Below are 140,134 nucleotides of genomic sequence, written 5' to 3'. Positions count from 1 at the left end.
CCCTCTCCTCTCCTTTCCTCTCTTGATCTGTTAACCCAATTAATGGATGCCCAATACCATGTTGGTTGCTCGAGTGATTGGATTTTTATTTTATTTTTATTTTTTGTGTGCCCTGGGGATACAGAGTTATGTGGACTTCAGCTGGTCTGTTGATTTATGGGTTGGTTTGTATTGGTTTTCGGCAGATCTTGAAAAACCAATGAAATTGATAATCAGATTCAATTGCTTACGTTTCAAACAGCTCGGTGTTTAAGTAATGAAGTGCTTTGTGTTCTGAAGATCACTATGCATTTGGCAAGAAAATTTTACCAATATTCCGGGCTAGTATGTGGAACTCAGCTCGTCTGTTGATTTATGGGTTTCTTGAATCTCAGTTTATAACTGATACAGGACAGGCTGTAACAAACTTTCCTGTTAAAAGTCGTAATCCGATATTCATTGATTAGACTACTCTATGGAGAAATCATTATGGAATGTTCCTGTTGATTTGATTGATATACCTATATTGGCGTTTAAGCTTTCAAACAAACCGTCAGGTCATATGTTAAGGCATACGGTGATTTGCTTCATGCTCTAGATGTATGGCGGGTCGGTGGGATGGGGTCATTTGCTTCTTGCTCATCTGTTAATGATATAAAATGATGTTATTCTTCCAACCGGATGCCTGGGAGGGGAAACCAAGATGATACCACTCACTGGAAATTATTTGCAGTATATGCAAACAGGTTGATGCGCTTCTGATCTCCCCTTTTCTCTCAGGTGGCAATTTCGAGAGGTTTGAACGGGATCGGGCTCGCCATAGTGACCCCAGCTATTCAATCCCTCATTGCAGACTCAACTGATGAGAGCAACCGGGGGATGGCATTCGGGTGGCTTCAACTGACTGGGAACATCGGCTCCATCTTGGGCAACCTCTTCTCTGTCTTGATAGCCTCCACAAGCTTCATGGGCATTCCCGGGTGGAGAGTCTCCTTCCACTTGGTTGGACTGATAAGCATTGTGGTCGGTGTATTGGTTCGGCTCTTTGCAAGGGATCCTCACTTTCTTGGTGATGGCATCGGTTCTCCTAAAGACCAGAGCTCAGATAAGTCTTTCTCGTCTGATTTAAAAGAACTGTTTAAGGAAGTGAAATCTGTCATCAGAATCCCGACTTTTCAGATATTCGTGGCTCAGGGCGTGTGGGGCTCATTCGCTGGATCAGCTCTATCCTTTGCTACTATGTGGTTAGAACTCATAGGCTTCTCCCACAAGAAGACAGCCTTCTTGATGACCCTCTTCATTATTGCCTCTTCACTCGGGGGCTTGTTTGGCGGAAGAATGGGGGATGTACTAGCTAAACGGTTTCCAAACTCAGGGAGGATAGTTCTGTCACAGATAAGCTCGGGTTCAGCTATTCCTTTAGCTGCAATTTTGCTGCAGGCCTTGCCCGATGATCCCTCCACGGCATTCTCACATGGTCTTGTATTATTCATCATGGGTTTTTGCATTTCCTGGAATGCTCCTGCCACGAACAAGTAAGTTCCGTTCAGCTTTTAGCTTTACACTTCAGTGTCTATAAGAGCTACTAACCGGACACATAGGGCAAATTCAAGAATAAATTGGCAAATATAAACGCTGTTCTCAGTCCAATATTTGCAGAAATAGTCCCGGAGAAATCTAGGACAAGCATTTATGCCCTTGACAATTCTTTCGAGACCATACTCGCATCGTTTGCTCCCTCAGTGGTTGGGATGCTAGCTCAGCATGTGTACGGCTACAAACCCGTGCCCACAAGATCATCAGGCACTGTAGAGATCGAAACAGACCGTGAGAATGCTGCATCGCTTGCTAAGGCACTTTACACTGCAATGGGGATTCCGTTCACAATATGCTGCATTATCTACTCGTTTCTCTACTGCACATACCCGAGAGACAGGGACAGGGCGAGAATGGAAGCATTGAGAGAGTTGGAGTTGGGACAGACTGGTAGTAATGCCCCGTGCTTTGGAGATGGGTACTATGACCTCAAGATTGTGGAATCCGGTGGGCTCAACGGGGAAGAGAGGAGCATGGTAGATTATGGAGAGGAGGAAAGCCTCGAATTTGACCATGAGAACGACGAGAAAGCCCTTCTCGCCCATCGTCAGCTGACTTTCACAAACATGGGAGAGTAAAATAGACGATGACGAGATTTCTAAACTTCCATTTGATCCTTCGGCATGCTTGGCTGATCATGTCCAAAATTTACCACTGTGCTTTCTAATATTGTTGTCCCATATGATGAAAACCAGAATGTTGCCGATTATTTTTGTAACATGATCAGCCTAAATGTACCAAACGAACCAAACGTATTGTTGTGAATGAAGGAGCAGGTGCCAGCATGGATCATGGTGGCGGTGCAAAGAGAAGGAGCTCATGTCAGAGGATTCCTTCTCAAAGATTTGATGACTTCGTTTGGGGCCTGAGTTAGTTCCAAAAGTGTATGCTGGCATATGTGGCCAGGGAGTGAGCTGTTATAATAAGGGGGTGAACGAAGGAAAGGGTAGCCAATCTGTTAAGTGATATTCCTCTTCTCTCATCTCCTCAATCTTCTCTCTGTATTTCTCATCTCCTTTTCTCCTGAATGTTATGCTGTGAGGATTGCAATTCTCCCTTAAGAGTTGCTGATTGAATACAAAGCATTCCCATCGTTCCTTCCCTGAGTATTGCTTCATTAGTTTCTCTGTTACTAGTGGGATTCATTACATTGGTGCTTTCATTACGTTCTCATCTCCGATGGCAGAGGGTACTCGCCTCAAGGTTCTCGATGATTCCTTAAAAGCTATTCAAGAAGCTCAAATCCAACACAAGAAGGAGTTTGAAGGCTTGAATTCCACCGTGATGGGTCAACAAAAGCTATTTCAAGAAGTATTACACCGCCCGTCTTCCCTAGGAACTCAACTGGATGATTTCATGGCTAATCCGAGTAAATCACGTCTTGCTACTGCTGATTTTTCGGGCCAAGGATCGGGGGACCAACAACACTCCGAACTTACGTCATAGGCCGGCTCTGGTTGAGATTGGGCGTTTCAGTGGCACCAACCCAGAGGCCTGGACATTTCAGGTTGAGCATTACTTCGAGTTTTATAAAATCAACCCCGATCATCAACTAGATCTAGCTTCCTTCTACTTAGAGGGTGCCGCTCTTGAGTGGTATTGGTGGATGTTTCGTAACAAACAGCAGGTTGATTGGCCGCATCTTGCTAAAGCCCTCGTTACTCGGTTCCGTAAGAAGGATTTTGAAGCTCCTGAAGGGCGGTTGGCTAAACTTCGCCAACACACTACTGTCACTGAGTATCAGGCCAGCTTTGAAGCTATTTCCAATGAAACTATGGCATTACCAGGTACGTTCTTGCTCCATTGTTTTATTTCGGGCTTGAGATTGGATATCAAGATAGCAGTATTGATCCATAGCCACTACACTGGAGAATGCTATCACCTTGGTCCATCTACATGAACAACGCATTGCCCTTGAGAAGGGTTTTATTCGGCCTTCGTTAGGTCGCTCCCCTCCGTTGCTTCCGACGCCATCTACTCCTACTAGCTCTGTGGGTTCACCGATAACCCCTCCTACAACGCTTCCGGGGAAACAACCAGTGAAGCGACTAAGTTATGTCGAAGCCCAACAACGGCGTGAGAAAGATCTATGTTTTTATTGCGATGAGAAGTATACCTTTAATCATAAATGTGCCTCTCAACCGAAGCTGTTTCTCTGTGAGGATGAGGGTGGGCAACACAGCGAACCTGTTTTGGAGACGTCCAGTGATACTGCCTTGGCCGAGGAGTTACAGGTCCAAGAGGTACAAGCCCTTTCGACTATTTCTTATCATGCACTGGCTGGGAGTATTTCGCAGACTACTTTTCGATTTACTGGCTACCTCCATGGCACGCTAGTTCAGGTTCTTGTGGATGGGGGTAGTACGCATAATTTTGTGCAAGCTCGGGTGGCGAAATTTCTAGGGTTACCTATTGAACCCTCCCTTGCATTTTCAGTATTAGTTGGGAGCGGTGAACGACTGTTATGTGAAGGAATTATTCGAAGTGTTCCCCTGTCAATTCAAGGCTGTGAACTTCCACTTGATTTTTCTGTCATTCAATTACATGGGTCTGATATGGTTTTGGGCATTTCTTGGCTGGTCACCTTGGGTCCGATTCTCACAGATTATGCAAATCATCGCTTTGAATTCGATTTTCAAGGGAAGCGGATTTGTTGGAAAGGAGACCTTACCACTGCGATTCAACCTGTCCAGCTACAGTGTCTGAGACGTATGAAGGATACTGATTCTATTGCTTCATTTTTTCATCTGGAATTATTAACTACGAGTGTGGAATCTACTCCAGAGTATCCACCAGAACTCTCTGAGTTATTAACGGTTTTCTCGGATGTCTTTGCCAAACCACATGGCTTACCACCCTCGAGAGCACAAGATCATTCAATCCACTTGCTGCCCAACTCTGGTCCGGTAAATGTGAAGCCCTATCGGTATCCACACTTTCAAAAGCAGGAAATGGAAAGACTAGTTGCTGAGATGCTTCAAGAGGGCCTCATTCAACCCAGTACCAGCCCCTTTTCTTCTCCAGTATTGCTCGTTCGTAAGAAGGATGGTGCATGGCGCTTTTGTGTCGACTACAGGGCTCTCAATGCTATTACAGTTAGGGATCGATTTCCCATCCCATCTATTGATGAGCTGCATGGTGCCCACTATTTCTCCAAGCTGGACTTATTGGCAGGGTATCACCAGATACGCATTAAAACTGAAGATGTGGAGAAAACGGCTTTTCGTACTCATGACGGACACTACGAGTTCTTGATAATGCCTTTCGGCCACTCCAACGCTCCTTCGACCTTCCAAGCTCTCATGAATGGGGTCTTTCGGCCTTATTTGCGCCTGTTTGTTCTAGTATTCTTCGATGATATACTTGTCTATAGTCCTACTTGGGCGACCCATTTGGATCACTCACGATTGGTTTTGCAGTTGTTGAGAGATAACCACCTTGTGGCCAAGCAATCCAAGTGTTTATTTGGTCAAACTCAAGTGGGTTATTTGGGGCATATTATCTCCAAACAAGGCCTAGCGGTTGATCCGGACAAAATTATCACTATTCAGCAATGGCCTCAACCACAAAATGTCAAGGGAGTACGTAGTTTTCTGGGTTTAGCCGGTTACTACAGGAGATTTATTCGACAGTATGCGCATGTTTCTGGTCCTTTAACTGACCTGCTGCGCAAAGATGCCTTTTGCTGGAATTCAGTGACGCAGGAAGCCTTCGAAACACTGAAGCAGAAGCTCAGTTCCACACCGGTGTTAGCACTACCCAATTTCTCTAAGGACTTTCAGGTTGAAACTGATGCTTCTGGTGTTGGTAGTGGAGCTGTGTTGTCTCAGGAAGGTCACCTCGTGGCTTATTTCAGTCAAAAGTTGTGTCCACGAATGCAACGAGCTTCTACTTATCACAGGGAAATGTATGTCATTACCCAAGCAGTAAGTAAATGGAGACAATATCTTCTGGGGCGCAAATTTACCATTGTCACAGACCGGCAATCTTTGAAGAATCTACAGGAGTAAGTGATACAAACTCCTGAACAGCATAAATGGCTTAGCAAGCTGGTTGGTTATGAATGCACTATAGTGTATTGTCCTGGCAAACAAAACTCAACTGCAGATGCTTTATCCCGAGTGCCTGCTACTACTCTGCTGGCTTTCTCTAGTCAAAAGTTTGCTTTAGCCGATGAGTTGCGCAAGGTTAACAAAGAGCACCCCAAGTTATTAGAGTTGCAGCAGCAATTGCAAACGGACCCCTGCTCCTTACCAGGATATGAATTTAAGGATGAATTGTTATTTTTTCGTGGAAGACTGGTGATTCCTTCGGGGTCGCCTCTCCGTCTCACACTTCTACAAGAATTTCATTCTTCACCAATTGGAGGGCATGCTGGAATAGTGCGAACCTTCCATCGGTTATCTTCTAATTTTTCTTGGAAGCATATGCGCAAGGATGTTCAACAATTTGTTGTTGCTTGTCAAGTCTGTCTACAGATGAAAGATAATTTCCAGCGCCCAGCTGGTTTGCTTCAACCTCTTCCAATTCTAGAGATGGTATTTGAAGAAATCTCCATGGATTTTATTACAGGGTTGCCTAGTTCCAAAGGGAAAGCAACTATCTTGACGGTCGTCGACCGATTATCGAAGTATGGGCATTTCACTGCTTTACCAGCACACGCCACGAGTAGACAGGTTGCTGAGGTTTTTGTGGCTGATATCATTCGATTGCATGGGGTACCTCGGGTGATTATAACTGACAGAGACCCAAAATTCATGCACTCATTTTGGCAAGAGATTAATCGACTCCAGGGCACCACGTTGGCTTTTAGCACTGCCTACCACCCGCAGACAGATGGGCAAACGGAAGTGCTAAACAAATGCGTGGAAATGTATCTACGTTGTTTCCTTGCTGATTCTCCACATAGCTGGGTGTTAATGCTTCCGTGGGCAGAGTATTAGTACAACACTTCCTTCCAAACATCTGCTGGAACGACACCTTTTCGAGTTCTATATGGACGAGAACCCCCCACGATGGCACGGTATGTTAAAGGAAGTAGTTCTAATGAATTGGTGAAGCAACAACTGCTGAATCGAGATGAGGCTCTCGCTTTACTGAGGCAAAATTTGGCTAAGGCTCAGCTAAGAATGAAGGAGATAGCTGATCGTAAGAGACGCGATGTGCACTTTCAAGAGGGTGATTGGGTTTATGTGAAACTGAAACCTTATCGCCAAAGGTCGGTTCGCTTACAACGCTATCACAAGATTGGAAGACGCTACATTGGACCCTTCCAGGTGCTGAAACGAGTAGGTGAAGTGGCTTATAAGTTGGCCTTACCAAAGGCAGCCCGAATCCACCCTGTGTTCCATGTGTCGATGCTCAAGAAATGCATAGGAAATCCAGACTAGCAGGTCATTCCGTTATAGTTGGTGGACTCAACCGGTTCATTCCAATTGCAGCCAGAGAAAATTCTTGCCACGCGAATCAATAAAAGGGCTGGCAGTATTGTAGAGCAATGTTTGATCAAATGGGAAGACCTAGATGATGAGGCTGCTACCTGGGAAGATAAGTCCTCCATATTGCAGAACTTTCCTGATTGGAACCTTGAGGGCAAGGTTCAATTTCGGGATGGGGGTATTGTTGTGAATGAAGGAGCAGGTGCCAACATGGATCATGGTGGCGATGCAAAGAGAAGGAGCTCACATCAGAGGATTCCTTCTCGAAGATTTGATGATTTTGTTTGGGGCCCGAGTTAGTTACAAAAGTGTGTGTTGGCATATGTGGGCAGGGAGTGAGCTGTTATAATAAGGGGGTGAACCAAGGAAAGGGTAGCCAATCTGTTAAGTGATATTCCTCCTCTCATCTTCTCAGTCTTCTCTCTGTATTTCTCATCTCCTTCTGAATTCTCATCTCCTTTTTTCCTGAATGTTATGCTGTGAGGATTGCAATTCTCCCTTAAGAGTTGCTGATTGAATACAGTGCATGCCCATCGTTCCTTCCCTGAGTATTGCTCCATTAGTTTCTCTGTTACTGGTGGGATTCACTACAACCCTTATTTTATCCCGTAATCAAACCATAGAGAGTGGGGATACATCGGAATTCGTAGACTCGGAGCAGGGGATTACTGTTCTATTCAATTTTTTTATTTCCGCCTTTCCCTCCTCCAGGTTCCCTAACACGAATCTACCGGGACGACAGGGTTGGGTGCACCCACCCGGCGCATGGAAGGTAGCCCGTATAACCAAGCGTGGGCCCCAACAGCCACGCTCATTCTACTTTCTTATGTTATCTGCTCCGGGAGTATGACCGAAGTAGTCAACGCCCTTCCTCGACGTTTCCATCTTGAAGAAAAACAGACAACAGGGGCCTGAAAGTGAAACAGAGGAAGGACCGAACTCCTCCTCCATTGCTGGAGCCATGAAAGTCTTCCGCCGTTCCGTCAGTCCAGAGACGCTGACCTTGATCCTGGTCAACCTCGCCGGCATCATGGAGAGGGCCGACGAGTCCTGCTCCCGGGAGTCTACAAGGAGGTGGGCGCCGCCCTGCACGCCGACCCGGCCCGGGTGGGCTCGCTGACTCTGTTCCGCTCCATCGTCCAGTGCTCGTGCTACCCACTCGCGGCTTACCTCGCGGTGCGCCACAACCGGGCTCTCATCATCGCGCTCGGTGCCTTCCTCTGGGCCGGCGCTACCATCCTCGTCGCCTTCTCCTCCACCTTCCTTCAGGTCTCTCCCTCTACTCTCCTCTCCTCTCTTGATCTGAAACCCAATCAATGGATGCCCAAGGCCATGTTGGTTGCTTGAATGATTGGATTTTTATTTATTTATTTTGTGTGCCTTGGCGATACAGAGTTATGTGGACCTCAGCTGATCTGTTGATTTATGGATTGGTTTGTATTTGTTTTCGGCAGATCTTGATAAACAATGAAATTGATAATCAGATTCAATTGCTTATGTTTCGAAAAACGGTTGACTGCAATAGATGGTGCCAATCTGAAGTTAAAATAATGGCATCGTGGGTTCTCCAACAGCTCGGGTTTGAAGTAATGAAGTGCTCTAGCTGGTGCTCTAGTAAGTGGTTTCTTGAATCTCAGTTTATAACTGATACAGGACAGCCTGTAACAAACTTTCCTGTTAAATGTCCTAATCCGATATTCATTGATTATACTACTCTATGGAGAAATCATTATGGAATGTTCCAGTTGATTTGATTGATGTACCTGTATTGGCGTTTAAGCTTTCAAACAAACCGTCAGGTCATATGTTGAGGCATACCATGATTTGCTTCGTGCTCTAGATCTCGAACTTGGAAATGTACATGTGTATGGCGGGTCGGTGGGATGGGGTCATTTGCTTCTTGCTCATCTGTTAATGATATAAAATGATGTTATTCTTCCAACCGGATGCCTGAAAGAGCGAACCAAGATGATACCTCTCACTGGAAATTATTTGCGGTATATGCATAAAGGTTGATGCGCTTCTGATCTCCCTTTTCTCTCAGGTGGCGATTTCGAGAGGTTTGAACGGGATCGGGCTTGCCATAGTGACCCCAGCTATTCAGTCCCTCATTGCGGACTCAACTGATGAGAGCAACCGGGGGATGGCATTTGGGTGGCTTCAACTGACTGGAAACATCGGCTCCATCTTGGGCAACCTCTTCTCTGTCTTGATAGCCTCCACAACCTTCATGGGCATTCCCGGGTGGAGAGTCTCCTTCCACTTGGTGGGACTGATAAGCGTTGTGGTCGGTGTATTGGTTCGGCTCTTTGCAAGGGATCCTCACTTTCCTGGTGATCGCATCGCTTCTTCGAAAGACCAGAGCTCAGATAAGTCTTTCTCGTCTGACATAAAGGACCTGATTAAGGAAGCCACGTCTGTCATCAGAATCCCGACTTTCCAGATATTAGTGGCGCAGGGCATCTCGAGAACATTCCCTTGGTCAGCTCTATCCTTTGCTACTATGTGGTTAGAACTCATCGGCTTCTCCCACAAGAAGACTGCCTTCTTGATGACCATCTTCATCGTAGCAGATTCACTCGGGGGCTTGTTTGGCGGAAGAATGGGGGATGTACTAGCTAAACAGTTTCCAAACTCAGGGAGGATAGTTCTGTCACAGATAAGCTCGGGTTCAGCCATTCCTTTAGCTGCGATTTTGCTGCTGGCTTTGCCTGACGATCCCTCCACGGCATTCTCACATGGTCTTGTGTTGTTCATCATGGGATTTTGCTTTTCCTGGAACGGTCCAGCCACGAACAAGTAAGCTCTGAAACTTGGATGTTTTTGCTTTTAGCTTCACTTCAGTGTATATAAGAGCTACTAATCGGTGACATGAGGCAAATTTAAGAACAAATTGGCAAATATAAACACTTTTCTCAGTCCGATATTTGCAGAAATAGTCCCAGAGAAGTCTAGGACAAGCATTTATGCCCTTGACCGATCTTTTGAGACCATACTCGCATCGTTTGCTCCTCCGGTGGTCGGGATGCTAGCTCAGCATGTGTACGGCTACAAACCCATGCCTACAAGATCATCGGGCACAGTAGAGATCGAAACAGACCGAGAGAATGCTGCATCGCTTGCTAAGGCACTTTACACAGCAACCGGTATTCCGTTCACATTATGCTGCATTATCTACTCGTTTCTCTACTGCACATACCCGAGAGACCGGGACCGGGCGAGAATGGAAGCATTGAGAGAGTCGGAGTTGGGACAGACGGGTAGCAATGCCCCGTGCTTTGGAGATGGGTACTATGACCTCAAGATTGTGGAATCCGGTGGGCTCAACGGGGAGGGGAGGAGCATGGTAGACTATGGAGAGGAGGAAAGCCTCGAATTTGATCGTGAGAACGACGAGAAAGCCCTTCTTACCCATCGTCAGCTGACTTTCACAAACATGGGAGAGTAAAATAGACGATGACGAGATTTCTAAACTTCCTTTTGATCCTTCGGCGTGCTTGGCTGATCATTTCCGAAACAACATAACATGACACAAGTAACAGCATAACATCTTGGAGGACTCTTCTCTCGTTTGACGAAACACATGATAACAATATGAGAGCTGCCGAAATGTGAGACAATTGCAGAGCTTGTATTTTTTAACAAAGGCAATCGCAATTAATTCACCCCTCACATTCGGCCGTTCACGACGCGAGATATTCGGTGGAAAAATTATTTTCCCTAAAAATATTTAAACTACTCATTAATTACAAAATGATCCTGACTGCCTCGGATGCGAAATGATATCGCTTGTTCAAACTTCCTCTAGCAATATCTAGCACGACGCCAAATATAATTTATTGTATTACTAAATAATCCAAATGTGACACCCCACCTTAACATAATTAAACTAGAGTGGCGCCTCTGAGATACAAGTAACAATCATCCTTGGCGATAATACATACTTTTGCAGACGGTGAAGTCTGGGAATTTTTGTGGTGCAATCAATAAAATTGGTTACAACATACTATCAAGTAAATTACTAAATATGTGAGTAAAAAAGTAAAGTATTTTACTAAAAAAAATTAAGTAAAGTTGTTTCAAATTTGTGACCTTTTATTTCAAATTTTGAATATTCACTTCGAAATATGCGTAATCAACTAAATATTACTCATTCACTTTGGATGAATAATAACCAATCAAAATGCTTGTAATGGAGAATCTGTACGCCAATTGTGGGACCAGCTTCCCACTTTCAGATATCTTAATTGGGTGTTACACATCCAAGTGAATGAGTAATATTCACCCCAATATTTGCTCATGTAAAATGTGTTTTAAAATTTGTGCAACTTACTTTCTCTGTCAATAATTTACTAAAAATTTAAGTAATTTACTAAAAAAAAATTAATTAACTCTGATTGTATGAAAAAATAAGCCGAATTGGCGTTTTGGTTCTTAATGTTGTTATATTTTAAAAGGGAAAAGATGGAAGCCGAAAAAAAAAACAGAGAGAAAAGATGGGGTGTAGATTTTAATTTGTTTCATATCAATGGATCTTATCTTTGTTAATAGAGGTTCAAATTAATTATCTCTACTCTGGTAAAAAAAGAATATATTATCTCCATATATTCGGCTTGAGACCGTATCTAGGGAAAAAAAATCTATACTATAGAGCTTAGGTACCATAACTTAGTAGTTTAAATTTTTGAATTGGAGATGGACAAAGTCCGTATAAATCCGGTTGAAATTTAAGATTATGAAAAAAAAAGAATATATATTAATTAACATGATGTAATGAACCTGAAAGTCTTAAAACCTGAAAAAAAAACCTTTGAAATAGAAAATAATATTAATATTAATTAGACCTAACGTAACAACCCGAGATACAATAATCCACAAAGAGTAGCAAGTGTAGAAGTAAAACGAGCAAAGCCTTCGAGTAGGGATCAATCAGGTGAAGCTCAAACTTGATCAACACAAAATACGGTATAATATGTTGATGGTGCAATTGGTATTTGTCTTGCGTGGGTTATAAATTCGCAAAGAGAACTTGAAATAGCGAAAAACGAATCTCACAAAGGGTAAATCATACAAAATCCGAAAATAGCAAGTAGAAGCCTTAAATAAATAGCCGAAGATGGAAAACGCGGGAAACTTTAAAATGAGGGAAGAAGAAGAGAAGAGACGAGGTAGAGTAACAGTGCCTTGGGCTGCATCACAGAGCCGACATCATAAATGTTACACTCATCGCTTTTAGGATGTTAATGTACACACAACACAAGCTCAAACTAAGACGAAGGAAAAGATGAATCGCTGAATTCTGAAATTGCATATCGAACTCGTCTTGGTCTAGTAGAATCCATCCAATATATATATAGAGAGGGAGTTTAATCTTATTGATTAGATTTTAACATGATTGCTATCCAGTAAGATCGCAGAGACCAAGAATTCTAAAGAAGAAAAGACAGATTGAACTATGCAAAAATTCAAGAACGTGCCTCGTCAAAATGTCATGAGCTTACTCCAGGCATAATGGGCACGCGGAAGTATATTTATGATTTACTGTATTGACCATTGCATGATTTAAAATAAACAAGCCGACGGATGGTTCTTCTTTGAACAATATTTTTCTCGTTACTTCATCGACAGCTCTCTCTCTCTCTTTACAGTTTGATCACCTTATAAATTGCCCAACTCTTTTTACATATTGGTTAGGATTCTGTGAAATTTTATCACTCGTAAGAAATATTGTCATTCAGTTTCTTTCTCTCCAATTTTAACGACCCTACGATGCTGCAGGTGATACTTAATTATCCCCATCGTCTGCCATGCGAGGATCAACTCACGCTTCTGTATGGTGAGCGGCTGTAAATAACAATAGAAAGGAATAATTTCATGGAAAGGAAACCACCACGTGATCCATTCAAGGTCCACATTGAAGCTTTCGAACCACAACCAATTCTTGGGGTCCTCCAAGACCCAAATCTGAATCGATGTGGATATTTTAGAAGCGTGAGTAAAGCATAAACGGCCATCCATCTCGATCACAAACATTTCCCTGTAATATTTATAATCACTGTATGTTCTTTGAGATTGCAGAGATACACGCGTAATGTTGCTCTCCATAGTCTCCCAGGTTTTTCGACACTCCTTTTCCCTCTCCCTAACTGATTGGCTTGTTATTAACCTCGGGAGTGTTCCTTGTCTGTCCTGTCCTGCTGGGCTAGCGTTTTTGGGGTGGGTTGCTGGCTGCTATGGTCATGGCGGAATAAGGGTGTCTTTGAGTAGAACTTCTCTAGACCGTGTAATGAGAGCTTGGTTATCCTTAGAACTGCAACCTCTTTTCTCCGTTCCTTGACTAGCTATGAGCTACTCACTAACGAGGAGTAACTTGGAGATGGATCAGATGGTGGTGCCCCTTGCAATCCTGGACTGGCTGCAGCTGGTGGAGAGGTTAGGGACGATCATGGCCACTGGTTGTTGAGTTTTGCTCAGTGCATTGGGTGGTCCACAGCTATTGTAGCTGAGTTATGGGGCGTCTTAAGGGGCTTGCAGCATGTCTGGTCACTGGGTTACTGAAAGGTGATCCTCTAGCTAGACTCATCGGTTGTTTGTGGGTTCATCTTGGGCCCTTCTCTCGGACCTTCTCAAACAGCAACTGCGGATTGGTTGGCGAACCGAGCTCTCCTCCTTCCGCTTGGCTATCACTTCTTCTCCTCCCCACCTGTCGGGCTCAAGACATTTCTTCTTGGCGATGTAGTTGGGACCTCCATACCCCATATTTGTACTACTTCTTAGTTCTTATTTCTTATATTCCGTGGCTACTAGCCTTCCTTATTCTACCGTATTTTTTTTTTCATTTTTTTAAACCCTCGCAAAGGAAGAAGCCAATTATTTATGATTTATTGACTTTTTCCCCCTTCTAATGTTGATGATGTGGAATGGGTGCAGCTAATGCGACTCTAACTTAGCATAATTTAACTGTGTTAGTATGGGAGGAACAAAAGCGAAAAGTTTCACAAGGTAAAGGTTAAAAAAAAAAAAGAAAAATAAATAAAATAGAAAAGTATCTAAAAGTAAAGGACCGAAATTATACTTTTCCCTATAAAATCACTTCAAGCAATTTTATCTTAATCACTTGGCCATCTACTTAATAAGCAATTAAAATTTAAGAACTTAAAAATTAATTCTGAACGAAAAAACCTCATAAGTCTTTGATGCCTTCCTTACCCGTATAGTTCATAACCATTATAGTTCAAGTATTTTTTTTTTTTTCGGTTAGTAGGTAAGTGACATTTGAAAAATTTAAAAGAGAAGGTAGGAAGTAATAGTCAAAGACGAAGCTTGCGCAGACCCACACGAAAACTCAAAAAAAAGGCCAAAGAAAACCAAACTTTAGGGGCAGATTTCATCAAACCAACAATTTAGGGGGACTTTTGCTAATCCGAAAAAAGTCAGGTGAAGAGATGCTCTTCATTGTCCATATGGTTTGGATCCATCCTTATTAGGTGTCAAGACATTCTATAGTCAAACGGTTGAATCCATGATAATCTGGGCGGTGCATAGACTTGAGTCACTTGACACTGTACCTTGTCGGTCGGCGGTGACCGGAAATCCGCATCGGCGGGGGGTTCTTCCGACTGTAATTGGATTCTACCGTCAGAGAGGTGCCGCTGCCTGACAAAATCCAATCCGACTTCCGTAGTATGCCGATTTATGTCATCATCCCTCCATAAAATCATAATATCATCAGCTATCAGCTACCCTTCTCTCTCTCCCCTCCCTTCTCCCGTCATCGCGTCACGCTTACCGAGAAAACCCACTCTTCAAAACACTGCTCTCTCTCTCTCTCTCTCTCAGAGTCTATCTCTGAGCGGTGTATCCTCTCGGGGCTGTTCGTTCTTGGATTCGGGGCTTAGAAGGGTACTCGGTTCTCCGCGGGAATGCGTGACTCCCGGCGGCTGCACGTGGCGGAGCACGGCTGACGTGTCGGGCGCGGTCGGAGGTTCGTCCACGTCTCTAATTGAGTTTGCGTAGACTGGTTTCTTTGATTGATGATCTATCCGAGTCGTAACGGAGTTCGCGCCTGATTTGTTCCCACGCTATATGGACTCCGCGGGAGTAGTTTTTAGCCGTGGATGTGCAAATTTTCGATCTTTCAGCTGGCCCATGTAGATAGCTATATTGATTGTAACCTTAACCAAGAAGCTATCTTTCAGTTGAAATTCCTTTCCTGGCTCTTGTAGTTTGATTAGATTTGGACTCTGGGGTATCTCGTAGTTTGTTATCGAATTCGTGCTGGAGAGAAGTATTTTGTTCACGGGGTTGCTTTGATTTTGTCTGATAGGATTAAAGGGCAAGCTGCTGTGGTCGCTGACATTGGGGCGAGCAGGTGACCCTTGTCGAAGCCATGCCTTCTCTTCAGTTACTGCAGTTGACCGAGCATGGTCGTAGCCTTCTGGCTTCAAGAAGGTAATATGAATCAAAGCTGCTGAGAATTAACTTATGGATCAGAATACTAGTGTGCCATTCTCGCTAATGACCTTTACATGTTGCCCATCTTAGTTCTTGCATTCCTCTATGAAGCTGTGCAAAAAGCAACTGACCAGCCTTTTTGGGATTTTAACATCCTTTGTAATTACAATGTGACATTTGTCATATCAATTCCTTGACGTGGTAAAATCTGTTGTTAATCCGTCACTCACTTTCCATGGACGTGGACTGGCTTTAGTCTTTTCTAGGTTATCTGTTTTCTGCTATTCATTGAAGTTAGTCAATTATGATGTGGGATATCCCTCTGCCTTTGTACATTCTGCTACCAAGTTTTTGTTTCAAATACTTTAGCCCCTTCAATTGGCGCTGCGCTTTTTTGCTATATTACTGTTTTTACTATGATGCATCTTCTGCGTTGCCTCTAATGGACAAGGATTCTAAATAACATTATCCTGTTACAGGAAAACTCTTCTACTTGCAACTGGTATCCTAGTTGCTGGTGGGACTGCCGCATATATGCAATCTCGTTTTAGTAGTAGAACTGCTGATTCTGTAAATCATTACAATGGAATTAACGATGAGAATGGAAAACTGGAGAGGGTTGGTAAAGATCACACCAGTAGAAAGAGAAACGCTAAGAAGAAAGGTGGACTGAAGTCACTTAAGGTCCTTACAGCCATTCTTCTATCAAAGATGGGCCAGATGGGTGCAAGGGACCTTTTAGCTCTGGTGGCCACAGTGGTAAGCTACCATTTTCTTCCAGTATCTGAAGTATGCCCTTTTGAGAATTCCCCTCCCCCCAACCCCCCACCCCACATCCCCCTGGGCCTCACCTGATCGTTGCTCATTAACAGTTTTTGTTCATGTTGCTTCTAAACTGGCTAATTCACTTTTCTTCTACAATGTAAATCACCAGTTAGTGTTAGGAATATGTTTTGGAAACCACAACAAAATCCTTATAATACTGAATAGTTGCAATTACATGGCATTTGCGTTCGGAATTTAACTTTGCTTTCCTCTTTCTTCTAATCACAATGCTCTCATAATTTTTATACTTTGCAGTAAATGTATTCCAACAATAATATATATTTTTCTACAGGAATTTTAATGGGAATTTTCTTTCTTTTGATAAGTGATGAGAATGTTGATATCAAAGCAAGACTTATTTGTAAATTGGATTTAATACGAAGGCAGCTGGTGTGGTTTCCACTTTATTGTATATTTATTTGATATACAGTAGTTGCAGTTTGTTGTATGCGGCTGCCTGTTCGGGAAAGATGGGAGACATTTGCAGATAAGTGGCCTTGTATCTGTAGTTTCTAAGTTGATGACATTCCTATTTTTTTTGTTTATTTACAGGTTCTACGGACCACCTTGAGCAATAGATTAGCAAAAGTGCAAGGTTTCTTATTTCGTGCTGCATTTCTTCGTCGAGTACCATTATTTTTTCGGCTAATTTCCGAGAATATCCTGTTGTGCTTCCTTCTTTCGACTGTGCATTCCACATCAAAGTACATAACAGGTACTCTGAGTCTGCGGTTTAGAAAGATACTGACCAAGCTTATCCACACCCATTATTTTGAGGTACTCATATTTTCATTTCAACTTCAATTAATGCAATAAAATATCCATTAATGTTCTTTCCCTATTTTAATCCTATGCCATTATTGAATTTCTTCCAGAATATGGCGTACTACAAAATATCACATGTTGATGGTCGGATATCTAATCCCGAGCAACGAATTGCGAGTGATGTGCCAAGGTTTTGTTCTGAATTAAGTGAACTCGTACAAGATGATTTGACAGCAGTAGCTGATGGCCTTCTTTACACCTGGCGCCTGTGTTCTTACGCAAGCCCAAAATACGTGTTCTGGATCCTGGTAATTCTCTATTTCCGTATCTTCTATGTGTTATAGTATGGTCCAAATAGCTTCACGAGTCATCCACATTGTGTTTCAGGCTTATGTATTGGGAGCAGGAGCTATGATTAGAAACTTCTCTCCTGCTTTTGGGAAATTAATGTCAAAAGAGCAACAGCTGGAAGGGGAGTATAGGCAGCTTCATTCGCGGTTGCGAACTCATGCAGAAAGTATAGCATTTTATGGGGGAGAAACGAGAGAAGCTTCTCACATTCAGCAGAAGTTTAAGTCACTTGTTAAACACATGAGAGTTGTCCTTCATGATCATTGGTGGTTTGGGATGATTCAGGACTTCTTGCTAAAGTATCTCGGTGCTACAGTGGCGGTCGTGTTGATTATTGAACCCTTCTTTGCGGGTAACCTTAGACCTGATACTTCGACTTTAGGACGAGCTGAGATGTTGAGCAATCTGAGATATCATACAAGTGTCATCATCTCACTGTTTCAATCACTCGGAACACTTTCTATAAGTTCAAGGAAACTTAATCGTCTCAGGTATCGGTCACTGCTGGCAGTTTTCAAGAATAAGATTTAGTCAATGATGATTTTCATCAGCTTGAGTTATTTTTTGTTGACATTGGATGTTCATAAATCGTAATCCATTAATTAGAAGAGGCAAAAGTTGGAAATATAATTAGAGTAAGAGATAAATTGGCAGGAATTGTCTTTGTTCTTCTGTTCAGATTTTATATTGTCCAATGTGGGATAGTAATTTCTGGACAGTTTGCAGTATTAGTTAAAAATTTGAATTTTTGTATTAAGTTGAGTGATACTAGTGGGAATCCTGTGGATGATCTTGTTTTGTGTATGCATGAATGTGTCGCTTTTCTTGTTGCATCTGACCAGCTGTTTCTGTTCACAGTGGTTATGCTGACCGCATTCATGAGTTGATGCTAATATCAAGGGAGCTAAGTGCTGTTAATGATAGAAATTCTCTGCGAGGAAGTGGAAATAAGAATTGCTTCACCGAGGCTAATCACATTGAATTTTCTGGAGTAAAGGTGACAAAACTAGATAGGTTTTAATATTTGGTGTCCTGTTTGCCTTATTCTCATATTGGCTTCGTTTTCCAGGTTGTTACACCCACTGGTAATGTTTTGGTGGAGGATTTGACACTTAGAGTCAAATCAGGTTCAAATTTGCTGATCACAGGTAGTTCTTGCCTCTGAAGTTTTTAGTTGGGGTCTCTTGTCCTCCTATACGACAATTTCACTCGTTTGTTTTTACCTATCTTTTTCTTCAAAGATTGAACTGGTCCGTACATGTGGAGTATAGTAATCTGTAATGGGTTCAGTAAGACACCACTTCTTGTGTTATTAATCTCATCCAGAACTGAAATTTGAGCTGACCTTCATATCTTGTATGAGGTTGAGAAAAATTCCCGTTAGCAGCTTGTTGGGTAGCCTCATTTTATGGATGGGGACATTACTCTCATGTTTTGGTTTATTTATTTGGCAATCTCAATTTTAATTTGGGAAGTGATGTTTCTTATGACACTGGTTTCTTTTTCTCTTCTAAATGGTAAAGGCTTATATCTTGATTATCTCGCTGAAAGTGGGCGCAAAGGGCTGTGAACCCTCTTTACACATGCAAAGCGGAAAACAACATATAGAAGTGAGAAGCGTCGTGAACCTCAATTAGAATCATGTCTAAAAACATTGTTGTATCTAATTTATGCTTTAATTATACAAAAAGTTCTCGATAAAGCCAACATCTACTGATTCAGTTCCATCAGAAGCCCTTCTGTTTCTTTCCTTCCATGTAGTCCAGAACATATGATAGTGCTCCATATTGCATACTTCTTTTTATTGGGCAAAAGAGAGGTTTTTCTTCTTGGGTTTATCCCAAAAGAAAAGTAAAAGGGAAATTGTGCCACCAAGGATTTGACTGCTATTTAAAGCAGTAGTATATGTATCATAAATAGTTCGTGTTATCATCAAAAGTTGGTTGACATAGCAAGCTCAATTTATACTGAGAAGGGGGTGAATCGGTTTGTTCTTCCTTGTCGGTAAGCCTGCTTTATAGTTTTGTTGATCAATTTATAATCTCTTGCCATTGATGTGCATGTTGGAAAGCAGTACAGTTCAGCTATTGCGTGATGCTCTGTGGATACTACTGTTATTCTAAATCAATCACCACGACAGTTTCTCTTAAATTCCAAGTATACCTGTGATTCTGACATCTACTATTTTTAATGAAGGTCCCAATGGTAGTGGGAAAAGTTCACTTTTCCGAGTTCTTGGGGGTCTTTGGCCACTTGTCTCCGGCCATATTGCAAAACCTGGAGTTGGTTCTGACCTCAACAAAGAGATATTCTATGTGCCTCAAAGACCGTATACTGCTGTGGGCACACTTAGGGATCAACTGATTTATCCTCTTACGGCGGACCAGGAAGTTGAACCACTCACACATAGTGGAATGGTGGAACTGCTGAAAAATGTAAGGTGCTTTCAACCTAATTCCTTTTTAAGATCCATGAGTGCCTGCTGGTCTTTACATGACTTTAATTGGAAAATGTTTTCTTTTAGGTTGATCTGGAGTACCTCCTTGACCGGTACCCACCTGAGAAAGAGATAAATTGGGGTAATGAACTATCTCTAGGGGAGCAGCAGAGGCTAGGGATGGCTCGATTATTCTACCACAAGCCTAAGTTTGCAATCCTTGACGAATGCACGAGTGCTGTCACGACTGATATGGAGGAAAGATTTTGCGCCAAAGTCCGTGCCATGGGAACATCATGCATAACAATATCTCATCGGCCGGCACTGGTTGCGTTCCACGATGTGGTCTTGTCCTTGGACGGTGAAGGAGGTTATAGCGTGCACTATAAGAGGTTATCTTTCAATCGAGTCAATTTGATGTTATAGTGTTTTTCCTGTTGACAAGGGACTCCATTTGGAGCCATCATGTGGACTACGAATGCCCTTCAGCTTTGTGGCACCTGGAAATTTTGGGCCTCTCGTGAAGCCCGGACTTGCCTGGCTGGTAGCCTCTCGGTGAATCTTAGGCCAGGGCAACTGGAAGTAGTCAACCCGTTGGGATTTCTGTCTTTCACAACATTCTTGTCTTCTTGTATATTTTATACTTTTTCATGATGCTGACAAGAATGAGAAACTACAGGGAGGATTCTGCAGGCCTCACCGAAGCTGGGGTCAACAGGATGAGGCTTTCTGACACAGAGCGCCAGACAGATGCCATGGTTGTCCAGCGCGCATTTGCAAACACGAAAAAGGCATGAATACTATTATTAGTTTGAGAATGGTCAGGTTTCTTGTGTGTTCTTGACAGTACATTGCTGGCTTCATGCAGGATTCTGCATTCTCAAATAACAAGGTGCAATCGTACATCTCTGAAGTGCTAGGGAAATCTCCTTCTGTGGATAACAAAGGTCCATTGCCTCTAGTCCCACAACTGCAGAGCACTCCAAGGGTGTTGCCTTTGAGAGTTGCTGCCTTGTTGAGGATCTTGGTAAGTTTAGTTGTTCTAATTTCATGTGATTCCTTTATGTCATGATGGTTGAAACGATATAAAGGACAGGGCTAACTAATGAGCATAATGTACAATATGGAATGTTTGTGGAGAATAAACTGTTCACTAGGTTCATCACATGCCTAGAGATATTGAATAGAAGTAGTTACTTATTTTACCATTGTACTTTCGAAAATATTTATTTAAGTGCCAATCAGAAGTAAGTTAACTTCGATCCAAAAGTAGTTACTGATTGGTCAAAGAAGCAATCCGAGTGGCTTGTACCTACAATCGGAGAGTTTGGGATATGTTACTATTAACCTAAAAAAAAAATGAAATTGAATTGGGTAGGTCACAAATCAGCTGCGAAGTCATGTTTCCTGTCATGATTTTTTCATCTGAAACTACTTGTCCCACCTGTGCAGTAGGGTTCGTCACTGATCTATTGTACCAGGAGCCACTCTTAGGGCTTTTAGTAGATAAAATTTATCTTTTTACAAAAAGATTGTTACTGCAAGCTCGTGGGTGACCTGCTTCTCCTATGAACTTAGTTCTATCTCAAGCTGCGGGATAAAATTTTGCATATTATATAGTGAGTTTGTTGCACTGGTCCCTAATTTGCAGGTTCCAACATTGCTTGACAAACAAGGGGCACAACTTGCTACTGTTGCCTTTCTTGTTCTCTCGAGAACATGGATCTCGGATCGTATTGCCTCATTGAATGGTACACTGCTCTTACTTGCCTCCTTTTTAGAATTAGTTGTGGGGAAGGATCTGTTCTGAAGCCTATAATCCTTTTCAGGAACCACTGTAAAGTTCGTTCTAGAGCAGGACAAGGCATCATTTGTTAGGCTAATTGGAGTCAGCGTTCTGCAAAGTGCTGCAAATTCTTTTGTTGCGCCTTCTTTGAGGTGATATATTATTTCTTGTGGAGGTCTGAAGGAATATTATAATCGGGGGTCCTTTCTTGTCTCTTGTAGAAATTTTAGGTGATATTCATGTATGTCGAGTGCCCATAATTATATTATTTCCGCTAGTCCCAATTAAGAGGCTCCAGCTGCAATCCTTTTGTTTTGGAAGAATTTTTTATTCTAATTTTCCCCATTGTATTTCTGTCAGATTGTATACACATTATGTTGATTGCAGATTTCATGCGCACTCAAAATGTTTCGAAATAATCCAGTTATCAATATAGGATTTATGACTTGGAGTTGATTGGATTATGTATTTGAGACTGAATGAACACTTTTGACTCATCTGCAGAAAGAAGGAATCCTTAGGAAGTTCCAATTAAGAAATTAGTTTCATTGATGAAGGTCTAAAAATTCAGAAATGTGAGAAAATATTAGTGATGCTCAAATAAACTGAATCAACATGTCAATTATAATAAGCTTCTCACAGTTAGTGATTTTTCTTTGATATTCTCCATCATTCAATTGCAGTTTCTGACTTGCAACAAAAAATAGTTATATTAGTTGGTTCGTGATTTTGAGGTCCTGTGGAGACCCCTGCTTGGAATTGATAAGAGAGTCTTTGTCCAGTCAGAATAGCTGTAGTTACTCAACTTGCAATTCTTGTATCGATTAATGTTTGAGATCATCGTTCTGTTGTTATAGTATACTCCCTTTTCTTTTTAGGCACTTAACAGCAAGGCTGGCTCTTGGGTGGAGGATACGCTTGACTCAGCATTTACTGAAGAATTACTTGAGAAATAATGCATTTTACAAGGTAGTTGGTCAGGTTTCTTTTCATTGTAAAATTTCTTGTGGCATGTTTTATTTATTGTGTGATTCTATATTTGCAAATCTTTTGTAGGTCTTCAACATGTCAAACAAGAACATTGATGCGGACCAAAGATTAACTCACGATCTCGAAAAGTTGACCACAGACTTGTCGGGATTAGTCACTGGTATGGTGAAACCATCAGTCGACATTATATGGTGAGTCTCCTATGAAGCTTTCATTAATAGTAGAACCTCAAGGGGCTTGTGAGGAGCTTCTCATTTCCTCGTTGGCCCTTAACTATTCTGCATTCTCTGAAGGTTCACATGGCGAATGAAGCTCTTGACGGGTCAGAGGGGTGTCGCTATCTTGTATGCCTATATGTTACTTGGCCTTGGATTCTTAAGGACAGCTACACCTGACTTTGGGGATCTAGTGAGTCAAGAACAACAGTTGGAAGGAACCTTTAGGTAATAACATCTTTTTGGTTTTACATAATATCACCACTCATGTTAGCTGCAGGTTTTAAAACATTAACCTGTGGAGCAACACAATTTAGAAATTAACCTTTAAAGTCGGGCTATATACATCAATCAGGTTCATGCACGAAAGGCTGCGTTCTCATGCTGAATCAGTAGCTTTCTTTGGTGGTGGTGCTCGAGAAAAAGCGGTAAGCTACATCCTCTTCTCCTTGGATGCACCCTTTCTAAGTTTTGATTAGCCGCTGAGGTTGCACTTTGCACTTGTTCTTGTGGATGATTTACTCTGATGTTTGCCACTTCTCTATCGTGTAGATGGTTGAGTCTAGATTCGGGGAGCTTCTAGACCACTCCCTTCTGTTATTGAAGAAAAAATGGCTGTTTGGGATCCTCGACGATTTCATTACAAAGCAACTTCCTCATAACGTGACTTGGGGTCTGAGCTTGTTGTATGCTATGGAACACAAGGGAGACAGAGCCTTGATATCTACTCAAGGTCGGTTTTGTCATTCTCTTCAGAAGAATGGAGAGAGGCACAATCATGTTGTGGCGCCTTTCTTTGTTATCTCTAACATTGTTTCTGGTATTTTTCAGGTGAGCTGGCGCACGCTTTGCGTTTCCTTGCATCTGTCGTGTCTCAGAGCTTCTTGGCTTTTGGTGACATTCTTGAGCTGCACCGGAAATTCCTTGAGCTATCTGGTGGAATTAATCGTATCTTCGAGCTTGAAGAGCTTCTTGATGCTGCTCAATCTGGTGATCTACCTCTTTGCTATACTTCCCAAAAGATTAGTAATTTATGATATCTGCAATTAATGCGATTGGTTGGTTTGTTCTTTGTTTTCTTTGTGGTTGATCTTCTATTTATCCTCTTCATGGGTCAACAGGGGAGTCTGGTTTGCCTTCTAAGAAGGGTCATCTTCACTCTGAAGATGCCATTTCATTCTCGAAGGTCGACATTATCACCCCGTCACAGAAATTGTTGGCACGAAAATTAACATGTGACATAGAACCTGGGAAGAGCTTACTCGTGACTGGTTAGCTAGAAATTTTTGTTCTTTCATGTGGCCGAGCTCATAATGACTAGCACATCTCTTCTTAATGAGTTTGATCTCCTTTTAGGGCCCAATGGGAGTGGGAAGAGCTCAGTTTTCAGAGTGCTTAGAGGCCTTTGGCCCATAGTAAATGGAAAGCTTGCTAAACCGTCCCAATCAATAAATGAAGCAAGACCCAGCTGTGGCATATTCTACGTCCCGCAACGGCCATACACATGCTTGGGAACTTTACGGGATCAAATTATATATCCACTTTCTCGCGAGGAAGCAGAGCTTCGGGTAGCAAAGTTCCAAAGAGATGGTAAGAAATGTTAATGTCAAAAGGCTTTAGTTTTTGCAGATACCTCTTATAAATTGATGAACCTTTTGACAATTTGGACCAAAGAAATACAAGTTGTCTACTTTATATTTTGCAAATCACGTTCTTGTGTAAAATTTCAGGCCAAGAAACATCTGAGACAACGAGCTTGCTAGAAACGAGATTGAAGACAATTCTAGAAAACGTTCGATTGAACTATCTTTTGGAAAGGGAGGGAGGAGATTGGGACACAAATCAAAACTGGGAAGATGTTCTGTCCCTCGGAGAGCAGCAGAGGCTAGGAATGGTGAGTGTAGTAGGACCAGTCCACCTATGACACCGTTAAGAACACCAATCCCTGGTTTAACATTTCTTCACCATTTATGGGTATATGCCTTCACTTTCTGACACAACAATCCTTTTCTTTTTCCCCTGGTCCAAGGCACGTCTTTTCTTCCACAAGCCTCAATTTGGAATTCTCGATGAGTGCACCAAGTACGTGAACATTGAACATTGATCTGGTCATTTTACTTGCAAGTTATATTGTCCTCTAAAGTGTGTGTGTTTTGTCTAGTCTGTTCTTTTCTAATTCAGTCTTTTTCGCTCTTTTATCTATTGGCAGTGCCACAAGCGTTGATGTTGAAGAGCACCTTTACCGGCTAGCAGCTGATATGGGCATCACAGTAGTTACTTCCTCGCAGGTAAGTCCAAACACATAGTACTGTAACTGAACTCCTCTTTATCATGCATGAACTTGCAAATCCTGTGTGATGATTATGTGTTCTTGCTGCATTTTCTTTCTCAGCGTCCTGCTCTCATACCGTTCCACTCCCTGGAATTGCGGCTTATCGATGGTGAGGGTAACTGGGAGCTGCGTCTCATCAAGCAGGAGGCTGACAGTGATTAATAGTATAAATAATACTCGGGTTATCTCCTACCTCCCAAAATAGGGAAAACCGGAGATGGAAAGCTGTGGTTCGGGGTTGTTTAATAAGTCGAAACCATCAGCATAGGCAAACATACTAAATTTTTCTTCCCCTCTTTTTTTTTTTTTTTTTTTTTTTTTGGTTCATCGGGCAGCAGAAAATCATTCTTGTGCAGTTCTTATGCTTATTTGAGATTAGTTCTCATTATCTTTCGAAGCAAAAAGAAGATTGAGATTAGTTTCTCATTTTATACTGTAAGAATATGTTCATAAAATTATTCTTTATTATTATGATTATAATATATTGTTCAATTCTCCATCAATAAATTAAGTGGTAAAAATTGAACATCGAATGTCACATGCCCCCCATCATCTGCTATTCATTTTCGTATGGGGCGCTTTCTTTTTCCTATCCACATCTATAAGAGGTATTGACTGTCCTCGGGTTTGATATATGTTTTCGCTGGACAGACCCCCATTGCCTATCAGGAGGGTGGTACTCAAATGCATTTATATGCGTAGAAAAGGGGGAAACTAGAAGGAGAAACTTCGAGTCAATGATAATGCTTTAGCGATTGGTAGCGGATACAGCTCAAACTTGAGTCGTCAAGAAACAAGTTTTGGGTTTCATCTTAAATGGTGCCCGATGGTTAAGGATCAATCACATCATGAAACAAGTTTTGGGTTTCATCTCAAATGGTGCCCGATGGTTAAGGATCAATCACATCATGAAACCAAAGAAGAAGACGCTTAAGCTGCTAATCACATCATGAAAAAGAAAGAAGACGACGCTTCAAGCTTCTGTTGCAAATCGAGGGGGAAAAAAAACAAGAGTAAGAAAATGGGAAAGCACAGAACAGGAGGGTGCATTTGAAAAACGTATAAACATCAGGGGAAAACATGTCAAAAATAAAAAAGTTAGGGTACAAAATCAAATTTCGTGAAACTTCCGCTGATGGTTTGAATTCTGAAAGGGCAAAGGCTTCTCCTTTGTCTGAGCTCGTCAGCAAGCAAGGAGCCTTGAAGGGAGGGAGACTGCGAGTACAATCCGCCGCCGTCCGAGCTCATCAGCTAGCAAGCAAGCAGGCGGGAAGGGAAGGAGACTGCGAGTATAGTACGCTACCGTCCGTCCCGTGACCGGTTGTGATTGCCAATTAACAGAGTTCGGGCCAGTTGTCATTGTTAAGCTCCGAGGAAGTGACCCAGCAGCTGGCACAGTTGAGGTATTTTCACTTTCTTTCTTCTCGATTGTCACTCTGAAGCTTTTCGAGTCGCGGGTTTGATGCTTTGTCTTTCAACTGGAATTGAGAAAGGAGGGAAGAGTAGATTGTCACATTTGTTGTTTCTGCTTAAATGGGACAAGAAGGACGTTGGCGATAGATAGAAGTAGAGCTCTAATTCCCGAAATTGTTTGAATTTCGTTATGTCAATTCGTGTTTGGGTTATATTGAAAAACCCGAGTTGATGTTAAGAAGGAACTTCTCTTTGTTTACTCCGTAGTTGACAACTACCTGGGCCTGCACTTTTAGGCTGTTCTGTTCATTGAAAAAGATAATTGCTGTCTTTTTTGACGTCGTTTGCTAAGAGGAATATTGAAACTTAAAGAGTCTAAAACTTAATTGTTCAGTGGATTCTTCGAGCATCTCTTAAAACCTTCAATTTTTTTTTTGTATTATTTGTGTTTCTAGATATGGACACGCACATAGTTCGTCTCGAGGTGGACCGTATCACGAAGAGGCACCACCAGCTTTGGGATGAGGAGTTAGACATTTTTTTCTCATCATATAAGGTCTTAGTTATCATTGGTATCAGTATGTATGTCTACATGCATCTGATTGTGCATAGCGAGACTTTCATTCCCCGATACTACTTAGGGCTTGGCCCCAGCCTACCTACAGCTTGCCTCGTGGCTCTAGTTACGGGGATCTACCTTCTTTTCTGTTGGATGATGGTCCGTAATGAAGATCACACCAAGAAGACCCATGCTTTATGTAGGAGGCTGAGGAGCTTGAAACAAGAAGCGATAGATTTGTGTGAGTCCTACTCAAACTCTCCAGATATGACTGCGCGTTATTCTATATACAGACTCTCGTTTGTTCGAGATCTCATTGATCCAGATCGAGTCCGGGACGAGTTTGCATCTCACTGCCGAACTTCGCTCTGGATGCTCGCTCTTTATTCTTTATCACTGATCACGTGGGCGATGCTTTTGTTATATGAAATTCGTAGTAAGTAAAAAGCATATCCACCTGAGTTTTCAAACCTTGTGTTCTTTTTAGTTTGTGATTATTTGTGTATTTAACTACATGTCTTTTGTTGCAGTTTTTTCATAGGTGTCCCTTAATGTTCCTTCTACCTGATGAGGGGTATATAGTGCCAACCGTTAGATAAAGTACAGGTACACTGGTATTCCTTTTCGATTTGCTCGAGTTGCTTTGAATTAGAATTCTTGTTGATAGGCATTTTTTGGACTTCGTTTTGGTTTGTTTTGTATCTATATCTAATTAAAATCATTTTTTGTTGATGTAGATTAATCATGCGGCAAATCCATTTTGAAGGATAGGCAATTGGAGTACGTTGTTGTAGGCCCGCTTGGCTTCGGAGCTGATCCTACGTAAATCTGGTCATTTTATAGTTAGGTTGGGTTGAAACATCTGTTATATGTCCTGAAAATGATCCTTTGAACCAATGACTTAGAAAAAGCATTTTGACTTGTAATTATGGTTTTGGTGGATTGCATCTGATATTGTCAACTTATATATTGAAAAGGAGATTTCAACTCCTTTATTGGCAGCAGTGTTGCTATATTCAGCAAATCGAATGTCGAACTGTGGGCTCGATTTTTCCTTGACTTGAAAATTTTGGGTATGAAGAGCATGGCTAGAAGGTGAGGAATTGACCAATAAAGATGAAAAGCCCAAGCTTGAGAGCGAGTCAACTCAAGGTGACTAGCTTTAGTTTTAAAAATGGTTGCGAAGTAATGAGCTCGAGTTTGGTCCGATTTGAAGGGTAACTCGTCTCGAGCTCGAACAAATCCAAATCATTCGAGCTTGAGCAATCCCAAATCAAACAACTTGCGAAAGACTCGACAAGTTGGAAGTGCTAACAAACTAAGCAGTTTTGGCAACGAAATTCAGTTAGCCATTCTGGCCACTGACCCGTTCTTTTGTTCTTCTCCTGTTAATCTTAAGAGTGGTCAATGTTCTTTCGATAGAAGCACAAGATATGAAACCATTCACGATCGTTTTGAGTATTAGGCATTCGATGTTAGAGAATTTTCTACGCTAGTGATGCTCGCCCTTTTCACTCCTCCAATTACGACCAATGGCTCTTCGATCGTGACTTGCTCAGCCCTTGAGGAGACAGATCTCTTTTCCAGCATGTGCCCGCAATGAACTGCTCCTTTAAATTGTTAAGAAGCGGGCTCCGACCGACCAAGCTCTCAATTGCCGAGTAGAAGGGGAAAAAGAAAAAGAAAAAAGTCTCTGAGATACGCCGTCATCCGATTCCGGTTGCCGACCCAGGGCCTGCAATGCTCGAAATCGTCCCCTGATACTTGGCAACATATATAGGAAAGTTAACGAACGGTCGAGCTAGATTTACTTGGTTGTACCTGGGAAGCTCGTGAACTTTAGCTAAGGGAGCTTTAGGCCTTAGTAATGGGCCTTAGGCTTTTATTGGCCGAAATGTGCTAATTGGGAGTCCCACGAGTTATGGGCCATTTGGCGGATCTACGTTGATAGAAGTAGGGTCAACCTATGCCACTTGAATTTGGTAAAAATAAAATAAAAACAAGAATTAGTGATCTCATCTTTTTGCCAGTTTAATTTCAACTAGGTGATATCTGCCTTTTCCGTGGTAATATTTTATCAATTATTTTATAACTGAAAATACATGTGACTTGAATGAATAAAAAATTTAAAAATAAAAATAAACACTTACCTCCATATTTTAAAGAACGCTAAAAGTTATCTACGTCGAAGAAATATCATGTAAGCGTAAAGATCCAAAAAAATAACCTGAATGAAAGACATACGTGTAATACAAATTCTCAAGTCCACTGTATGTAGGATTTTTGGTCCAAATCGTAACTGACAACTGGTAATCATTCCCTGTCGAACAGAGTTCATGAAGCTGTGAAGGTAATAGTTGATTTTGTCAAGAGACTGACCCAGCGGTTGGGATGATCCTTGTAATAACTTTGCAAGAGAAGAATCAATAGACAATTTGGTCTGTCGAATTTCGTTACTGATAAGGACTTATACATATAAGAACGAGTACAAGATGTAAATCCCACAAAATCTAGAAACTATGAGCAACTAACCTAAAATATAACTCACGACCATTACCAGAGTCTCGAAAGCTTACGGTGTGAACTATGTCTTAGAAACAAATGGCATGTGAAAACATAAAAGAAATCAGTTAAAAAATGCAGGTCAGGTCGAAGTTGACATTTCGTTATGATTTTCAGAAATTTGAAATAGTGATAACTTTCAAACCATATAACGAAATAAGCCACACCATTCAAATGATCAAAGGAGCCTAACCATATCAAATTTTTGAACTAATAATATCTACACATCAAGCTGCCATTAACGAGTCTCAACCAAGCTTTCCCCCTCTAAACTCTAGAAACCGGGAATTTAGCAATAAATGGGGATGTAATTCTTACCTTCATAGATAGAACGACCTATTGATGATCATAGCCTCCTCTATCATCAGCTCTAACCCGAACCTTCTTTCTCTTCCATAACCCCAACTCGAGCTCACGTTCTTACCTTCATATATTCCCGAGCTCACAGCCTCTCTCTCTCCCTACTCATCCCGAACTCTCTCTCTCTCTCTGTTTCTCTATTACCCTGTTTCTTTTTCTTTTTCTTCAAACCTGAAAGAACCCAAAAGAAAAGAAAAGGAAAACAAATGGAAAATGATAGAGAAAGGCTGAGGCCATGGAAGCTGACGGGGAAAAATCGTGGGCCACGTGGAGCCCATGCCTCCACTTTTTTTTCGCAAGATAAAAGTCCAATATAATATATATATATATATATATATATCTAAGTATATGTGTATGTATGCATATTTAAAAAATATGTCCGGTCTCACATTTAATAAATTAAAAAGAATAATCAAAGTTTAGAACAATTATGAAATTTGAGGGAGATCACTTGTTTCAACATGAGAGGATTGTTTCAATTGAAGGGAGTGTAATTTAATAGAAAAAGATGAGAAAATAGAATAGTTGTGACAACAATTAGTATTTAAAAGTAAAACAACTCCCTTTACAAGAGTAAGATTTGAGCGTTAAAACATTTATTGGAAATAGGTAGTTTGAGATAATTAAGGAAATTAACGTTTTAGGGAGGAGATTAAATTACAAAGGTAGTTGGAGGCATTAAAGGAAAGAGAAAAGGTAGAGATAATAAAAGAAATTAAGTAAATAATTAGATATGCAAGTTATGATTTATCAATTAATAAGTGAGAGAGAAAATTTAGGAGTACTTGATGAGTAATTAGATAATGTTGACTAATTTAATATAAGTGAGGTCTTGATTTTTTTTAAAAAAATTTGTAAGACTTTGATTGTTAATTAATTTTTGGATTCTTTTTATAATTATAATTATTACGTATATTGTGCGTTTGGTAACAGAGTAGAGTTATGATTTAATTTGATTTTAAATTTTTAAAAATTAAAAATTGACCCATAATTTTTTTTTTTACAAATCTGCCCAACCTCCCTCTCCTTCTACTCAACCCCTCTCTCTGCTGCTCTTCATTCCATCTTCACGAAGTCCCGATCGAATCACCATCTCAATCGCTACTTTTTCCATCTGGGTAGAGGAAGGTCACAGCCTCGCCACTACATGTCGCTATGCTATGTCCAACTTCAAGTTCTTGGTTCCATATGATTTCTCCCACCAAATAAGAAGAAAGCAGATTCGCTTCCAGTTGGATTAAATGAAAGCTTCTACATGTTGCTAGCCAAGAGAATGGAGCAGCAACTCCCAAACGTAATCGGAAAAGAAAAAAGACTCCCTTTTTTGGGATTGCTCGTTCCACGCTTTCCTCAGTCAAGTTGACAACAGGGATTGCTTCCCCGTACAGCAAACGGAGCTAGCTTGAGTAATGATTCATTACCGCTCCCAATGAGGTTGTCCTAGTCGTTGAGGGTCTAATAAAGGAGGCAAAAGGAGATCTTGGCTCTCTCAATTTTAGGGTTTCGTCAAATTGAAATCTGAAGTGAAATTTTCTTGGTTCTTCCAATTTTAGGGTTTCATCAAATTGAAATATGAGATGAAATTGGTTTGATTTCTTGCTTGAGGGTTATCAAATCAAAATCTGAGACTCACTGTGGCACAAGAACTATTACCAAGAATGATAATTGGCTTGTTGTGGGTGGGACGACTATGGAAGTGAAGTCATCAGTTAGAGAAGAGAGAAGAAGGGAATGAAGATGAAGAAGATGATGAACAGTGCTTCGAGAGCATGGGTGGGGCAAAATTGAAATATTTTTAAATATTTGGGTCTTTTTAAAATTTTGAAAAGTTTGTAATATAGTTAAGTGAAGTAGAGTTAAAATATAACCCTAAAATCAAACAGAGTATAATAATTAATAATACTATCACAAACCTAAAAATTAAGGGCTTAATTTTTTGTGAGGTCTAAGGCCATTGCCTTCTTGCCAAATGGAAGAGTCGCCCCTACAACCACCATCCCCATAATCGAGGTTACCGATAACCACAATGGTCGTCAGCGACCTCATTATGGTGGGGATGGGCATTGGTGTGAACTCCACTGCCCTTCCCTTTTCCAGTTCGACCTCTTGGAGCCTTCTTTTATTTTATTTTTTCATTTTTAAATTAAAGAATTATTTTGACAAAAAAGTAAAAAATTGACCGAAAATTGTTTGGAGGATTAAAAGTTACACTATTGGGGATGATTGAGGAAATGTTCGAGCTCAAATAAAGGCTTAGGACTCTAGCAAAATTAAATAAATAAATAAAGATTTAGGACGAAAATAGAAAAGATTAAAAATTGAGTACTACATATAACCTTTTTTATACTTTTCTCTATTTCTTTTTGTTACAAGAAAAGTCTAAATAAAATAATTAAGGAATGGAAATAAAAAAGTCCCACTCTCTATACTTGGACCTTCGTACTTCCAAACAAGAAATATATAGTTACATTACCCTTTTTTTCTCCACCATTTTTGCTTTATTAATTAGCAAAAGAAGTTAAGTAGTGCTATATTGGCTTCAACAAAAACATTTTAAAATTGTGAGAAACATTGTTTATGTAAATTTGAGAGATCGAATATTAAAAGTATATGCATAAGGAAAACTCTCTCTTTGCATTTTACTAAATTTAGAAAAACCTTCAGTTTAAGAAATTATTGTCCTTAAAAATATTTTTCAAATGAAAAATGTCATATGAGCGGCACACATCCTAGTTGAAGAACGAAATAGTAGAGGATCTGCAATATGGATTCGAATTTCATAATATTCTAAAGATGAAGTAATCGATTTTTTTTGCTGAAATAATGAATGGATTAGTTATGATTTGGCTGCGATGTCAAATGTAATCCGACTTCTAGTCATCATCGCACCCGAACAGGTAAAAATTGTCTCCAAGTAGGGCCCATCCACATGCCAGAATTTCTGACCGGAGGTTTGATAGATCAAGCGGCTCTGGTCCAATCAATGCACAGTGGGATCCACAGACAAATCACCCTTATCCCTTCGCCATTGCCTCCGGTGGACCTGACCGCACCAGATCTCCCCTCCTAAAGCTTGTTAGGTAGCAGATCTTAGCATAGCTGAGGAGCAACAAAACCATTGTGATTTAAGTTTGAGATAAATTGTATCATGTGATTTTTTTAGGGATAAATAATATCATGTGATTCACTTCGTGAGACATGATAGACCTCATAGTTAATTATTTTCATCACTTTTGGTCATCAAACTTTTTTTTTATTATTACCCTCAAATTTTTAACTTTTTTACAATTCGATCATAAAATTAGAAGGGGGGAAGAGGCTTGGGCCGCTGGTCACCACAGAGGTTATTGACGCCCACAGAGGACGTCGGAAATCTCGAGGGTGGGGTCGAGGTCGACGATTGGTGACCATTGGCTCCTCGAAACTAAAGGCGAGATCTTTTGACGAAAATAAAGCCGCCGCAGCTTCGTGAGGTCATGGGGTGCTTGGTCTGTCCTGCTACGCATCATATATAAACATATGCTGATTAGATGAACAATCACATACTAGACTCAGATAATCAAATCATCAGAACTATAATATATTATCCTTAATTAAATGCCATTAATAAACTAAGTGGTTAAATTAAATATTTTCAGCCAAACATACATGATCTTTGGATATACAAGTATATATAATAAAAAATACTAATATACCCCATTATGCTCACTAACCACAAAAAACAATTTACCTTTGGGTAGATATTGAAGTTCTAATTATAAGTGAACGTTTATTTATCCATTTATTTTCCGCAATAGGCATTTCATTAATATATGGATTAAGTTATTCTCACATGTGCATGATAAAAACACATTCCAGTTTGGCCACTGTGGTGGAACAACAAACTATATATCATAATATAAGATCATGCATATATTAGCCTTAGAGTTCTATTTTATTTTATTTTATTTAATAAAAACTCTAATTGCCACTTTAGAAAACTGATCATATCCATTAAGGCAATATCAAACATAATGGGAAAAAATCACTTCCTTAAAATTGTTTCCTTTTTTAAAAAAAATAATCAATTCCCTTGAAAACTTTATTGAAAGTAGCAAATTTCCCTTTAATAAAAGATTTGTACCTAATATAAAATTTGTCCCCGTGACCAATTATCATTCATCAATACGCCCTCAACATTTCAAGAAATAATTATTGCCAAAATAAATATAGAGCTAAGTTGTGGTATATTACCAACTCGTAAACTCTGGTTCCCTTTCTACCTTAGGGCTCTAAATGATTTGATTTTGACCGTAAATTACTCGTCTATCATTAATCAATTATGCTTCACAATTGCATGCAGAAGCAGTGAAAATAATCAACTACCTGACAAACATAAATCAAAACTCATGAACCATACACCGAAATCAATAAGCATAATCAAATAAAATTAGGAATTATCCCAAGATCAAAACTTTAGCAAGGAGATTGATCCTTCATGCATCCTCATAGAAATCATTATATAAGTATGGCAAATAAACCGTGCATATAAAAGCTTCTGTACAAAAATATCAAATAATAAAACTTTCGCTTAGCCAGCAAAAATCCCAACATGTATGCATACAGAACCATTAATGAATTAAAAAAAATTCAAGCTTTCATGCCCAAATCCATTAATCGGCACCCACTCAAACTTTACCATGCTGGTAGGACCCATCATTTATGACGACAAACGAAAGAAACATAATCAGACAAAATTACTTTGTTCAAAACCTTTGCTCTGATACCACATGTAAACATAAATATTCGTAATAGGTCACAATATCAGGATCTTGAACAAATAATTCTCACAATAAGAAAAACTTGATGCGGAAGACATGGCTATCTCAAAGATCACCGGACAAACCTTTCTCAGGGACAAATAAATCGGTTTCTCTCCCTTAACCCTCTTTCTCACGTTACACAGACTTTTTGATAATGTAATTTCAGTGTGTAACCCTAATGGGTAAGGAGAGGACCAATTTATATCTATTGATCGTTAATCTTGTACGTCCATTAAGTAACCGAATGAATGGATGAGATTTAATTTGCTATTAAGATAATTACAGCAGTCTCATTAATTAGGTAGTTGTATATATCCAAAATATTTATCATATCAGGTCATATAATCTAGAATATAGTAACACAGTGTCCTTTCCATCAAATATTCTGAACATCCTTGAGGTACTGGAGTTCAAGTCGATGTGGTGACTAGTTTTTAACTGTGGGGAGGTGGATTTCGGACTGTTTTCTATTTGGGTCCGGGTGGCAGACGCCGTGCTAGAGCCCTACATTGACTGTTTCAATCGAACAACATGACCCGCAATTGGAGAATCCAGTCCGATATACGACATATACTATCGAACAACTAAGAGCAATCGATGTGGTGGTAGCTCAGTGGATACATTGGTATATATTCAAAGTTCCAATTTAGGGGTTCGCAAATGAGAAGGGGAAGATCCCCTATTTGTTGGTGAACGCATTTGCAGTACTCCGACAATGGGTTTGTAGATGGGTTTATTGGAGGGTCGCTGTGATGAGTCCAAATTTCTGGTCTTGATTTAGCTAATGAAGGCTCAAATTGAAATTCGGTGTTTCTTCTATCAACTCTTGGTGAGATGAATTGGCATGGTAATTAGTCTCGTCTAATATTTTCTCGACTACTGGAGGATCATCGGGAACATGAACAAGTAAATGAAAAGCATCTATCAAGAGTAAGAGACGGTTGCATTAACGCTGCTTGTACTTCGATTTGTCCGCAGAAGAAGCATCGTCCCCACTTAATTCCTTTTGGACTAAGGACTTGGGGAATCAGCAAAAAATAGTAATTCCTTATGGACTAAAGCACCTTTCCCACTATTGAGCAAAGAAAAAAAAAACAAAACAAAAGCACCTTTCCCAGTTATTTCCTTATGGTCTGAGGACTTGGGGAAAACAGTAATCATCCCTTTATAAATTTGGATGACTCTTCTCTCTTGTCACAAAGCAGGAGCAGCTTAGGAATCACTAAAAGGCAGACGCTGTTGCGAGAGCATGAGGAGCATCGCAGGGTTACTGATCGCAGGTTTGGCGTTAGCAGCAGTGGGCATAGCTTGGGCTTTCAGGAGCTCTGGGGATCGGAAGACAATGAAAGCCCCGGGAAGGAGTCATCGCATCTACAGGGGTGACTTCGAGCGCGGCCCTTCAGATTACTTCCGCAATCTCCGCAACAACTAGTTGATGGTCTCTCGGAAGTTCGTATGATGCTGCTGATGGTGAAAAACAGTAGTTAATCATTAAGTTGCGAGTCGACCTAAGAAATGCATCTGTTATGTTATCTTATGTAGCTATTTTCTTTTGCTTTGTTTAGTGTGATTGTAATTTTTTTGTGTTTGTCGATAATGGTATTGGACATGAATAGAGTTGGAAAAATACTCTTGTAGTAATGCAGATGCTCTATGGACTATAGTTAATCATGATCCATTTTGAGTTATTATCGATAATATGGTGGGCTAAGATTATCTTTCTGGTGGTAAATGATGGGCATGTAAAAGAAAAGGCGTAATCGGCATGTGTATTTACGTTGTTTCCGATTCCAGTCATGTAAAATTCTCATTACAGCTGCTGCAACTGCTTAGCACTTTCAATGCGGCCAACTCCGTCTCAGTCTGCTCGATGTGTCGGCATTTCTCCGACCCTATCCATGATCCCAATGAAGCCGGGCTTTCTACCACCTCAGTTTGTTCATTCGTCGGCTCGCAAACCCAATCTCGCAGATAATGTTAACTTAGTTTGCAATAAGTAATGGGGTGATGCTATTATGGTTAGTAGCAAAAACAACTACTACGACTGTTTTATTTCTAGCCGTCAGATCCCCTTACTTATGATCTGACCGTACACGTGTCGTATTTTTTTTTTTAGATCCACCCTCATAGTTTGACTATGTGTTAGTGGTCTACTACACTTTTTGTAATTGGACAATTCTGAGGTGCTCTACTACAAACAACTAAAATTACACCCCACCTACCTCGTAATTTAGCGGAAAAAAAGAAAAAAAATATATATTCTATTCTATTCTAGTAGATTACTAATTAAGTCCTTTTTATATAATTTGACCTCCCAAGTCAATTTATATTTTGTTAATCAAATAAGCCAAAAAAATTAAGTGTTAAAAACCAATTTTTAATACTCAATTTAAGTAACCACGCACATGCTAAGGAAATCTATCCATCCAAGGTTCATAAAAGATTATCAAGCCTACTCACCAATATAGTACTCCTCGTACGAGATTGGGTGGCGTGTTATATTTTGTGGACATCCTATTTACGGAGGAAAAATCTCAATTTATGGAATGTAGCAATAATTTGATTGTATATTTTAATTTATTTGAGTTTGGAAATTATTTTATAGGTTACCACTGATTTCCCCCATTGGCCTGGACCCGAAAGGGAGAGGAGACCGCTTCTCTCTGTTTCATTACTTTTCTTAAAGATTCTTAAATAGACATTTTTTGAAAAGTAAAAATATGATTTGCACCCTCACCTCTGAGCCTGTTGGCAAAGTGTCTCCCGACCTTTAAAATTTTGGACTATACCACCTAACCTATTTGAAAAATGGCAAAGTGCATCCTAGGTACTTTTCCAATCACTTCTTCCGGTCAAACAATAATTTATTATCAATTTATTTATTTCAATTTTTAAAATATAATTTGAAAATTTAAAATTTAAAATTAAAGGAAGAAACTCCAAATCCTGAACGGCGAAGAGAGCTTCTCTTTGTGGGGGTTTTGCAAAGGTTATGGGGCACTTTACCACCGATGAACCAAATACATGCAGACAAGGCCTCATCAATTAATTATTTAGAGGGTCCATGCATTAAGCAATTGCCTCCTATACATCTTAATCTCCATGTAGTGAGGAGGACAGTACTACTTCTTGCATTCTGCTTCCTTCTTGTAGAGAAATCCTATGTGTGCTTCCTCGACTCCGATAGAAGGTCGCCTCTCTTCCATAGGTGGAAGTATACAGTGACAATTGCCATTTACGTCGCACTCGGCTTCAAACCCAAACGAGCATTTAGGCTTGCAATCATCGTTGGTTTTGCAACCATCTTCTGCTCCCTGCAATATGACAGCTGCACCCATAATTTTTTCGTGTGATACATCTTTTTAAATGTCATATCAGTCTTAACTCACTCAAAGAGTTCAATAATCTAAGTCTCGGCCAATGGGCAAAAGAAGTACCCAAAAGAAAAGAAAAGAAAAGAAAAGAAAAGAGTGTATTTTAATGAAATTTGTGCTGAAAAAGATAAATTAGGCGGTCGTAGCTATGCCTCGTCTTCTTGCTCTTTCCTAGATACATTCCTTAGTCAATCAGGTTGCATTGATTTGGGCTTCACTGGAAATCCATTCACATGGCGAAACAAGAGGGTAGGTCTAGCCTCCGTAAAACAACGTCTAGATAGGGCTATTGCTAATAATGAATGGCGGACTACCTTCCCGAGAGCAGGAGTCTTCCACCTCCCTCAAATCCGATTTGATCACAATCCGATTCTCCTAAAACTTTGGATTGAGTCTTCATCCAAGCCCAGACCTTTCCGTTCCGAGGAAGCTTGGACCAGGGATCAATCCAGTAAGATAGTAGTCTGGAGTGCATGGAATAGAGCAGTGATAGGATCCACGGCCTTCCAACTCTCCTCAAAAATTAGAATGGTAAAGAAGGACCTCAGGAAATGGAACAAAGAAGAATTGGGATATTGCGACACTAACATTGCAGGCATCATGGAGAAACTCGAACAAATCCAAGAAAAACAACCCACACCTGAGACCAAGGAGCAAGAGGAACGACTCGTCGCAGATCTTGAGGAAAATCTATTGAGAAAGGATCTTATTTGGAGCCAGAAGTTGAGAGAGCTATGGCTCAAAGACGGAGACAGGAATTCAAAATTTTTCCACCTTTCAACTGTCATCCGGAGAAGATCAAATCACATAGCAGCTATTAAAGACGACAATGGAGAATGGATTCAAGATCATGATGGGATTGGTAATTACTTTCTAAGGAACTTCCAATACCTTTTCACCACTTCCCATCCAAGCATTCCAGATGATCTGGAGGATCTGATTGGCAGCACCATCACAGAATCAGAAAACGAAAGACTAATCCAAATCCCCGATGACAAAGAGATCCTGACGGCCTTAACCTCAATTCCAAACCTCAAAGCGCCGAGCCCAGATGGAATCCCATCTCTGTTCTACAAACATTACAGAGAGACTGTTAAGCCACTACTTCTATAAGTAGTAAAAAGTTTCTTCTCCTCAGGCTTCATTCTCAAGGATTGGAATAATACATTTATCTGCATCATTCCAAAATGTCAAGGAGCCTCTACATTCAAAGATTTCCGTCCAATCAGCCTATGCAATGTATGCTATAAGGTCATATAAAAAATCATTGCAGACAGGCTCAAACTACTGCTCGATAGAATCATCTCCCCGAACCAAACTTCTTTCATTGAAGGGAGATGGATAAATGAGAACGGCCTCTTTGCGCAAGAAATTCTCCACATGATGAGGAATACAAAAGCTCGGAGAGGATGGATCGGGATGAAAATCGACTTCATGAAGGCCTTTGATAAACTTGAATGGAACTTCATTACTAAGATCATGGAAAAACTAGGTTTCCATCCAACCTTCATCTCCTGGATTTATCAATGCATTTCCACATCTACATTCTCAATTCTACTCAATGGCTCGCCCCATGGTTACTTCTCACCTACCAAAGGAATAAGGCAAGGAGACTCTATTTCACCATATTTATTTGTTATATCAATGGAAATTTTGTCTCGACTCCTCTATAGGGCAGAAGCAAACGGAGACATCAGAGGCATCCAGATAAGCCGGAACGGACCCCAAATTTCACATCTAATGTTTGCTGATGATCTCCTTATACTCTTCAAAGCAACAGAAGCAAACATCAGAAATGTGAAGAGCATTCTTGATAAATTCTGCTCTTGGTTAGGTTAGGAAGTAAACTGTTCCAAATAAGGCCTATTCTTCTGCAAGAACACTCCGGCAGACACCAAGAGAATTGCAAAAGCCATTTTGGGTATGAGGAAATTAAAGGAAGATGTCAAATACCTGGGTAATCCTTTATTCATCAAAAGGAAAAAGAAAGGAATCGTTCCAATTCCTCATTGACAAAATAAAAGGCAAATTGGCATCTTGGAAAGCAAAAACACTCTCCTGGGCGGGTAGAGCAACTCTGATCAACTCAGTCATCAACAACGCCCCAATTTACACCATGTCTCTTTTCCGGTTACCGAAATCCACATTAAGCGACATTGACAAAGTAACTAGAAGATTCTGGTGGGGCTCAACAAAGGACAGCGAAAGCTTCTATGAACCAAAGAATTATGAGTCCATTTGCAAACCAAGAGCAGAGGGAGGCCTAGGCTTCAGAAGAGCGAAAGACACTAATAAAGCAATGCTTTCAAAAACAGCCTGGGCATTAACAAAAGCAAACAACAACCTTGCTGGTAGAGCTGTAAAGGCAAAATACGGAAACTTCCTGAACTCTAGCAATCGCAGTTCCCCGTCGCTAATATGGAAAGGCATCCAATGGTGTAAGTGTTGGGAATTGGTGTATGCCCTAGAGGCAATCTATAATCAGTTCTGTAATATGATATCTATTTCATTATATTACGAGGCATATCTGTTATTGTGTAGATTGCGCTAAATATGATTTTACACAATAATGTCCTTGGAATAGTAGGTTCAATAGGCATCAAGTGTGACTTGATTGTGAGATCCTATAATTAATGAACATTATTCCTAAATGTCCATAGTCAAAGTATTATCGTTAATTAGGACAACGATAATACGGTTAGACTAGTGTGAGTGTTGATTGATGACCAAGTCTCATAGGTCATGGATATGGAGATATCAAATCACACCACATGTATACATTAAGAGTAATGTGTATTGGACTGACCCACTATGAGATTGCTACATGGGTTGTTACGTGACTGTCATTAGCATATCTCAAAGTGACTATAGTGTAATGGTCCTTTGACTTGAGGTCACCATAGATTCCTACATGTAATGTCATATACTTTGATACTGTCAAACGCCACTGTAACAGGATGGTTATAAAGACAGTTATTGGGTATACCACAGAGCATGGAGAGGAATGTGAGTGATCAAAATAGAATTTGTCCCTCCTACGAAACGGGAGCGATATCTCACGGCCACTTGGTGGTTAAGTCTAAAAGTGTATGCATACCCAAATGAGTCGATATAACGATATCGAGCTCATTTGTTCTGATAGACTTAACCGGTAAACCAAGAAAGAGAAATATTGAGCCATACAAGGATGTCATCGACCATGCCTTGGGCTCAATAGAGATATAGGGGACAATGGATTATATTACACGGTAATATAGGTCACGAGGTTCGTCGAGAAATTGACTTTCCGATTACTTGAGTAACGGTGATGCATTGCTAGATGCCGCTCACTGTTTGTAATATTGAAATAGAGATTTTGATATTACTATCAACGTAATTGGGAACCTACAGGGTCACACACTACGACTAAATTGACGAGATATTTTGAAACAAATAAAATCGTCTAATAGAGATTAGATGATTTAGGATGTGACTAATTAATCGGATATTTAATGAGATTAAATTTGTCGATTAATTAGACCCGATTTATTAGATTAAATGGACTAAATTGATGCACGATTAATGCGGTGACACATGGGCCAATGGTTTAATGACATTTAATTGGACACATGTCACTTGGAGCTTTGATTTTCCTTATCCCACATCGGCCAGGGATTTAAATTGCTTCCTCCCCTGTTGCTTATAAAAGGGGGGCAGAGTACATAGAATATATATATATGATATATATAATGTGTGTATATGCATATACTTTTTATATATAAAAGCAACACATATTTATATGTGCTGATATATGTGTGCGTGCATATATATGCATATAAAGTATATATATAATTTGGGTTGAATTGTTCAACTCAAATTAGGTCCATTAGTCTTAAAATTTTCGGGTGTTGCATCGGTGTTTCTTTCGAGTGTTGGTCGCTAGCACCGCCGATCTCGAAGACTCGTCGACAAAGTCGGTGTGGACACCGGTAGAGGCGTCACGCGTGGGACGCTTGGTCGACAATTTTAAATATTCCAGGTACGCTTTTATTTACTCTTATTCTTCTAGTAGGTCTTGGAATTAGTTTCACGGGTAGGAAATTTTGAATTTCTGTTCCTTTTTCGTTTCCGTTGCGCCCCGTGAAACTAGCAATGGACACCATCCAGGTAAATACATGTTTCTCAGTAGGCAACGACTCATCTATTTCAGCTTGGCTCGACCCTTAGATTCCAGGTACGCTTGATCATAAGCCCTCTCCTAATTCAAATGTAACTCCAAATCCGGAGCTCAAGGTACGTGATCTGATGCTTTTACATCCTAAAAGATGGAACATTCCATTACTCACTACCCTCTTTGAGCGAGGTACCGTGGAAGAAATCCTTAAAATCGACTTGGCCCAAGAAGACTATGAAGATGCAGCTGTTTGGACTCCAAACTCGTCAGGGAAGTATTCAGTGAAATCCTTCTACTTATCTTATCAAAAGCACATATTTCAAAATAATATTGATTTTGATCGGAAAGCCATTTGGAAGTTGAAAATCCATGAACGTCTCAAACTCCATTTATGGAGAATAGCTAGTGAATGCCTCCCCTGGTTTAGAGAAGAAAACACCCCGTGTCCTCTTTGCCAAACTGGTTTCGATAATTTTGATCATCTCTATGGAGAATGTATCTTTTATCGTGTAGCTTGGAGGGAATCACCATGGGATATTCAGTCAAGTGTCATATCGAACTCCCATGCCAAGGACTTGATCAATTTCATTCCTTGCTCACCTCTTACGCTGATTAGAAACAATACGGACACGCCCAATTTCTTGCTCTATGCAGCAATCATTCTTTATCAGCTATGGATCTCACGAAATGATGTTTTACATGTAGGGAAACCAGGAGATCTCTACCATTTCATCAAGAAAATCAAAAGCTGCTAAATGGAACACAAAAGAAGAAGTCAGAATGCCAGAATCCAAGAAGGAAATTCATCCACGCCGACACTTCATCTCGATCCTTCACAAGAACCCACAGGCCTTGACTGGAGCATCATTAGCACGGACGCTTCCTGATGTAACACCAACTCATGCCTATCAGGAGTCCTACAACAACCGTGCAATCCCCCAACCCTTTCATGGTTCAAGATCACACACGAGAACACGCCGCTTCATTGATTCGACGAAGAAAATCATCTTATGATTGCCAATCGGAAGGAGTAACCTTGAAGGTCTGCAATTATCGCCAACCTGACTTCGAGCTTGGGTCATGGAACCACCTGTCCTCTTTTGATTGAATTATTTTTGCGATTAACTTCTGCGTACTAGGTCAAATGGGTCAACCCTGACTATAATGAAGGAAATAAAATATTCTCTAAAATAAAATATTTTTAAAAATTACAAAAACGTCCAAATAACATAAAATTGCCCATTTAAGGCCATAAATGATGGAATTCGGCCTAAATCACATATTTTCAGGCCAGAGGCGGTAAGTTGTGCTCCAGAGGCAATTTTCCCTCTAGACAGGGTCGGCAGAACTTGTTTTTCTCGAGGTACTAATTTGTTGCGTCTTTTGCCGCATAAGGTCACCCCCTGACTATATAGAGGAGACCATCCAAGTGAAGGGCCCCCGTCTGCCACCCTCGAACAACAAGACCATTGCTCCATTGCTGTCTACACTCAAGGCTCTACCCAAAAGGCACTGGCTAATCCTCAGCCAGATATGCGTGGCGGTCCGGTCCATGATGACAGAGCCATCAAATTCGCCTAGGTTAATATTCACCTTTAGGGTGGAGATACTTCTCAGCACGGCGACTGTGGTCCACTAGGTAGTACACAACCCATCGAGCTTCCTGGAGCATGGAATGCAACAACTTGATGGAAAGAGTGCCATGGAGTCTTCGGTTAGGGCATTGAACAAAGTCAATTGGCCCCGTCCCGGTTCAGAGGGACTGGGCCAATTTTGATGCCTCCTCACATTGGGAACCAGACTGAACTCTATATATCATATGGATTCAATTGGAATCAGAAATTTGAGTCATTGTGAGTGCTCTAATGAATAGCTCAAATTTAAACAACAATAAATCCGACGGTCCAATTGCCAGTCTTTAATCCATAAGATCCTAGAACAAACTAACTGATGAACCAAATACATGCAGACAAGTACTAATTAATTATTTAGAGGGTTCATGCATTAGGCAATTGCCTCCTATGCATCTTAATCTCCATGTAGTGAGGAGGACAGTACTACTTCTTGCATTCTGCTTCCTTCTTGCAGAGAAATCCTATGTGTGCTTCCTCGACTCCGATAGAAGGTCGTCTCTCTTCCATAGGTGGAAGTATACAGTGACAATTGCCATTTACGTCGCACTCGGCTTCAAACCCAAACGAGCATTTAGGCTTGAAATCATCGTTGGTTTTGCAACCATCTTCTGCTCCCTGCAATATCACAACTGCACTCACAATTTTTTTCGTGCGATACATCTTTTTAAATGTCATATCAGTCTTAACTCACTCAAAGAGTTCAATAATCTAAGTCTCGGCCAATGGGCAAAAGAAGTACCCAAAAGAAAAGAAAAGAAAAGAAAAGAAAAGAGTGTGCCACTATAATGAGTGAAACGAAAAGAAATTACACTGACATGGTGTTGTTATCAAAACAAGGAAGAACGCCAACTTGACAAAAAAAGCCCCATGATGAATTTTCGAGCTTGTGGTTCCTAAGTTTAATCTGGAGATGAATTTTATTCTGTGGCATTTGAATTGATGTATTTATAATGGGAGAACAGCCAGCGAAATATATTATGCTTCTAATTATGTTCGGCAATGAGTTTCGTACGTGAGAATCTATCCACATTCCTATATTTGGTTGACATGAATTACAATTTCACCTATATTTATTCCTATATTTGGTTGACATGAATTACAATTTCACCTATACTTTTTCATTTTGGTGGCAATATGTATTCTCACCGAATGGAGTGGGAAAGTGGATTCCACGAAAGTGGGGATAATATGAATACTAGCAATCCACCAAACGCCATCAAATTGATTAACATGAAAGACTGTTATGCTAATGAGTTTCTATATATAAGAAATTAAATTTATTAATTGCCATACATGCGGCAATCATTGACATCTGCTCGATACTAGTCTTTCTCATTAAATCTCAGAGATATATATATACACATATATATATATATATACGTATATCTGCTCTGTATATTTGATAGGTAAATTCTCCGAGAAATATTCATTGCCGAATATGACAAATTTATAATTATTATGCTTGACTACCAAAAAGCACCACGATAAGAAAGTACAACCTTTCCAAGGGGACAAAAAAAGGGAAATTTCATCGAAAAACCCACTTATATCTACCATGGAAATTCTGTCCCTAAAGGAGAATTTCATCGGGAAACCAATCATTTTCACTTGAAATAACTTCTTCCGATAGAATTTCCATTCGGAAAAGACTAATAAAATGGTAGAGGCTGTCAAGTTGGACCGGGAATTTTCCAAGGTGCTACCTAGAATTTGCATTTGTATTTACATTTATTAAAATATATAATAGAATCTAATGAAAAAAGAAATCTTAGCAAAAATTTGGCTATTATTTAATAAATGTAGCTAAGGATTAAATGTGTTGACGTTTTTTTAGGATTATTGAGCTATCATAAAATGTGAATGAGTTTGGCTATTTCCAGACCGTTAATGGCTAATATACCTCATTCTTTTCTTGGTAGATGGCTAATGCACCTCATCTACTAAGAATTAGATAAGAAGCAAGAAACCTCCAAATAATAATTGACGGAGCCTTGTCTGCAAGTATTTGGTTCATCAATTATGTTTGGCAATTAATCAATTAATTGAACGTGAAAACTTTTCTTTCTAATAATATAATATCAACGGATTTTTACATCAATGAGTTTCTATAAACACGAAATTATTTACGATATTGGTGAACGAATTACATATATATATATATATATATCTGGGTCTGTGTGTGTGAATTCTTTCATGCTCCATTGAGAATATAGGGAAGAAGAAGCCACGATCTCTTGCAATGGCAGCAACCCTCTCTGCATTGGGCCTTCTGCTCCTAATTGCATTCTCTCAAGACGGTTCGTTATATAATCTCAGTCCTCACCAATTAGCTGTTTAATTATGTTTGAAACTTTATTAATTTCATGCTTAATATTTTGGGTGTATAATATATACATATATGTGGAGTATCGAAGATCAAGTAGACTTTTATTGTACGGACGAATTACTAAGTACGTTATGATCAATCTGTTTATCACTGTGCGTGTGGTGAAACTCTTGCAGTGGCACGAGCTGAAGGGAGAGCACTGCTGCAAAACAGGGGATGTACTCACGAAGATATTACAATCTCCAACGGCTTGACGGGAAAAGACCCTTCTGGCATCCCGCTTTATTCGGTGGCGATATCGAACGAGTGTGACTCCCCATGCAACATCTCGAATGTCCACCTCCGATGCGGATGGTTTACGTCAGCCACCCTCATAAATCCTTATGACTTCAGGCGTCTACAGTACGATGACTGCGTGGTCAACAACGGGAGACATCTCTTGCCCGGCATTGCCGTCTCTTTTGATTATACTGCCGAATTCCTGAATCCTCTTTCCGTTTCGTCAGCCGATATTACCTGCTGATAATTGTTCTTTAATTAAATCGGAACTCTCTTTTCCCGATCTCTTTTTTCCTAGACTATGAATGCCATTCAGTTTCATAATTGGTGCATGGGGTCGCATGTGTGCTAACGATTGATATATGCGGTTCTCTTTGGTTGGTTGTTAATTGGGAGAATTGGCAGAATATCATGAAGAAAGAATTTTTTACTTTTATGTATGATTTCTCTATGTACTTAAAAATATTTAAATTTTACATGAGGAAGGGGTATTAGTGCAGCGGCACAAGGTGGCGATTCGAAATCAAAAGGTTCTGGATTCAATCCTTGTCGATTCTAAAAACGCGATTCGTCTTCTCCTAACGGCAAAAAAATATTAAATTAGTGTCCTTTATACAATTGTGTCGGACGAGTATTCAAATTATATTCTTCTTATAAATGGAAGTAGTCTTTCGTTGAAATTGGAATATATCTCATCTTCTATTTTAATAAAAAACTGAGTGCTAAGGATCCCCCAAGAAATTTTTTTTTTAAAAAAAAACCAGTGCTAAAAGATTTGCTTAACATCCACTTTCTAAAAATGAAAATTACAAAATAATATCATATAACTTAGGAGTTATATATGAATTATTAAATTTTAAAATCTTTCGTTAACCACCAATCCTAGGAAAATTGCTCTGTCCCTTTAACCATTTATTATTTTTATCAGATCAATTTTTCATAAGATTTCTCACCATAAAATTATTTTAAGAAAAATTAATAATAATATATAGTCTACTTAGCGGCCAAATTAACTGTGCTGAATTCTTGAATACGCCGTGTAATTCCACCATTCTTTTTTATTCCCGAAACCCATTTCCACCTCTCATCGTCACCATTACCCTTGTTTTCCCTTAGCAATTTCATGTTTGAGGAACTAATTAACTGTACTGAATTCTTGAATATGCCATGTAATTCTGCTTTTCAATTGGTTAAAACACAACACATAAGTATTGTTACATAAAAGGCAACAGAAAGAATTAAAAATCGGACTATTCGGACATGAAGAGTGATCACCTTTCATGATTCTCTATTTAATTGCATAAATATACTTCTAATCAAATCCTCATTCTCTATATAATTATTAAAATTGTCGAGGAGAAAATTGGGAACAAAACGAGCTCCTCATTTGATAACTTAAAATGGCCAAATTCATTTATGGCCATTTTTCTCAACAATGATATTAGATGGTGTCACGTTCAAATCCATCTATATATATATATATATATAAAGTTGTATCACATGCAATAAATATAGTTAGAACAGTAAATATTAAAATTATATTGTTACAAAGGTAAATATCTAAATAAGGTTTATATTTAAATTAATGTAAATATTTATATAATTTATTCATATAAAAAATTATATATATTTCAATACGTGTACAATTAATTATGATATGTAAATTTTACCCAAAAATTAGAATTATAAGTATCTACATAATTATATGATATAATCATATTTCACGTTGATAATTTTCACTGTAATAGATATGTTCTTGTAAACAAAAAATTAATTAGTTCATCCAAAAATTAATTAATTCATATAAACAAAATCATGTCTATTTCAACGTGTATACTATTAACTACGATATGTTAATTCTAGCCAACAAGTATAATTATAAGTATCTATATAATTATTTGACATAAGCATATTTTACATTGATAATTTTCAGTGTGATAAATTTTCTTTTAAACAAAAAAAATAGTACTAAAAAATAATTATATATACATATTTCAATATATACACAAATAATTATATATATATATTTCAATATATTAAGCATATTAATATTCAAGATGATAAATAAATTCTTTTAAACAAAATTACTGCTAAAATTAAATAAAATGTATCATAAAAAACCATTTAAAATAACAAATTTGCACGAGTTATGTACATCAGTTCTCAGCTTGCCAATTATATGATTCAAATATTAAAAAATTTGCACAAGTGAACATATCTTAAATTTTTCATAAACTATGTGATTATACTACTAATATCAATTTAATATAACAATCAAGCGTAGGTCACACATGAATGGATGTTTCTGATGTATCTAAAAGTCCAATTTAATATTTGAACTGAAGAAAAAGTAAAGTGAACTAGAGTGGAGTGAAAAATATTTCTACTACAAAACCAAACGGACCCTTATATTTAGGGTAGAATTCATTTTGAAAGTTTTATTTCCAAGGCAACCAGCGTTGACCGAAACCAATGGATGAACAACAAAATCATATGCATAGTTAAAGATGACTTCAGCTCTGAATAAAAGGTCAGTGACAAGCTGAAAAAGCATTAATAGGTTAAGGACCATCGTCGAATTTCTCTCGGGAGAAAGTACTACGTCAGACGGAGATTATTTTTCATGTGTAAAGCTATTTTGGTTTCTCGCGTTAATAGGTCTTGTAATTGTAGCGTGCGGCAAAATCACAATTCAAGCTTTATCTAATAATTAAAATGGCACCAAGATTAAATCTTTAAGGGGTTCGACAAGAGAATCCCAGGTTAAAGAACGAGCACAACCATAACAAAAAGGTTGCTTTTACTCGGTTTATTTTATCGCATAATATCTCAGAATAAGGTCCTGCAAATCTGATCAACATAAAACAACACAAGTACTCAACCATAAATGTGCTTGTTCAGGTCCATCGAGCAACAAGCACAATAACTTAACCATCAAAAGGACTCATTATAGGTGAAGTTTTGTTCCCGACTTCTTAAGCATCTCCATGTCCAATCAAAGCAAGAAGCATCTTCTCATAGTCCCCAGAGGTGTCCCCTGCAATGGCCCGTTCCAGAGGGACGGTGTTTCTCCTTTGGTACTCTTCCTTGATACGTTCCATGTCGACCTCCGCACGGGTAGTGACAACTCGGATCAGAGCCCTTTCATCAGTCCCCATTTTGTTGATGGATAGACGCAGTAACTTCTCAAAGTACTTCTCCGGGCGGGTCAGGCATTTGGTCGTTGCTCTCAGTAGCTTGAGGAAATCATCATTGGGATCGGCCTTCAGATCCTGCAATACTTGTTGCAATGTTAAGACAAACAGGGTGCAATTTGGAATGGACATTTCTTCTACACCTAGTATAAAGGCTTCAGACGAAGTATCAACAGATATCGTCCTAGTATAAAATCTAGACACGTTTTCAGCTGTCAACTTTTCACCAGAAGATACGTGCCACTTGACCGGGATATTTCAACCAAAAAAGTTACAGCCAGGGGTTCGATCCTTTTCATCCTAATAATGGCAGCGTAGGATATTTCCTCCAACTAAATATCAATGGGAAACAATATCTTGCAGTTCAAATGACACCTTTTATACTCGAGCATCATATCCTACCCAATAAAATTTACTTATTTTACTCAATAGACTTCCTTCTAAACCAAGGAACGATTTTTAAAAAGTGACTAAGGTAGTCGCATGAAAAATTAATGGGTAAAATTGGAGTCCATTTAGTGGGAACAGAAGGACAAAAAAAAAAACATCCATAAGCTACCAATTCTTCTTCAATAATCCAATGATTTGTTGAAAAAGATCACAAGTCATTCTTATCTTCAGGGATGGCACCACTCTAAGATAAAGATTAAACATAGCAGATAGAGGTAAATACCTTGTTGATAGCATTTCCAAAATGATCATTGTAGTGATTCAACGTTGCACTGAGCTGAGCTTTGCTTCTGGTAGTGAGAATCCTTATGACCTCCTCATCACTATAGGCCTTCTCCGAAATTTTCTCATGAAGAATTTTAGCCTCTGATTTGGCTAGCATCATGTTCACCTCAGGTCCCTCATAACGGAATGAGCTCACAAGAGGAACCAAAAGCTGCAAGTTCACCAAGAACCAGGATACTTTTAAGAGAACAAGGCAAGCCAAGCGATAAATAAAAGGCCCGATTTTCTATGGCAACTGATATTCTAGAAAGTCTAAGATCGCAGAAAGAGAGAGACTCAACAGATCATTACATTGTCCGTCATTACCAGAAAGGCATTCTCAGTTATTGAAAAAAGGTACCTTGCGGAAATCCCCTGTTGTGTGATATGCAACATCTTCTTCCAGGGATTTCTTGTACTGAGCATGATACACCTGCCTTGTGGCAAACAGTTCGAGGGAAGACCTCGTGCAGGCAATTTCCATGAGAACCCAGTTACTAGAAGTGAACTTCCTTGTAGCCTCGTTGGCCAAATATGCATTGCGCTCAGCAGGTTCCAGGGTCCAAAGCAGAATAGTTTTCTGTCAAATATCCAACAGCCTTAACATACACATTCAACAGCATAAGAATTTCCTTCTGCAAGACCAATATGTGAATGAACACTAACTGACCTCAAAGTCGCTTGAAAGCTCTTTGTCAAGAGCTTTGAGTAGATCTTCCCCATATGTCTCAGCATAGACTTGTCGAATTAACTTGCGCTGGGAAGCATTTCGGTGGGCCAATATGGATATGATCAGATGCTCATTCGTCCCCCAACCTGTGAGCAGAGTCGCAGAAAAATTCAGAATGGGCTCATCCAAAAGCAAGAATGGCATGAAAGTGTGAAAAAACTTTGGATGATCTTCATTTTCTTTGAGAAAGCTGTGGCAAACAAGGTGATTTCTCTATAGGGTCAAACTTCCAATGGCAAAGTTGCTTGAATAATAGATTTACCAATCAACGGCCAATTGGTACCAAGATAAATCATCGGAAGATTGATGGCTATCAAATCGTGAGTATATATGAATCAAGTCACAGTTTTGGACCCTTAGTTCAGGGTGATCGAGTAAAATATTTTCGATCTGAAAAAGGTGACGCTCAGGTTAGTGGTACCGAAGCAGATTTTGCTCGACTGTATGAGGAGCAGAGTCTCAAGCCTCGACAGTGCGCAAGATATGGTTCTGGCCAGGATTCCCATGTAGAAAATTAAAGGATCAAGTGGAAAATCAATCAATTATAACTGCATCACCGGCGCATCATGTGATCGAAACCAAGAGGCGTCAAGTGTGCTCAAAACAAAAGCTGATCCAACCGAACGGCAGACAAAAATAATGAAAAATGTAGATCGTGAGAACCGGAAGCAATAATGACGTGGGAAAAAAGTCAAACAAAGGATCATACTCAGTACAAAAAGCCACAAACAGATTCACTGCATCGTATCATATGATCGAGATCAAGAGACGTCGACTCTGCTTAAACAGATCACACGACGACGAAAACCGTAGATCGCCAGATTATCAGACAATGCCGCAGAATCCGATCCTGCTCATTCATGTTGCCAAGCTCAGACGCAGAACACAACCGATCGATGAACAGTAGCAATACTACAGAATGAATGATCCATCGAATATATAAACAATCAACCAGGACAATGGGACAGTGAGGAGTAGTAAAAAGACAGTGGAAGAAATGTCAAACGTCACCTGCGAAAGCTTTGTGGAGCTGCTCGGCATCCTCGGCCGGAGAAGGGACCGACGGCGGCACTTTCAGGGTAGCCATTGCCAAGATCTCAGCGTCTCTCTCTCTCTCTCGATCTCGATCTCTTGTCTGAAAGAACGGCACTGAGAGCCTACGGAGTGGGTGCCTGTATGGAACCGAAGAAGAGTGGATTGGCCATTTTATATGCAGACTGACGGGCTGGCTGACTTTCCTTCGTTAACATCTATGAAAAAAATTAATTCAATAATATTTTTATTACAAATGGATATATATTGGAAATTAATTAATTCATTATTAATCGAAGATATTTCCTGGAATTTGTTTGTTTATTTAGAATATTAAATTTATTTTTATCGGATGATATTTTGTCAGAAAAAAAACGCTAGCTGGACGGTCCGTGTAAAGATTGCTATTGCCACGTATTACTCATTATTGTTGTTGTCGTCCATCCATCATGGTGGAAGTCAATCGGTCAAACGACTAATAATTACGTCGATTTTACTTTCAAAAGGACAAAGGAAGAAAAAACTATGTCGTTTTGTAGTTTGTAAGCAAGTCGCTCCTTTCGTTCTCTCCCGCCATTACCATCGTCCGGCCATCCTTTTCTTTTTTTATTTTTCCTTTTTCCTTTTCTTTTCCATCGTTATTATATTATATTATCAGGATAGTTGTTGATTTTGCGAGAAAAAAAGTATTTAAATGGTCGGTCACTAGAAATGATGATATTATATTTTTTTTGATAGGACAAATGGTGATATTGTATGTTATCCTAGTCGTGGCGCAACGACAAATTGTGCACGAATTTGTGAAAATGACTCGAGAATTGCTTAGCTGTTAGCGATGCACTCTCTATTTTGAGAATGAAAATAGTTTGTACATATCTTAAATCTTTTTGTTAAAATAAACAAAATCCGTTTTTATTAATTAACAGAAGAAGAAAAATATAACGATAAATTCTTCGTAATTAAGGACAACCTGGCTTTACAGAAGGGGGTGCGATTTGTCAAGATTAGGTGCCCCTTAATATTTTGATATGATTGCCTCCCACGATTATCTTTTGATGGGTCCTCCCATCCCATGATTATCTTGAGAGAATGAGAAGTGATTATCATTTAAATATGAACGGTTCTAATGCTCGAGTGAGAAGAAATGCTCATCTAATACCGAATCCATGCTAAAGTTGAGTTCGATCAAAACCGAGCTGTGAACATTACAATGATATTCATCAGAAAAAGAACTGGCGACAATGATCATTAACACAAGAAGTTGAAAACTCTCACTCGCTAATGTAAACATTCTCCCCGGGATTTCTTTTATTCAATTATTTTGAGAGGAAAAAGGAACGTGAATTATGGTTATAATTAATAAATTAACAAATGACAGGAAATTGAGGGGGAAAAGACACTGAAAAAAAATATTAATAGATGACTGGGATTTGATGGAATATGAAAAGAAAATTTTGTAATTAATGAAAGGAAAAAAATAGTTAAAAGTTATATATAATGAAATAAAAATAATAACAACAAAAGAATGTATAGTACAGTGACACGCACTTTTACTATACTAAGCCTTAAGTCTTTTTTATAATGAAAAAAATAAAAAAGAATACGGGAGAAAGGAGGGGACGCAAAATAATGAAAGGTAGAAGAAAAGTAGCGAACGGCGTCGCTGAGGGAGATAGATTTTGCAGAGGCAACGGCGACTCCACTGGGGATCGAACCCAGAGTCTCTGGTTCCGTAGACCAGCGCCTTATCCATTGGGCCATGGAGTCGTTTGCTGCTGCTTCTGCTGATAAAAGCTTGAACAACGAGCTAAAGAAGGTAGAGAGTATCTATCACGGCGGAGCTGAACTATGTGTAAACTTCGAACTCAATCCTCCTTTGTCCGTTCTCGTCGTCGTCTTCTTCTTCTTCTTACCTCAGCTGGTAGTACAGCCCCAGGCAGCTTTCCCTTAGTCCTGTTCCCCACCTAAATCTGATCGAGTCGCTGAATAAAGAAATGGAGTCATTCTGGTTCAACTGGCGAGCAAACAGTAGGTGGGGGGAAGGAGGAGGAAACGGACAGTGATAGATAAAGAAGAAGAGAGTCGGCAAATGCGTTTGTGATCTTATCGAAAACATCATCCGTTATTCCTGTCCCGCGGAAGAGAAGGGAGGAGGAGGAGTTGGGTTTTGGATTCTGAGTCATCATCACATGCGACTGTGTCTGTGAGGTGGGTATCGATCCATATCTTTGATTCCAAGAATCGACGGTCAAGGAATGGGCAGGCAGAGATCGCTGAGGAGTAAAGCAGCCCACTTTGTGTCTGATCTCACCACCGTCTTCCTCAACCCCATATCCGATAAACCCTCACCCAAGCCCCACGCTCCACGCCCTGTAAGCCTCTCTTTCCCTCCGTTTCATCATTTCTTCCTCTTTGAACTTGTCGTGGAAGATTTCGTTGGCGGGGTTGATTCTTGCCGTTGATGATGGGGGAACTGTTGGGAATAGTCAAACAGCCGATTGTGTGTTTCCCGGTTCTTTGGATTATCACGGGGGCGGAAACAGGAGCTGAGACTATGATCAGTTGTTGATTGGGGGCGTCGGGTGGTGTGGGAACTTAGATTGTGGATAGTTATTGAATGCTGGAATTCGCACTGAACTGATAGAGCTGCTACTCTTCAAAATATTTGGAATCAGAATTAAGGTTCAGCTAGCAGAATTCATTCGAGGGGGCTCAATTTTGATCGTGAGGTCGACTGATGGGGAATACGGGGCGAAATGGTAAAACTTCACGAGTAATCGGAAGCCTCCAGGGGATTGTGATAGGAAATTTGAGGATTTAGGGGGCCATTCGATCCTTCTCTTGTTCTTTGTCTCATAATAATTTGAAGTTTGGATTCTTATGCTACCTGGTGACGGGCTGTATTAATTGTTTTAAGAGTGGTTTTGCATTCCCAGTTAATGCATGATCCATTTGCTTATAGTATGGGTTGCTTTTGAAATCTTGTGGCTAATGTCATAAGATACCATAGTTATAAAGAATAGATTTCATGTTCTTAATGCTTAGAAGTTCTAGCTAAAGAAAAAAGCGTCTTCATTGACGTTATTTAAGCAGTCTTTCGTAAGACATTATTATTGCAGTCAATTTAGGAGGTTTTGAAAGGTTACGAGATATTTCTATGTCTTTATAGGAGAATGTAACCAATTCAAAAGAAGGTCAACTAGAACCGATAGCGGAGGATCATCCCGAGGACTTTGTCGATGGACCTGATACTTCCTCTTTCTCTGCATTCCTCTACTCTCTACTGTCATCCTCTGAGCCTGGAGATGATTCAAAAACTAAGGAGCAAACTGATGACCGAGTGGACCCAGGTGAAGCCTCCTCTGACGCAACAATGAAGGGAGCTGCTGGCAGGAAGAGCTTGCTCTCTAGGGGAAGGCAATCACTGGGTAGAGCCTTTACAAAGATTGCTGGGTCTCGAAACCAAGAAAGGAGGAGCAATTCTGATGGGAAACTCGATGACGGTGGTACTGAAGGCAAATTTTCGGGAGTTGAGCTGGGGGATCTGCAGAGTTCACAAGAAGCCGAAGCTGTGGCAACCCTCCCTGGCGTTTCTGAACCGTCATTGCTACTTTCTGAAAAATCGAGGAGCTTGCTTTATGCTTCGCTTCCAGCGCTCGTCCAGGGCAGGAAATGGTTATTGTTGTACAGGTCTGCCTTGTGTAGGAACACTTCAATGTTGATTCATGTGTTTAATTCAATTTGATTTCTGCTTTTACCAAGTTAGTTGCACTTCATACTTTTTCAGCACATGGAGGCATGGGATCTCGCTTTCAACCCTCTATAGAAGAAGCCTGCTTTGGCCCGGCCAAAGTTTGCTGGTATGAATTTTCCATTGTAATCTGAGCATGGTTTGTTCATTATGGCTTTCTCAGTTCAGATTGTTGGTAGAAATGAAAAACTGTAGCAATAATTCATAAATTTTTAGAATTCAAAACTTTAGCTAATTCATGTGTTATGCTAGAATTGCTTGCTTGGGTTATCAACTGTTATATTTCTCAATTTATGAACATATAATTTCCTCGTCTAAACCCTTTTAATTTAGCATACCTATGTCCAAATGTTTGTGAGAAATATGCATCTCGAGTATATCCTGCAATTAGATGAAACAACTCTATCTTAGCCTCCAAATTCAATCTGCGATGTCCAGACGCTGATCAAGTTCTTGCTTGTTATCTGGATTGCTCCTGTATATATTCTGTCAGGTTGTTGGAGACCGAAAAGGTGCGGTATTTGGTGGCTTGGTCGAAGCACCCTTACGGCCAACTAACAAGAAGTATCAGGTCATTCACTAATTTCTATCTTCGCAGTAAATATACTTGCTATGAATTAATTATGCAACACCATAGTCTGGCTGACTCTAGAATTGGCACAGGGAACGAATAGTACTTTCGTTTTCACTACTACAGCCGGTCATCCAGATATATTTCGTCCAACAGGTAATTTCTTCCCTTCCCATGCTTTTTACCCTGCAAACATCTTCTTTTTTTTTCCTTGATAAGTTACCCTGCAAACTTCTGTTCATTAAATTTCTTCTGTTGTTGAAATACAGCAAATGAAAAATTAAACACAATTTGTTCTTTCTAAATAAACTATGGAGCTTTAGACTAGGCCATTACAGCATAATGCTTCGTCCTGTCATTATCTGTGGCAACTAATGTTCAAGCCAATCATTGTTTTGAACTGGAAACCTGACATTATTCAACATCTTGTTTAATCACGAATCCCATCTAATTTTTGTAGTTATTTCTTATCACCAACATTCCTGCTTTAGTAAACTAATGCCATACAGTTGATGAGCCCGTCTTTCCTAACAAGTTGGCAGGAGCTTATGGTTTTGAGAAAATCTATAATGTGTAAAGTCTCCTGTTACATCCAATTGTAGTTCCTGTTGAAATTTGAGCTGGACAGTTTTGTTAAACAGGTGCCAATCGTTATTACACTCTGTGCTCCACTGACTTCCTGGCAATTGGTGGGGGTGGCCACTTTGCAATCTACCTCGACGGCGATCTGTGAGATTCCCTGCTTTTTACTTTTTGGTGTCCTTTCTCCTTACATCCCCAGAAGCTTCTTGCCTTGCCAGATGCATTTTCAGCACAAAGATAAAATTATCATCTGAAGGACCAGTTTTGACAAATTGTCTGATTTACTTGTTATCTTTTATGTCTTGCCTGTGAAGATTGACCGGCTCAAGTTCGAGATCGGAAACATATGGGAATCCTTGTCTCGCGCATTCTCAGGACTTTGAAGTGAAGGAAGTCGAGGTGTGTCTCTGTCTCATTCATCCCACAGTCCTTACTTCATGCACAATGTGCTTTTCTTCTTACCCTCAAATTAATCGCGATATATATTCTTGTGATGCAGTTGTGGGGGTTCGTGTATGCTTCCAAGTACGAGGAGTTGCTTGCCTTAAGCCGAACGGATGAACCCGGGATTTGTCGATGGTAGACTTATAACACTAGTGAGGATCTTTCATATAGAATGCTAAGAGTTGATGCTTTCTTCTCGTATTCCTTTACCGAGCAAAGACAGTGGCAAATTTCTGCCCATTTTGGGGAATGTTCGAATTGCCACGTAAACATGTACATATGTCTCTGTGTATAGATTAGAATACTGATGCCTGTGTTTATGAGGGGGAAGAAAAGATTTCTCATGCCTATGTGGTTTCCACCCAGTTTTAGTATAGGGAAAAGTGTTCTGATGCCCTATGTAATGAGTTGGACTACTGACTGAAGCATCTATTGCTGTTTGACATTCCCTTTTCCTAATCTCCTTTTAACGGTCAGATTAACTTGATTCCATAAAAACAAAACTTTAAGTTGATAACTGATTGAATATTATTTATTATCTATTATTTGATTAGATGAGTTTATGGTTTTAGGGACAAGTCAATCATGTAGTTTTGGAGGATTTGTAAGAGGTTTCATCCTCTATGTATGATGGAGTCATAACTGAACAGAGATCTTTATCCCATGAAAAACTGTGGAATATTTATTAGAGCTATCCAGGAAGACTGGAGGAGGTTCGGAGCTAGAGCAAAGTGTGATCGGTCTGTCAGGCATTGTGATTGTTAAATTATTATATTGATTGATCGGTGAGAACAATTTCTTTTTTTTCTTTTGTTGAAACTTATTATTCTTTCTTGATCAATATATTTTTAAATTTTTATTCTTTGTGTTTTCATCAAACTTTTTGTCGAAATGCATCATGTTATGAACTAGAAAAACAAAAATGCCAGGAGAAATCCCATGTGGCCCTTGAGGATGCTGATCCGGTTGGTTTAATTAGGCTGTTGAACTTGCATAATAATCACTCAATCAATCAATTTTCTAAGGGGTGTGTTTGTTTTATGAACAAAGTTTAATTCAACTCAACTCCACTTATCTTCAATTCAACATCTCAATCATTACTTCTTTTTATTTTTTAAATATTTTTAACCATTCAATTCAATTTTTAATATTAAATTCTCTCAACTATTCATTACTTTTTCACAATTCAACAACATAATCATTACTTAATCATTATTTTATCTCAATTATTTATTACTTTTTCACACTTTTTCTCATAATTCAACAATACAATCATTACAAACTGATTAAAACTAAAACTCAACTAAACTCAACTCTCAATCCAAACGCATTAATTTATGTTGCCCCCCCTAGATCGATCCTCCACGGATGTTCGCAGATCTTACATGGCGCGTACTTGAATTTAACGAAGGAATTCCCGCCCCACTTGTCATGATAGGCTCCTCACTGTATGGCAAAAGCGCCGAAGAGTGGGAGGTCGTAATAGCGCTATTAGAAGAAGCAGCTAACGGCGAAGGGTGGGATAAAATACTTTAAGATCACCATTGATGGGCTCAAGCAACTTCACAGGGCTAATTTCCTTGTTATAGCGTACTTTATGAACGGCAAAGATTAATGAAGAGACGGCGATGGATGTTTTCTATGTTTCTCAACTGATTTGAGGTTGTTTAAGTCCTGGATGCAAAGTTTCTTTGGGGTTGCCTTAGATTGTGCGTTGTGTTTCATGGATCGACATGAATACGCCAGAATCAGTGTTCAAATGTTTACCTACGCTTTTCTTTGTTGAAAGTTACATATATCAGGTAATATTCTGAAACAAGATAGACTAAAGTTTTATATCTATTGTGAAGTCTGCTAGCATCAGCATTTGTTCATAGTGTATGGAAACTCATCTTCTAGGCCGAGCATGTATGATTGCTGTCATCAATTTCTGAGGAACAATCTCAAGAATGGCTTCGTTCAAGAATGTGAAGCATTTCGATCAACTAACTTAGACTTTCTGCAGTTTTACTTCTAGATATCATCTTCTGCATTCAGAAGAAATAGATTTGATGGAAACTCATTGCGTGATCGAAGCTGTTTGTGTTATTTGCTTCCAGAAAACCTATTTAATGACCGAATATATGAGAGGAGGGGCTTTAGATAAGTAGGGAGAGCGAATCGAAAGGAACCATTTTGTCTTGTTATTAAGATTGCTTAAGGATTTGCCAGCTATGGCATAGCTTTTCTTTTTCTTGAAGCTGGTAAGTCACATTGATTTCTCTATTTTACCATCTAGCGATGGTAATGTAATTTTTTGTTTTAGCATTGCAGATGGGTACTTTGAACGAGAAAGTGGTTAATATATATATCTATCTATCGATGGGAAGATCATGGCCCCCAATTATCAGTCTGAGCCGGTCGTAACTCAAATGACTTCGGTCCTTGCTGAAACAACTGTGCATTTACCCAATCCTGAAATTTGCATAAAATATGCAGATAATAGAACGCAGCAATACTGGAGGAGTCATTTGTAAGTTCCAAACTGATCCATTCAGACCACTTCTCCTGCTTCTCGAATGTCATTGGCTGCTGACTGAAAGGTCTGACTTTTTAAGTCATTCGGTTTTTTTTTTTTCTCTGGTCATGGACAATTAAGATTGGTTTTATAACAAGTCTGACTTCATGATCGAAGGATTAAAGAACTTAGATCAGAAGAAGAATATTGGGCAAGCGTGATGGGCACGGAGGTTATAACAGATCTTTGCGTGGAGGTTAATGGGCAAATTGGGAACCTGAACCGCCAGGCAAGGGTGGCAACCGTTGCACTCGCTGTGGCAGCTTGGCCGGTTCGACCCCAAGCCTCGGCTTCTCCTCCATTGCTAGCAAAACATGCACTCGTAATAATTTTGAAACTCCTAAGAATTACTTTGTCAGACATATACAATAATATTGAAGGGATGACCTTATATATAATTTCCCTAGTAATCTTTTTCGGGTTGCAACAGGCCTCCTCCCCCGGTCGAGGTCGTCGCCTCCAACGCCTCCGGTGACCTCGCCAGGGGGAGAGGTGGCTAGAGGGAGAGCCACCACCAGTGATACTCCCCTCCCCCTCTTTTTATTTTTTATTTTTGTTTTTTATTTTTATTTTTAAAAAATTTTCGGATTTTTTAAAAATTTTAAAAATTATCGAATATCGATTTAACAGTCCAAATCGTTGTTCTTGGGTTTATGAATAAACCGATTATTGGATTAACAATCCAATTGAATGAATTATTGAATCGCACATACTAATACCTAAACCCGTATTGGAATAAACACACTAAAGAAATTGCTAGGCTACGACGCGGCCATTGCGAGGTATTCATTGCAATTGAGATGGCCGCGTTGCAACCTAGAAATTTCTTTAGTGTGTCCAGTTCAAGACGGGTTTAGGTATTAGTATGTGCAATTTAATAATTCAATGAATTGGATTGTTAATCCAATAATCGGGTTTGTTCCTAATCCCGAGAACAACGATTTGGATGCTAAACTGATATGTGAGTTTGCTCCCAGCTCGAAAGCAATCGCGCACGCACGAAGTGGGTGCGTGAGGGCTAGTAGAAATGAAAGTCTACAAATACAAATGAAAAGAAGAAAAAAAAGGCACAGCCGTCGTTGCAACAAACCTATTTGTTTTTTTTTTCTACATAGTTACATCCTCTATGTAGTTGTGAATATTCAAGATGATCAATTTTTCCAATCACTTATTATTGCCTTCATTTCGCTCAAAGATCTCTTGCTAAGTTACATCAAAGTCCGAGTTTTATGGTCTGCAAACATCAAGAGGATGATGATTTATGCATCTCAACTTTATAACAAACTGAGTGAGCGAGAATCCCCATTTCCCTAATCATTTTCCCATGACAACGATGTTGGGAATTGGTGTATGCCCTAGATGCAATCTATCATCAGTTTTGTAATATGATATGTATTTCATTATATTACGAGGCATATCTGTTATTGTGTAGATTGCGCTAAATATGATTTTACACAATAATGTCCTTGGAATAGTAGGTTCAATAGGCATCAAGTGTGACTTGATTGTGAGATCCTATAATTACTGAACATTATTCCTAAATGTCCATAGTCAAAGTATTATCGTTAATTAGGACAACGATAATACGGTTAGATTAGTGTAAGTGTTGATTGATGATCAAATCTCATAGGTCATGGATATGGAGATATCAAATCACACCACATGTATACATTAAGAGTAATGTGTATAGGACTGATCCGCCATGAGATTGCTACATGGGTTGTTACGTGACTGTCATTAGCATATCTCAAAGTGACTATAGTGTAATGGTCTTTTGACTTGAGGTCACCATGGATTCCTACGTGTAATGTCGTATATTTTGATACTGTCAAACGCCACCGTAACAGGCTGGTTATAAAGATAGTTATTGGGTATGCCACAAAACATGGAAAAGAATGTGAGTGACCAAGATAGGATTTGTCCCTCCTACGAAACGGGAGCGATATCTCACGGCCACTTGGTGGTTAAGTCTAAAAGTGTATGCATACCCAAATGAGTCGATATAATGATATCGAGCTCATTTATTCTGATAGACTTACCCGATAAACCAAGAAAGAGAGATATTGAGCCATACAAGGATGTCATCGACCATGCCTTGGGCTCAATAGAGATATAGAGGACAAAGGGATTATATTACACGGTAACGTAAGTCACAAGGTTCGTCGAGAAATTGACTTTCCGATTACTTGAGTAACAGCGATGCATTGCTAGATGCCGCTCACTGTTTGTGATATTGAAATAGAGATTTCGATATTACTATCAACGTAATTGGGAACCTACAGGGTCACACACTACGACTAAATTGATGAGATATTTTGAAACAAACAAAATCGTCTAATAGAGATTAGATGATTTATGGTGCGATCAATTAATCGGATATTTAATGAGATTAAATTTGTCGATTAATTAGACTCGATTTATTAGATTAAATGGACACAATTGATGCACGATCCATGTGATGACACATGGCAATTTCAAACTCTTAATTCTTTGTCCCACATCGGTGGGTTACAAATTTTCTTCCCCCCTCAGCTGCTTATAAAAAGGGGCAGTGAGGTTGTATGATAGATGTGTGTGTGAATGTATATATATAATGTGTGTATATGCATATACTTTTTATATATAAAAGCAACACATATTTATATGTGCTGATATATGTGTGCGTGCATATATATGCATATAAAGTATATATATAATTTGGGTTGAATTGTTCAACTCAAATTAGGTCCATTAGTCTTAAAAATTTCGGGTGTTGCATCGGTGTTTCTTTCGAGTGTTGGTCGCTAGCACCGCCGATCTCGAAGACTCGTCGACAAAGTCGGTGTGGACACCGGTAGAGGCGTCACGCGTGGGACGCTTGGTCGACAATTTTAAATATTCCAGGTACGCTTTTATTTACTCTTATTCTTCTAGTAGGTCTTGGAATTAGTTTCACGGGTAGGAAATTTTGAATTTCTGTTCCTTTTACGCTTCCGTAGATCCTGTGAAACTAGCAATTGGTATCAAAGCCTAGCTAGTTAGAATCTGAGTAGATAATAGCATAAAATATGATTTTATGCTTGGTACTGGTATGATTATGTTTGATATTTGCGGTGCATGACTGTTAGACATGGACTATGTCCTAGTTGTGTTAGTATAATAGTTATACGTGTGGACTATTATGTAATAGTTACATAATAGTGTATAGTGAGATCGATTAAATGTTAATCAAATCCCTCAAAATATTAAGTCCATATCCTTCCACCGTGTAACGCTCGTCAAGACCAAGATCGATGAGTGTGTAGACCTTGCCTTCGCAGGATGCCCTTATCTATCCTAGTAAGACGTTGTGTTTACCAGTGGGTCGGACTTAACTGAGCAAGCCTAATAGGATTAGGAGTTCAGAGGCATGTAGTTGGGCATCGATCTATAAGATAGATTTGAATAAGGAGTTATTCACTCAACTAATCAAGAGTTGCATGTGATGCAATTGGGAAAGTGAGTTCCCTACCTAAATAGCCAGTTCTGGGTGAATCAGCCCTCGCTGACTCAGAGCTTGGTGAGATATGGATCTTGAGCTACTATGAGAATGATATTCTCTGAATCAATGTTGAGGGTCATTGATTTGATATAAATAGTGGGAGCAATATTTATAAAGTCCTCATTAAATATTGTTGTGTCATAATACTTATTTTGTATATTTCTATGGTAGTTACCATGGCAGGGAGCACTTCTAGTACTTTCTGTTTGCGATCCGTCCTTGATAAGGACAAACTGTCAGGGAATAATTTCCTTGGTTGGTATCGAAACTTGAGAATTGTTCTCACCCAAGAAAAGAAGCTATATGTCTTAGAGCAACCTCTTCTTGCGCCACCGCCTGACGATGCCCCCCAAGCTGAGAAAGTTGCTTATAGTAAGCATCATGATGATGCCGTAAACGTCGAATGTCTCATGTTAGTCACCATGGACTCGGAGCTTCAGAAGCAATACGAGAACATGAAGGCGTACGATATGATCGTGCATCTCAGGCAGCTCTATCAAGAGCAGGCCCGACATGAGAGATTCGAGATCTCTAAAGCACTTTTTCAGGCAAGGTTGATTGAGGGTAGCCCGGTGGGTCTTCATGTACTCAAGATGATTGGGTACGTTGAGACTCTGGGAAGACTGGGATTTCCTCTTGGTCAAGAGTTGGCCACAGATTTAGTCCTACAGTCGCTGCCCAGCAGTTATAGTCAGTTTATTATGAGCTATAATATGAATGACTACAATAAACCATTGCCTGAACTGCTTAGCATGTTGAGAACAGCTGAGCATGATATCAGCAAGGGGACGTCCGTTCTAATGGTCCAAGGGACCAAAAGAAAGGGCAAGAGCAAGAGTAAAGGCAAGAAGGCTAAAGGTGCATCCAATTTTGACTTGGGTGCGTTGAAGCCTAAAGCCAAGGTGGCGAAGAATGATTACTGCTTCCATTGTGGCAACACTGGACATTGGAAGCGGAATTGTAAGATATACCTGGAAGAGTTGAAGAAGAAGAAGGGAAGTGAGACTTCCACTTCAGGTATCCATGTTATAGAGATTAATGTATCTACTACTTCTACATCTTGGGTATTAGATACCGGATGTGGTGCTCATATTTGTGGAAATATGCAGGACCTAAAGGACAGTAGATCGTTGACAAAGGGCGAGGTGGACCTACAAGTTGGAAATGGAGCAAGAGTTGCTACATTAACTGTAGGGACTTATCACCTAGTTTTGCCTACTGGGCTTGTATTAGATCTTAACGACTGTTATTATGTACCTGCTATTAGTAGAAACATAATATCTGTTTCTTGTTTGGACAAGAAGGGATTTTGTTTCACTATAAAGAACAAGTGTTGTTCTATGTACATGAATGATGTATATTATGGCAGTGCACATTTAAGTAATGGTCTGTATGTTCTTGATCTAGATACGCCTATTTATAATGTGGAAACCAAACGGCTCAAATCTAATGATTCGAACCCGACTTACCTCTGGCATTGTCGTTTAGGCCATATTAGCGAGAATCGCATCTCTAGACTCCATAAGGATGGATTACTGGACTCGTTTGATTTAGAATCGATCGAGGCATGCGAACCTTGCTTAATGGGGAAAATGACTAAGGCCCCTTTTACCGGAAAAGGTGAGCGAGCTAGTGATCTTTTGGCTCTCATACATATCGATGTATGTGGACCAGTGAACAAGCTTGCTAGAGGTGGGTATCTCTACTTTATTACATTTACTGATGATTTCAGTAGATTTGGATATGTGTTTTTGATGAAACACAAATCTGAATCCTTTGAAAAGTTCAAAGAATTTAAGAATGAAGTGGAGAATCAGTTGGGTAAGAGCATTAAAGTTCTTCGATCAGATCGAGGAGGTGAATATTTGAGCTATGAGTTCGCTGACTATCTTAAACAGTGTGGGATTTTATCTCAACTGACTCCACCTGGAACACCACAATGGAATGGTGTAGCTGAGAGGAGGAATCGAACTTTATTAGATATGGTTCGATCTTTGATGAGTCATGCAAACTTACCTGACTCCTTCTGGGGATATGCTCTACAGACAGCTGCTCTCATATTAAACAATGCTCCGTCGAAATCAGTTGAAAGGACACCATATGAGATGTGGTATGGGAAACGTCCCAAGATGTCTTTTCTAAAGATATGGGGTTGCGAAACTTATGTGAAGAGATTGTCTTCGGATAAGCTTGGCCCTAAATCGGACAAATGTTACTTCGTGGGGTATCCTAAGGAAACTCGAGGATACTATTTCTATAATCCCATCGAGGGCAAAGTGTTTGTCGCTCGAACTGCGGTATTCCTTGAGAAAGAGTTTCTCTTCAAAGGAACTAGGGGGAGGAAATTAGAACTTGGGGAAGTTCTACCACAAAATGACATTGACCAATCGACGGGCGATGTTGCAGAACAAGTACCACAAGTTGTTGTGGCACAATCTTCTACACAGGTGACACAGGAGCCTCGTAGGTCTAGTAGGATACGTCATGAGCCCGAGAGATATGGATTTCTCGTGACTCAAGACAATGACGTATTGCTCATAGATAATGATGAGCCTACAACCTATGCGGAAGCCGTAATAGGCCCAGACTCTGAGAAATGGCTGGAGGCCATGAGATCTGAGATGGAGTCCATGTACACTAACCAAGTATGGACTTTGGTTGATCCACCTGAAGGGGCAAAACCCATTGGGTGTAAGTGGGTCTTCAAGAAGAAGACTGACATGGACGGTAATGATATTACCTTTAAGGGCCGACTTGTGGCAAAAGGTTTCAGACAAGTTCATGGTGTTGACTATGACGAAACCTTTTCCCCGGTAGCTATGCTTAAATCCATCAGGATCTTGCTTGCAATTGCAGCTTATTATGATTATGAGATCTGGCAAATGGATGTCAAAACTGCTTTCCTGAACGGGAAGCTCCTCGAGGATGTGTTTATGACACAACCTGAGGATTTTGTCGATCCACATTGTGCCGGAAAGGTTTGTAAGCTACAACGGTCTATTTATGGACTGAAGCAAGCTTCTAGGAGCTGGAATCTTCGTTTTGATGATGCAATCAAAGAGTTTGGTTTCATCAAGAATGAAGATGAACCCTGTGTTTACAAGAAGGTTAGTGGGAGCATAGTAATCTTCCTGGTGTTATATGTAGATGACATACTTCTGATCGGGAATGACATTCCTTCCTTACAGTCTGTGAAGACTTGGTTGGGAAGGTGTTTCTCTATGAAGGACTTAGGCGAAGCTACCTACGTGCTAGGTATCAGGATCTATAGAGATAGATCCAGGAGACTGCTTGGCTTAAGTCAGAGTGCATACATAGATAAAGTGCTTCGGCGATTTAGCATACAGGATTCTAAGAAAGGGTCGCTGCCTATGTTACATGGCATAAGCCTTTCGAAGGCTCAGTGTCCTTCTACTCGAGAGGAGAGGGACCGCATGAATAGGATTCCATATGCGTCAGCTATTGGATCCATCATGTATGCTATGTTATGCACTCGATCAGATGTCTCGTATGCTTTGAGTATGACGAGTCGATACCAATCAGATCCAGGTGAAAGACACTGGATTGCAGTAAAGAACATCCTTAAGTACTTACGAAGGACTAAGGAGATGTTTTTGGTATATGGAAGCGAAGAAGAGCTCGTTGTAAGAGGTTACACCGATGCTAGCTTCCAGACCGATAAGGACGACAGTAGATCGCAGTCAGGGTATGTGTTCTGCCTGAATGGAGGTGTTGTGAGTTGGAAGAGTTCCAAACAGGAGACAGTAGCCGACTCTACCACAGAGGCCGAGTATATTGCTGCTTCTAACGCTGCAAAAGAGGCCGTTTGGATTAAGAAGTTCATAAAAGAACTTGCTGTGGTTCCTAGCATCGCAGACCCAGTGGATCTCTATTGTGACAACAATGGAGCCATTGCGCAAGCTAAGGAACCTAGGTCTCACCAGCGATCCAAACATATACTCAGGCGCTTCCATCTCATTCGCGAGATTATTGACAGAGGAGATGTGAAGATATGCAAAATACCAACAGATGAGAATCTCGCAGATCCACTTACGAAGCCTCTTGTGCAGCGCAAGCACGAGGCTCACACTAGATCTATTGGCATTAGACAGATGCCAGATTGGCTCTAGTGCAAGTGGGAGATTGTTGGGAATTGGTGTATGCCCTAGATGCAATCTATCATCAGTTTTGTAATATGATATGTATTTCATTATATTACGAGGTATATCTGTTATTGTGTAGATTGCGCTAAATATGATTTTACACAATAATGTCCTTGGAATAGTAGGTTCAATAGGCATCAAGTGTGACTTGATTGTGAGATCCTATAATTACTGAACATTATTCCTAAATGTCCATAGTCAAAGTATTATCGTTAATTAGGACAACGATAATACGGTTAGATTAGTGTAAGTGTTGATTGATGATCAAATCTCATAGGTCATGGATATGGAGATATCAAATCACACCACATGTATACATTAAGAGTAATGTGTATAGGACTGATCCGCCATGAGATTGCTACATGGGTTGTTACGTGACTGTCATTAGCATATCTCAAAGTGACTATAGTGTAATGGTCCTTTGACTTGAGGTCACCATGGATTCCTACGTGTAATGTCGTATATTTTGATACTGTCAAACGCCACCGTAACAGGCTGGTTATAAAGATAGTTATTGGGTATGCCACAAAACATGGAAAAGAATGTGAGTGACCAAGATAGGATTTGTCCCTCCTACGAAACGGGAGCGATATCTCACGGCCACTTGGTGGTTAAGTCTAAAAGTGTATGCATACCCAAATGAGTCGATATAATGATATCGAGCTCATTTATTCTGATAGACTTACCCGATAAACCAAGAAAGAGAGATATTGAGCCATACAAGGATGTCATCGACCATGCCTTGGGCTCAATAGAGATATAGAGGACAAAGGGATTATATTACACGGTAACGTAAGTCACAAGGTTCGTCGAGAAATTGACTTTCCGATTACTTGAGTAACAGCGATGCATTGCTAGATGCCGCTCACTGTTTGTGATATTGAAATAGAGATTTCGATATTACTATCAACGTAATTGGGAACCTACAGGGTCACACACTACGACTAAATTGATGAGATATTTTGAAACAAACAAAATCGTCTAATAGAGATTAGATGATTTATGGTGCGATCAATTAATCGGATATTTAATGAGATTAAATTTGTCGATTAATTAGACTCGATTTATTAGATTAAATGGACACAATTGATGCACGATCCATGTGATGACACATGGCAATTTCAAACTCTTAATTCTTTGTCCCACATCGGTGGGTTACAAATTTTCTTCCCCCCTCAGCTGCTTATAAAAAGGGGCAGTGAGGTTGTATGATAGATGTGTGTGTGAATGTATATATATAATGTGTGTATATGCATATACTTTTTATATATAAAAGCAACACATATTTATATGTGCTGATATATGTGTGCGTGCATATATATGCATATAAAGTATATATATAATTTGGGTTGAATTGTTCAACTCAAATTAGGTCCATTAGTCTTAAAAATTTCGGGTGTTGCATCGGTGTTTCTTTCGAGTGTTGGTCGCTAGCACCGCCGATCTCGAAGACTCGTCGACAAAGTCGGTGTGGACACCGGTAGAGGCGTCACGCGTGGGACGCTTGGTCGACAATTTTAAATATTCCAGGTACGCTTTTATTTACTCTTATTCTTCTAGTAGGTCTTGGAATTAGTTTCACGGGTAGGAAATTTTGAATTTCTGTTCCTTTTACGCTTCCGTAGATCCTGTGAAACTAGCAAACGACTCAAATACAAAGAGTGAAGATGGCATTGTAGTCATTATGGGTCATTTGCTTAAGCTTGAACAAACCTAGATAAAAACCGATTGAAAGTTGTTTATATTACTAAGGTTGAGATTAAAGATTTATGTATGCTGCTACATACATCAATTTGGTAGAGGATACAATAAAAATAAACCCCACATTACCATTCTGACAAACGAATATTGAAAATTACATTGAAGATGTTACATTTTTGGAGACTATGCTAAATGCTTGCAACCATTTGGTAAACGGCAATGGCAAGATCGTCCCTCAAAGTCAGCTTGCGACTCTACCTGCAAATCCGAGCACAATAACAATTAGTGCATCCGACCACTTAGATTTTAGAAATCTTGAAACCGACACCCAATAGAAGAAAGCTAAGGATGCTATGAAACATCCAGTGGGGTAATACAAATGTCATGTGCACGGTTTCCCTTATGCTTGAATGATTGTCTAAGACGATTTAGCGATGGCTTTTTCTAATATTTGATTCTATCTTTCTGTGTATATCATAGTTTAGATTTAGTATCATGTATTGGTCAATTACTGAGGTCCGATACTCTTGCTATTTTCTTCTTGCCTGGACATTCCGACACCATAAATTTGACTCGGGAGGCTATTGAAAATGAAACAAAAGCAAAAGTAGTATAATTATGCAGTGCATGAAACTAAATCCTTGGTTCTTAAGATGCACGGAATAGTTATTCTTAAATAGCTACTATACGCCTTGAACTTAGCTTCTATCTATGGGCGCAACACACCTAGCATCCACTTCATTAAATTCAGTAGAATTCCCAGTTGCAAAAAATGTGAATGAAAATAATGTTATGAAATCCATACAACCATAAATCGGGGGAATACACGAGGGCTAGTTGAGGCATAAATTTTGTTTCACCCCCTTTGGTATAATAGAGCAGAAAAAGAGGGATATTATACACTTACAAAACCATTGGTTATTCGGCTTCAATACACTCAACAAAACCATTGGTTTTATTTGGCATGATGGAATGTAATTCAAAATCATCAATCACTTAAATCCCAAAAAGGAATAAACCAGTAAGTTCAATTTGAAAGTATCAAACAGTGAACAATCAAGAAATAAAACATGTGGATAATTATCACATAGAAAAATTTATTATATCCAGAGGGCATGAATTAAACCTCAGTGAGCATAACATGAGGAAAAACATTAACTATATCTATTTAGATCGGCGTGAATGAAGAGAGAATAACAGTTGAATCCACTAAAGGAAAGTATTTTCTCGCCTCATTGAATTGTGAAATTAGTTAAATTGGGCTAACCACGAATACATCCATGATTCACTCCGCATAAAGAAACCAAAATAGAATCTCTTGTAAATGTTATTGATTTTGGAATCTCAATATCGACAAATGTTTGTGGGTAGGATATTTATTACGGTCATCAGATCAAAAGGAAGGAAACACATTATGGCCTTAAATCATGAATGAAAGATTAGCTCAAAGTACAGTGGGGCCAAATTCACATGAATGAGGTTTAAGAAAGATGTATTCTTGGATCTTATGTTCATTCAAATTAGAGGGTTATGGAATGATATACCTGTCTCATCTCCTCGAGACTGATGAAACCATTTTTATTCACATCAATTGCATCGAATTGATCCTTTAGGTCAGCAAACTGCACTTTATTAAGTGTGGTCCTGAGTGATTGAATGTTCAATTGCTCATGAACTACAATGAAAAATTCAGTCCTTTTTCAAAGAATGTATCGATGTACCGACTAAGAGAAATGGGTTATTACTCATTAATTATAATGAAAAATCTAGTCCTTTTTAAAGAAAGTACTGACTAACAGAAATGGGTTACCCCTTACAGCAAATTGCTTCGAACGACTGTACTTAAGCGAATTGTCTCATATTACTCAAAACAAATATATCAGTGGGGATCTCAAGCGCATTTCCACCATCTCTAACCCAAGGATGTGCTGAAAAGTTAAAAAATTAAACAAATGGAAAAATGAATTTTTTCCATTAACAAAATATCAAAATCAAGCCGAGACAGTGTTTACATATTACACAGCCAAATGATCTAGAAGCTCACCTAGTTCAATGAACATGTACTTTATTACTTGATTGACCCCAAATAATCACATCTGACGTGTCCATATAACTACCATCCTAATATGTCTTTTCATTCCTTTTTTTTTTTTTGGTCTGCCAAAATAAAATACGCATCTGTTTTACCTAATCTTATTTCTTTTTTAATTAATAAACGTATAAGACAAACACTATGACCATCTACATACTAATTTTATTTTTAATTTTAATCTATATTTATATATTATATAATTTATACTTCTCATGTAAGAGATCACGAGAGCACTCCATTCGATATTCCATGTACATTAATTATATACTTAGATTTTTTTTTCACATTTTCACAATTATTTTTTTCAAACTTCCACAATGTATTTATATATTAGATATTTTCGAAGATATTATTTATTTTAAAATTTTTTGTTATTATAAAATTCATAAATGTAGTAATATCAATATAAAATAAAAATCGCAAAAAAAATTCGCACAACACATGGGTTAGATGACTAATTTTAATTTATTATACATGACAAATGAGTCATGTTTTACCATAGAGTTGTCTTTTTGATAAGTTAGTATGTTGTCTAAGTTACTAATAATAAGATTTTGGATCGGTCTCATACTTCGCGTAATTTAAAAGAGAGAGAAAAAGAAAAAATAAAAAAGAATTCCATCTTCTATCGTACTTCGTAGTTGAGGCCAACTCACAGCAGAGGCATCTTCCTCAGCTTAAACAATAATAACAAAAAAATTATTGGAGAGAGTTTACTATTATTTAATTTCAAAAACTTTCTAAACCTACGTCGTTTAATTTTAGTTTATTTGTAAATTATTCATTGGCAGTGTTATCCAGCACATGGGCGTCCATGTTAGACTATCGTTGTGCCTGTTAATAGTACTAATTTGACTGATGGATGAGAAATTCAAAATCCATTTTGCTGGCAAAAATCTTTCACGGACTGATGGTGATCACTGAGGAGGTGAATAAATTTTTTTTTTTCAAAATTTTGATTTTTCTTTTAATTTTTTCTGGAGCCATATGCAATGCACGCGACGACCATTCCGTCCAATTTGATGGAATAAGTAACAGCAGGGCAAATATTTTCCTCTCACCGTAGCTGAGGGGGCAAAATGTTCCCAAAAGAATAGTTTAGGGTACAAACAGGATCCGCACGAATAGGTTAGTGCGGTAAAAGGGAATCAATAAGACAAATGGCATATTGCCAGGCCAACCTGCATAATAAAATTATGGATAAATTACATTAGTGATTCAAAATATTTTAAAGTTGTTTCAGTATAGTCCAAACCGTAATCTCGTCATTGAAGTCGTCAAACCGACCTTTACAAGATCTGTAAATTTTGCACCATTATATAACTTATGTAAAACATTTTGTACTATTAAATTATAACTTCAAAACATTTTGTACCATCATGTAACGTCCCATAAAAATCAATTTTGCACCATCAACGTTGGTTTGACGGCGTCAATGGTGAGATGACGGTTTGTACTATACTGAAACAATTTTGAAATATTTTGTACCATCAAGTAACAAAAAAAACTTTTTGTACCATATTGAAATATTTATAAAATATTTTAGACCATCAGTACAATTTATCCTAAAGTTTTATAGTTTAATTTTAAATTTAATACGCATGACCAATTATTGGGATGCTTATCACTGAAACTACAGCAAAAAAGTCACAGAGGAAGGCGCATTTTCAGTGTTTATTGCCAACTCGATCAAGTGAGAAGAACTACTCCACCAAAAGCTACTATGGCTGCAGAGACCAAGCCGGAGACATGGGACAACTACCAGGTGTTCTTGAGCTTCAGGGGACCCGACACTCGCCAGAGTTTCACCGATTGCCTCTACCACTTCATGACCGATGCTGGGATTCGAGTCTTCAGAGACGACGATGAGCTCTCCATTGGTCAGCCGATCGATACGATCCTGTCGGCCATCGAGAACTCCAAGATATGCATGCCTGTCTTCTCTCCAACCTTTGCTTCCAGCCCGTGGTGCCTCCGGGAGGTGGCTAAAATGGTTGAGCTCAGGAAGGAGGTCGCTCCAATCTTCTTTGGTGTGACGCCTGATGATGTTAAGCTCCGGACTTCGGTGTATAGAGATTTTATGGGGAAGCATGAGCTAAAGTATGGGAAAGACCAGGTGAAGCAGTGGGAGGATGCTCTTAAAGAGGTTGCTACGATCAAGGGACGCGAATTAAAAGAGAAAGGGTAATACACACACTTCCCAAACTTCTGCTTCCCAAATTTCCTAGTTCATCGATAGTTAACGGGTTTTCGAAAGCTTAGATAGTCTTGTTATTTATTCTGTACGTACTTATTGCTCTTCAATAGATCTGTGAATCACTAAAATGAACAGCATCTAAGGAGACACATTTCTGAGTATCCGACTGACGCTTTTCCGTACGTGTGGTGTTGCCCAAGATAATGTTAAATGGATGCTGGCAATGTGCTTTCTGCTGTTGTCAGTTAATCAAATAAGATAATATACGGTAAATTGTTAATCGTATCTTAATTGGGAAAGAAGACTTTTTAATCATGCATAATTACAGTGGATTGAGCATCCATATCATCCCTAAAAGATGCATATATATATACCCCATTATTAAGATACGGAGAGATCTAACAAGCTCATAAGACATGGAAGATCATCAACTGCAACAATTTAATATTACAATCCACAGAGAGATCTAAAATCTTGCACAAGTAAAAGAAAGAAAAATGAGCAAGAAGATATGGAAGATTAGAAGAAATATGGGCTATTGTGGAATTTCATCTTCCACTTTCCCTGTTAACTGGATTTGACTGTTTATTGAAATCAATGGAACATCACAGTTGACAAGTTCATCATCCATGAAAAATCAGAATAATGTTTCAATTTTTAAACTTAATGTTACCCCTAAAATACAAGAAAGTTCTTTATTTCATTCCAGTCGCCCCACACATGAATCAAGAGGTTTTGGTTACGATTCTCTTACTAAGACTTCATGTTCCTGTTAATTTCTCCATCTCCCATACCAAAACAGTCCAAGATATACTATGTATGTATAAAGAGCATATCTTATGTACAAAAATCAAATTTTTGGCATATATTTTTTTCGACTTGTTTATTGTTTATTTTTTATTTTTTATGGAAGATATCTATGACTCCTGTATTTTTGGCAGCTATTATGAATTCAGTAAAGAGCTCACAAGAGAGGTTCTCATTAAGCTCAAGCCCAACAAGAAACATGTGCCCAGCAATTTAATTGGAATGGATGACCAAGTCGAAACTGTGCTGAAGCTGTTGGATACCAAGTCAAGTGGCATCCGCTGTGTCGGGATCTACGGGATGGGTGGCATTGGAAAGACAACTCTTGCCGAGATTCTCTTCAACAAACTCTCAGCAACTTTCGATTGCTGTGCCTTTCTTCCAGATGTTCGAGAATCCTTGAGACGCAATGGGTTAGAGCATTTGCAAAAATCTCTGCTTTGGAAGCTTGAACCGAGATTAAAAGACACAGATCACATCGTTGACCCAGTCACGATGATCATGGAGACATTTCGAAGAAGGAAGGTGTTAATCGTTCTCGATGATGTCGACAAGAAGGAACAGATTGATGGTCTTGTAGGGGAGGCCGATCACTTTGGTTCAGGAAGTAGGATAATTGTTACAACTAGGGACATCAGGGTATTGCAAATTGGAGTTGAAGAATTTGATGAGATGTTCGAAGTGAAGGAAATGACTTTCAGCCAAGGTCTTCAACTCTTTAGTCGCCATGCTTTTAGAAGAGACTCCCCCACACAGGACTTTATGTCTCTTTCACAACAAGTTGTTAACTCTTGTCAAGGACTTCCATTATCTCTCAAAGTATTCGGCTCATTACTATTGGGAAAAGACGAAAGCATGTGGATAGCTACAATCACAAAGCTGGAGAAAGTGCCCGACCAAAAGTTTCTCGACAAGCTGAAGATCAGTTACGAAGCCCTCGAGCATGAGCAGCAGCAAATATTTCTCGACATTGCTTGCTTTTTCATCAACACTCAAAAATCCCATGTGTCTTACATGTGGGACACTTGTGGCTTTCATCCTGCTACAGGACTAGATGTCCTCGTTTCTATGTCTTTGATTAAGATTGATGAAGATGATAAACTGCGGATGCATGATCATCTCAGAGACCTTGGAAGAAAAATTGTCCATGAAGAAGGACTGCAGTATCCCAGAAAGTGCAGCAGGTTATGGGAGCAGTGTGAGGAAACGATGAAGATACTGCAAAATAAAGAGGTAACTCCAGAAAGAAAAAAAGGGATTAAGTTCCACAGATTGTCTTTAAACTATGAGATTTTCACCCTAAAGAAAATTTGTCCATTAATGTGATATCTTCTCAGTTGAGCTTTCCTATGTAACAGGGGAAGGAAGCTATCGTAGGGCTCCGTCTAGAGAGACCTCAACCCAACTCAATGGAAGAGGTGCTAGCTGGTTTACACAATGTAAGGTACCTGTCATTGGAAGCAGCCAAATTCAGCAAAAGGTTCAAGCATCCTCTGCCAGAGTTAAAATGGTTGTCATTGCCACGATGTCCTGCAAGTTTTAATCCTTATCGAATAAACATAAGTAAGCTGGTCATTCTCGAATTGCCACATAGTTCCATCAGCGAGAAGTGGAATGGATGGAGATATATTCAGGTACCAAATATATCATCCTGAAGGTTCTTCTGTCGTAATATATACTATGTGGTTGCATCTGTTGTATAATTAACTTTCTCCCTCGTCTTTTGTAATTCTACAGATGGTGCATTTGAAAGTTCTTGATCTCACAAACTGCAGCAAGTTGACATGTACACCGGACTTCTCTAGGACCCCGAACTTAGAGAGATTGACGCTTTCTCAGTGCACCAATCTTGCTGAGCTTCATAGCTCCATTGTTGAGTTGAAGAACCTGATGTACCTGGATCTCAGTGATTGTTTTTCACTTTGTAAGTTGCCTGAAGAATTAGGTAGTTTGGAGAATCTGGAGCGACTGTCTTTGCATGGTTGCACGACGCTGGAGAATCTCCCCAATTCACTTGGGAAACTAACGTCATTACATGAACTAGATCTATCAGGTAAACCGGATCCACAGGAACATATCGTGAATTTGGTTTGCTCAATACTGTCCGGGAGCACAAGTTCAATGGATCAGCATTTGGATCGGTCCTTTCTGTCAAATATCTATGATCAACCAATTATGCGGCAGATTATATGTGCTAAAATGATGATCAAAGGTATGTGGAGACCTTTCCAGACACTTTGTCTAGAGAAGCTTCCCGACACATTCAGCCATCTTAAAGCATTGACTAAGTTGGATATATCATATATATCTATGTGTCACTTACCAGACTCATTTGGAAATCTGGAAAACCTAATAGAACTAAATGCAAGATGGACTTCCTTGAGGGTGTTACCTAGATCGATAGGAATGTTGAAAAAGCTTGAAAAGCTTAACTTGGGAGGAAGTACATCATTGCTAAAAATTCCTGAAGAAATTGGAGGTCTCTCTAGCTTGAGAATGTTGAACTTGTTCCGTACAGCAATCAGACAGTTGCCGTCGACAAGTACTCAGCTTTCTTGTCTCGAATCTCTAAATTTAGCTTGTTGTTTACTTGGATATCTGGAAAACTCTCAGCCTAATTGGATCAGTGAACTAAGTCATCCGCTTGAGAATGCCAACGCTCTACCGACCAGCTTTGTTGGTTTGTCTCAGCTCGAAATTCTCGAAGTATACTGTGAACACTTGAAATGCATCCCAATGCTGCCATCCAGCTTGCGGCGCCTAGTTCTTGATGAATTTAATCTTGGTGTGATACTACCAGATATATCCTGCAACAGGAATTTGGAATATCTGTGTCTCAATTTTTCTCAGAAAGTGTTGAAGTACGACAATTTCCCACAATTACCAGTAAGTTTGAGGGAACTGCGCATATTTTCTCCTGCTTCTTTGCCTGATCTAACAAATCTGAAGGATCTCCGGAAGTTTGTGCTAGCGGGAGGAGCGTCGCTAAAAGAGATTCAAGGGATTGGCAAATTGGAATCACTAGAGGAGCTAGATATTGGCGATTGCAAATTCTTAGAATCACTGGAGAATCTATCAGAGTTGAGGAACCTAAAACGTCTCAGTATATTCGGTTGTCCGAAACTCAGGGTCATTGAAGGACTTGAGAGGTTGCCCCTAGTTCAGAAAGATGTGCATCTTGGTGACTGCAAATGCGCGGAATGTCTGCCAGCAGAGAGTACTAGCCGGCCGGAATGTCTGCCAGCAGAGAGTACTAGTAGGCCATCAAGAAGGAGACAACTCGTATCTTTGGTGGTTTCTAAATTGGGGATCCCCCATTCGGATCTTCCATCGTGGATTCAACAATATTTAGAGAGAAAGGGAACTGATGAAGGTCACAGATCGTTGATTCGACAATATTTAGAGAGAGAAACGGGAACTGATGAAGGTCAGAAAAGAGAAATGTAGATCGAGCAAGCATTCGGGTTCTGATCAAGTGAGTACCTTCTTTCAAGTAATTTTATTTTAAGCTCTTCTGCCTGATTATTCATTTTGCAAAAGGAAATGCTCAGCTAACGTTATGTACTTCTGATCAAACTCTTTTATACTTCAGATAAGGTATTGTCTGCTGTAGCAGGTGGACAACACAAAGATGGAAGGATCTGGTTGGGAGCTTTCGAGGAGCGCCAAGTATTTCTTCAAGTTCAGCACTCTAGTACTATTCCGGCATAGGAGGTACATTATTAATTAATGTCTGTCAGCCTTTTGTTCCATCACATTTTCAAGATTTTGGTCCTTCGATGAACACTTTCCGATTTAACTTGCTCGCTTGGTCTTTGCTGCCGTATGAAACATGAAATACTAGAACTTGGGGTAACGTTTTTATCGACCTGCCTTGAAGCAGAGCCCAATTGAGATACTGTCTCTTTACATTTCCATGTGACTCATTCTAGATACTGTCTCTTAATCCATCTCACATCAGAGCACGAGTTTCTCCAGCTACTTCATGAAGGTTATCGTGTGGTGGTTGCATTTACTGTTAGGTATGTCTTCAGATGCTGGTCTTTTATCTTCATGATCAACTAAGCCAGTGGATTAAAACACTCTTCAGTAATGGTTCATGGGCATTGTATTCCATTCTGCCACAGATGTGCAAGGATATATTAAGATTCCTTATTGTATTCCATCATTTACCATAGCTGAAGAGCAGGGGATAAAAAAGGCATAGAAAGAGAGGATTACAGTTCCAATTCTCCAATATAAAGCAAATGTGCTTATCCAAAAGGGGAAAAAAATAAAGAGAGAAAGGTTACCATTGCAATGCATGCACTGAAGTATCTCCAACTCAAAACTATGATGTTTGTCACTCTAGGGAACTCGCCGGAACTCTAACTAAGACCTGCAATAGTTCAAACAGTATTTTCTTTTTCTTTATTTACGACAGCAAGAAGATAGCAATAGGTTTTCCTGGCGAAGGAGGCGTCTGATTCAACAGTGAGACAAGCGTACCGGCTCCAGCAAGCGCATCAGGGTCTGCTGCAGACAAGACTTCCACTTCTTCAAGACCAATTTGCCTCTTAATCAGATCCAAGTTCTCCCGAAGAACTTCAACCTCTCTGAAAGGAAGCTTCAGATCCAGAGCCTGAACCCTGAGAGCAATTGTCTCATCCTTCTTGAACTTGAACTACAAGAAGGGCAGACAGTCCTTGTGGTTAAAGTCGCCGATGCTCTGCCTCAGGGGTTCAAGTATTTCTCTGTCTGGTGCAAAAGATGGGGTCTCGCTGTTATACTTCTGTTGCAGTATCCTCAAACACTCAGCTTTCCACCCATCAAAATGCTCGTTCACATATATCAATCCTCTCAGCCTCTGTTCGGTTAGTGCTGTAACAAGGGCAGCTTCCCCATTTCCTCTCTGTGAACCCAATAGCTGCTTCTGAAGCAAGTTTCCTCATCAATTTAATTGAGTCCTGCAAATACTTATTTGCGCTCCTCAGGGTCAGATCTGGAGCATCAGCAGCAGGTCACCCAGCTTTAATCACAAAACCTTCCTTCTTCAAAAGCGCCAGCCAAACATACTCTGCATAATGAGGGCAGAAAGATGCAATGAGCCGTGTCTGCACGTCCATAAACCACCACAGGAGAATCTGTACCCGTCCCTTGCAGCTTGAAGATCATAAAAGCCAGTCTTGAGAGCTTCACGGAACATATAATCCTGATATTGCTGCGCGGACATTCTGACTGCAGTGTTAATCTTGTCCAATTGTCTAATCGAGCATCAATTATAAGAGAAGACCATCCTAAGGGTTCGTTGCAATGTTGAATATCTGTAGATTCACATACCTGCAGACCATCAACAAGAACCACAGGCTTCAAAGAATCGTCTTTATATCGCGTTATCGAGGACCTCGTTTTTATATGTTTCGGGTCTATTTACTTACTTTTGAGGGACATTTAAACGTTCAGTTTGCAAACACATGATCAGCAAAAGTAGAAGGTTGGCCCATCCTTACAGAAGATTCTGCAGCTATAACTTCTTCCATCCAAGTGAGATCCTTCGTGTGTCACAGGATTGCAGCATTGCAGTACCAGATACAAAATAGGCATCATCCTCGCCATCACCAGCATCGGCGAGAGAAACTCTAGTGGCATCAGCTGAAAATCCCTCAATAGCCTGTCGCGCAGTCTTAAAATTTCCAGTCTGTTTGGACATTCTTCTCGTTATTCAGCATGAGGAGACCGTTAAACCTGAAGCCACGAGGCCAATGGGGCTTGGACATGATGGCAGTGTGATTGTATATGCAGAATGTCAAATGGTTCTGAATGAGATCCTTGCCCGAGACTCTCAGTTCAAAGGGGTACCAGTACTCAAACTCCTGCTTCATTTGAGAGGACTGATGAAGGAATATCGGAGGATTTTGGGTATGGACTGCCACATAAGATAAAATCTCAGACTTCGTCGGTCATCTGTTCAGGCTTTATCAGTGGGCTTGAGCCATACATGTCCCCACCATGTCGAAGGTGGGCTACAGTGTCATAAGCCATGTAAATAGTAGTCAGATAGAGACTCCATGAGAAACTGCTCATCCCAAGGAATGCGAGTTCCGAGCCCGAAAGAATGCGAGCAAGCCCACTGATTAAGCCAACTCAATGTATGCTCAAAGCCATTCCTTGTTTCATCAGAGTACAAATTCATACTCGATACACACTCCCCTGCCATTTTTTTTTCCACTCGGGTTCACTGTAGGTGATGTCCCACAGATCTGTCAAAGCCACAACACATTCATCACCTGACCTTGACATGACTCGCTTCTCCGGTTCACTGTACATAATAGCCTGATCGGTCTCAATAAGCATGTTCCTAATCAGTGGCTTTGATTCCTGCACTTTCATACCCGTGTAATCTCCCACAAGCATCGTCCCTTCAGAGAAGCCCTTCAAATATGTCCTCTGCTTAGCTTCTGCAAGATTCTCCTTCTCTCTCTGATTGAAGATCTTCATGTCTTTGCATACATTCTGAGCAGCTTATTTATGTATTCAGGAATATTTATGATTGGTATAATCCCAAAGGGCAAAACTCACTCATCCTTCGAGCCATACTTCTCCCTAAGACCTGGTTTTGTCTTCAATATATGCAAGGAAATATAGTCATCGGGGGCATCACTTGGTACACTGGTCAGAATCCCCGTACCTTTGTCTATAAGGATGGTCATCATAAGAATAGCATAGATAATTTCATTAAATGAGAGTGGGGACATCAAGGGAAGTCCAATAAGATCGTGTCCAGTCAGCTCCAACAAGCAACTAGGTTTCTCAGAAGGGAAGTCAAGGGAAGTCTAATAAGATCCTAGAAAACCTCAGGTATGCAAGATTGCGGGTTGCCCAATTTGAAAGGATGAACACGCCGGTATCATTGACCTCAAAGACTCCGTACTGGCCCTCAGGCAACACCCAGGCATTTGTCTGGCCATACATTGTCTCTGGTCTCAAAATAGCTGGCTGCTGCCAAAACTACTCTTTTCCGCCTCCATCTTGATGAGAGCGTAGTCCTGGGGCTGAACCCCTTCTCCGCTCGCCCTATCATGATCAGCACAAGGCTGACCATCCAGCAGAGAGTACATCGCGTATCGCATATCTTTGACAATCTTCCCCATAGATTTTAACTTCCTCATCTGCTACCTTACAAATGAATCATAAAAGGGGTTCATATCTGTAGTAATGAATGAACATCTCCAATCACAACCTAAGCCAAACACCTCGAGATCATCCTTGGCCAACGGTGGAAAGAAGCTCAGCGGGTTATGTGGGTCCTGGAACTTCGAGATTTCACTGTTGGAGAGCCCAAGACTTTTCGTGATCTCCCACTGGTACATCCGCCCACCTGATTTTGCGGCAGCCTTTGACTTCTTCCCTTTGAACTTCTTATCTTGCATAGTCGGCTCATTACCCCCTTGGTTCTCGAGTTCCGGCTCCTGATTCAGCTGCTGCTCCTCCTCATCTTTTTTAGGAAATGCTGGGGGATCACCATACTGTCTAGCTTCCCGAGCAAGTCTGTCGGCTGCTGCCTTGATTGGAATGCCGGTGCAGTGGAAAGCAAATGGCAACAGGACATTTGCCCCCCTAAGCCTATGGAAAGCAACTGCAAATTCAACCTTTGACAGAGAGAAGGCATGCCCAAGGTGCAAATATCCATCCATGTAAGGAAATAGGAAATTTCCAAGGAACTTTTCCCCTGGTTGAGGAGGCTTTTCACCAGGCTTGGCCTTGAAAACATCATTTTCCGCCCACCAGGTCCTGACTGTGGATTCAATCTCCAACAAACGTTCCCTCCTAGCAAACCTCTCCCCAGCCTCAAGTCTTCTTTTTTTATGCTTCTTTTGTGTTTGGGAGAAGTACCAGCCTCAGCCTCAGTCTTCATCCCAGTAAATCGCCAATAACTGCATAGTTTCATCAAATGCATCCATCCCACCAAGAAGTATAATAAGAGATGAAATCAACTAAATTAAGTAAATAACAACCGGGATGAAGCTTAAAAATTAACACAAGAACATTACACAACAGCGGCAGTGCCATCTTGCGCTGGAGTATTAAGTCCATCTAAAACCATGATTATTATTATTATGTCCACCCCAGTAATTTCACCAAAGATCGAAGCAGCTCATAACATATTATGTCATGAAGCTAGCTAGCTAGCTATTGTGTTACATCACTAAAGGAGAGAACTTCCCGGCGTAGACTGTAGTTGGAATTAGTGGAAGGGGATAAATCAATGTGCAAGTCATCACCTTTGAGTAACCAGCCAGGATAAACTGCCCATATACACATTGTGATCCCACTTGACTAAGAACAGGCGAAGCAAGCTTAATGACTGGATGCAGCAGCAGATATCATCACATCATCAAAGACAAAATAATAAAAACTTTGATCGGATGCATCCTGCCATTTCCATGTGTAATTAGTATCAACCTCATATCTACCACAATTAATTACCGCACCCAGTCATCCAAACGTTTCCAAAACTATAACAGTCTCATCAGAAGCAAAGATGAGTTACAAAAGACAAGCTGCTAACCAAATCAAATCGTATAGAATAGAAAGCGGCTCAGCTGTCTACTCTACTCTACAGTAAGCTGAAATGTGAGCAAACCGATAGCAGGCAAGCAAGCAAGCTCTTGGACAACAAGACCAAATCTTTTGTCCCGTATTCTATATAGGAAAGCAAATCGTGATATTAAAACCACCCAAATCCATCGAGGCGAACCCGCATCTCGCACCCCATGTTCACGGAAAATCTCATCATACTTTCCCTGGCCTTCACCTCTGACATCAACCATATCGGGCTGATCCTTGACAAATTCTGCGTATGGTCATGGCAAGAAGTAAATTTCGCCAAATGTTGGTGTCTTCTTCTACAAAAATATTCGAGCCCAAAGGCGCCGCCTCACCAAGCAATGCCTCGGAAAAGAAAAGCTCAAGCTGGACTCAGATTATCTCGGGAATGTCGACTCAGATTATCTCGGGTGTCAGCACCCAATTTTGGTCCACCGGCTTCAGAGGGGCAGAATCGTCGTTTTTGCCACCCGTGAGGGAAGTATTTCCAATTAACTACTTGAGTATTCACGACTTTTTGAAAATGATATTTTCTTGATTTAACACCAATTTTATAATTTTTCAAAAATAATACTATTTGGGGACGTTTTTGAATTTCGCGTACATCGACGTCAATTTTTAAAATTCGAGACAAAATTCGAGATTGAAAATATTTTCATCGCATAATATCGATCATCAAATTTTTCGGAGCGTGATGGCGGTCTCGAATTATTTTCCGGCGTCCGATCAAGAAGACGAGATTTTAAATTTGTACGCCCGTCGATCTTGAAATTCGAAAAAAAAAAAAAAGTCAAAAGTCAGAGCCGGTCAGAAGTCAGACGACTTCTGACCGTTGCCTGACTTCTCATCATTCTTCCTCCTGTTCTTCTTCTTCCTTGTTCTTCTTTCCTTTCTTTTCTTTTTCTTTCTTTCTTTTTCCTTTTCTCTTTCTGCACCCAGACGGCGATGAACCCGAGCCCGTGACTGCACGGCGTCAGAGGCCTGCCACACGCCAAGCCCTCTGAACACGCCAACGATTTTCGACACGCAACGCCATCTCTCTCTCTCTCTATCTCTCTCGGTTTTTTTTTAGAAAAAAAAAAAACCGGAACTCACGGAAAAAAGGGAAGGACCCTCAGCTCGAACGGGGATCGGCTCTCGGGAGGATGGGCATTATTTTTCACTCTCAGCTCGAGCTTTAAAAGAGGAGCTCGATTTTTCGGAGGGACTCTCTCTCTCTCTCTCTCGGCAGCTCACAGTTCGGCCGGGAGTTCACGAAAAAAATCCCTCAACTCACACGCGGTCTCCCATAGCTCACGGCCCGCAGCTCGATTTTTCGCGGAAACCCGGAGCCCGTTCGGTCCGGACGCTCGCAGCTCCTGATCTCGAACCCCCGCAATTCGGATCCCGGTTCTCACGCCTCCCTCCGCACATTCTCCGGCTTTCCCTCACCTCGGCTCCCTCAGCTCCCCGTTCGGCCCTCAGCTCACCCGAGCTGCCACCCGAGCCGCCCCGAACCGCCTCCCTTCTTCTCCTTCGTTTCATTATTTTTGCTAACCGTTGGCTCCTCCTCTCCGGGCCAGCACAGGTAGCCGCCCAACCGCCCAGCAGCCCAGCCATTCGGTCCGACCCAGCGGTAGCCGTCCAGCCCGGCCCAGCAGCAATCCCGTTCGGCACGGCCCGACCCACCGACGGCCCAGTCCAGCACCCAACAACCCAATCGGCCCAGTCCAAATCTCAAGGGCCCAGTCCGGCCCAATTCTCCCTCAGCAGCCCAACTCCCCGGCGAATTCTTAATTTTTTTAATTTTTTTTATTTACAGAATCACCCCTCAACTTCCCGAACTAGGTAAATCTCCGACTCAGTGGCATGTTTAGGGCTCCGATTCTGAATATTAATGCTTGCTTGGACGAATATGATGTGAAATGAGCGTTATTGGGTCGTGTGGGTGATCGGATTTGTTGCGAACTCGATTTTACGAACTTTTCATTTTGTCTCATTTCAGTCCAGAGGACGCATTTTTATTTTTCTAGATCTGTCCCAAATTTTAAAATTCCTTTCAGCCAAGTCCCAGTCATTTGTACCATTTCCCATTCAGTCCTGGAATTTTTCGAATTTTTCAAGCACTCCAAGGACCTTTTCAAGTTGTTTCAATTTAGTCCCGGGGTCATTTTCGCCTTTTTCAGATCAGCCCTAAATTTTGAATTATTTCGGTTCAAGTCCCGGTCATTTTGATACTTCCAGATCAGTCCTCGAAATTTCCAGAATTTTCTAAAAAATCCGTTCCGGAACTTTTCGTGTCGTTTCAATTCAGTCCTTGGGGCATTTTTATTTACAGATCAGCCCGGACTTTCAGATTCATTCCAAAGGAGTCCTGGGGATATTTTCAGTAATTCTTACACAGTCCCCAATTTTTCAGAATTTTCAAATCAGTCCCCGAAACTTTATCCGAATTTTTAAATCAGTCCCTGTTCTTTTAAAATTATTCAAATAAGTCCCTGGACATTTTTAAGATATCCAACCCCTACTTACTTGGATCCCCGATCGACAACGTGTGTGCCCCGTTTAAATATTTTATCCTTGTAATTATTTTGCATACAACGTGATGATGCGTGCTCTTTGCATGATTTTTGCTCGCATGAGTCAGTGTCGTTTTATCAATTTTCAACATTATGTTTGCGTGTGCTTGTATGTGTTCATCATGACCATGGCGGCACCGATTGTGTAAATTTGCATGTTCGTTGTGCTTGACGTGATAATGTATTCATGATCCGTGCTTAAATACTTTATTCTCGTTTTAATCGAAACCTCACATGAATCGGATTAATCATGCAAACTCGACCTAAAATTAATTTTTAAATCCTAAGGTGGTCGGGAATTAGGATTCGCATCGGACGGTCCATCAATGATCGGCTCGACGGTCTGAAACCCGAATATTTAGAGCATTTGGCAAAACATTAATTAGTTTAATCAATAATTTCACTAACGAGGTAATTGGACGTTCATGCGATTAATTAATTCACTTGGCCCTAATGATTTTGTACAAATTGGTAATAAACCGGTAACACGCGTCGATAGGTTGCAAACATGCGTTGGTGCCCTTTTCAAAACTTGCAAATTTTATCAAAATTGAGACACATGGCTCGATGTGACATGGATGTCCAGGAAGGACTTGCGCGTCTTGACTCGAGGCCTCACCTGATTTCAGGAAACTCAGGTCGGGATGTGGAAGTTCTTCTTAGATCACTTCCGGATAGATTAACCGATCTTTTGGTTTTCTGGGGTTCTTGACAACCTTGGAGGGTCCAGGGGATCGGTTAGCGCCGGTCACAGGCCGAGGCGGCCCGCGCCGCATGATCTCTCTTTTCTGAAAATATTTTCACCTCAAGGGCAAAATCGTCTATTTGCAACTTAGCGACACCCCTAGGGTTAGAATAATAGAAACACTACGGTATTAGGGTAGGGATGGGCTACCTGTCTAGGCGCAGCTTCATCTGCACAGCCCGCTTTATTCGACCGATGAGTTTTTTATTACTCTAGCATAGTCTCGGGTAGTTAGTTCGGGTGGATTGGCTCAAAATACAAATACCGGACTAATTGTATACTTGGCTAAGACAAAATGGGCAATAGTGGGATAAACACTAGGTTCTAGGATGTACAGGCGGAATCAATGTTCGGTAATAACCTGTAACAACCGTAGTGTCACAACATAGAAGAATTCTAAAAGCAACCCACGAACACAAGATTTGACAACAGACGTCATGTACGTCAAGTCCTTGAAAATAATGCCAAATGCGAAATACCTTCCCGAGGCGATCCTTGATCGATTCACACCTTGTACCTAATTTGTTTGTTTTAGGGTAGGATTTGTATGCCAAGATACCCCGGTTAATAATCGGTTAATTCACGTAAATTCGACAATAACAAAATCCCGTTATTTGCTTATTTATGCCCGTTTTGTTACATTATTGCACTTGTTTTGTTATGCGGATCGAGCTCGATCCCTTAGGATGCGACCCATAGGGGATCCAACCCCCCACCGTAGATCACGGGGTCTACCCCCCCTAACACTGAGCGCATCTTAATTTCAATTCCGGTCTTTTCAAACCACACGGTGAGCACGAGTGGAATAATAACCGAACGCGATTCGACCGGGATTCAGTTGCTGTAATTTGTATTTTATTTATTTGAGAGGACAATGTAAGGATTTATGTTGTACATTTATTCATGTAAGAATCCCGGTCGGAGAGTGGACGGTCGGAGTGTTCCTTCGAATTTACGGTGTCAAAACGCGTAAGATGAGCGGAACCTAATTAAGCGGTAATTAAATTAAAATGGCAAGCCTAGACAAGCTAGAGTACCGATAGGGCATGCAAGATATAGGCTCGCATGTAACAGAACCCCCGAATTCGGAACTTCGGGTTTCGCAGACCATATGCCGTAGCAATTAGGTGTACCCCGTACCCCTAGACCCGGGTAACTTGCCGGCCCTCGACCTTCGGGTCGTAAAATGGCAAGTGGCGACTCCTTCTCACGTGCGTCCGTCGCGCGTCCCCGGGAAGGTGGACACTCCCAAGCCGCGTTGCATAGGCGCGCGCACGCGTGCCCCGACGAGATGAAATTCGGGTGCGCACATCGGGAATGTCATGTTTATCAATAAGAATATGAAGACTCCTTCCAACAATCATTGCATTGAACTGAAAACCTGACACCATACCATATTACTTGCTTAATCTTTACTCCTATCTAATTTGTTTAATTTATTGTTTCTTAATCGCTAAACCATTGGTATACAATTGATGGGCCCATTTTTCCCAACAAGTTGGCAGGAGCTTAGTGACATCCCCGAATGCTTCTTGCCTTGCCAGATGCATTTTCAGCAAAGAAAAAGTATCATCTAAACTAAGGACCAGTTTCGACAAGTTTTCTGAGTTTCATTATTACCTAATTCATGTCTTCACCTGTGAAGATTGAATGGCTCAAGTTCAAGCTCGGAAACATATGGGAATCCTTGTCTCGCTGATTCTCAGGACTTTGAAGTAAAGGAAGTCGGGGCCTGTCTCTGTCTCATTCATCGCACAGAACTTCACAAATATGTTTCGTGCTTGCGACACTTCCTTTTCTTCTTTCCTTTAAATTTTAATCGCAACATATTTTCTCGTGATGCAGTTGTGGGCGTTTGTGTATGCTTCCAAGTATGAGGAGGTGCTTGCTTTAAGCCGAACAGAGGAACCTGGGATTTGCCGATGGTAGACTTATTAACACTACTGACGATCTTCCTTATAGAAAGCTAAAAGTTAATGCTTTCTTCACGTCTTCCTTTACCAAGCAAAGAAAGTGGCAAATTTCTGCCCTTTTGGGGAATGTTCGAATTTCCGCATAAACGTGTATATATGCCTCTGTATATAGAAAGAAGTTCTTATGATGCCTACGCGGTTTCCACCCAATTTTGCTATAGAAAAGAGTTCTTATGCCTCTGCAATGAATTGGGCTACTGACTAAAAGCATCTATTGCTGTTTGGAGAATTCTTACATTCCTTTTCTCAGTCTCTTGGAACGATCAGATCAACTTGATTCTTTAAAATTATAAAAAAGGAAAAGTTGATCGCTGATCAAATGAAGCTGGGAAAGGCTGTCAAATGGACAGGATAAGCGTCCCTTGTTCACTTTAGAAGTATCTTATTTTCAGGCCATGTCGGACTTAGAAACAGAAGTTAGAAAAACAGAGAGAGGAATTGAGGCAAGAGGAAGGGTGGCAAGCAAATTTTTTAACTTATGTTACAAGAAGACTAATCTCGGGATTATTGAACAAAAAGAAAAGATCATGCAGAATTTTGATTCAGTTGCTCCACGTCAGTTGATGATGCTTCTACGTGCGTAGTGATCTCCGAATGTAATTGTATCAAGTACATTAATTAGGAAAAGGCGTTCCAACGATTGTCTAAATCACGGTTCAAAATCGCATATCAACTATGAAATTTAGCACGTGGAAATAATTTCTACAAGGAACCAATATTAGTTGATTCAGGTGAGTTCCACGCCTGTATTCGCAAGTAAAATCTTGAATTGGAATCTTGTGAAAGATAATTCATGATAGCGAGAGGGTTGCCTTCCAAAGAAAACTAGGAGGGCATTTAGTATGAGGTAATCTGTGTAGATTATTGGAAATCTAATTTTAAATTCCCTGGTCCCACTAAATTACTAGGTGTAGTTGAACCAAATAACTGGTAATCTGCATGTTGATGGGAAACCACATTATCACTTATCTAGCAATTCACATTACCACTAGCAGGAAGTGTTTAACTACATTCCCACTCAGATAGTAATCTTTTTTTTTAACAAAAAAAAGCCCTCGTAACCCATAAATAAAATTTTAATATTTGTTGAGGGGGCATTTTCTTCTTTGCATAGGAGGGGTAATTTCGTAACCTCTGCATCAATTTTCACAAACCAAATTTAAGAATTGTAGTTGTTATTTCCTCTATTGCATCTAACCAAACAAGTAAGTTCATATGTAATCTTAATTCCATTACATATTAATTCACATTACATACTTATTTCATTAATGGCTTATTCCATTACAGTGAAACCAATGTAGCATAAAAGAACATTATCTATTATAGATATTTAATTGACTCTCCGGGCTTATACAATGAGAGGCCACCATTCGTTCGATGAGAGCTTGCCACATATGATTTTATACTACTTTCTTGGCTCTTGATTGAGCGTTTCTTTATTCATCTTTTTTAATACAATAACCTATATATAAATACACAAAAAAAACAAATGATGAATTTAATAATTGTAAAAAAGAAATGAATTAATTTGACCCCACAAACCCCGCATTAGTGTTTCCATTCACGGAAATACAAGAATAATAAAAATACTGAACATAATTGGCACACAGATAAGTTCAATATAAAAAAATCTTTAGAAGGAAATTCTGAAATATTCAAATACAATGGTTTTTTTTATAAATTTTTAGTTTTAGCAAATTTTGTTTCATTAATTCCTCACTTTCTCGGCATGTATGTACTAAAACAGTTATTCTACTTTATAATTATGTGATAGACTTATGATTAATATTGAAAATATAATATATTCTATTTATATTAGATGTTTTACAACATGTTTTTTTGGGCCAATACTAAATGGTTGAATAAGTCATAAAATGTAAATTTCTTAATTATTTCCTCAAATTGTTGAGGAATATTTTAATCAATATATATATATGTAATATTGTTATCTATCGTAAATTAAGGTTTTGACTTAGTTACATTTATTAATTCTGACTCCTCAATGAAAGCTCTTCTTTAATTCGTTCAATGCCATTGATACGAATACAAAAAATTAGGCATTTTGAATCCATACCATTGATAGGAATACATAAAATTTTACAAATATTACATTCCATTAAGTAATATACACTATATAAACTAAAATTAATATGCCATAGTTGCCGTCTCTTAGTTATTTCTCCTGATAATGCTCAACCTAATTTCTCCATAAACATTAATAGGAAAGCATGGTACAAGAATTGATTAGAAATACAATAAAATAAATATATATATATATACATAATTATCGAAATACAAAAAATTTATATACATGGTCAGATGGACCGTTGTGGTCCATCTTCAAATAATATTCCCAAATTCAGGGGTCCTTTTTCAAATAATATTCATAAATTCAATTTTAAAATATTTAAAGACAGAGAATTACAAACACTCTCACAACTTGCTAATTACAGGACTCCATCATCAATAATGCAAATTTCATGATCCCATCATCAAGAATACATTTATCAATATAATTTATAAAAATATCTACTAAAAATATGTCAAGTCATCATTCCATTGCATATCTAATATAAATCGCACAGGCTATCTTTATAGGCCGGACATTGGAGCGCAAGCAAATGGTGAAGTATTTGTGTCGGAAGGATATACAAATTGGAAGAAAAAAGAAAAATTCAATGAGCATGTTGGAGGTTTGAATAGTGCCCATAACAAAACTTGGAGAAGATGCGAAGATTTGATGAATCAACGATAACATATCCAATTTGCTTTTAAGAAGCAATCAGAACAAGCACGTAAAGATTATCGGCTTCGTCTGACTGCTTCACTTGACTGCATCCGTTTTCTTCTATCTCAAGGCTTGGCATTTCGTGGCCACAATGAAACAGAAGAATCGCATAATCAAGGCAACTTTCTGCAACTCCTCTATTTTCTTGCTAGTCACAGCGATGCTATAAAAAACGTTGTCTTGAATAATGCTCCAGGAAATATGAAAATGATATCCCTAGATATTCAGAAGGATCTTATCCGTGCTAGCGCTATGGAGACCACTAATGCTATTCTCCATGAGCTAGGGGATGAATTCTTTGGTATTTTACTTGATGAATCTCGTGATGTTTCAATCAAGGAATAAATGGCGGTTGTTCTAAGATTTGTCAATTCAGAAGGGTTTGTTGTTGAGCGTTTTCTTGGCATTGTTCATGTTAGTGACACCATCGCTTCCTCACTAAAAGCGGCTATTCAACTTCTTTTTTTGAAGCATAATTTGAGCTTATCTAAAGTGCGGGGGCAAGGCTATGATGGGGCAAGTAACATGCGAGGGGAATTTAATGGACTCAAAACTTTGATCATGCAAGAGAATTCTTCTGCTTATTATGTTCATTGTTTTGCTCATCAACTTCAACTAGCTCTTGTTGCCGTGGCAAAAAAAAACTGCAAGTTGCTGCATTTTTCAACTCAATAGCTAGTATAACTACTCTTGTTGGAACTTCATGCAAGCGTAGAGATCTTCTTCGAGAGAAGCAACAAAAAGAGTCTTGGAAGCATTTGAAATTGGTGAATTCTCGATGGGTAAGGGTTCAAATCAAGAGAGAAGTCTTCAAAGAGGAGGTGATACACGTTGGGGATCTCATTATAGGTCATTGATAAGTTTGATTGTCATGTTCTCATCGGTTATGGAAGTTCTTCAAATCATTGAGAAAGATGGCTCAACTGCAGATCAAAGAGGTGAAACATTTTCCTTATTGAGTGTTATGCCAACTTTTGAATTTGTGTTCATCTTGCACATGATGAAAACTATTTTGGGAATCACGAATGAGTTGTCTCTAGCATTGGAAAGGAAAGAGTAAGATATTGTGAATGCTATGGTTTTGATTGAAGTGGCAAAACAACGTTTGCAAGATATGCGGGATGAAGGATGGGACTCTTTGATGAGTGAAGTATCTATATTTTCTGACAGAAATGACATTGATATCATAAATATGAATGAAATGTATGTGGCTCCAGGACGATCGCAGCGGAAAGGTGAAGCCTTGACAAACTTGAGTTATTTTCGGTTTGAGCTTTTTAATAGTGTGATCGATTGGCAACTTCAAGAACTCAACAGTTGCTTCAATGAGGTGAACACAAATTTGCTTCTTTGCGTGGCTTGCTTAAGCCCAAATGATTCTTTTGCCTCTTTTGATAAGTCAAAATTGACTCAACTTGCTCGCTTTTATCCTTCGGAGTTTTCTGAGATTGATATTCAGTTGCTTGACAATTAACTTGAGACTTACATTCTTGATATGAGATCTCATGAAGAGTTCTTAAACCTAGAAAGTATCGAAGATCTTTCTCAGAAGTTGGTTGCCACAAGAAGGTATTTTGTCTATCCACTGGTTTACTTACTTATGAAGTTGGCGTTGATATTACCAGTTGCTACTGCATCGGTGCAGAGAATTTTTTCAGCGATGAAAATTGTAAAGAACCACCTCCGTAATAAGATGGGAAACTCTTGGATGAACGATTGTTTGGTTACTTATATTGATAAAGATATTTTTTATAATATTGACAATGAAAGAATCTTGAATAGCTTTCAGGTTATGAGACCTCGAAAGAAACATTTGTAATTATTTAGTTTTTAATTCAATGAACTTCATATATCTCTATTGTTAATATACATTTGATATAATTTCATAGATACGTCTATTTTCGTTTTATATTTTGCCCCCCTGAGATAAATCCCTGGCTTCGCCCCTGCGCACAGCTCACCCAAAAAATATTTCTCATAAAAAACTAAATATAAAAATGCAAAGGTAGTATAACATTAAAACAAGTGCAATAATAGCATGTAACACATATCACTGGAGAACAACATAACCAATTATTCACTTGCCATATTAGTTTAGTGCCAGATGTTATCAATAGATTTAATATAAATTGAAAATGTGGAGAGTATTTAATCCACAAAGACCAACATTAGAAAAAAAAAATCGCTCTATTTTCCCCCAGTTTTGATCAAAGTTTGCTTAGGACAAGCTATTTCCATAGCTCGTCCTAGGTGAAAATCATCCACAACTATTTTATCTTAGAGTTCTCCCTATTAAATCTTTCTTGTTTTCAAGAAAAGCCTCCGCCTGATGAGCAATGAGATGGACGAGCAAGCAGATGAGCAAGCAAATCAAAAGTCAACAAAGTCAAATGATTTGGGTGGCAAAATGAACGAAGACGACAAAGGTTTGGACACATAATTTATTTTTATTATACATATATATAAACACATACTATGAGAGTATTTTGGTAAAAAAAAAAAAGTTTCCCGACGGTAATATTCTTTTTACATTGTATGGTTACATTTTGAGTAATTTAAAAAGTCACAATCCACAGGTGCGTTTGGTTTCAGAGTTAAAGTAACGTTGATTTTAATTGTGAAAAATGACAAATGATTGTGTAGTGTATTGAATTAAAGTTAAAGTTAAAGTTAAAATTTTTTACTTGGAAAATGTGTATTTTTGTTGTGTAGTGTGTTGAGTTAAAATTAAAGTTAAAATTTTGTGATTTTAACTGCGAAACCAAACGGAATATACATGTCTAGAAATCTGAATTTTCAGTAATCTTGAATTGTAATGTACCAAACCCGACTAAATTTTTCACTTATTTTTTTGAGGTTATTATCACATATATTATATGGTTTCATCGGATTTTTAAATCTATCTTATATTTTAAAAATTATTCAAAATATTTCATGATTTACATTTGGCTCAAAATCTATTTCACCGTCAATTTATCCATTAATGAAATATAAGTAGGATTCAAATTTATCAAATAATTTTAATTTTTATCTCAAATTTATCTCATGATTTTAATTTTTTTTTCAAATTTATCTCGGGTAAATGACCACAGTTGCAAGAATGGATCAACTTGCATTCCACGTCAGCAACACCGTTAAATATTGTCGAAAGATATAACGGCGGGATGAATTTAGAATCAAATGTAAATTATGATATATTTTTTTATAATTTTTAAAGTAGATTTGAGAATACGGTAAAATCAGTGGATATATAGCGTAATTTTCTACTTTTTTTTTTTTCACAGTGGACGGAATGACTTGTGAAATGGGTTTTGCTTGTTAATGTCCATTTCCGTTGAAGGTTCTTTGGCGCCGTTCGGCGATTAAAAATGGATGGCTTCTTCTTCTTCTTCCCTCTTTCTCTTCTTCCACTCTGATTGCAAAAGTAATAGACATTGAAAATTCACCAAACCAGGTTCGGCGGAAGAGAAGGGTCTGCGGGTTCTGGTGGACCGACCGGCCGCCGATCAGGAGCTGACAATGGCACCGCCGGCCGCCACCAAATCGAAGCGGCCGGTGAAGAATCGAGGCACTGGTGGCAACAGCAGGGTGTGGATTTACTCGCTTCTGCTCACTCTCCAGTACGGCGCGCAGCCCCTCGTCTCCAAGCGATGCGTCAGGTCAGTTTCGATTGATCTCACCCAAAGTTGATTTGATTCGCCATCCGAGTCCTCTCAGCAAAAATCTTTCTTGCCAGTGACCGTTCGATTTGATGCGGAGCTTGTAGTCTTTCTGATGGGGTCTGAATTCTATAGATAGAATTGTTCCATTGCAGCCCCGTACGCTTGTATTTGACCTTCGGATGTTGAATTGCAAGACCTCATTCGGGAAAATCTTGATCTTCAGCCGTTGCCAATCCTTAGAAATTTTTGCTCTTAGTCATCAATTTTGCCATCGCCAGATTGAATTTTCACGGACTATCTCCCAATGTGCCCTCTTCCAGAGTTCATGAGCACTTGTCTGTTGACATCTTATGCCGAGTGTTATTTCCATAAGACTTGCATTAGGTCCATTGTCCAAATAATTGCTTGTTATTCTTTGTTTGGAACGGTTCAGTTAATAGATCTTAGTCGGGTTTTACACAAGTTTGTAACTTTTCTGATAAGATTTAATTGTTCAACTTAATGACTCGCAAAGGACTTACTGAGTTCAACACTGTCACGCAGGCGAGAAGTGATTGTAACGACATTGGTCTTGGCTTGTGAATTAGCAAAGGTATTATATTTCTTGACGAGCTCTCTCGATAAACTTATGCTCGGAACCTATTGCCATCAGTCTTGTTTATTTTGAGATACATGAATTTGAGTGAGAAAAATTGCTCCTTTCATTTTGGCAATTCAGGTTGTTTTTGCTCTATTTTTCATGGCGAAAGAAGGTAGTCTGCAGAAACTGCTTCAAGAGTGGACCTTGGTCGGTTCACTGGTTGCATCGGGGCTTCCTGCTGCTATATATGCTCTTCAGAATAGCTTGCTGCAGATTTCCTACAAGAATCTCGATTCTCTCACGTTCTCTTTGTTGAACCAGACAAAGATTATTTTCACTGCTTTGTTCACTTATATCATCTTGAGGTATGGTTTTGAGTCGCATTCTTGTCACGTTTCCTATATCCATGAAATTCTGTTTCACCTCTTCAAACTTCCCTTGGATCACTACCAACCAAAGCCAGATTGGACTTACGCTGGCTAAATCCGGTCTTGCTGGTAGTGCTTAACGGAGAAAAAAAGATCGTTTATGCAAAGGAAAGAAAATCCGACAATGCTCCTATAGGAAGTGTTTTGTATTCTGGCATCTAGTCCTGCACGTAGATATCATGTCCAGAGACTTCCCTAGGTCTTCTGGTGTTCATTAAAATTTGAGTGAACAATGGTAAATAGGTTATAATTTGCAATAACTTGGGTGTTCTGTAATTTAGCATCTTTATTGAGTGTGACTCGGGATGTTTTTTGGTTTATATATCTCATTTAAAGAAAAGAGAAAGGAAAAAGACATTGGAGAACATATACCAGTTTCTAGATGTTGAATATCACCTACTGATGGCATGTATAATTAAACTTAGTTAATGTAGATGTGCAGGCGATTTTTGACGTTCTATATATTGGGTTGAATCTATAGGCAGAAGCAATCAATTCAGCAAATAGGAGCCCTCTTTTTGTTGATTGTTGCAGCAGTTCTTCTGAGCATTGGCGAAGGCTCTGGCAAAGGTTCTGCCAGCAGTGACCCTGAACAAATTTTGTTCTATGGAATCATTCCTGTTCTGGTGGCTTCTGTACTCTCGGGTCTTGCTTCCTCTCTATGTCAGTGGGCTGCTCAGGTAGAATAAAAACAACAACCTCCCTATCTCATTACGAATTTTCTGTAATCTGTATCCTAAACATTTTACAGTTCTCTTTCCTGCTAATGTTATCTCTTTACAGGTTAAGAAACACTCCTCATACTTGATGACTGTGGAGATGTCTCTTGTCGGGAGCCTGTGTATGTTGGCAAGTACCTTTAAGTCTCCTGATGGAGAAACAATTAGAAAGTACGGATTTTTCTATGGTTGGACTCCTTTGACTTTGGTGAGTATCTAAATATTTCCATAGTTTCTTTTGGAGATACATAAAAAAAAAATCAGACCCTTTTACACATTCGGGGTGATTTGAATGCCCTGTTATTGGTATGATAGTTGATAGATTGTTTTTCAAGACTTATGTTTGACTTTCTCTTACAAGCAAAATCTTCGGTGGAAGGGTAAATATGCTAACATAACAAAAGCTACCTCAGATAGTTCTTTGCCACTTCTAGTTGCACCTTATTCTCTACCAAAATAACTGACTAATAATGTGGTTTTCTTATTCAGATACCCGTTATATCCAATGCACTTGGGGGTATTCTTGTTGGCCTTGTTACAAGTTATGCTGGCGGAGTTCGCAAGGCAAGGCTCTCTCTCTCTCTGCCCCCTTCTGGAATTTGTTACATTATCTTTTGAGAAATTCCGTGCTGCCTGAAAGATCAAAACAATCTGCCCTCTGTTCTGAGATTTAGTTATCACTTTGCCCTTTTCTTGTATTTTTACTTGGCCTCTTACTTTTTCAGTCAATTTCAAATTCATCTATGTGGTGGGATTCAAGCTACCTTCGTGCTTCTCATATTCCCTTTCCTTTCAGTGCTTGTACCAATAATTTCTTCCAAATGCTCGCAGGGTTTCGTTATTGTTTCGTCACTGATTGTCACTGCTCTGCTGCAATTCATTTTCGAAGGGAAGCCGCCCTCGCTGTACTGTGTTGTGGCACTTCCTCTTGTCATCAGCAGCATCTCAATGTACCAAAAGTATCCTTACCGATTCAAAGAGAGGGAAGCTTAAGCTGCAAAAGACCTCGCCTTGAAGGGATTCATCCGGTTTTTCTATTGATTATATTGATCCTTCTCTTGTTCAGTCAATTAGACATCCCAGTCTCCTAGATCATCCAACGGCAGACGGGGATAGATTCTTTTCAGAGCTGTAATCTTCCACTACACCTAGAAGTAGGAAGGAATAGAAGGAATTCCCAAGTTCCAATAGGATATTATTGCTGAAATACAGTTGAATTGACAGTGCATGCGATTTCCCAGTTCTTTGCAGAAATATCATGGTAACTCCGATTTGCCTCCTGAGGCTCAGTCTTTGTGAATCTCCGCGTTAACACCTGATATCCTTCATAATTAATTTCTTGATCTGAACGAATCATGAGGTAATATGTGTGTATCCGTCGTATATTTGTGTATGCACATGAGCTGATATGATGAACCATTCAATTCCTATCCACATGGATGCATGTGAGGAACGATTGCAGGGTTGAATTGGTTATTTTGTCTTCATAGCTATACCATCTTTATATTTTTCCAACTGGATGTGCCTCTAAGAGCGGCTTTGTTCTCTCAGCATTTGTCTGGTAAAACAGCATGTCTTTAGCACCCATCGCACTCATTCCATCTTTGACATATCACGAAGCCACTCCAAATCATAGTTTCACATACGAAACCTCGAGTTCTGATTTCTCCGGATAATCAAAGGTTTAAATAAGAGGGACATGGACACCATTTATTGTAACAAAACAACTAGCCATCTGTGAAATCTGGGCAAGGAACATGTTGCATGCAAAATATAGTTCAAGATAGCTTCTGAGTTTCACATGATTGGAGGATTTTTTGTTACAATGCTGAAAGACTGGTCTAGTGATGGAATCAAGGTTGTTAGAATGGAGATTCTACCTAGAATCGGTTGAAAAAAAATAGCATATATATATATATATATACACACCAAATCTATATATATATAGATGGATTCTTTATTTTTATATATATATATATGTACACTTACATACCATACTATCTAATCATGTGGAAAATCTTCTTTTTTTTTTAATTGTGAATAAAGAAAGAGAAATGGATTTTAAAATATTTCATTGTAAAACTTTTTGGGTTGAACACGTGGCTAATTAAAGAGCCCTCCTTAGGCTTAACGTATATATAGATAGATTCTGAGGCTTTTGGGGTTGAAAGCGACGATTTTTGATGACACTCTCTCTCTCTCTCTCTCTCTCTCTCGCTCTCTCGCTCTCTCAAGTAAGGAGGTCGGCCCAAATTTGAGTTCAGGAAGGGTCAAGGAGAGATGGAGAAGAAGAATAAGTGTGAGCTTAGGGAGAAGCTTCGATTGTACAATTCAATGACGAAGCAGAAGGAAGTGCTGAAGCCGTTAGTGGAGGGCAAGATCCGCCTGTATGTCTGTGGGGTCACTGCCTACGACTTCAGCCATCTCGGCCACGCTCGGGCCTCTGTCGCATTCGACGTCCTCTACAGGTAGGTCCCTTTTCTTTTTAATTTTTAAATTTTTGATAATAATTTAAAAGGGTTTTATTTATTTATGATTGATTGCGGTTGGTAATGTACTGCGGATATTGATTGGTAGGCTGCTTGCATATGATCCAATTTTTGGCTTAGGAAATTAGGTTGTGTGTGTGTGTGTGATGCGAAGGTGTTTTGGAAGTTTATGATCTGATAGATGGAATCTGTAATTTAACTAGTCATCCTTTAATTTCTGGATATTTGCTTGCATGGCACTGTGTGACGTGCACAGATAGTTTAATGGTAGTTGGTATATATGATATTGATGTAGGTACCTTCTACACTTGGAGTATGATGTTACTTACGTCCGCAACTTCACCGATATCGATGACAAGGTAGAGTAGAGCCCTTCTCAAAGTTATTGTTCTGAACTCTTTTATTTATTTGATGCTAGAGGAATTCATGTGTTTTAAGTTTTGATAAATAAACATGTACGCAGATAATTGACCGAGCCAATGCAATGAGGGTGGACCCCTTGTCTCTAAGTGACCGATTTTGCCGAGCATACAATGAGGACATGGCTGATCTCCAGTGCCTTCCTCCCAACCTCCAGCCCCGAGTTTCCGACCACATGGAACAGATCAAGGCCATGATTCAGCAGATTATTGACAATGACATTGCCTATAAAGTGGATGGCGGTGATGTGTTCTTCTCTGTCGATAGGAGCCCGAACTACGGGCAGTTCTCCCGGCAGGACCTGGACAATCATAGGGCCGGGGAGCGTGTCGCAGAAGACCCTCGGAAACTGAACCAAGCAGATTTTGCTTTATGGAAGGTACGTAACACCGATCGTTCCCCCTCAGAGCCCCCCGAGGACAAACAAACACTAGAGAGCCCTTGCAGTTTGCTTTGTTTATGTAGGCCTGTGATGTTGGGTTTTTGTCGTTATTTGTTATAACCATGTTTTGTGTTTTTCCTTGCTCCCCCCAGGCTGCAAAGCCTGGTGAGCCAATCAGTTGGGAGAGCCCATGGGGGCCAGGCAGGCCCGGGTGGCACATAGAGTGCAGTGCAATGAGTGCCCATCACCTTTCCCACAAGTTTGATATCCATGGTGGAGGAATTGACTTGATCTTCCCGCACCATGAGAATGAGATAGCCCAGAGCCGTGCTGCGTGCGCAGAGGCCAGGATTAGTTGCTGGATGCACAACGGTCTCTTCACCATAAACAATCAGAAAATGTCAAAATCTGACCGGAATTTCATCCAGATTCGTTACGTGAGTGAATCGACTTCTTTTCCATGTTTGTTGATTTGATTGATATAGCATACCCTAATCTTTTACGTTATCTTGCCTTGTAGATTACTGAGAGATACCATCCGTTGGCTGTGAGACACTTCCTGATAAGTGCGCATTATCGATCTCATCTTAACTATTCCCCATTGCAGTTGGAAGGCTCTTCCGATGCTGTTTACTACATATATCAGGTCATCCACTAAATTTGAGATAAAATTTATCGACATCTAATAATCAAGCACTTAAGTAGATATATAAATACATACGTACATTCATATGTATATGTATATATATTGTAAGTAATGTAATGAGCATGATCATCTCGATTTCTTGACTTGTTTCCTGATAAAATAAAGCCCGTGCTTTGGCATTGTGTTAAGTGGGTCCGCTTTGCTTAAAGCTTTTACACGTCTTTCTCCATCGGCAGACGTGAAAGACTCTGAAGATGCTTTGTCGACTTTCAAACAAGAAATAGAAAGCACCGAGCAACCGAACGACGAGACTGGGAAACTGCTCCCTGCAGCTCAGGAGTGCACAAGCAAGCTCTGGAGAGAATTCTATTCCAAAATGTCTGATGACCTTAGTACTGCTCATATACTCAGTGGGGCGTTTCAAGATGCCTTGAAGTTCCTGAACAGCAACTTGAACACCCTTAAGAAGCACAAGCAGAGGCAGCGGCAATTCGCTGTAGTAGCTCAGTCCTTGTCTGAGATCAAGACACAAATTAAGGAGGTCCTTGGAATTCTGGGGTTGCTCGTGCTCCCGGTCCAGCCTCTCACTTATGAACGGGTAACTCATCGTTTTATCTGCAACTCTTCCGGTTTCAATGTTCTGTTTTATCCACTGGGAGACCTCTTATGATCCAAAATTCACCTTCTTAATCACGCAGACAATCCTTTCTTCCCTGATATATTTCCTAATCTCATCCCCTGAGATAATAATTAAACACACAAGATATTTCCATGATTAAACAGAATCAATGAAAACCAGGAAAAAAAAAGTTTCCCAGTATCATAAATTTCATTTATCCTGTCGAAACAAAGGAAATGAGTAAAGGAAGCCTCTTGGTTACAGTTATGGAAAGCAGTTCTTACGGTCCAAAAATACATATATACACAAGTAAAATCTCCCAATATATATTCCCTGTTTCCCTTGTCATAAATATAGGCAGGAGAATTTTCAAAATCCCAGGGGAGCAAGCAAGCTTCCTGGTTCTATTGCAATGAAAGGTAAAAATTGACTGTTTTCTTCTCTGGTTATGATGTGATCTGGCAGGTTCTGGAGGAGTTGAAGCAGAAGGCACTGAGGAGAGCAGACTTGCAACAAGCTGACGTTGAAAGGCTTATTCGGGAGAGAGCTCTAGCAAGGAAAAATAAGGAATTTGCAAAGAGTGATCAGATAAGGGCCAGTCTGATGGCAAAGGGGATTGCGCTCATGGACTTGGGAGAGAATACTGATTGGAGGCCCTGCGTCGCCACACCCCTCGCCTAGGAACCAAACAACCAAGAATTGCCCATGGAGAGTGTCTGCACTGTTGCAGTTCGTATTCCAGATCTCGCCTTTAGTAGTATCAAAAACTCATTTTAGTTAGTAATAGATCTTTTACACTTGGGATTCTTTCATACCTTAGGAAGCATCCAGTTTTACGGGCCAATCATCTTCTTCGGTTGTGTCAAGTTTCCAGTGAATGTGACTGTTTTCTGGCAAAGAATTCATCTCTTTGGTGTACACAGACGTCATTCATAGAGTAGATTTGAGGAAAGTGTGAGTTCTGCATTTTGGGAGATCAAGTTCTCATGTGCTGGCAATGAATGTGTCGTGTAGATGCTCTTCGGGGCATCCTATTCCAACCCTCCCGGAAGGTAGGAATGACGAATGTCCTTCTACTCATTCACCTATCATAGGAGGCCATCACTTTGTATTACAAACTCTGGTCTTGCTCCGGGAGCTACTCCGGAAGACTGGAAACACATCTTTACAGGTGCAGTGTACCTCCGTTGCGAGGTTAGTTATTTGTCTTCAGTTCTACTGCCACAGAATATCAAGTTAGCAATAGGAACAAACTTGATGGCAGGGAAGAGTAAAAGCTGGACAGAATCTGATGATTTAAAATGTGGTGGAGGAATGCCAACGCCCGTGGCGCCAATCGGTACTCCATGTGAAGTCTGGAAAATCGGCGATGAGTTACTACAGTTTAGGCTTGTCTTTTAAGACAAAAAAGAGATGAAATGTCGTAGATGGACACACAGATCTAGTAGCAGTTGTCGAACTTGCTGCATATTTGATTTTTAATTGCGTATGTATATAATGCGATGCGACGGAGTTAGTTATTATTATTTTTATTTGTTTTAGGACTTAGTAGGAGTGCCTTCCTATTGCCGCAGCCACATTCAGGATTTTTTGGATTTAAATAACGTATTGGGTCTTATTTCTCTTCAGCATATGCGAAAATGAGTCATTGAAGACACTAGAGGTATAATTTTTTAGCCACGTTTTCACTGCCTTGGAATGAGTTATAAATGAAATCTTTGTTCTTGATTGAAGGTTGCATGCAGGGAACTTAGAAGCAGCGAGGCTCCTCGATGCAGTCCTAAAGACGGGGTACCAAATGGGTAAAATACTAGAGACATCAGATGCACGTGCAATGCATTCCCTCCCTCATCAAATTTGAGGTTTTCTTTTGAAGTTCATTAACTGTAAACTGTTGTCAAGTTAAGAAATTTTTTTACTATATATACTAACAAACGGTTTTCCACAAAACCATTTATTAACATATTTCATATTATGTATGAATATATACTAATACATATACTTATTTTGATGTTAATATTTATCTATGAAATATTAATTTTTATTTTTAAAAAATTTGAGATTATTAAATAATATCTATGCATATAATAAAATCTTCTCATTTATTCGAAATACATTGTGTTGTATAGATTATACAAATTAAAGAAATCAAGAAATTGAATTTTATGATGAGATATATAAAAAATATATTTTTCATAAAAATAATTTCGAAAATAGAAAATTCAAAAATCTAGAAAATTCGATATATGTCTATAAAATATTATCTTATCTATTTTTAAAAAATAGGTATCTATAAAACAATATAATTCATATATATTTTTTCTTATTATATATACTAAACGTTGTCCACATAACCATATATTAAATTATATATATATATATATTATGTATGAATATGTAATAATATATACTTATTTTGATATTAATATTTATGTGAGGGAATATTCTTTTTTTTTGAAAAATTCAAGATTATTAAATAATATATAGATTATAAAATTAAAAAAATTCAAGAAATCTTTTTAAAAATATTTTTTTATTAAAAATAATTTCGAAAATTAAAAAATTTTAAAAAAACAAGAAAGTTCTATTCAGAAAATTCATATTGCACTCAACGGATATCACCGTATTATCCAAAAGATTTTATGATATTTTCAGTTTTATTAAATGAAATATTATTTGAGAAGATTTTGTTTCTAATTTTATAATTAAATATAATTTAAAATTTTTAAAAACTCAAAAAATAAAAAAAATCATTAAGAAACGGAGCATTCTAAGGCCATCTGGGATGAAATATTAACTTTCATATTAAAAAATTCAAGATTATTAAATAATATATAAATTATAAAAATTAGAGAAATCAAGAAAACATATTTTTTGATGAGATATCTTTTAAAAATTATTTTTTATTAAAAATAATTTCTATAATTTGAAAAAAAAACTTAGAAAGTCCATTTAGAAAATTCATATTGCCTTAATTGAATATCACCGTAATATCCAAAAGATTTTATGGAATTGTCGGTTTTTAAGTGGAATATTATTTCAGAAGATTTTATTACTAATTTTATAATCAAATATAATTTAAAATTTTAAAAACTCAAAAGTTTGAAAAAATTCTATTCAGAAACGGAATGTTCTGAGGCTATCTGGCCGAACCCACCTCATACATTGCTTTCACACGTGTGTATATATATATATATATATATATAGACTAGTGATACCTGCACATTGCGTGGCAATCCGTTATCGATTTTTACGACAGAGAATTGGTAATCAACATATACCATACAATATATATAAATGAGTTGGGAGAAAAGAGTCGTGTTAATAAGCAATGAAGATATATTAAGATATATATATATATATATATATATATATATTGGCATATAAACAGAGTGGTAGATGTCGCGGAGGGGTAAAGATGGAATTCAAGCTTCTTTTCTTTTCTTTTCTTTTTTTCCCTTTTTCCCCAAGTAAACTGGGAGTCTATTTGGCCAGCTTTACTGGCTTTCTTACAAGGAATTTTCAGTGGATCCATCTCAGAAAGCTCAGTTAATGACGCGCTTTTGGTTCTCATCCCAAAAGTAGAAATGCCTGAGACGCTCCATCAATTTTAGCCGATCAGTGTATGCGACGTCTCCCAAAGACAATTGCCAATCGGTTGCGAGGTGTGCTGGCACATACATGATACTGCTGTTATTGCCCAAGAGCTCATCCACACCATGAACCACTTGAAGGGTCAGAAAAAGTTTATGACAATTAAAGGGGACCTTGAGAAAGCCTATGATCGTCTTTCATGGAGTTCTGTTCATAAAACCTTGCTTTTGGCAGGTGTGCCCGCAAATTGATGTCGAATTATCATGGACTGTATTACTAATTTACTACACCTACAATGCCGGTCCTACTGAAAGGGGAATTGACAGACTTCTTCACAACGGAAAGAGGCATCAGGCAAGGCTGCCCTCTGTCGCTATATCTATTTGTCTTATGTATTGAGATGCATGCACATCTTATAGAAGGCTCTGTGAGGGAGGGGAGATGGAAGGCCAAGAGAGTTGGGAGCCGAAGTCCAGGCATATCACATGTTACGTTTGCAGATGACCTCCTCCTATTCACGGAAGGATGAGCAGAGCAAATGACTATTATAACTAAGGTTTTGGACCATTTCTGGGCGATATCCGGGCGAAAGGTTAGTGCATAGAAAACCGTTATGTTTTTCAACCACAACATTCGCTGTGTGCAGACAGGGATAACATATTAAAGGTGCAAGCGTTTAAAGAGGTCTCCAAGTTGGGGAGGTATCTGGGTATCCCAATTATTCATGGGAGGTTCGGAGAATCCACTTTCAGCAAGTTATTGAGCGAACCCAGGCGAGACTTAATGGATGGGTGGCTTCCTTTCTCCCTATGGCAGGTCATTAGCTTGTTTCGGTCCTCCAAGCAAGCCTTAGTTACTCCATGCACATTTTGAAGTCTCCTGGCTATATTTGCCGATGAGCTTGATCGAATTTGTCAGAACTTCATATGGGGGCATTCAAAGCAACGCCAGAAGATCCATCTTGTTAATTGGTCTTCTATTACGCATTACGGTCTAGAATATTCTGTATATCATGTATTTGTGTATATTATCTACACTTTAGGCTAGCATCTTATCTTTCCTAGTTAGTTAGCTATCTTTCCTAATTAGTTGGCTAGACTTAGTCCTTATAAGGGCGTTCATAACTATCAATACAATTGACTTAGTCCATTCATTCAATCGACTTCCTCTCTCTTTTATCTCTCTCTTGGTATCGAATATTACTCGGCCTACTTCTAATGGAGGTTTGGGCATGACGAACCTGAGCATCTTTAATGACGCTCTTCTAAGTAAAATTGGCGGGAATATGATTATGAAGCCAAATGAACTTTGGTCGAGAGTCCTCAGGGGGGGAGTACATGGGTAGAATGCTTTCGGATTTCAGGTTTTCAATGGAGGCCACGGACTCATGGTTATGGAGGTGATTACAAATGCTTGAAACTCAGTTAGCCATGGAGTAGTTTGGATGTTAGGTAATGGTGCGTCTGCGAAATTCTGGGAGGATGCCTGGATTCCAGTTTGCCGGTCACTCTTGGATCTATCGACACACTTAAAGTGACTGCTTGTAAGCCCCCTCCATTACTGATGGAGATGACTGAATTTATTGGAAGCTTGAACTCTCGGGCTCCTTTTCAGTGGCGTCTGCATATCGTCTCCTGGCTTCAAGCTCGCGGGGATTGTAGAGACCAATATGGGCATCTATTTGGATGTGGCCAGGTCCATAGAGAGTGCGGTAATTTTTATGGCTTGCTGCCCACGATCGGTTACATACGAACGCATACAGAGCTCGCTGCTCTTTGGCTCCTTCCGGTTTCTGTCATCGTTGCAAGCAATCCGAGAAGACAACACTCCATCTCCCTCGAGATTGCCCTTTAACCCAAGAGATTTGGATCAAGCTGGTCCCAATGGTTCGGTCTCTCCCTTGTTGATTTGCTCTATCAAAATCTCCTTCCAGGTACGAATCCTCCCCACTGGTCACTATGTTCCTGGGTAGGATGTTGGCTCCTTTGGTCATGGCGAAACAAGGAACTCTTCGAGCGCAGGGCTTTACTTGACCTTCTGACCCTCCCCAGTCATCGGAGGATTACGGAGAATTCTAAAGTGGCTATGGAAGCTTCGGTTAAGGTACTAAATAAGCTAATGCGAGAATGGCGTTCGATTAAGTGGCTTCGTCCTCCTAATGGCTGGGTCAAGCTTAACACGGATGGCGCCTCGCAACCCGAGAACTGCAGAAGCAGATGGCTTGATTCAGGATGAAGATGGTCGATGGCTGGGAGGTTTGCTCAAAATATTGGGTATGCCACAACTTTGGCTGAGCTGCGGCAACTTAAGACTGGACTGAGCTCTCTTGGGCACTCGGGTTTAGAAGGGTTCTAGCAGAAGTGGCCTCTGAAGTGGTACACCGCCTGGCTTTGGGAGTCAGGGAGGTCGCACCTACTATTCTCCACTAATCCGAGCCATTTGCAGTCTTCTCGGCTAGGACTCAAAAGTTCACGTTGTCCATACTTACAAATAAGCTAACTCGTGTGGATTGGCTCGCTCGAAAATCTCTCTCTTGGGGTCTCAACATTTTTCATTCTCCTCCGGAGGGTAATATTTCCTTCCTTTCAAGTGATATCTCGGGGGGTCTCCATGCCCCATTCTTGTGTAATTTAATTTACTTTCATTGGGTTTCAGCCCCGATCCAATCAAAAAATATGTGAGAGGATTCATCCATCGAAATAAATGAAATGTGAAGATTCACAAGAAGGCGACTTTTGCTATAGACTCGAAAGGATGAATTTATATATATATATATATATGTATAGGCGGCTATGACATACTTCCATTTGAAAACTCTCAACTCATAAATTAAAATTAAGTTAAGCTTGAGGTGTATAGATGGAAGAACTTAATGCAATCCTAGGTTGACGTGGCATTATGAGGAGAGAGGTGGCTAAAGCATCTATCTATCTATCTAGTAAATTAAAATTAAATTATCAAATTAAATTAAAATTATATTATATTATAATTCGGCCACACATAAGTACAAGATGCTCGATGGGGATTATTATCTTGCATAATATAGGATATATCTTATGCATATTTCTCTTAATTGGTTTTGCTACTTTTTCCATATACTAGTTGGAAGGCCACGAGCATTGCATGTGGTGAGCATAGCTATGATTTCCAAGTGCGTATCGCTTATTTTTCAAATGTTAAAAGAAAAAAAAAACATAGGACGAAACCTCTTATAATTATCTTCTTCATTGAGATGGTAAACAAAAACATGTAATATAGCAATTGAAAAATAATCTCATTTGTGATTCTTGATATATGTGACATTATGAAGGCTATATGCGAAAGACGAATGCTGATACTATTGTCTCAAGTATCATAAGAAAATAATGCGCAGACCACAACTAATTAAGATGATTAATCTAAAATCAATATCCTTAAACAACATGAATGGATAGAGCCATGGCACAAGGAACTCGTGGTTTAAGAGAACAATGGAGTCAAGGACCTCAAAAAGTGTGAGAAGTCGTGCTCAAGGAACCGCTCCTGTTCTGTGTGCTCGAGCTTGGAATAAGAGAAGGAGGGGGTAGGTGTTTGATTTGGTTCGATGAGTTGATCGACATCAGGGAGAATGCCAAGAATGTACAAGATCTTTATATAAAAATGGCTGCCTCCGAATTGGGTATCTCTTATTATAGTGCTAATTTCGTACGGACATTCTGTGTGCTTTTCTTACATACGTCTCCTTGCCACGCGTAATCGTTATGTACGGTCTTCACAGGCTCCGATGGATAGATGAAAAGACAAGCGAGAGTCATGGTCATACCTGACCTGTTAGGAGCAGTCATCGTGGGAGTTATTTATGTCTTGCTCACGAAGAAGAAGAAACGACTTAAGCTTGGAGGTACATCGTAGACCTTTTGTGCGTTGTCAATGAGTTTGGAAAGAAAGAATTTCCATCCTAAAGTTGGGCAATTGCACATTTTGCAAGACAAATAATACAGGATCAACAAAGGCATGCCGACAATGACGAGGATCTCAAGCTATCGCTGTTCAGTTTTAATGCCGTAGCTGATGCCACATATATTTTCTCAAATAAAAATAAGCTCGGGAAGGGAGGCCACGGATCTGGTTATAGGATACTTTTAGGTGAAATGTTTTACAGGGTAATTTTAATTACACGTGCCGATTCGATCTCTTTATTAATTGTTATCCCGGCATTGAGTTTGGAAGGGTAGTTCAGGGACGGACAGGATATAACAGTGAAGCGGCTGTCATAGGAATCCAAACAAGGGGTGGATCAATTCCAATCACTGTATGATCCTTACGTCGAGAATGTCCTTACGAATCAATATGATGAGTGAACCATGGTCTCAAAAAATTTGCCAAAGCAGTTTACGGGATTGGCCCCAACTACGACTCTTGGACAAAGGTCAATACCATGGAATATGTCAAAAGCGCATTAGCAGAACTCTACGGGACGGCGACCTTCTAGCATTCTATTCGAATAACTGCTGTATCACGAGACAAGTTCATGCTCTTCCAGGGACCTAGGAAGACGTCTTAGCTCGACCTTGAATTCAACCAGCGAAAACCCGAACAGAAGTAACAACCGCAGCATTCTCTCCTCATCCCCCGACTCCAGATCAAAGTTATCGAAGACTATGTTTAGTACACCATTTGAAACCATCGTGTGCATCCTCCGGGCCCTGTACTTCCGGGATTATCAGGTCGTGCTCTGGTGGAAGGTCCTGTTAAATGCAGAGATGCATTTCTATAAGAGGTAATGTGGGAGGACAATGCCCGGTTTTAGAAATCGCTGTGCCTGATTACCTTCGTTATGTTCACATCCGTGAGACGTTGAAAGCAACCCAGAAGATAGAAGAGCCATGCTCCTCCTTTGAACTCTTCCTCGAGATGGACCCTGAGACGGACTGGAAATTTGAACCGAGGGTCGTTGGCAAAGTAAAATTGTATATCACGAGCGTCAGGCCGCTCCACGACTTCACCATAAAAGGTGGTCGAACTGGATCCAATGATGCAACGATACACATGGAAACCATAGCCCCTCCAGAACTCGTCTGCCCGGCCATAAGTCTCATCACGCGAGCAAAACGCATACGCTGCTCCACTTGAGAACGTGAAAGTCTTGAGATTTCTTGAATTTACCAGAATCTTGAATCCACCCCTCCACCAGCTGGGCCTGAGACGGGGCTGCAGCTTCTCCACGGATGGCGCGTTGATGTGCAAGTAGTCCACTGTTGGAAGTAAGGGCATGCTCCTCTTGCGTCAGTGTCTGCACTGAACGACCAGCCCGGAACTGCCCTGATACGGTGAGATCCTTAACGCTCAAGCAATCCCAGAGGAATCCATCCAAGACGTCTTGATCCAGGTAGTCTGCCCCAAAGACTTGTTCCAGGTAGTCTGCACCAAAGACTTTCAGGAGGTCCATTCAAGAAGGCTGCTTCTTCTTCTTGGGTAGAATGTAACTTACAGAAGCAGCGGAAGCTGTGGCTTTTTCGGATCGAGAGAGAGAGAGAACGTCGGGTTTAGCTCATGGAACGCGGGAAGCTGTGGCTTTTTCGAGAGAGAGAGAGTATGACTCGGCCGCCGGTCTCCGGTCAGGATGCTCTTTGCGTTGCATTAGTAATGCTTCATAATTTTCTTTTCCTTTTTTTCCTTTTTATGAGAGAGAGTGAGTGTGACAACCGAGTCCGCTAACATTGTCATATAATGAATAGTGAGGCTGAGTAATTCTTTTTTTTCTTTTTCTTTTTTCGAGAGAGAGAGAGGTAGAGAGGGAGGATGGCTCAGCCGAGTTGCGTTCCATTGATAAGTGACTAGTAAGGGTTCATAATTCTTTTTTTTTCTTTTTTTCCTTTTTATGAGAGAGAGTGAGTGTGACAGCCGAGTCCGCTAACATTGTCATATAATGAATAGTGAGGCTGTGTAATTCTTTTTTTCTTTTTCTTTTTTCGAGAGAGAAAGGTAGAGAGGGAGGATGGCTCAGCCGAGTTGCGTTCCATTGATAAGTGACTAGTAAGGCTTCATAATTCTTTCTTTCTTTTTTTCCTTTTTACGAGAGAGAGTGAGTGTGACAGCTGAGTCCGCTAACATTGTCATATAATGAATAGTGAGGCCGCGTAATTCTTTTTTTTCTTTTTCTTTTTTCGAGAGAGAGAGGTAGAGAGGGAGGATGACTCAGTCGAGTTGCGTTCCATTGATAAGTGACTAGTAAGGCTTCATATTTCTTTTTTTTCTTTTTTATTTCTTTTTCGAGGGAGAGAATGACTCAGGCGAGTTTCATCGAGTTTGACTCAGCCGGGCTCTGGTCAGTATGCTCTTTGCGTTACATTGATAAGTGACTAGAATTGATGATCCACGATGTAATCATGGAATTATTGATCCTCCACAGCGGATAGTCAGAGCTTGATGGATCCGGTTGTTTGAGCGTCCCGTCTATGAAGCCAATCTTGTTCTTTGCTTCTAGCGCCCTGAGCATTGCCTTCAACCACATCTGGTAGTTTTCACCATTGAGCACGATAGTGACAAGGGCCGTCCCCGGATTATCCGAGGTGCTGAGGAAGTATAGCGATGTCACATCGATTGATTTGGAGGTACTCATGATCTCTCTCACTTTATGGATCTTAAAGCTCTAATACCATATGAAATTTGAAAACAGAGAAGGAGATGGACAAATAATTGAATGGAGAAAAGTTATTATTTTATTCTTCTTTTCTACACTACTGGTACATCCTGATCATATATATAAAAATCTCATGGTGTACAAAGGGAAGGTCGTACAAGAGGAAAGAAGAAGAGAAAATCATGGTACAAGATAATAATAGAATGAAAACATATCGGGAAAATGAGATCTTCCCTAATCCGTCAAAGACTTCCCTAAAGTATCGAAATCTCCAATACCACTGTTGGGGTAAGGGCATGCTCCTCTTGCATCAGTGTCTGCACTGAATGACCAGCCCGAAACTGCCCTGATACGGTGAGATCCTTAACGCGCGAGCAATCTCGGAGGAATCCATCCAAGACGTCTTGATCCGGGTAGTCTGCCCCAAAGACTTGTTCCAAGTAGTATGCACCAAAGATTTTCAGGAGGTCCATTCAAGAAGGCTGCTTCTTCTTCTTGAGTAGAATGTAACTTACAGAAGCAGCGGAAGCTGTGGCTTTTTCGGCTTCGCTTTTGATTGAGAGAAAGAGAGAGAACGTCGGGTTTAGCTCATGGAAGGCGGGAAGCTGTGGCTCTTAGTAATGCTTCATAATTCTTTTTTTCTTTTTTAGAGTGAGTGTGACAGCCGAATCCGCTAACATTGTCATATAATGAATAGTGAGGCTTCATAATTCTTTTTTTTTTCTTTTTTTTTGAGAGAGAGTGATTATGACAGCCGAGTCCGCTAACATTGTCATATAATGAATAGTGAGGCTGAGTAATTCTTTTTTTTCTTTTTCTTTTTTCGAGAGAGAGAGGTATAGAGGGAGGATGGCTCAGCCGAGTTGCATTCCATTGATAAGTGACTAGTAAGGCTTCATAATTCTTTTTTTTCTTTTTTTCCTTTTTATGAGAGAGAGTGAGTGTGATAGCCAAGTCCGCTAACATTGTCATATAATGAATAGTGAGGCTGCGTAATTCTTTTTTCTTTTTCTTTTTTTGAGAGAGAGAGGTAGAGAGGGAGGATGGCTCAGCCGAGTTGCGTTCCATTGATAAGTGACTAGTAAGGCTTCATAATTCTTTTTTTTCTTTTTTTCTTTTTTACGAGAGAGAGTGAGTGTGACAGCCGAGTCCGCTAACATTGTCATATAATGAATAGTGAGGCTGCGTAATTCTTTTTTTTCTTTTTCTTTTTTCGAGAGAGAGAGGTAGAGAGGGAGGATGACTCAGCCGAGTTGTGTTCCATTGATAAGTGACTAGTAAGGCTTCATATTTCTTTTTTTTCTTTTTTTTTCTTTTTCGAGGGAGAGAATGACTTAGGCGAGTGTCACCGAGTTTGACTCAGCCGGGCTCTGGTCAGTATGCTCTTTGCGTTACATTGATAAGTGACTAGAATTGATGATCCACGATGTAATCATGGAATTATTGATCCTCCACAGCGGATAGTCAGGGCTTGATGGATCCGGTTGTTTGAGCGTCCCGTCTATGAAGCCAATCTTGTTCTTTGCTTCTAGCGCCCTGAGCATTGCCTTCAACCACATTTGGTAGTTTTCACCATTGAGCACGATAGTGACAAGGGCCGTCCCCGGATTATCCGAGGTGCTGAGGAAGTATAGCGATGTCACATCGATTGATTTGGAGGTACTCATGATCTCTCTCACTTTATGGATCTTAAAGCTCTAATACCATCTGAAATTTGAAAATAGAGAAGGAGATGGACAAATAATTGAATGGAGAAAGTTATTATTTTATTCTTCTTTTCTACACTACTGGTACATCCTGATCATATATATATAAATCTCATGGTGTACAAAGGGAAGGTCGTACAAGAGGAAAGAAGAAGAGAAAATCATGGTACAAGATAATAATAGAATGAAAACATATCGGGAAAATGAGATCTTCCCTAATCCGTCAAAGACTTCCCTAAAGTATCGAAATCTCCAATACCACTGTTGGGGTAAGGGCATGCTCCTCTTGCATCAGTGTCTGCATTGAATGACCAGCCCGAAACTGCCCTGATACGGTGAGATCCTTAACGCTCGAGCAATCTCGGAGGAATCCATCCAAGACGTCTTGATCCGGGTAGTCTGCCCCAAAGACTTGTTCCAAGTAGTCTGCACCAAAGATTTTCAGGAGGTCCATTCAAGAAGGCTGCTTCTTCTTCTTGGGTAGAATGTAACTTATAGAAGCAGCGGAAGCTATGGCTTTTTCGGCTTCGCTTTTGATTGAGAGAGAGAGAGAGAACGTCGGGTTTAGCTCATGGAAGGCGGGAAGCTGTGGCTCTTAGTAATGCTTCATAATTCTTTTTTTCTTTTTTAGAGTGAGTGTGACAGCCGAGTCCGCTAACATTGTCATATAATGAATAGTGAGGCTTCATAATTCTTTTTTTTTCTTTTTTTTTGAGAGAGAGTGATTATGACAGCCGAGTCCGCTAACATTGTCATATAATGAATAGTGAGGCTGCTAATTCTTTTTTTTCTTTTTCTTTTTTCGAGAGAGAGAGGTAGAGAGGGAGGATGACTCAGCCGAGTTGCGTTCCATTGATAAGTGACTAGTAAGGCTTCATATTTCTTTTTTTTCTTTTTTTCCTTTTTATGAGAGAGAGTGAGTGTGACAGCCGAGTCCGCTAACATTGTCATATAATGAATAGTGAGGCTGCGTAATTCTTTTTTTCTTTTTCTTTTTTCGAGAGAGAAAGGTAGAGAGGGAGGATGGCTCAGCCGAGTTGCGTTCCATTGATAAGTGACTAGTAAGGCTTCATAATTCTTTTTTTTCTTTTTCTTTTTTCGTGAGAGAGAGGTAGAGAGGGAGGATGACTCAGCCGAGTTGCGTTCCATTGATAAGTGACTAGTAAGGCTTCATATTTCTTTTTTTTCTTTTTTTCCTTTTTATGAGAGAGAGTGAGTGTGACAGCCGAGTCCGCTAACATTGTCATATAATGAATAGTGAGGCTGCGTAATTCTTTTTTTTCTTTTTCTTTTTTCGAGAGAGTGAGGTAGAGAGGGAGGATGACTCAGCCGAGTTGTGTTCCATTGATAAGTGACTAGTAAGGCTTCATATTTCTTTTTTTTCTTTTTTTTTTCTTTTTCGAGGGAGAGAATGACTTAGGCGAGTGTCACCGAGTTTGACTCAGCCGGGCTCTGGTCAGTATGCTCTTTGCGTTACATTGATAAGTGACTAGAATTGATGATCCACGATGTAATCATGGAATTATTGATCCTCCACAGCGGATAGTCAGGGCTTGATGGATCCGGTTGTTTGAGCGTCCCGTCTATGAAGCCAATCTTGTTCTTTGCTTCTAGCGCCCTGAGCATTGCCTTCAACCACATCTGGTAGTTTTCACCATTGAGCACAATAGTGACAAGGGTCGTCCCCGGATTATCCGAGGTGCTGAGGAAGTATAGAGATGTCACATCGATTGATTTGGAGGTACTCATGATCTCTCTCACTTTATGGATCTTAAAGCTCTAATACCATCTGAAATTTGAAAATAGAGAAGGAGATGGACAAATAATTGAATGGAGAAAAGTTATTATTTTATTCTTCTTTTCTACACTATTGGTACATCCTGATCATATATATATAAATCTCATGGTGTACAAAGGGAAGGTCGTACAAGAGGAAAGAAGAAGAGAAAATCATGGTACAAGATAATAATAGAATGAAAACATATCGGGAAAATGAGATCTTCCCTAATCCGTCAAAGACTTCCCTAAAGTATCGAAATCTCCAATATCACTGTTGGGGTAAGGGCATGCTCCTCTTGCATCAGTGTCTGCATTGAATGACCAGCCCGAAACTGCCCTGATACGGTGAGATCCTTAACGCTCGAGCAATCTCGGAGGAATCCATCCAAGACGTCTTGATCCGGGTAGTCTGCCCCAAAGACTTGTTCCAAGTAGTCTGCACCAAAGATTTTCAGGAGGTCCATTCAAGAAGGCTGCTTCTTCTTCTTGGGTAGAATGTAACTTATAGAAGCAGCGGAAGCTATGGCTTTTTCGGCTTCGCTTTTGATTGAGAGAGAGAGAGAGAACGTCGGGTTTAGCTCATGGAAGGCGGGAAGTTGTGGCTCTTAGTAATGCTTCATAATTCTTTTTTTCTTTTTTAGAGTGAGTGTGACAGCCGAGTCCGCTAACATTGTCATATAATGAATAGTGAGGCTTCATAATTCTTTTTTTTTTCTTTTTTTTTTGAGAGAAAGTGATTATGACAGCCGAGTCCGCTAACATTGTCATATAATGAATAGTGAGGCTGCGTGAGGTAGAGAGGGAGGATGACTCAGCCGAGTTGCGTTCCATTGATAAGTGACTAGTAAGGCTTCATATTTCTTTTTTTTCTTTTTTTTTTCTTTTTCGAGGGAGAGAATGACTAAGGCGAGTTTCACCGAGTTTTACTCAGCCGGGCTCTGGTCAGTATACTCTTTGCGTTACATTGATAAGTGACTAGTAAGTCTTCATAATTATTTTTGTTTCCTTTTTTTTTTGTTCATAGGGATTAGGGAGCATCACATAACTCAAGCACAACTTTCCATGCCCGTAAGCCGACTACCCTCTAGTCTGAGATAATCGAAACACCTTCAAAAACCATAAATAATTCCAAACCCTTCAAATTGAGAGGTCTAAAATGATTTTTATATATCTTTATTAAAAAATTAATAATTTAAAATTTTGACTCCAAATCAAATTGAAAATAATAAATATAATTTAATCAGATCCCTTCAAACCCCTTAATGAACTCTATTCAAATAAAGTCTTTGAAACATCTTCATAACCCCTTAAAACCATCATTCTCCTTTACTCTTCGTAACTCTCCGGACCCCTCCCCCTCCGAACCCTTAATGAAGAATATTCATCCAAACATAGTGCAAATGTAAGTGCATTTGATTGGCTCAAGAACTCTTGATGTTTACAGTTACGGATTATCTATCATTGGCGGCAGTTGACGCTGGGTGTACAGCCTTTGTGCACTAGTAGTTATGTATGCTCCGTTTGTTTTCAAAGTCGTGATTTAAGTGTTAACTTTAACTTTAACTCAAAACACTATACAACAAAACACACATTTCAAAAGTCAAATTGATGGGCCCCATATATTATTAAAATACAATCCCATTACAATTAATTATCTCTACCTTCCATTCATTTTATATTTCAAAAGTCAAACTGGTGGGCCCCATATATTTTTGTCTTCTTCTACAATCACAATCACAATCACAAATTCGTGACTTTAACTCCGAAAACAAACGTATTGGTAGCGTTTTACAGCAGTTTTGTGTATTGATATCAGATAATATACGCTCCATGTCTCGTTAGTATTTTTCTTAGGTGTATCCTATCGTAAGCTTCTGATGCTCTTGCACCAAATATATGCGTGCTTGTATTGGATGACCGATGGCGCAAAGTCAAACTAGAAAATCCGGCCCCCGATGTTATTGTGGATGACAGCTCATAATTGAGATTAATTTTGGAAATTCATAAATCAAATTTGAGGTCTCTGTTGGAGTTCATAAACTGTAAACTGATCTCGTTGTCAAGTTAAGAAATTTTATGACTTTATATACTAACTAAAAGTTGTCCACAAAATCATACATTAACATAATCCATATTATGTATGAATATATACTAATATATATATACTTATTTTGATGTTAATATTTATTTATGAAATATTAATATTTATTTTTAAAAATTTTGAGATTATTAAATAATATCTATACATATAATAAAATTTTCTCATTTATTTCAAATACATTATGTTATATAGATTACAAAAATTAAAGAAATCAAGAAATTGGATTTTATGTTGAGATATCTTAACAAAATATTTTTATTAAAAATAATTTCGAAAATAAAAAAATTCAAAAAATCTAGAAAATTCCATATATCTATAAAATATTATCTAATCTATTTTTAAAAAATAGATATCTATAAAAAATATAAATTCATGTTCACTTTTTCTTATTATATATACTAAAAGTCGTCCACATAACTATATATTAATATATCTATATTATGTATGAATATATAATAATATATACTTATTTTGATGATAATATTTATGTGATGAAATTTTTTTTTTTTTTATTCCAGTTGAGTTTGGAAGGAAAGTTCAGGGACGGACAGGATATAACGGTGGAGCGGGGGTCAAAGGAATCCAAACAAGGGGTGGATCAATTCCAATCACTGTATGATCCTTACATCGAGAATGTCCATACGAATCAATATGATGAGTGAACCATTGTCACAAAATTTACCAAAGTAGTTTACTGGATTGGCCCCAACTACTACTCTTGGACAAAGATCAATGCAATGAAATATGTCAAAAGCGCATTAGCAGAACTTTACGGGACGGCGACCCTCTAGCATTATATTCGTATAACTGCTGTACCTGGAGACAAGTTCGTGCTCCTCCGGGGACCTAGGAAGACGTCTTAGCTGGACCTTGAATTCAACCAGCGAAAACCCGAACAGAAGTAACAACCGGAGCTTTCTCTCCTCATCCCCTGACTCCAGATCAAAGTTATCGAAGACTATTCAATTCGTACACCATTTGAAACCATCGTGTGCATCCTCCGGGTCCCGTACTTCCGGGATTATCAGGTCGTGCTCTGATGAAAGGCCCTGTTAAATGCAGAGATGCATTTATATAAGAGGTAATGTGAGAGGACAATGCCCAGTTTTAGAAATCGCTTTGCCTGCTTACCTTCATTATGTTCACATCCGTGAGACGTTGAAAGCAACCCAGAAGATAGAATAGCCATGCTCCTCCTTTGAAGTCTTCCTCGAGATGGACCCTGAGACGGACTGGAAATTTGAAGTGAGGGTCGTTGACAAAGTAAAATGGCATATCACAAGCGTCAGGCCGCTCCACGACTTCACCATAAAAGGTCGTCGAACTGGATCCAATGATGCAACAATACACATGGAAACCACATCCCCTCCAGAACCCGTCTGCCCAGTCATAAGTCTCATCGCGCGAGTAATACGCATACGCCGCTCCACTTGAGAACGTGAAAGTCTTGAGATTTCTTGAATTTACCAGAATCTTGAATCCGCCCCTCCACCAGCTGGGCCTGAGACGGAGCTGCAGCTTCTCCACAGATGGCGCGTTGATTTGCAAGTACTCCACTGTTGGGGTGAGGGCATGCTCCTCTTGCGTCAGTATCTGCACTAAACGACCAGCCTGGAGCTGCCCTGATACGGTTAGATCCTTTACACTCGAGCAATCCCAGAGGAATCCATCCAAGACGTGTTGATCCAGGTAGTCTGCCTCGAAGACTTTCGGGAGGTCCATTCAAGAAGGCTTCTTCTTCTTCTTGGGTAGAATGTAACTTACAGAAGCAGCGGAAGCTGTGGCTTTTGTCGGCTTCGCTTTGATAGAGAGAGAGAGAGATAGAGATAGCGAACGTTGGTTTAACTCATGGAAGGCGGGACGCTGTGGCTTTTCGAGAGAGTAAGAGATAATTATCTTAGAGCGTGTTTTCTTTGATGAAATCAGTTATAAGGATGCACAGTACATATAATGTTATGGATTGAACCAAATAGAGAGAGATAGACAGCAATAGCAGACCACCTCCATTCATGGATGATCTGGTTAGATCAGTAAGGAAGCAACTGACGCATGCTTTTGTTTTCCCGCGTCATGATCTGTGTGAGACTTCTTAAAATATTACCTTTAATATATATATTTGTATCTTCTCGGCGCTTTTTGAATAAAAGTTATTATCCGGTTAACAATCAAAAAGAAAATTATAGCATAACAAAGTATAGATTCAACTTACATACTAAAAAAAAGGTATCAGTTGAAATTATAAAATAAGAAAGTGTAAATAGAAAACTACCATAGATACAATGGTATCAAGATAATAGCTTGTGAGTTTCACGGTATTTAAGGATTTTTCGCTATAATGCCGGGTGACTTGGTCTCTCCTATATTTCATCTTTGCTCCCCGTTCCCAAGCATCCATGCCTGCCTTGAGAGCTCGCCAGTTAGATGATCCCTTCCAAGCTAGCTTGTGCTGACCTTTGGTGTGTAAATCTGTGCTTGAGCAAGGAAGCCCAAGTGGCAGATCAATTTAGTAGTAGCACGATCCACTACACCCCCAAGGATAGCTCGATTCATCACTTCCATTCTCTTGAGGGCTAGACCTCCCAGGACCCAGCTGTTCCTTAGGAAGGGTGATCTTTTCTCAATTTGCCAAAATGAATTTTCCATTACCCCGTAGTTGAGCCCCAAAGAAAATATCTGCATATATCTTATCTGCCATATCCGTTCCGTTGGCTTCTTAGGGAGGTAGGTGTATTGCATATAATATTGGGGAACACTTGCCAAAGTTGATTGTAATGAGCGTGATTTTGCCTGCTTCGGAGAGAAGTTGCGATTTCCAACCCGATAGGTGTGATTGCATCTTTTCAATAACAAGGAAGGAAAAATCCTTCTCCTTTATCATAGAAAGGCTGATGGGAAATCCCAAATATTTCCCCAAGAACTTCATCTTCTGTTTCCTCGATATTTTTCAGTGAAAGTGTTACGTTCGCTGGTCGTAGTGTTCTTCAAGAAGATAATCTTCGACTTTTGAGGGGCTTATGCTAATGCCTGACTCTTTCCATAATTCCTCCAGCACATGAAGCATGGCGTATTGGGTCGAGGAGTTGGTGTGGTGTCTCCTAGCAAGATGATACCATCAGCAAAATAGCAAGTGGGAGAAAGCAGGGCCACCTTGAATCAGTTTCAGAGCTTTCTATCCTTCCCCCTCAACAGCTTCCTCGATTTGATTCGATAAGTACTCCATGCAGAGGATGAAAATGTAGGGGACAAAGGGTCGCCTTGTCGGAGTCCTTTAGACGTTGTAAAGGGATTCCAGAACTCCTCCATTCAACAATATGGAGATCTTTGTAGTCAATACACAAGTCATGATGAGCTGAATCCATCTCATTGGGCAGTTGAAATAGATGAGTACTTTCCGAATGAATCCCTGCTCAAGCCTGTCGTACGCCTTTTCGAGGTCGAGCTTTAGGGTCATACACACCTCCCCTTCGTCCTGTCCAAGTTTTGAAGTGCTGATTTATCTCTCTAAAGATGACAACATTGTACGCCACCCTCCTACCAGGAACAAAGCTGCTTTCGAGCGGTGATATGAGGTCGGTCAGGTCAGGAATCGACGGAGTCTAGCCACTAGTACTTAATTTGGAGATCACCTTATAAGCTAAGTTACACAAGCTAATGGTTCTGTATTTGATTAATGGTTTCAGGACAATTGCATTTGGGGATCAAGACCAGGAGGGTGTGATTGAGGTCAGCTGGTGAGGTGGTTGAGTTAAAGAAGTTCTCTCGACTAAGGACAGCATAGAGGCTCGGACTGTCTGCCAACACCTCCGGTAAAGGTAAGGGTTTAAACCATCGGGTCCAGGCGACTTGTAAGGTTTCCTTGAAAAGACTGCCCCGATGAACTTCCACGGCAGAGTTTAGGCATAAAAGCGTGTCTTCCCAGTCTGTAGGGCAGCTGCGATACCATCAAGGTCCATCTGGGGGTCTCCTATTTGAGAAGTTCAGCTCTGAAGTAAACAAGTTGCGAAAATGTGCTTCGAGCCTTCTTTTTAAAGAGAGGAACGTGCGACAAGGTAGTTGTTATTGGCTCCTCCAACTCAGACTTTAGACACCGGATCCTGGAAATTCCAGGTGAATAGCCACATGGTTTCGAACCAAAACGGTCATTGTAGTTGAAGCTGAGTTGAAGGGTTCATTGATTTATGCCCATGGACGGCTCAAAGAGGGTATCACCTGTAGAAAATGTCTCCACCTCGTCCTCCTGGATCATCTGCCAGCACCCTACAAATATGTGGATTTGCTCTATCAGAGGACTTGTCATCAGCAACACCAGATTCGCTCTATAAACTACCGTGGAAAAAAAAAAAAAAAGATTCACCCTATAAACTTCACATATAAAGAAAACGAAAATTAAGTTTCACAATTTAATACCAAAATAATAACAATAATAATAATCACAACAAAATTTTTCCTAGAACCCGATGACAACGCATAAACAATTCCAGCACAAATTGTCGATGCAAAAAAAAAAAAAAAGTCCATGTCATTAAAAGGACAATTTTCATGCAAAATAAATGAATATATACAAATCAAATAACCAAGTCACCGAAAGTGCCTACAAAAATAAAATTTTAGCTTGCTATTTATTGATGTAAATGATCTTCCCGCTACTCTCTATAGTTTGCTTTTTATTTTTGTTCATTTGGTTGTTTGACCTTTTATATATATATATCGTCATCTTCTTGATGCTTTTTGAATGAAAGTTATTATCCCGTTAACAATCAAAAAGAAAATTATAGCATAAGAAAGTATAGATTTGAATTACATACTAAAAAAAAAAGTATCAGTTGAAATTATAAAATAAGAGAGTGTAAATAGAAAACTACCATAAACACAATGGTATCAAGAGATTAGCTTGTGAGTTTTACAGTATTCAAGGATTTTTTTGTTACAATGCCAGCTGACTTGGTCTAGTGAGGGAACGATACCGAAACTTCTTGACTTCGAGTTTGCATAACCGCTATTCTCATAACCTAATCATCAAACCAGCAAAGCCTGGCTGTTAAGGTTTTGGGACGGTGGCCTTGATGTTACGAGGACTTCGAATTGCCTCTCTCGTGCAACTGTTGTACCTTTATGCCGAGATGAGGGGTTGCCAATGTCCAGGAGCGTGACTGTCTACTACTCCAAATCCGCTATTAAAAAAAAATCAAAACTTTGCAAAATTTTCACTAATTAAGGAAATAGGGAGTGGGACTCGAACAGGTCCATCAATGGGTAGGTCCAATGAAAGCAAAGTTTCAAGGATTTGACTTTTATAGCCATCGTCGTGGCTGGCGGTTCCCCCTCGTCTTCTCTCTCTCCCCCTCTCTGTATATAAATGAAAGCAAACTAAAAACTTCCGCGAAATTCTCTCCCTCTCTCTCCGTCTCCGTCTCTTTCTTTGTCTGTGCGCAAACGCTTATTGCGAGAATTCCGTTGAGATTCAGATCTCAGAGGACAACGAAGGGGAGAGAGAGAGAGAGAGAGAGAGAGGGAGGGAGGAGGAACACGGGACTCGCCTGATCCATTTTGGTTCGTGTAAAGCTTGATCGAGAGAAGAAGAGCTATAATCTGAAGAAATGGCGACCGTGTCCCCTCTCGCCAAGTACAAGCTCGTCTTCCTCGGCGATCAGTCCGTCGGAAAAACCAGCATCATCACCCGCTTCATGTACGACAAATTCGACACCACCTACCAGGTCCCACTCCTGCCTCCCGATTCCATTCCCCGTTTCTTGATCGTCATTTGAACGTGCAGGATCGTCGAGATCTAGGTTTTTTTTATCGTTTTCGCGTGATTTTGGTCTTATGTAGGAGGGGATCCGTTGTTTCTATTTGTAAATTTCGCGCGGAAATGGCTTTCATTTGTTTCTGGCGGGGGATGTGTATTGAGAGGATGTATTTGACTATTGCTTCTGTTTCGTTAAGCGGTTATTGACATCACCTAGCCTTGTTGAATCTGACTTTGAATCTGAATACATGCAATCGAAGAAGGAGATGTTTCATACACAGGCAATTCAATGTTTATCGTTATGAAAGCTTGAGTCTTTGGACATGTAATGGAAGAGAGATATGCTATGCGATTCCCTGCTGGTACTTGCTTGGTTCGGCTGATACATTTATCATGTTATTAGATTGCTTTCTTCGGTTTCGAGATAAATTATCGATGTTGAATCACCATATAGGCAGGGCTGCTAGGATTTGGCTCGTTCTTCGGCAGGGCATCATCAAGTACCTATTTTTTTCGAATGAATTGGTTTCCTGCACGCTGGAGTGTAACTGGGGAATCTAGTCTTTTATCCTAGGCAGCAAGCCCATATTTCACTTTGAATTGGTCATGATGTTGCAGAATGTACAGAGTCCGGGAATTTTTTATGATAGAATCCTTTATTTGCTTATTATTTTCTTTTCATATGTGAATTGCAGGCTACCATTGGAATTGACTTTCTGTCAAAAACGATGTACCTTGAAGACAGGACGGTTCGATTGCAGCTTTGGTACAGTTTCATCTTTTTTTCACCCTCACTTTCTAAGCATTAAGATGCAAGTTTTTCTAATTCACTTGTTTCTTATGAATCTCAGCTCATTATATTCATGATTTAATAAGTTTCTCTTTTGCAGGGATACTGCCGGACAGGAGAGATTTAGGAGTCTCATTCCGAGCTACATAAGAGATTCTTCTGTCGCAGTCATTGTTTATGATGTAGCGAGTGAGTATTGGTGTGATTTGGAAGATTATTTTCTCTTTCACAATTTCTTAGTCATTGAGCAATTCCTTTTAGCAATTAGAATTTCTGTTGGAGAATTATGAAGAAAAATTTAGAATGTAAGCCAGAGATTCTTAAAGGATCTTTTGGTTGGTGATAGAAGTGACTCACATTTGGTTCATATCATCATGTGCCTGTGCTTATATACTATAAAAGGAAGCTTCATACAAGTGTTATGTCTTACCCTTTGATTTACTGTCTCCGCTAATACTTGGCGTATTGCTGTCTCAACTATCTTCTTACAGATAGGCAATCTTTTCTCAATACTTCAAAGTGGATTGAGGAGGTGCGAACTGAACGAGGAAGTGATGTGATAATTGTCCTTGTTGGAAATAAAACCGATCTTGTTGACAAGAGGTGAGGAACTATTTAAGAGCTAATATTGTCTTGACTTCAATATGGTCCTTAAGACTATGCATATCACAATGTTCTTCAGCAGTTACTTTCTGAATGTACTATTTTGTATTAAATTTTATCATCTTTTATCTTTGGCATTTTGATTATGATTTTGAAGAGTAGGTGCCTATTAGGCAACTGCTTGACACTCTGAACTTAGAGGAATACAAATTCGTATATTGTAATGATATCTCTGATGTTGCAGGCAAGTTTCAATAGAGGAAGGAGATGCCAAGTCCCGAGAGTCCGGAGTCATGTTCATTGAAACTAGTGCAAAAGCTGGATTTAATATTAAGGTAATGAAAGAAATCCTTCCTCTCGCAAAATGCTAACCCTTGTGCCCTAATCATGCAAAATGCTACGAAGCAGATTAATCTTTGATCATGTCCTGGTGGAATTATCTTTCTTGCCCATGCATTAATTGAATTGCACAATTGCAGCCTTTGTTCCGCAAGATTGCAGCTGCTTTGCCTGGGATGGAGACACTTTCCTCGACGAAACAGGAAGACATGGTCGACGTGAACCTGAAGCCCACCAACAACTCATCCAATTCGGAACAGCAAGGAGGTGGTTGTCCATGTTAAGAGATTTTTTTCTGGTGGGGGGGAAACAAAAGTTCGAATTGTCCATTTTGCGAAAGACAGAAGGTATATTAGATGTTTCTGAATATGCACAGATGCTTGCTCATCTACACAATAGGTCCTCTGTGTCTTTTGAAAAATATTACCTTTTTTTATGTTGGACTCAATCTAATTGTATTTACAGCTTTAGAAATCCCATAGAACTTCAAGGAAACACTTGTTGGGTGGCTCACTACAATGCGATTTTTTGTTTGTGCAAACTATGTATAATTTTTCAGCCCCTTTGTTTCACCTCCTATCACGTGTCACATGATCAGAAAGATGACTTCCAACTTGATCGCTCATCAGTCTCTTAGTCTCTTCGGCGTAATGAAAATTTGATAGACATTTACGCAGAATATGTAGTACGGCAGAGCTCAAACTTTATGTACAGGAAAAACATAGTGCATAGAGGAACAATTAAAGTGAATTACAGAATCAATCGAGGACAGCAGTACAAAACACCCAACCGACTCGAAGTGTTTCTGCATTGAGAAGCAAGATTACCAGTTGCGTGTGGAGGCATCACCATTCTGCCTAACTTTCAGGGTCAGGTAAATTAGAACCAACGTTCCCAAGCTTGACCTGAAATGAAACAAACAAGAATGCAACGGTAATTGAGAAAGCAATTCACGGATTATCTGATTTAACTCCAAAAGTCCTCTTCAAGTTAGAGCTTACAGGATTGAGAAGAGGATGACAACTTTTCTTGAATCGAATGAAGCAGCACGTTTGTATCTCCTCCACCTGTTATTTGACATGTCATGAGCCCTTTCCGTCACTGGTCTCTCTGCAATGTTCAGAGGGAGAATGAACCTAAGTCCAACTACATAAGCGGGTCTAGTGATACGGAAATCTAACACAATAATAAATAAAATCAATTGGTGCATTATTGTTCTGTTAAGAGACATGTTCCTAACTTATCAAAAAATAAAAAAGAGATGTCCCGAAAAAAGAGATTCTACGGCACAATATTTGCACCATAAATCATAAGACTGATCCAACAAACAATTATAAACAAGAAAATAGTTGACACGCTGAAAGTCGATTGTTTTCATTACTCAAAAACTGTAGAAAGGAGATGGTGTTTAGGTGCCGCAGCATACCTTTAGAGCTGAATTTCAGAAGCATTGTGCTGTTGTCCATCAGAAGTTGCATTAACTTTTGACCTGTCTTCAAGCTAACCTGTCTCCTCAAAACCCTGTTCATATTCTGCAAAATATCGGATAATAACATAAGAAATAGATAGAACATAGCCTCTCATTGAGGCAACCATTCAGAAGTGAATTAAAGGCTTGAAACAAAAGATCCAAAAAAAGAGACCATCGGTAGGTTTCTATTGCCACTGACTATGATATGAAGATTATTTTTTATCAGCAGAAGATGGAGAAAATGAGAGAATTTCTCTTACAGAGAGCAAACCCTCATTGTTCATGCTTCCATGCTTCTCATTGTTGGACTTAAGCATCCCATAGTTGTCCTTCTCAATGTCTATGTCCACAATGCACGGAGAATAAGCGTCCAAACTTTCAACTTGATAATCAACGAAGTCTTCACAATCCAATTGGGCATCCAAGCACATACGATCTTTACAGGGCTCTTGAACTTCTAACAAGCCCAGAGCAGCCAGTTGTGATGCACAGTCTGTGTCGACGCTGTCTTCCTCAGGCAACAATGAAATACTATACACGTCTTGCCCCTGGATGAAAATTAAAACTTACTGATTTAACCGATGATACAAGCAATGCATGACAAATCGACTTTCCGGCAAAAGGAAGATCTGATCTGAAAGAGCTAAACCATAAAATTCTGCACCTACCTGTGAACTGTGTAACGGACAGTTAAGTCTCATCGGAAGTGACCCGTCCTCGAGGTATACCGGCAACACATCTGACATTTCAGTCGAAAAGACATCAGCCAACACGCTCATAAGACAAAGTTCAGAATCCGAATGCTGAAAGAACTCGGGAAAGCTCGTTACCAACAGAATAGTGCTGGTTGACATCGTCGAAACTCGGATTTAGAATCTGGAAGCATGGACAACTGATAGGAGCGTTGGCATTGAAATCACCATCATTAACACCCACCAAGCATACTGTATCCTGTCAATTTCACATACGAAAAGGTCATACCGGAAATAGAAGATACGAGATTTCACTTGAAAAGCCAAGCTGATGCTTAAATGGTCAAAAACAGAAATTTTCCGCCGGGGAAGATCAAATCTCTCATCTAATCAACAGCATTGCTACGGAATCAACTCCAGCTCAGTTCTAACCCAATTCCGATAACTAAGGCTCATTCTTGGACGAGGCTACGGGCTGGGAGCCACACTGCATGCAAATCAAATCATCACTGCGAGCACCAAATTAGAGCCACGGAGAAGCAGAAACCTCACCTGCTCGGAGGAAGCGGCCGCCATTGCAGCTCAGAAGGAGAAAGAGAGCTACTGGAGCCGAGGAGATGGCCTTCGGATGGGAGAATCTAGCGTAGGTCCACTACCAGGAAACCCACGGGCGATGCTTAGACAATACGACGACGACTGACCTCAATTTATCCGTTAGAGAGAGAGAGAGAGAGAGAGAGAGAGAGAGAGTGGCGCGATTAGCCGGAAAAGGTCGAGGATGAGATGACTGCAATATTTGCTGACTGCGACAGGTTTTATCGCGGTTTGACCAGAATGCCCCTGGGGGGTTAAGGTATTTACGGTTGCTCTGTTTATGGCATGCTGAACTACCACTACCATTATTTTGCTGGGATTCTATTGGTTGGGGCCATTTGCCTCCCAGATTATTACTATTAAATATTTAATTTTAGTCCATTTATGAACGTAGCAGGATGGCCTTTGTTGATGACAGATCTCTCTCTCTCTCTCTCTCTCTCGCTGGATTTGCCCCAGCAATTTACTTCCTGTGGTATGGGCGTTCACGCCCGTGTCTATCACGAAAAGAGAGAGTTTGCTGAAACTTTGCACTTAATTTGAGGAAAGCTTTTCTTCTCTCTCGGGTATACTGGACAAACCCATATTACACCGCATGAATGGTAGATTATTCAAGTTAAATCAGGAATATCTTTTGATGCCAAATCTCTCTTGAGAAGGATAAGTGCTATCGACACCAAATGATTAGAATGCAGGTGGCCCATAGAACACGCATGTCATTTTCTGTGTAGTTCAAATCTACCCGCCCGTACATAATTCTTAGCAAGGCAATTATAAAAATGAATACATAAATAATGAAGCAAAAGAAAATTGCATGAATGAATGGCATGTGCTGGTAATTTTGTGGATGAGCGGAGGGCAAAGAGAATAGCACCGAAGTGAATCTTTAGGGAGTAGGACAATGAAATGTATGAGATTTGTCTCATTATTGCCAACAGTCTCCGCATGTGAACTAGAGAATTATTGGACCATCTTGAAGAGCCAAAGTTACGTTATACACCGATTACTGAAAAATAATATGTATGTATGTATGTATGTATGTATGTATCTAAATTGAACTTTCTATTATTTTTGTAAACTATTTTGCGAGTTCATTACGATTGTCATTATTAAAACCGCTCAAACTCGACCCGATATACTGCTCTTTAAACATGCAATAATCGAATCGAAGCGGAGATGAGCAGTGATGAGAGAGCGGAGGCAGGGGCAAGGAGACAAAAGTGAATTAATCAGTGGGAGGGGAAAGGGTCACGGGACATCAACTGTTTCTGCTTGTCTTGTATCTTACCAGAAAGTTTCCATAAAGCTGATTAGATCAGGAGCATATTATTATGGTTCCTTAAAGAAAGCAAACATCAAATTGGACAACTTTGCACAACTTGCACAAGAATGAAACGGCTCCTTATAAAGATCAAAAACGTTTATGTCCGTCCCGACTCCATTCAATGTGTTTGATGAATGTGCTAATACTTTCTCCTCTTGTAAGTCGGATTTTACGGCTCACACGCTGTTTCACAAGTGCGAATGTAAAGTTCATATAAACTGCATGTGGAGACATTGAATTAAATTTGCTGGTACTGCGAGTGCTTATCCCGCAGACTGAAAAGCCCGAAAGTTCGATAATTCTCCCTCCCAAGGGAGAAACTGCTTGTCATTTTTTGAGGAGATGAACTAAAACTGCTGGCAAGAGAATAAATAATTTACATTACATGATTCCATGAACCATTTGTTACAATGCTAACAGGCATGATATTCTTACAAATGAAAAGATTTTGATTAGATCAATAATATGGACAGACAAATTTACATCCAACAATTACTACAGAGCTGTCTTGCTTATGAGCTCTAAAGAGGGGAAATAAAAGAAAAAGATGAACAAACCCACCCAGCATACTTTTAAATATGACCGGTCTGCCTTATTGCTCACGATGTCATGGGCATAAATGAATCGTCGTCCAGCAGATCCTCGATATTGATCACATCATCGAAATATGCTGTCTCCTCGTAACTCTCCGATGCCATTTCATGACTGGTCTGCATGTCATAGGGGAGACGAGGATAGAAAATCAGTGCACATTTATACGATTATTAAATAGAGGGAGAGCAAAGTCAATGTTGAGATTGTGGCTTTCTTATCAACAAAGTGAGGCCTGACTATAACATCTCGTGTGGGAAATTACTAGGAGAATAGATTACCAAGAGCCATATGCCATCATTTTAACATGGTGACTTCTCATGACGACTGTCCTTACAATCCTCATAATGCTAAACTAACCCACCCGAAGAACGGCAAGGTAAACTTAATTTCCCTAATTCAGATCATACAACTTTTCTTTTGCTCTTAGGAGAAAACCTCGAGAATGGGTCATATCATATAGTGAGATAGCCAGATTACCTGGGCTTCTTGGATCTCGTTCACGACGTTCAGTAACCTACTGTACTGATCTCTTGCCTCTGGGTACCGAACCATAGACTTCACCCTAGCAAGGAATTTCTGCACCCTTTCCTCCGTCTGCTTTCGACCTTCTTTCAGAAGATCAAAGTCATCTCCATTGGATGAAGTTGCATCCACCATGCTCGAGGAGGACTCAGCAAGCGCCTCCGATTTGAATCCACGAAGGCCGCTTCCCTTTCGTCTCCACCGCAGTATAACTTTTTCCAATATTCCAACAGACCATGTTATCTTCTTGTAATTCTTCCTCACCTGGTGGCCTCTCACATGGGCCTTTGCGCATGACGTCAAAGAGTTAGATGTGTTGAAGATTGAAAAGGCAAATCAGTGAAGAATATGAAGTCAGAGTTCCCACATTATGATACCATCCTTAGAAAATCCAGGAAATTGACCATTGTAACCAGAATGATCCAGCTTTGGCGACACATTATACAATTTGAATTCTTATCATTTTTCTTTTAATTTTGAATAATCAGAGTATGAACCAATTATTCTTAGTTGAACCCATCAAATTAGTGTTCCACAGCTCATTCAGTGTCAAATTAGGAGCCTATAGCTTGGTCAGTTAAATATCCAGGCCAAGCACTACGAGTTACAGCAGAAAGATTAGAAATAGTAAAGCAGTAAACCTGAATTTTCACGATTTGCCGGCGGATTGTCAAGAACTCCTTCCTGCGCTTCCACCCACGGTATTTGTTCTGGATACGAATTGCAGCAACATGAGCAGAGTCATCAATCTGTCCCAGCTTGCTGCCCTTAACTGCAACCATTGAAAGGGCTCGCTCGTTTGAGATCCCAAACTTATTATCGCTGTACTCTTTTAGCAGCTTTCTCTGGAAAGACTGAACCCTGAACACCTGATGAATTCGAGCAGCTGCCTGAGTAGCATTACAGACAGCAGCTAAAGAGTCCTTGAGTGAAAGCCCAGAAGGCAAGTCCCCAGCGCCACAAGGAGTAGGGCTTCGCTCTGAAATAGTCTGCACTGCTTTCCCTCTAGAACTAACAGAAACTTCCGCTTCCTTTTTATCCAAGTCAAGGGATGAGAGCTGGGCCCTCAGAGCAGATACTGCGAGATAACCTGCAATACCTTTGTGCCCATTGGAGGAGGCTAAGTCTGCAGGAGTCCTGCCTCCTGGGTACTTGGGAGTTGGGTCAGTTAATGCTCCAGGTGCTGCACCAAGTGACATAAGGGAAGCCACTGTCCGCTCTCTAACATATATTAAAAGGCAGATAACATAAGATTAAGAAGAACTGATCAGACGAATGTATTCTGTATCTAACTACGTCTATTGTTAAATCAAAAGGAGACTCATTACTCTCACTTTTCAGGAGACATACTGTTTTCAGAATGACTTGGTCCTTGTACCATCATTTCTTACTTTTTCATTTCCTATGGGTCGAACTACTTCATTATATAATTAAATTCATCATCTGAAAACACATTAAACTGTATCTTTTTTTTTTGTGGCATGAATTACAAATGTATTATAAAAACTCACAGGTAACCCTGCCTGTGCGTGATGCTAAGCAGAAGGAATCAACCCGTATCTCATCAATGAACTTTCTATATGAAACTGGACATGGAAAAATGGTTCCATGCAGATATATAGGATGAATAATTTAAGTTTAATTAGTGGCAGGAAACAAGGAAATAGAGAATGGTTACCTTCCACAATAGGCTGCCCAATGAAGTGCAGTCCAACCCTTCAAATCCCGAAAATTGACACTCACACCAGCCAGAATTGTTGGTTGTAGGGCCCAATCGTAGCCCAGAGCAGCTGCAAAATGTAGCACGCCTTGGCCTTCCTCGTCCAATACACTAGCACCCTTTCCGCCTTCTGCAACCTTCTCTAGCAGCCATGCATACAAGTTCTCCTTCAACAGCTTTTGCAGTAACTGCTCCTTCATTTTCTCCAAAGAGAACTCCTCTTCAGGGAGCTGTAACATTTGATCCCACCCGCAACTGTCCTCTTTAAGCAATGGACAGATTTTAGCGCTTAACTGGGACTTCTCATTTAGGCTTCCAAGGTCAGAATTAGGGCGAGGAACAGAGCTCAAAGATAGTAACTTTGCAAATCGCATCTTTAGAATCTCATTCATGCTTTCATTGTTAATATTCTCAGTATCCTTTTGGTTGACTCGGAATTCAAACTCTCGAACCTCACTGCATGCCAACCTGTTGGAACACGTGACATAAAAGGGGACCCTCCCCACCTTGTGAGCAGGAGCACGGCAACGAAGAACACCATCTGCTATAACCTCAGCTGGGACTTCCACTTCCCCAAACATACATGACCACTGGCACGCTGCTACTTCTTCATGACTTCTCAAGAATCTTCCAGTAATCAGGACCTGTACATGAGGCAGAATAATCATGAAGCATTACTACTAATTCCTTATTTGTTTATTAAGGTAAAGGTATCTATTTGTGTACCAGAATTTAGAGATATTTACGAGGCTGAAAAACCAAGAGAAAATGATAATTTAAATGACCCCTGAACCGGGAAGAAAGAAAGAAGAAACAATTCGCAGCAATATCCAACTAGCAGAACTGTCAGGTAGGTTTATTGCAAGTCACAGAACCAGATTAAGTAAAAAAATAAATAGCAATAAAATATACACTAAGAAAAGGACTGCCCTATAATATCTTCTTCGTCATTACCAAAATTAGAAATATATAGCAAATACTCAAAACAAGGACTAGAGATGAATGACAGAGTAGTCTAGAAAGCTTATATATTACCTTAATTTCTGAATTTGCATAACCCCAAATTGGTGAGAAATCCATGATGCTGAATAACTGGTCATGGGAAAGAGAAGGGCTTAACATGAAGGCATTTTCAAGCTCCTGGGAAGAAATGCTTGAATCAACCCCAGTTTCACCTTCAACAGTATCCCAGTAGGCCCCACTGCTGGATTGCATATGTATATCACTTACGTCTCCAAGTTCTTTACTCATCCATCGGTTGAAACTGTCCATCTTTTTAAGACCATCTTCTGCTAGGAGGATATCAGAAAATGGCTGTTTTAAAGAAGATTGACTTGCCTTTCCTTCTGCAATGACATCACTACTTGTTTCTGGCATCACAAGATATCCATTTCCTGCATTCGAATTCTCTGCATTCTGTTTGCTCGTGACATGATTTACTTCTTCCTCCTGAAATCTAGAAGGTGGATGGTATACTGAATTTGAATGCAGCTTGTGATCTTCAAGCCACTGAACACAATGGAAAATAACAAATTCAGAAACAAACTGGAATGCTCAATTATAGTAACCTAAGCAAGCTGTACTCATGTACCGTGCCAATGATTGGTAATATTTTCATAGTTTACAGACCTGGGATTCTTCTTGGACACTCGAGTGACTTCCAGGCTCCTGCTTCTTATCAAAGCTATCTGCAAAGAGCAGTCCCAGCGTATCATCTCCTTGTCTCAGAGTGGTCCCCGGGGTTTCAACATCAGCTGAGGAGAATAATGGTGGAGCAGGTAATGGTTCCCTTCCAGGGGCATAATTTCCCAAAACTTCATCCCAAGTGGATAAATCCAGATGTATCCTACCCTCAAATGTTAAGCCACCATCATTACTGTCACTGTCAAACTCAGCTGGAGTGAGGGAGAGAAAATTCATCCCAGGAATGACAGAAAGGTTTTCTTGATAATCATCTGCAGTAGTTGATGGTGTTACATGAGGATTATACGTGAGGTAAGAAAAATTAAAGATGCCACTAGCATATGCTAACATAGTAAGATGAGAGAGAACAAGATCACCTGAAGACAAAGAACCAAGTAAAGAGCAACATTAGGCTATACTTACTTGAACGTGCGACAGAATAACAATGATCAGAAACTCTAGAATCAACTTTTTCCATTCCAGCATTTTGTTGATAGGCAGCAACAGAGTGAAAAATGGAGCTTGCTTGGTTATCATAGGCTGTGGGAAATGTCAAACCCAAGCAGACATCAACAAAAAAGAAAAACGAAAGCAGACTGTGAAATTAAATTAGAAGATTGACCATCCGAAGATATTAACTTTATTTGGACATCCAAGGAAAAAAGTAGCCTTTGTTTTCTTTTTATGGACGTAAACCATCATAATCATTCATATAAAGGGGATGCAATGCTCGTAATTATATAAAAGAGAAGCACCAATTTCGCAGGAACATTAATGAGATTCATTAAGTCTAGAGACAGATGTATGTACCATTTGTAGTCATGATGGGAGAAACTATTATGTAACAGAGCCAAGGATCTAGCTCAGAGAAGTCACCTGATTCAGTATCCTCATACTCTGATGCTTGACAACTGGTTGAGGCTGTTGTATCAGTGGCCTCCGGCCGAAGTTGGTAATTGTCTTCGTGTAAATCATAGGACAGAGAAGTATCATTCTCATAACTGGCTGCAGGTCCAGTTTCTTGGGAATTGGCAATCACTTCTTCAGATTCTCGAATACGGTGAATATTCATCCTATTGCCCTGCAAAATGGGTTTAAACGCTTAACTCAGTTCAGATTCACTTAAAAGAAATCAATGCGGACATATAAGGACTTTGGTTTTCCGAATGCATAAATGACATAATATTCTTAAAGTATCTGCACCAATGATGTTATAGCTACTGAGCACGCCCTAACAAGAATGCCTAAAGGGGTTACATCACATTGTAGACTCTCAGAGGCCACAAGTAGGATTAGACAAATTAGCAGCTGAATATGCTTTTGGCAGATTCTTTTGCAGAAGCAATTGGAGATTTTTTAAAAATGCAGTGCTTGTAGAAGTCAAGCAGAGAGGAGGACATAACCTTCACTTCAAGGTAGTGGACCAGGACAATGTTCGAATGCTCCCTGCATATAGGTCATGTATAAGCCAAGAAAGAAGAAAGACAGCATAGCTGATTTTAGATGATCATTTGCTAAATCCAATTATAGCATTTATACAGATATTGATACTCACTCTTCAAGCAACCAATAACAGCGTCTTTGAAAGTTTTCATTGTCTTCTCCGTGAGCATAGTAGCAATGCAGGACATCGATACTTCCAGCCTAATAATATAATACAAACATTCGATCTGTAAAATAATTTTATCATTTAATAGGTAGACAAGGGCAAGGGTTACCACTTACCAAACATTTACAGATTACATTGGCAAGGGCATGAAAAATCATTGTTAAGGGTAGACATACAATGCAAATAACACCCTTGCCTCCTATCAATAGACGCTACCAAAGGGAAGCTGATCCGAAACCAAGATGGTGGTGGATGCATAAAGTGAAGCATGGAAGACGATCTCTTCCTAGTCATACATAGCTATCTCTGAGAGGTTTCCTTACCTTGAGCCTTTCATGAGCTTCTTTTACCGTCTTTCCATCCTTTTTCTTCCTCCAGTTATGACCATCTTTTCTAAAGTACCTTAATACCTTCCGATCAAAAAGAAATAAAGAACCACCTGAATTCACAAGTAACTGTCAGTTTGTTATGTATTTAAATTCTTTATAAAGATGAAACTAAAATTAGCTTGCCAATGGACAGGACCTCAGAAAATTTTCAAAATGGCAAATACAAACATTTTAGTACACATTTTTGAAGTCTCTACTATGACAATAAATATTTTAACTATTCAGCATATAACCAATCATGTACGGGTTAGTCTTCAATAAAATGAGTTGAAAAGTGAACGTATGGTACCTTCAGAAAATTAGTTGTGCTTTTTAATGTAAATTATTTGACCTCAAGTAATGGACTTACATTTTACATTATTATCTTGAGTTATAAGTAAAATACATGGAGCTTTTTTTTTCTTTCCAAAAATGCGAATATGTGTCATCCATCTATTCGGCCGGCAAGTAAAGGTCTCATATCTTCATTTTGGATAAACCTATCATAGAATTTTTGACCATTCACGGACATCAAGACAGCTCACTGTTCTATATAAAAGTAAACTGGTGAAAAGTCCTGTTTTTCTATCATCTCAGAGTTCAACACCATATTATTGCCTTAGAGAAAAAAGACAATAAAAACATGATGTCTATGAAAGGCCTGAGAATTTGGTTAGTTAAAAATAACAAGGAGGAGGAATTTAATCATTGATGTCCACCAACCCACTCATCCAAAAACAATTTCAAAAGAAGTTGCAGGTGAACAAACCAAGAAGTAATGAGAATTTGGGCATGATATTAACATACTTCGCGGCATACTAGCAGGCTCTGGAGCAATCCGAAATTTCTTATAATTTTGAAGAATTTCACAAATTTCAGCAGGCCGCAACCATCGACGCTGCGCCTCCAAGAGTATCTGCCTGATATCTGATCTCAGACACATCAACAACGTATAAGTTCCTTTTAATAGAATATTGGCTCCGTATCAAATTATTTCACTCGGTGCCAACTAACTCAACCAATTTGAAACAAAAATGAATGAAGTATTATAAACAATGCCAATCTCTTAATAGTTACCACTCACAATTTCCAATTCCTTCATCTAGTTTCAACTTCATCAAGCTAAGCTGTATCATCCTGCTAGTCCACCACAAGGCCAAGCCCTGTTCTTCCCCCTTTTCCCCCTTTTTTCCCAATGAAAGGTCATAGAATAATTGTTTGCTTGAGATTTCCTATTTTAGATGAGATGCGTGCATATCGAACTTTTGGATATATTATTGCAGGTACTCATCAATGCTATTCCTTCTCTCTGCATAGATATGACGCTTAAATGCTCACATGAGGTAGAGAAACGAATTGCAGTATTTGGTAAGAGCCTAACTGAAAGACTCGAGTGAGATCAGCAAATAACTGAACTTTTGAATTGCCACGACTTTGCTTCAACAGTGCAGAGGAAACAAACAAGCGAACTTGCGAGATTTTCGTCCGTGCCAGAAGAAAAAAATGGAGAGAGAAGCTCGAATTGCATCACCGAATTAGCAGAAGCCAACGTTTCGAAATCGGAGGGAAAAGATACGATTGAAACACTTAAAGCAGAAGCTGAGCTTCAGGGGAACAAAACTCCTACCAGGCTGGTTGCTGGCGCCGTATCTCCGAGTGTCCGCCATGGATGCGCTGTTACGTTCGCCGCGATCTCAAAAGGAAAAACCGCCAAGAATCATGAAAGATAAGCACTTTTCTCCCCGGATCAGAAAAAGCTTCGGTAGCAGACTGACTCTGTGCCGGAACTGAGGAAGGAAGGAAGCTTGCTCGAAGGAATTGCCACCGAAGCGAGGGGCGAAGAAGAAGAGGATTTTTCGAGGGTGGAGAGAGAGGATGAACGTCGCCGTATCTTGTACTGAGGAGTTCTGAGAGAGAGAGAGCGACTGTTGCAGCTGCTCTCTTTATATTACGCTTTTCCAGTGAAGAAGAGAGAGAGAGAGAGGATGATGGACGAAGGAGACTTTGGTCAAAGTTGACGTGAGTATCGCCTTTTGTCCTTTATATATTTTTTTCCCTTTTTTTTGTTTTTGCTATAAATTGAAGCGCGTATATAATTATAAAAAAAAAAAAAAAACGTTTTTGCTTTTCCTTTCTTGGAATTTGGATTTCATTTTCTTTATTCCTGTACTAAATTTTTCGACGTATACTTTTATATTCAAAAATAAAAAATTCTGACTAATACAGTTGAATCCGGATTCAATACTAAATTTTGTGTGTTAGTTGTAATTCATCTCCCAATAAATTTTGAATAACCCAGGCATGATATTTTGTTAACTAAGTTCCAAATAAATAAATATATAAATAAGATCGAATATTATTCTTTTTTTATTCTTTTTATTTTTTTGGTAAGGCTTGAATATAACATTTTCAGTGCTTCTACAGCCGTGGATGCATGTGAACCATGTATCTCGCTCACCCATCCAATAGTTAAAGATGCAAGGTCCTGATAATCCCATGTCCTCTTCGAATTTCCCTTACACTTCACTTGCATTGTAATTGGTCCAGTCGACTGCATAATTGATCACACAATGAATGTTATATTGATTATTACATTTCATTACGAACCATTTTGGTTACCTAAGAACTTAATATTGGATTATCACATTCCGAGCTCTATTTGATTTTCAAATAATAATTTAACTCTATCCAACTCAACTTTATTCTTTCTAAAATTCAATAATATAATCATTATTATTATTTTCTTTTTCTTTCATTTGATAATAATTTATACTATACTTTTTCCTAACCATTTTTATAATCAAATTTGTAATGATAAATTCCACATCTATTTCCACATCTATATATACATACATACATATATATATATATACTTCTACACGTTAATATATTTGTCAATATTTGCAATCATTGCACAAAATCAAGTTGAGTTGAATCACTATGCTTGTGTTTAGTTTTCGAGTTGGATAAATGATCCAACTCAACTTGATTTTGTGAAATGATTGCAATCGACAAATATATTGATGTGTGAGAATATATATATATATATGTATATAGATGTGTGAAAGTAAATGTAAATTTATTATAAAAAAATTTATTTTGAAAATGATTAGAAAAAAGTATAAGTGATAACGTATTATTAAATGGAAGTTTAAAAATGGTCAAAAAAAAAGTATGAGTGAGAAAATATTATTAAATGGAAGAAAAAGATAAAATAATTATTATTATATTGTTAAATTTAGAAAAAAAAATAAAGTTGAGTTGGATAGCGTTAGATTATTATCCGAAAATCAAATAAAGCCTTCGACTTGAAAACCAAATGCAAGCTAATTTGACAAAGAGATACTTATGGCTGCCTATAAGGTAGGATAGACTCTCTACCGTCTTGAGCCACATCTAACGATGAAATTCTCACATTGAGGTTGTTCCCATTGTATGCCTCTACTATACAATATATAACTTTTCATTTATATGGATATTGTTTGAAACTATTTGGAGATGAACTTTTTAAAAGCTTAATTACCTAAAAAACACACGACCTTTACATTTTTTTTAAATAACTTTACCTTTGAAAAATAGCACAGAAATGCACGATCTTTGTATTTTTTTATAAATGTAACACGACATTTGGAGAGTAGTATATAAAGGCACGGCTTTTGCACTTTTTCTAAATATACTACGACCTTTAGATTTAATTACGCATTTAGCATAATATAAATTATTTGGTCAAATTATAATGATAATAGCTAACGGTGTCATGTGATAGAACACAATTAAACGAGTAAACCCCACATGATTGAACGATAACAGCTAACATGGAGCTAACGCTGCCAAGTGTCACTCGTTCAGTCATGTTGTGCTACATTATATCATTAACTCCAGCTAGCTATTATATTTACATTTGACGGAATAATTGACGTTCTACTAGAAGCGCAGTTCAACTTGAAATTTGTTCATTTTTATACTATTTTTTAAAGGTCGTGATGTATTTAAGGAAAAGTGTAAAAGTCGTGCATCTTTATGCTTTTAGGAAAAATGCAAATGACATGCATTTTTGTACTATTTTTTAAAGGTCGTATTATATTTTAAAAAAAATAACAGATGTGGTGTTTTTTTTATGTGATTAACCTTTTTAAACTAATCCTTTTGAGCATATATATATATATTTCGACCAGTTGTTATTCGATTGTTCTTATCCGGATCGCGTATTGTCATGTAGTCCATTTGTCATCTAATGACATAGATGGCTCATCTTGAAATTATTTGTACACATGGTGTCAGTATTTTATGCTATGAGTCCAATGCTTTAGACTAAGTTGTACTAAGAAACTTAATTTTCTTTAGTAACAACTATATTAAAATTTGATCTTCGACTAATATCACCTATTAATTATTGAAGATGTAGTAAACGAATTTTCAACTAGATAGAACTAATATTCTAATCCACTTGATTATATAGTAACCAAATATAATAATGTCGAAGAAAGACCTTGAAGATGTTCTTATCATGGGAGAAACTAATTATTACAACTATGACCTCCCACGTCGAATACAACACTCATAAAGAACACTGAATGGGCCGTTTGAATTCAGAGTTAAAGTTACTTTGATTTTGATTTTAATTTTGATTGTGGAAAATGACAAATGAGATGTGATTATAAATTTGACTTGAAAAACGTGTGTTTTTGTTTTATAGTGTGTTGAGTCAAAGTTAAAGTTAAAATTTTTGAATTGGGAAATGTGTATTTTTGTTGTGTAGTGTGTTGAGTTAAAATTAAAGTTAAAGTTAAAATTAATGAACTCTGAATCCAAACGGGGCATGAAAAACTAGAGAAGCTCCAAGGAAAAATGGTTGTTTTATTCGCATAGTACAATAAATCAAAAATATAGTGAACGAATGATTACTTTGAAAATTCAGCTCATTCGTGTTATTACAAGTGAATTAGACGAAAATATCATCATATGCTATCCGTTGACTTATGAACGTGACTAGTTTC

At 39.5% G+C, this 140,134-nt stretch overlaps 11 protein-coding genes, 3 long non-coding RNA genes, 1 other non-coding gene and 2 pseudogenes across 27 annotated transcripts in view; 10 read left to right on the top strand and 7 right to left on the bottom strand.

The window, feature by feature from the left end:
• The window catches only part of LOC116198504, a 3,186-nt gene extending 508 nt beyond the window's left edge, over positions 1-2,678 (top strand). Inside the window, exons 2-3 of one of the 4 annotated variants that reach the window (XM_031528672.1) lie at positions 760-1,514; positions 2,352-2,678. In XM_031528672.1, the coding sequence (XP_031384532.1) occupies positions 760-1,514; positions 2,352-2,424 (828 nt within the window). In that variant the 3' untranslated portion in view covers positions 2,425-2,678. Of the gene's footprint in view, positions 1-759; positions 1,515-1,624 lie in introns of all 4 variants that reach the window. The other 3 variants (XM_031528671.1, XM_031528670.1, XM_031528673.1) reach the window with 3 other exon arrangements.
• A 5,221-nt stretch (positions 2,679-7,899) lies between these two features.
• Positions 7,900-10,699, top strand: LOC116198505 (annotated as a pseudogene).
• A 3,822-nt stretch (positions 10,700-14,521) lies between these two features.
• LOC116199518 (ABC transporter D family member 1) lies at positions 14,522-25,671 on the top strand. Its single transcript, XM_031529885.1, has 26 exons — positions 14,522-14,997; positions 15,340-15,464; positions 15,947-16,226; positions 16,845-17,069; positions 17,168-17,365; positions 17,445-17,899; positions 18,267-18,405; positions 18,478-18,556; positions 19,605-19,843; positions 19,933-20,237; positions 20,525-20,636; positions 20,714-20,872; positions 21,497-21,596; positions 21,675-21,783; positions 22,510-22,600; positions 22,688-22,812; positions 22,915-23,064; positions 23,192-23,264; positions 23,389-23,569; positions 23,668-23,826; positions 23,958-24,107; positions 24,193-24,426; positions 24,567-24,730; positions 24,866-24,918; positions 25,046-25,124; positions 25,229-25,671. The coding sequence occupies exons 2-26, from the start codon at positions 15,403-15,405 to the stop codon at positions 25,328-25,330; spliced, it is 4,023 nt and encodes a 1,340-aa protein (XP_031385745.1). The 5' UTR covers positions 14,522-14,997; positions 15,340-15,402; the 3' UTR covers positions 25,331-25,671.
• A 658-nt stretch (positions 25,672-26,329) lies between these two features.
• On the top strand, positions 26,330-28,141 carry LOC116198892. Its single transcript, XR_004155421.1, has 4 exons — positions 26,330-26,571; positions 27,037-27,576; positions 27,671-27,746; positions 27,878-28,141. It is a non-coding gene; the product is annotated as an uncharacterized LOC116198892 (long non-coding RNA).
• A 1,132-nt stretch (positions 28,142-29,273) lies between these two features.
• LOC116199190 lies at positions 29,274-30,260 on the bottom strand. Its single transcript, XR_004155488.1, has 2 exons — positions 30,021-30,260; positions 29,274-29,547 (listed from the first exon to the last, which is right to left on the bottom strand). It is a non-coding gene; the product is annotated as an uncharacterized LOC116199190 (long non-coding RNA).
• A 2,555-nt stretch (positions 30,261-32,815) lies between these two features.
• Positions 32,816-35,030, bottom strand: LOC116199162. Of its 2 annotated transcripts, none has more exons than XR_004155480.1 (2): positions 34,948-35,030; positions 32,816-33,560 (listed from the first exon to the last, which is right to left on the bottom strand). It is a non-coding gene; the product is annotated as an uncharacterized LOC116199162 (long non-coding RNA). The 2 variants fall into 2 exon arrangements; XR_004155481.1 differs by having other exon boundaries at positions 34,893-35,004.
• Positions 35,031-46,227: 11,197 nt separating this feature from the next.
• LOC116202015 (TPD1 protein homolog 1-like) lies at positions 46,228-46,973 on the top strand. The gene is made up of 2 exons (XM_031533523.1): positions 46,228-46,322; positions 46,528-46,973. Exons 1-2 carry the CDS (start codon positions 46,265-46,267, stop codon positions 46,872-46,874), a joined length of 405 nt encoding a protein of 134 aa, XP_031389383.1. The 5' UTR covers positions 46,228-46,264; the 3' UTR covers positions 46,875-46,973.
• Positions 46,974-49,393: 2,420 nt separating this feature from the next.
• LOC116201347 (annexin D2) lies at positions 49,394-52,474 on the bottom strand. Its single transcript, XM_031532562.1, has 5 exons — positions 52,280-52,474; positions 51,209-51,354; positions 50,900-51,118; positions 50,498-50,710; positions 49,394-49,902 (listed from the first exon to the last, which is right to left on the bottom strand). The coding sequence occupies exons 1-5, from the start codon at positions 52,353-52,355 to the stop codon at positions 49,606-49,608; spliced, it is 951 nt and encodes a 316-aa protein (XP_031388422.1). The 5' UTR covers positions 52,356-52,474; the 3' UTR covers positions 49,394-49,605.
• Positions 52,475-53,994: 1,520 nt separating this feature from the next.
• On the bottom strand, positions 53,995-54,067 carry TRNAR-ACG. The gene has a single exon. It is a non-coding gene; the product is annotated as a tRNA-Arg (tRNA).
• Positions 54,068-54,167: 100 nt separating this feature from the next.
• On the top strand, positions 54,168-58,124 carry LOC116201147 (oxidation resistance protein 1). Its single transcript, XM_031532271.1, has 8 exons — positions 54,168-54,672; positions 55,470-55,990; positions 56,088-56,160; positions 56,545-56,622; positions 56,715-56,778; positions 57,264-57,351; positions 57,519-57,603; positions 57,704-58,124. The coding sequence occupies exons 1-8, from the start codon at positions 54,556-54,558 to the stop codon at positions 57,785-57,787; spliced, it is 1,110 nt and encodes a 369-aa protein (XP_031388131.1). The 5' UTR covers positions 54,168-54,555; the 3' UTR covers positions 57,788-58,124.
• Positions 58,125-73,315: 15,191 nt separating this feature from the next.
• LOC116199771 (TMV resistance protein N-like) lies at positions 73,316-81,011 on the top strand. Of its 6 annotated transcripts, none has more exons than XM_031530257.1 (7): positions 73,316-73,865; positions 74,820-75,918; positions 76,044-76,319; positions 76,423-78,160; positions 78,302-78,399; positions 78,647-78,707; positions 79,109-81,011. In XM_031530257.1, exons 1-4 carry the CDS (start codon positions 73,405-73,407, stop codon positions 78,130-78,132), a joined length of 3,546 nt encoding a protein of 1,181 aa, XP_031386117.1. In that variant the 5' UTR covers positions 73,316-73,404; the 3' UTR covers positions 78,133-78,160; positions 78,302-78,399; positions 78,647-78,707; positions 79,109-81,011. The 6 variants fall into 6 exon arrangements, with proteins under 6 accessions (XP_031386117.1, XP_031386114.1, XP_031386112.1 ...); XM_031530254.1 differs by having other exon boundaries at positions 78,278-78,399; XM_031530252.1 differs by having other exon boundaries at positions 78,278-78,707; positions 79,109-79,538; positions 79,659-80,041.
• On the bottom strand, positions 78,950-82,734 carry LOC116200362 (annotated as a pseudogene).
• An 11,882-nt stretch (positions 82,735-94,616) lies between these two features.
• LOC116201988 (UDP-N-acetylglucosamine transporter ROCK1) lies at positions 94,617-98,024 on the top strand. Its single transcript, XM_031533486.1, has 7 exons — positions 94,617-94,994; positions 95,541-95,589; positions 95,716-95,942; positions 96,487-96,685; positions 96,789-96,932; positions 97,214-97,288; positions 97,556-98,024. Exons 1-7 carry the CDS (start codon positions 94,855-94,857, stop codon positions 97,715-97,717), a joined length of 996 nt encoding a protein of 331 aa, XP_031389346.1. The 5' UTR covers positions 94,617-94,854; the 3' UTR covers positions 97,718-98,024.
• Positions 98,025-98,907: 883 nt separating this feature from the next.
• LOC116199152 (cysteine--tRNA ligase 2, cytoplasmic-like) lies at positions 98,908-102,818 on the top strand. The gene is made up of 7 exons (XM_031529441.1): positions 98,908-99,192; positions 99,509-99,572; positions 99,677-100,012; positions 100,168-100,452; positions 100,536-100,670; positions 100,906-101,259; positions 101,746-102,818. Exons 1-7 carry the CDS (start codon positions 99,005-99,007, stop codon positions 101,959-101,961), a joined length of 1,578 nt encoding a protein of 525 aa, XP_031385301.1. The 5' UTR covers positions 98,908-99,004; the 3' UTR covers positions 101,962-102,818.
• Positions 102,819-122,424: 19,606 nt separating this feature from the next.
• Positions 122,425-125,121, top strand: LOC116201188 (ras-related protein RABH1e). Its single transcript, XM_031532327.1, has 6 exons — positions 122,425-122,796; positions 123,524-123,594; positions 123,719-123,807; positions 124,110-124,221; positions 124,466-124,556; positions 124,701-125,121. The coding sequence occupies exons 1-6, from the start codon at positions 122,680-122,682 to the stop codon at positions 124,842-124,844; spliced, it is 624 nt and encodes a 207-aa protein (XP_031388187.1). The 5' UTR covers positions 122,425-122,679; the 3' UTR covers positions 124,845-125,121.
• An 80-nt stretch (positions 125,122-125,201) lies between these two features.
• Positions 125,202-127,457, bottom strand: LOC116201187. 3 transcript variants are annotated; one of them, XM_031532325.1, is made up of 8 exons: positions 127,276-127,430; positions 127,156-127,210; positions 126,862-126,982; positions 126,700-126,770; positions 126,292-126,579; positions 125,987-126,092; positions 125,562-125,670; positions 125,209-125,465 (listed from the first exon to the last, which is right to left on the bottom strand). In XM_031532325.1, exons 2-8 carry the CDS (start codon positions 127,177-127,179, stop codon positions 125,384-125,386), a joined length of 801 nt encoding a protein of 266 aa, XP_031388185.1. In that variant the 5' UTR covers positions 127,180-127,210; positions 127,276-127,430; the 3' UTR covers positions 125,209-125,383. The 3 variants fall into 3 exon arrangements, with proteins under 3 accessions (XP_031388184.1, XP_031388185.1, XP_031388186.1); XM_031532326.1 differs by having other exon boundaries at positions 127,156-127,232; positions 127,276-127,428; XM_031532324.1 differs by lacking the exon at positions 127,156-127,210 and having other exon boundaries at positions 125,202-125,465; positions 127,276-127,457.
• Positions 127,458-128,995: 1,538 nt separating this feature from the next.
• On the bottom strand, positions 128,996-137,088 carry LOC116199665 (calmodulin-binding transcription activator 3). Of its 2 annotated transcripts, XM_031530122.1 has the most exons (13): positions 136,765-137,088; positions 135,945-136,064; positions 135,093-135,208; positions 134,716-134,804; positions 134,564-134,606; positions 134,037-134,241; positions 133,584-133,700; positions 133,107-133,432; positions 132,513-132,986; positions 131,436-132,121; positions 130,399-130,978; positions 129,713-130,042; positions 128,996-129,351 (listed from the first exon to the last, which is right to left on the bottom strand). In XM_031530122.1, exons 1-13 carry the CDS (start codon positions 136,802-136,804, stop codon positions 129,241-129,243), a joined length of 3,237 nt encoding a protein of 1,078 aa, XP_031385982.1. In that variant the 5' UTR covers positions 136,805-137,088; the 3' UTR covers positions 128,996-129,240. The 2 variants fall into 2 exon arrangements, with proteins under 2 accessions (XP_031385982.1, XP_031385983.1); XM_031530123.1 differs by lacking the exon at positions 135,945-136,064 and having other exon boundaries at positions 136,765-137,087.
• Between the last annotated feature and the right edge of the window lie 3,046 nt (positions 137,089-140,134).

The sequence above is a fragment of the Punica granatum genome, chromosome 3 (assembly GCF_007655135.1).
Source record: "Punica granatum isolate Tunisia-2019 chromosome 3, ASM765513v2, whole genome shotgun sequence".
In the NCBI taxonomy this organism is placed as follows: domain Eukaryota; kingdom Viridiplantae; phylum Streptophyta; class Magnoliopsida; order Myrtales; family Lythraceae; genus Punica; species Punica granatum.
This window is presented reverse-complemented; position numbering and strand designations above follow the sequence as displayed.

What these genes read in the sequence shown, in the direction of transcription:
- LOC116199518 (XM_031529885.1), top strand. Translation starts at nt 15,403, where the DNA reads ATGCCTTCTCTTCAGTTACTGCAGTTGACCGAGCATGGTCGTAGCCTT. An exon ending in TCCACACCCATTATTTTGAG is followed by an intron (nt 17,070 to 17,167) that starts GTACTCATATTT and finishes AATTTCTTCCAG; the next exon opens with AATATGGCGTACTACAAAAT. An exon ending in TATAGCGTGCACTATAAGAG is followed by an intron (nt 20,238 to 20,524) that starts GTTATCTTTCAA and finishes GAGAAACTACAG; the next exon opens with GGAGGATTCTGCAGGCCTCA.
- LOC116202015 (XM_031533523.1), top strand. Translation starts at nt 46,265, where the DNA reads ATGGCAGCAACCCTCTCTGCATTGGGCCTTCTGCTCCTAATTGCATTC. An exon ending in AATTGCATTCTCTCAAGACG is followed by an intron (nt 46,323 to 46,527) that starts GTTCGTTATATA and finishes AAACTCTTGCAG; the next exon opens with TGGCACGAGCTGAAGGGAGA.
- LOC116201347 (XM_031532562.1), bottom strand. Translation starts at nt 52,355, where the DNA reads ATGGCTACCCTGAAAGTGCCGCCGTCGGTCCCTTCTCCGGCCGAGGAT. An exon ending in GCTCCACAAAGCTTTCGCAG is followed by an intron (nt 51,355 to 52,279) that starts GTGACGTTTGAC and finishes CTCTGCTCACAG; the next exon opens with GTTGGGGGACGAATGAGCAT. An exon ending in TTGGAAATGCTATCAACAAG is followed by an intron (nt 49,903 to 50,497) that starts GTATTTACCTCT and finishes CAAGTATTGCAG; the next exon opens with GATCTGAAGGCCGATCCCAA.
- LOC116201147 (XM_031532271.1), top strand. Translation starts at nt 54,556, where the DNA reads ATGGGCAGGCAGAGATCGCTGAGGAGTAAAGCAGCCCACTTTGTGTCT. An exon ending in AAATGGTTATTGTTGTACAG is followed by an intron (nt 55,991 to 56,087) that starts GTCTGCCTTGTG and finishes ATACTTTTTCAG; the next exon opens with CACATGGAGGCATGGGATCT. An exon ending in AGATATATTTCGTCCAACAG is followed by an intron (nt 56,779 to 57,263) that starts GTAATTTCTTCC and finishes TTTGTTAAACAG; the next exon opens with GTGCCAATCGTTATTACACT.
- LOC116199771 (XM_031530257.1), top strand. Translation starts at nt 73,405, where the DNA reads ATGGCTGCAGAGACCAAGCCGGAGACATGGGACAACTACCAGGTGTTC. An exon ending in AGATACTGCAAAATAAAGAG is followed by an intron (nt 75,919 to 76,043) that starts GTAACTCCAGAA and finishes CCTATGTAACAG; the next exon opens with GGGAAGGAAGCTATCGTAGG. An exon ending in ATGGATGGAGATATATTCAG is followed by an intron (nt 76,320 to 76,422) that starts GTACCAAATATA and finishes GTAATTCTACAG; the next exon opens with ATGGTGCATTTGAAAGTTCT.
- LOC116201988 (XM_031533486.1), top strand. Translation starts at nt 94,855, where the DNA reads ATGGCACCGCCGGCCGCCACCAAATCGAAGCGGCCGGTGAAGAATCGA. An exon ending in GTCTCCAAGCGATGCGTCAG is followed by an intron (nt 94,995 to 95,540) that starts GTCAGTTTCGAT and finishes ACTGTCACGCAG; the next exon opens with GCGAGAAGTGATTGTAACGA. An exon ending in TATGTCAGTGGGCTGCTCAG is followed by an intron (nt 96,686 to 96,788) that starts GTAGAATAAAAA and finishes ATCTCTTTACAG; the next exon opens with GTTAAGAAACACTCCTCATA.
- LOC116199152 (XM_031529441.1), top strand. Translation starts at nt 99,005, where the DNA reads ATGGAGAAGAAGAATAAGTGTGAGCTTAGGGAGAAGCTTCGATTGTAC. An exon ending in ACATATATCAGGTCATCCAC is followed by an intron (nt 100,671 to 100,905) that starts TAAATTTGAGAT and finishes GCAGACGTGAAA; the next exon opens with GACTCTGAAGATGCTTTGTC. An exon ending in AGCCTCTCACTTATGAACGG is followed by an intron (nt 101,260 to 101,745) that starts GTAACTCATCGT and finishes GTGATCTGGCAG; the next exon opens with GTTCTGGAGGAGTTGAAGCA.
- LOC116201188 (XM_031532327.1), top strand. Translation starts at nt 122,680, where the DNA reads ATGGCGACCGTGTCCCCTCTCGCCAAGTACAAGCTCGTCTTCCTCGGC. An exon ending in AATTCGACACCACCTACCAG is followed by an intron (nt 122,797 to 123,523) that starts GTCCCACTCCTG and finishes TGTGAATTGCAG; the next exon opens with GCTACCATTGGAATTGACTT. An exon ending in ACCGATCTTGTTGACAAGAG is followed by an intron (nt 124,222 to 124,465) that starts GTGAGGAACTAT and finishes CTGATGTTGCAG; the next exon opens with GCAAGTTTCAATAGAGGAAG.
- LOC116201187 (XM_031532324.1), bottom strand. Translation starts at nt 127,299, where the DNA reads ATGGCGGCCGCTTCCTCCGAGCAG. An exon ending in CAACCAGCACTATTCTGTTG is followed by an intron (nt 126,771 to 126,861) that starts GTAACGAGCTTT and finishes CTGAAATGTCAG; the next exon opens with ATGTGTTGCCGGTATACCTC. An exon ending in GTCCGTTACACAGTTCACAG is followed by an intron (nt 126,580 to 126,699) that starts GTAGGTGCAGAA and finishes ATTTTCATCCAG; the next exon opens with GGGCAAGACGTGTATAGTAT.
- LOC116199665 (XM_031530122.1), bottom strand. Translation starts at nt 136,804, where the DNA reads ATGGCGGACACTCGGAGATACGGCGCCAGCAACCAGCCTG. An exon ending in AAGCTCATGAAAGGCTCAAG is followed by an intron (nt 134,805 to 135,092) that starts GTAAGGAAACCT and finishes TTATATTATTAG; the next exon opens with GCTGGAAGTATCGATGTCCT. An exon ending in GTATGAGGATACTGAATCAG is followed by an intron (nt 133,701 to 134,036) that starts GTGACTTCTCTG and finishes CATTTCCCACAG; the next exon opens with CCTATGATAACCAAGCAAGC.